Genomic DNA, 144,179 nt, shown 5'->3' on the forward strand with positions numbered 1-144,179 from the left:
CAACTTGTATACACGAGACTATGAACGATGAACCATGTATGAATTCTAATATGAACTTCAGGATGGAGACTACCCAAGACTACGAGTAACCGCATCATCAGGTGAATAAACTGAAAACCCAGTACGACTCCTGCAACCAGATCACCATACCGTCTAAACACCTACAGAGATACAAGAACAGTCCGGACAACTTATCGAACTACTCGGAAAAGAATAGAAAGACCAAGTTCCACGCCCTAGAGAGCTCCGGTCTTATTCCTTAGAAAGGTGGACGAATAGTATCATAAGCACATCGATTATCGAAGACCTTGTCACGATTTCCATTGGAAATCATTATCTCTGCCTCGCATGGATGAGTTGGTTGAGCAAACGCAAGAAACAAATTACTTTTCAAAAACAGACCTGAGATCCGAATATCATCAGTTTCGAGTATTAGAGAAGGATGTCCCGAAGACGATCTTTCAAACTCGATACGGACACTACAAGTCCATAGTGATACCCCTCGGATAGGACCAATACGCCTGTAGTACTCCTGATCTTAATGGATAGAGTACGCCATTCTTACTTTGATTAGTTCGTCATTAACCTTGTAAATGACTTACTTGTCTACCCTCGTAGTAAGAAGGAAATCATGAAGAGCACCTACAACAAACCATGGAACCAATACGATTAGAGAAGCGTTGCGCGAAGTTCTTTAAATACGAGTTTTGGAATTGAAGAGTCAAAATTTCCTAACACACACTTTTAGTGATGTGGAAATTCGCCAAATTTTAAGTCTTGCAGACCTACTATAGTAGTCCATTTAGAACTCCTCGCAAATTATGGAACTTCTTACGACTTTGACCTATGAGGGAGTGGCCCTTGGTTGGGAAGAGAAGCAAGAGAGAGAAACCCTTGGAACTCCAGGTGACAGACCAAATTCTTTTGTAAGTCTCACTCTGGGAAGGCTTAACCCGCTTCGTAAAGCATTGAAAGCTAAATTCAAGATAGTTAGGACCTCCGATATTCTTGCCAGAATCGGCCCTATAACTCACAAACTCAATCTACCCCGAGCGCTTAGTAACGTACATTCTACTCTTCACATCTCAGACTTGCAAAAAGTATCGATCCGACGAGACTCTTGAAATCCCACTCGAAGAGATCGAGTTCCACAAGAGCCTCACCTGCATGGATGAACCATAGTGAGCATGGACCGAGAGGTCATGCAAACAATTAATAGTCGTTTCCCTTTTGTGAAGGTTCACTGGAATGCCAACTAAGGAGCCAAATTCACTTAGGAGCACGAGAATCAATCGATCAGGAAGTATCCCCACTTTTTGGCTCGATTATTCATTCTTACATCCTTTACCTAAATTCTAATTTCGGGACGAAATTCCTTCTAACGGGGGGATGATGTGACAACCCGAAATTTCTATTATCTACAACCCTTTACTTCAATAGAAGTCAAAAAAGTTTCTGCTAAGTTTCAAACTTTTTGGAATAAGTTTGAGTGAATTAGGATTTACACTTCGGGAGATATCAAGAGAGAGAATGCCCTAGGGTTTATTGTGTATCACTGTTATTCCAAAACTCCAAGAAATTAGAGTTTACTGCCTGAATAAAATATTTACAGCCATAAACCCTAAATATGGGAGTATATATATGACACTTAGTCATTATTTACACTTTTTTCCAAATCTCAAGATCCAAATCCATTTCTCTCTCAAGTATCATCCAAAATTTTTTCAAGATCTTCAATCTAGTAAGTGTTACTAGCCTTGTTAAGTTGTTATCTGACTTAATCAAGTGTTTTAACCCACTTCTATCCGTGAAATCATTCCAAAAGGGTCAATCTTCAAGTTTCACCAAGAACACCAAGAACACACACTAGTGTTCTTGGACTTTTGGCTTAGTTCAAGCTTCTACCTTGTATGTAATTCTATCCTAGAGAATCATAGAGCTTGTTACACTTCCATACATCAAGAAATCACCCAAAAAAGTGCAGATCAAAGGTGTTTATGGCCCAAGAAGTTCTTGGACCATAAACCCTAAATTGTATGCCAAAATGGCCCTAGTCCCTTCACAAGCTTAGGAAAGTAGTCTAGATTTATTTCTTGATATCATGTGTACATATATAGTCATAAAGGTTCTTCCAGTCAATTGAATACCCTTGGGTAGTAAGGGTATACTTCCATGTTCATACGTACAAGTCATATTACTAGTAAACTACAATAGGCGTAGTTTTGGGTTTTTACTAATAATACTAGGACAATGAATCATACAAAGAGTCAGTTCATGCACGAGTCAATACTTGCTAGATAGAGAGAACACACAATACAGCTAGTACACACAGTACATTTCAATACATTCTAGAGAGAAAGAGCACACAATACAAATTGTACACACAATACATTTCAATACATGCTAGAGAGAGAGAGAGAGAGCACATAATACACCTAGTACACACAATACATTACAATATTATATAGAGAGAACATACAGGCTAGACAGAGGGAGAACATGCAACACAGCTAGCATACATTACATATACATTACATTCAGTTATGTGAGCCATTAAACAGGACATGGCACTACCTGCCATGACCGTTTTTGTATCCAAAATCTGCTTAATTGGGGAGTGTATGAGTTTGCATAGAGATCTATACTGGATTGACTATCCTACACATTGCTGCTCGCTATAGTGGTACTTGCAAGTCTATGGGTGCCAAATGTCATTTCTTACGGTGTCTTACATCGTAGTTTTACTATTGAGTCGGTAGCAGGATACAGGCCGATCACATGGTACTTTAAATTTCATTTGGTTTAAGGTTGTTAGTATAGTAGTAGTCACTTATTATAATACTACAGTACTATATTATTTCCCTATTATATTCACTTCGTGAACATTCACACGATGCATGGTAATGTAAATACTATATTTTTGGTTAATGATAGTTAGATTTGGGAAAATACACACTCTTACAAGAGATATAGTCAGATACTAGATGCCTTGGTAGAAGGCAACTTTCAGTAGGAAGCATAGGGTTTTCTAGGTTATTCAAAACTTTTACATACTCATACTTAAAAATACTGTCTTACAAATACATTCTTACAAGTACTTTTTACAAATACAGACACTAAAATACTTATAATCTCACCAGCTTTAAAGCTGATCCTCTCTTTCAAAATAACTTGTATCCTCAGGTCAATAGTAGATAGGTACCGATGCAAGGTTTAGAGAAGATGGAGCTCGTTCAAGACCCATCTTTCATTTTGATTTATGATTTACTTTCTATTAAACATGTCATAACACTTGTATTAAAATTATTTTATTAATGCAATGGATGATGTTGTTGCTTGTTTACTATTATTCAATATTGTGATACTGTACATGACGTCCTCCGCGCCAGAATGTTTCCGCCGTTTCTGGTTTTGGGGTGTGATAATTTTTGATCCTTGTGTTGGTGTTTTTGCACGAAGAAGGTGACCAACTCAATACGGAGCTGAAGAGGGTGCTATTATGTAGATTTCAGAGCCTAGGGACTTCATATTTGAGGTATAGATTCGATCCTTATTCAGTTTTGGTGTTAACCTTTGCAGTTAGGGTTTTCTAGATTCTTTAGAGGCTTGATTGGTTGAGAATTTGGTCCCTTCTCATATTGAGGCTTTGGATCTAGATCCAAAGAGGTCTAAATACCTTAACCCTTTGATCTTTATGATTGATATTAGGAGACATGAGCTTAGGATGTCATATTTGAGGTTATTTCTCCAAATAGAGCCTTTGGGCCTTTGCATGAGCATCAAGATCTGAACTTTACGTAATTATCATGCTTGGGAAGGTCAGATCTATGGATTAGAGGAACAGATCTGACCTCAGCAGGTCATTTGAGTTTGAGCATGGCATGAACTCGCCGAGTCCAAGAAGAGACTCGACGAGTACGATAGTTTTCCCCATGAATCACACAGTTGGTGACTCGCTAAGTTGGGGAAGTGACTCGGTGAGTCATTGGGGATTTAGAGGACTTGAGTTCATGACTGAACTCGACGAGTCACAATTGTGCACTCGGCAACTCTAATCAAAGGGTTGACCATTGACTTTTGTTGACTTTTAGGGTTTGGTCAACAATTGGACTTGTGGAATGTTTGAAGGGTAAAATGGTCTTTTAGCCTTCTTAGAGGACATGTGAGGATCTAGTCTGGAGAGCTGTTATTGATTGAGATGATCATTTATGTGTTTAGGAAGAGGCTAGATCAGTGTTTACGCGAGCGAGATATTACCGAGACATCCAAGGTGAGTCTTCTCATTATATTTTACCTTGAGTAGGTAACCAGAGTTATGTGATAGAGTATCATGTATGTTATCTATGTGATGTGTTGCACTAGTTTATTTCTATATGATTTATGTTGTGAGTATATTAGAGTTAGGACCGGAAGGTCCACAGAGCTAGGACCAGGGTGTGACAACCCGAAATTTATTCCATCGTTGTTGTAACAACTCGAAGTTTTCCATCGTCGAAAACTTGTTTCTACCCATGAAATTTCGCCGTTAGTCGATTTGTTTCGTTCTCATTTTGGGTTAAACTAAGTAAACTTATATGTTTATATTATAATTGAATAAGAGTCCAAACCCCGTAGGAACTCATGAAATTAACCGAAAAGTGTTTATTTAAAAAAGTTAGAAACATTCCCGTCGGGTGACGATAACTTAATCGGATGCGACCAAAAGCCCCGTTTAATGCCGGTATCAGGTAGAATTCCACTGTGTCCAAAACTTAGACACTATTTAAAGTAATCTAAGCACTCATTTGAAGCTTTTTCTTCCTCTCTCTACTCTCTCTCTAACCTCTCTCCTAAATCCAAGTTTAAAGGTCCAAATAATCATGAGTTTACGGCCATGGAACCATCCTAGGCCGTAAACTCATATATCATGGGTTTTGGAGCACAAAAACCCTTCCTAAGCTCAATTGGACCTTAGATATCGATAGATGGCTTTATGAATTGGACTTGTAACATTTTAAACGTAGATTTTGAGTCATTTGAAGGAGTTTACGGCCAAGGCACAAGCTTGGGCAGTAAACTCATGCAAAAGGGGTTTTTAAGCCCTAAAACCCTTCCTAAACACAAATGGACTTTAGATATGGCTTAATGGCTTCATGAAAAGGACTTATAACATTTAAAACATGGTTTTTTGATGGATTTGAAGGATTTTACGGCCAAGGCGCAAGCTTGGGCCGTAAACTCATATAAAAGGGGTTTTCATGACCTTAAACCCTTCCAAATCACAAACAAGGCTTAGATATGAATTTTAGAATATTGCTTTTAGCATTTGGACACCTTAAACATAATCTTTGAGGGGTTTGTCTGAGTTTACGGCCAAGGCATATGCTTGGGCTGTAAACTCCTTAAAAATGGGTATAAATTCAATTTCAAGGTGTTAGAAAGCCATCCAACACCACCATAAGCCTTGGAATAAATCATAGGACCAACCAAAAATAGTTTAAGGACCTTAAACACATCAAAACCCCAAAAATGAGAGTTTACAGCCATAGAACATGCCCCATGGCCGTAAACTCCTAAAAGTGAGTCAAATGGTGCCCAAAACTCATTTCTAGGCTTGTGGGAATTCTTAGAATCACATGTGATTAATTTTAAGACCTTAAAAACACTTATATAAGGAGAAAAGAGAGTTTACGGCCATAGACCCCATGCTTAGGCCGTAAACTCCCTTAAGTATTGCAAATGGTGATTTTAATCCATTCCAAGCCTTAGGAAAAATCATTCCAAGCATTTCCAAGTGTCCATATCCAATTGTGACCCAAATTGCACCATAAATCACCCCACCATGAGTTTACGGCCGTAAACTCATGGGGAGAGGGTGTTTAGGCTGAAAATGTAACGCCCGCAGATGCTCTTGCAAGCAAGGCATGAAGCGATTCTCTTGAGCTCTAACCGGCTAAACCCGCTTTGTGGCCCGCCCCAAGTCTTGCCCATAGCTGACGGGCTAGTCAATTTAGAGGCAATAGGGGTTAAAAATGACTTTTCGACAAAAGATTATTTAGAATGAATAGTCTTAACCAAGTTTTATAATATGTCACAAGGTTTTCGTACATATAAAGAACGCCGAAATCCGAGTTATAACGAAGAAGTTATGGCTCGCCGAAGTTTTACGGCAAAACCGGCACGGCACCGGAAGACGTAAATAGTGAATTTACGATAGAATACTTTTTAGCCTTAGCAGTCTAAACAAAAGTCCTAGAATATGTTAAACTAAGAGCGTCGATAAAAAGAACGCCCAAATCTGACTTCGTATGAGGAAGTTATGATTTTTCTAAGATTAGGCTTAGTAGTGTACAGCCCCAAACTCGAATTTTAGTTCGAGCGGTTTTTGGCTTACGTGAAATAAATGAGAGTTGAAGATCTCATTAATAGGAACTCAACGGTAAAAAGACGGACGAAAACGGAGTCCGTATGAAGGAGTTACGAATTCTTCGCGGTCATTTAACAGTCTAAACGCCTCGTACTGTTAAATTTAAGATCGGTCGAGAATTAGCTGACGGAGTCAAAATGAAAGTTGTAGATATTATTTTTACCTACTTGTGGATATAAAGAACGTCAAAAACGGAGGTCGTATGTGAAAGTTACGGATTTTAGAAGTCAGAAGTGTGTTGTGCGAAAATGAGTGATGTGGCACAATCTTGGCCATTGCTTTCTCCCCAAGTCTTGCCACTAGATGGTGACATGTGGCACCAAGTTCAGCCATTTTCACCCTATAAATACCACCTCTCCCACCCTCATTTTCTTCACACCTTTCCCATTATTTCTTCTCTTTACTCTTTCTCTAGAACCTCTCTCTAGCCCCGAAATCCCCCGAAAAGCCTAGGGAACCTCCCTAGCATGAGGCGGAAGCCCTGGAGTGCTCGACGGCTCCGAGAAGAAGAGCTTTTCGGCTCGGAAACGCTGCTCCAAGCAAAGCCTGGTTTTCTATAAAACCCGCTGTAAGTGAGCTACGCCTACGCTATTTTTAATATAGTTTTTATTTAATTATATTAACGTTATTAAGAAACATATAATAAATACTTGGGCTATTATTATGGGTTATATAAGTATTTTTTTAACGCTTATATAATAGTAATAATAGCTAGACTATTAATTAGTCTCGGCGAATAATAGACTAAAATCTATTGGTGATAATACTAGGTTTCGTCGAAGGAAATTATTTTAAAGTAAACGAAGCGCTGTCCGAGTACCGAGTCACCACCTTCTCAGGTGAGTGCATAGTCCCTTTCATGAACATGATTTTAATACAAGTATTGATTGAAGTATTAATTATATGTTTATGTGCGAGTTAATTGATGTTGCTTGAAATTCGTGTTAAAGAACATACCTGATTATATTTGATAATTTAGGATAAAGAGTAGACCTAAATTAAATATGAGGAATACTGGGTAGTATATTCTTACGAGTACAAGTGAGTTAAACTCAGAGAATAGAAGTTAGTATATGTCACTTATCCGGGAGTATGGATTAGACATAGTCATTGTCCGTAGTCCGAGAATATGGATTAGGCATAATCATTCGTCGTTAATCCGAGAGTATGGATTAGCTATTGTCCCTAGTTCGAGAGTATGGATTAGGCATAATCATTCATCTTTAATTCGAGAGTATGGATTAGTCATTCGTCCCTAGTCTGAGAGTATGGATTTGGTAAATTCGTTCATTTCTGATCCGAGAGTATGGAGTAGGTAAAACGACTAATCTTAGGTCCGAGAGTATGGATAGCATCGTTGCGAGGATCGACAGGGTGGGATAAGAGTTGTTTATATATATATGTATGGTGAAATTGTATATTTTGTGAATTTTAAACTATATATATGGTATAACATTATGGGATTGAAATCCCTATGTGCTCACCAGGTTTCCCAACCTGACCCACTCAGTTTATTTATATCACAGGTGTTGATATGAAGTGACATTACACTAAGAGATTTAAAGAGATGTAGACCACTAGTGTGAATAATTGTAAGTTCTGTTTATGCTTATGTTCCTGTATTAACGATGACATCCCAAACGTTTTAAAATGAAATAAATACGTTTCTTCGAAAATGTTTTAATAACGTATTTACCATTTTTTTTTCTGGGAACAAATTCCACAACCTTTTTATAAAATGAAGTACTCTGATTTTTATAAAGCATAAACAAAATCGGTCTTTTCTGGTCGTGATTTTGGGGATGTCACAGTTGGTATCAGAGCATTAGTTTAAGAGAACTAGGAATATGGATTTATTTCTAGACTTAAACTTAGAATGCTAAGCGATGATTGTGAGGTGTGAGCACTAGCTTATTTTAGGAATAATGCCTAAATTGCTTTTATGTGCTAAATGCTTTGCGCATGATATGATTTGTTCGGATCTATGGTCTGTTGCCGACCGGATCTAGAAACCTTATGTGTTTAGGATTCTAAGCGTTTAACTACGATATTAGAACTAGCATATAAACGTTTCGGAGTGATAAGGATGATTTAAGACGTCAATCCTAAATTAAGATCTAGATTCACCTTATTCGGTGTAGAGATCAAGATGGCAAGAACTCGTAGCGGAAACGTAAATGCGAATGGGAACCGAAACCAACCCCCAGTGGTTCAGCAAATACCTGTTGTTGAAGAAGTTGCGCCTGAGCCAGTCACCATGGCTGGAGTTCAAGCCATGATTCGGGATATGTTAGCTGAACAAAGGGAAGAAATGAGACAAATGTTGAACAAGGACGAACCTACCGTACATGTTGAACCGACGGAGCCAGTTCCCGAGCAATCTGAGGAAGGGAACTACAGCCGCCAAGTGAGTCAAGTAGGGACTCAAGGTGAGCAAAGGGATGGCTCAGAAGGGAGAAACAACAAGGATGGGCGAATGTACAATAATTTCTTGGGTGCGAAACCACCAAGTCTCTCAGGAAGCCCGAAGCTGGTTGAGATTATGGATTGGATCTCTGAGATGGAGATGGTGTTTGAGAGCTGCAGCTGTAACAAGAAACAGAAGACTGTCTTCGCAGTAAGACAGCTGAAAATTGGAGTCTTGAGCTGGTGGAAGCTATTGGCAGATACGATGCCACGAGGAGAAGCCTTAAGGATGTCGTGGGAAGAGTTTTTGGAACAGTTGAAAATGCAATACTGCTCGGAGATAGATCTGATAGACCTAAACAACGAGTTTCAGAACCTGAAGAAAGGAAAGATGAGTGTTGATGAGTACGCCACCGCATTCACCGAGAGGATGAAACTATTCCCCTACTTGGTGCCTATTGAACTCTCCAAGATTGATAGGTTTGCTAACGGGCTGCCCACTGACTTTGGCCCAATGGTCAAAATGACAACTACCTTGAAAGCAGCTGTTAGGGCAGCTAAGAACGTAGAGGCCCAGATAAGAGAAAAGGGTCTAGAAAAAGATAAGGTAGGAGAGAAGCGGAAGTTCGAAGGATCTTCGAGGCCGAACAAGGAAAGCAAATTCTCAAAGCTTGGAGGAGCAAATGGAGGTGAAGCAAGATGGTGTGATAGATGCAAGATGAAGCATGGTGGAAAGTGCAACAATGAAGTGACTTGTTACAAGTGTGGGAGGACTGGTCACTATTCCAAAGACTGCACGCATAATGACAAAGTATGCTATGGATGTGGAGGCAAGGGGCACATGTCCACAGACTGCCCAAGGAAAAATAAAGCAGCAAGACCAGAAACGCCACCGAGGCCAAGGGCATTCCACATGATCCTCGACGAAGCAGAAAACCGTGCAAGGAATCAATGATGAGGACTTCATATCCGAAGATCAAATTATGCAGTAGTCATAGTTTCGTATGATGTAGCCTAGTAGAGGCATAGTCTAGGGTAAACTTGAACACCTATGTAATCGTTTCAAGAAATGATATAAAACCTTCGTTTTGTTATCTGATGTGTTGAATGATTGTATGAATTGCTGCATGGTGACTTGGGAAACTGCGAGACAATACTTAGGACGAGTATGAGTAGGTGTGAATGGTAGTAGAGGCCTATAAAACCGGAAGCACATGACTCACACTTGGATCGGGGAAAGTCACAAGGTTACCAAGAAGCTAGTAATTGATTTCATTTTTTTCAAGTATGTCATTACCATCGTTTCGATAATGACTAAAAAGATTGTTGATTTCCAATCCTAGTGGTCATACCAAATTGAGTCCGACTACGATGAGTATGTTTCGTGGTTCAGGGAACCAAGTTCAATGTAGCGTCCGACTTAAACCAAACAATTAAAATCAAAGCGATCAATAGAAGTATCGCGTTCGTTGTTAAAGAAGTTGGTAGCCAGAAACGCTACATGTTAAAGTGTGATTATATCACATTAGAACATGAAGGAAGGCATAGTCTATTTTAGAATTTAACTCTAAGAGACCTAAGTCTAAATGTGCATCACATGATGATTAGTCATAATTTGAAGTCTAAGCCTGAGGTAGAGAGCAGGTGCACGATCGAGTACTGCTTACAGTCAATGAGTCTAAGAGATAGACTTGAAGGAATATAGAAGTTATAATTATTACCTAGGATGAAGAGATGACGTATGGAGTCATTATACGAGCCCTTTTTCTTTGATGATTCCAGGACGTAATCATCCTAAGGGGGAGATAATTGTAACGCCCGCATATCCGGGCTAGTCAATTTAGAGGCAATAGGGGTCAAAAATGACTTTTCGACAAAAGATTATTTAGAATGAATAGTCTTAACCAAGTTTTAGAATATGTCACAAGGTTTCCGTACATATAAAGAACGCCGAAATCCGAGTTATAACAAAGAAGTTATGGCTCGCCGAAGTTTTACGGCAAAACCGGCACGGCACCGGAAGACGTAAATAGTGAATTTACGATAGAATACTTTTTAGCCTTAGCAATCTAAACAAAAGTCATAGAATATGTTAAACTAAGAGCGTCGATAAAAAGAACGCCCAAATCTGACTTCGTATGAGAAAGTTATGATATTTCTAAGATTCGGCTTAGCAGTGTACAGCCCGAAACTCGAATTTTAGTTCGAGCGGTTTTTGGCTTACGTGAAATAAATGAGAGTTGAAGATCTCATTAATAGGAACTCAACGGTAAAAAGACAGACGAAAACGGAGTCCGTATGAAGGAGTTACGAATTCTTCGCAGTCATTTAACAGTCTAAACGCCTCGTACTGTTAAATTTAAGATCGGTCGAGAATTAGCCGACGGAGTCAAAATGAAAGTTGTAGATATTATTTTTACCTACTTGTGGATATAAAGAACGTCAAAAACGGAGGTCGTATGTGAAAGTTACGGATTTTAGAAGTCGGAAGTGTGTTGTGCGAAAATGGGTGATGTGGCACAATCTTGGCCATTGCTTTCTCCCCAAGTCTTGCCACTAGATGGTGACATGTGGCACCAAGTTCAGCCATTTTCACCCTATAAATACCACCTCTCCCACCCTCATTTTCTTCACACCTTTCCCATTATTTCTTCTCTTTACTCTTTCTCTAGAACCTCTCTCTAGCCCCGAAATCCCCCGAAAAGCCTAGGGAACCTCCCTAGCACGAGGCGGAAGCCCCGGAGTGCTCGACGGCTCCGAGAAGAAGAGCTTTTCGGCTTGGAAACGCTGCTCCAAGCAAAGCCTGGTTTTCTATAAAACCCGCTGTAAGTGAGCTACGCCTACGCTATTTTTAATATAGTTTTTATTTAATTATATTAACGTTATTAAGAAACATATAATAAATACTTGGGCTATTATTATGGGTTATATAAGTATTTTTTTTAACGCTTATATAATAGTAATAGTAGCTAGACTATTAATTAGTCTCGGCGAATAATAGACTAAAATCTATTGGTGATAATACTAGGTTTCGTCGAAGGAAATTATTTTAAAGTAAACGAAGCGCTGTCCGAGTACCGAGTCACCACCTTCTCAGGTGAGTGCATAGTCCCTTTCATGAACATGATTTTAATACAAGTATTGATTGAAGTATTAATTATATGTTTATGTGCGAGTTAATTGATGTTGCTTGAAATTCGTGTTAAAGAACATACTTGATTATATTTGATAATTTAGGATAAAGAGTAGACCTAAATTAAATATGAGGAATATTGGGTAGTATATTCTTACGAGTACAAGTGAGTTAAACTCAAAGAATAGAAGTTAGTATATGTCACTTATCCGGGAGTATGGATTAGACATAGTCATTGTCCCTAGTCTGAGAATATGGATTAGGCATTATCATTCGTCGTTAATCCGAGAGTATGGATTAGCTATTGTCCCTAGTCCGAGAGTATGGATTAGGCATAATCATTCATCTTTAATTCTAGAGTATGGATTAGTCATTCGTCCCTAGTCTGAGAGTATGGATTTGGTAAATTCGTTCATTTCTTATCCGAGAGTATGGAGTAGGTAAAACGACTAATCTTAGGTCCAAGAGTATGGATAGCCTCGTTGCGAGGATCGACGGGGTGGGATAAGAGTTGTTTATATATATGTATGGTGAAATTGTATATTTTGTGAATTTTAAACTATATATATGGTATAACATTGTGGGATTGAAATCCCTATGTGCTCACCAGGTTTCCCAACCTGACCCACTCAGTTTATTTATATCACAGGTGTTGATATGAAGTGACACTACACTAAGAGATTTAAAGAGATGTAGACCACTAGTGTGAATAATTGTAAGTTCTGTTTATGCTTATGTTCCTGTATTAACGATGACATCCCAAACGTTTTAAAATGAAATAAATACGTTTCTTCGAAAATGTTTTAATAACGTATTTACCATGTTTTTCTGGGAACAAATTCCGCAACCTTTTTATAAAATAAGGTACTCTGATTTTTATAAAGCATAAACAAAATCGGTCTTTTCTGGCCGTGATTTTGGGGATGTCACAGAAAACCCCATTAAGGAGTTTACTCTTGGGGAGTAAACTCAAGTCCCAAGTCCCTCGCTTCAATTCCCGTCCTTAAACGCCACCCGGGTCCCTCCAAACACTTGTATCGGGGTGTTTTCGAGACTAGAAGCAATTGTCCCTACCAAATAATCAATCTAGGTCCTAATTAGATACAAATTGTAACATCATAAAATTTCCAACCAAAAATTTTCATTTTTACAACCATTAAGACATGAGCAATTAATTTAGATTTCCAGAATAACGTTGTAGTCTCCAACGATTACATAACAAAAGATAAATAGTTTTCCCCGAGTGTGTGTACGATCACGCTGGCGCCTTCCCACGGTCCTCACTCGCACCTGAAACACATAAGCAACAACTGTAAGCATAAAGCTTAGTGAGTTCCCAAAATACAACATACGCACATACGCCTTTCCAGGCCTTGACCTTCCGGTCCATGTATTTCAGGGGACTTCCGTCCCGACTGGGTAAACCTTCCGGTCCTACCCACATCAACCCTCACAGTCCATATGACCACGCCTTCCGGCCCATATCAAACATATCATACATGTCACATATAGCAAATAACTTAACACACATAAAGCATATATTCCGTATCATAATCGACCTTCCGGTCACATAGTCAAAACCCTTCCGGGTACAGTATAGTGAGAAGACTCACCTCGTATGCCTTGCTAAGATGCTACCCGTAAATCCTGGAATCACTCGGGCTCGAACCCTCGAGCTGAAATCCTCCTACGATATATATATAAATCTATAAATATTACTTGTACCACTAAGGTGGACCATTCAACTCAAGTCAACACCGGTTGACCTGGTCAGCAGTCTTTAGTTAATTTGGACTAGACTCGGCGAGTGCACAATAGTGACTCGGCGAGTCTACGCGTTTTTACCAACTCTCAAGAATTTTCCCTTTGACTCGTCGAGTACTCCCCTGACTCGACGAGTTCCACCTGGGCCTGAATCGCAGGGTCACCGCGACTCAACTCGCCGAGTCTAAGGCCAACTCGGCGAGTCCCATCCTGACTCGGTCCACCTGTCAAAACCTTTCCAATTCTCTGCGACTCACTGAGTCGCTCACAACTCGGTCCAGTCTACACACAAGATGGTCTCAAGGACAATCTTCAAGTGACTCGTCGAGTCTGTTCTTCAGACTCGGCGAGTCCATGCCATGCACCAGCTAAAACTGGCTCTTGCGGTCAGATCCATTCCATAAATACATAGATCTGGCCTTCCCAAGCTTATTTGTCACGTAAAGTCTCAGTCTTGGTTGCCATGCAATGCATACAAGGCTTATTTTGAAGAAACAACCTTCAATATGGCAAGTATAGCTTCTAACTCAAATGGATGGGCAAAAAGCTTGTCATAAGGGGTCTCCTGGACCTGCTAAAGTCCAGATCTAGGTTCCATGTCTCCATGGGACCTCTCATACTTCTTATTCAAGCCAAGAAAGGCAAGAAGAAACCCTAGATTTGGCCCATCAACACAAAACACGAAGATTGGCTCAGAAAGTTACCTCAAGAAGACCCCCTTGATGAAATGGCAACAGATCTAAGCTCCCCAACACTTCAAGCTTGCTCCTCTCCCTCCTTTCCTTGCACTAACACACAAAATGAAGAACAAGAGGCCTTCAAACACACACACAAGGGCTTACAGACGTATGGAGGCTCTTAGGGTTCAAGGTGGCCGCATATGAGGGCCATAAGGTCCTTTAAATAGAGCTTAGGGCCGGGGAATTAGGGTTTCATTAAACAGCACGGACTCGTCGAGTCCATCCCTTGGACTCGCCGAGTCCGGACGCGAACCCCCGCTAAAAACCGCGACCCGACTCGACGAGTTCAACCACCAACTCGCCGAGTCCCCTCACAGAATGCCAAAATATAAGGAAATGGAGATACCTGGGGATCCGGGCTGTTACAAATCTCCCCCACTAGAATAAGACTTCGCCCTCGAAGTCCCGCTTAGTCAAAAAGCTCCGGATGCTGCTCCCGCATCTCCCGCTCCGGCTCCCAAGTCATCTCTGATCCCTTCCGATGCTGCCACTGAACCAATACCAGGGGCACCTCCTTGTTTCTCAAAACCTTGGTCTTCCGATCTTTGATGGCTACAGGTCTTTCTGCATAATTCAGACTTGCATCCACCTGAATATCTCCTAATGGAACCACCGCTGATTCGTCGGCTATACATTTCCGCAGCTGCGACACATGGAAAGTGTCGTGAATCTGTCCCAACTCTGCTGGCAAGTCTAAACGGTAGGCTACCCGTCCCACCCTTGCAATCACACGAAAAGGACCAATATACCGGGGCCCCAACTTGCCCCTCTTCCTGAATCGAATCACGCCTTTCCAAGGAGAGACCTTCAGGAGCACGAGATCACCAACCTGGAACTCAAGCTCGGACCGTCGCCTGTCTGCATAACTTTTCTGCCGGCTCTGAGCGGTCAGCAACCTCTGCCTGACCATCTGAATTTGCTCGGTCGTCTGAAGCACGATCTCCGTGCTACCCATAACCTGCTGTCCCACCTCACCCCAACAGATGGGGGTGCGACACCTCCGCCCATACAACAGCTCAAAGGGCGGCATACCAATGCTCGAATGATGGCTGTTGTTATACGAGAATTCTGCTAGAGGTAGATAGGTATCCCAGCACCCTCTGAAATCCAACACACATGCCCGAAGCATGTCCTCGAGCGTCTGAATGGTCCGCTCACTCTGGCCGTCCGTCTGAGGATGATATGCCGTACTGAAATGCAGCCTAGTACCCAACTCTTCATGGAATTTCTTCCAGAACCTGGAAGTGAAACGCACGTCGCGGTCCGAAATAATCGAGATTGGCACCCCGTGCCGAGATACTACTTCCTTCACATATAACTCGGCCAACTTCTCCGCAGAAGAGCTCTCACTAATAGCTAGGAAATGAGCGCTCTTTGTTAGTCGATCCACAATTACCCAAATCGCATCGACTCCTCTCGCCGTTCGCGGTAACTTGGTAATGAAATCCATAGAGATTTGTTCCCACTTCCATTCGGGAATCTCTAGCGGTTGCAGCTTACCGTGCTGTCGCTGGTGTTCGGCCTTGACCTGCCGACAAGTCAAGCACCTCTCGACGAACCAAGCGACATCCCTTTTCATACATGGCCACCAGTACTCCTTCTTCAGATCCAAATACATTTTCGTAGCACCAGGATGAATCGAGAATTTCGATCGATGTGCCTCCTCCATCAAAGTAGTGCGCGCACCGCCCACAAACGGCGCCCAAATCCGCCCCTGAAAAGTCATAAGCCCCCGACCATCCGTAACAAATCCTGGTACCTGACCCACCACCCGTTCCTTCTTCTGGTGTTCCGGCTTTGCAGCCTCCATCTGAGCCCCTCGAATAATGTCCAGAATCGGGGTCAAAACCGTCAACCTCATACAAATGTCTCGGATCGGGGCGCTATCCGCCCTACGGCTCAAAGCGTCGGCTACCACATTAGCCTTGCCCGGGTGGTACAGGATCTCACAATCGTAATCCTTCACCACATCCAACCACCTCCTCTGACGCATATTCAGATTTGGCTGATCCATCAAGTATTTCAAGCTCTTATGGTCCGTGTAAATCGTACACCGAACCCCGTACAAGTAGTGTCGCCAGATTTTGAGGGCAAACACTACCGCCCCCAATTCCAGGTCGTGCGTGGGATATCTCGACTCGTGAGGCTTCAGCTGCCTCGAAGCGTACGCTATCACATGACCCCTCTGCATAAGTACCGCCCCCAAACCCGATATAGAGGCATCACAATATACCACAAAGTCCTCCATCCCTTCCGGGAGTGCAAGCACTGGAGCCTCGCACAATTTCTGACGAAGCGTCTCAAACGAAGAGTGCTGCTCCGGTCCCCATGAAAACGCAACACCCTTCCGGGTCATCCTAGTAAGTGGCACAGCGATCTTGGAGAAATCCTTGATAAATCTGCGGTAATAACCAGCCAAACCCAGAAAACTCCTGATTTCGGTGGGCGATCTCGGCACCTCCCACCTCAGCACCGCCTCAATCTTGGCCGGGTCGACCAATATCCCTTTCTGGTTCACAAGATGCCCAAGGAATTGGACCTCTCGCAACCAGAAATCACACTTGGAGAACTTGGCATACAGCCTCTCCGATCTCAAAACCCGAAGAATCTCCCGCAAATGCTCCTCATGTTGGTCCCTAGTCTTCGAATATACCAAGATATCATCGATGAATACGATCACCGACCGATCCAGCATCGGTTGGCACACCCTGTTCATGAGATCCATGAATGCAGCCGGGGCATTGGTGAGCCCAAAAGGCATCACTACAAACTCATAATGCCCATAACGAGTCCTGAAAGCAGTCTTTTGGATATCCTCCTCGCGAACCCTCATCTGATGATATCCCGACCTCAAGTCAATCTTGGAAAACCAAGATGCCCCCTGCAACTGATCGAATAGATCGTCGATCCTAGGTAACGGGTACCGGTTCTTAATCGTCAACTTGTTTAACTCCCGATAATCGATACACATCCGATGTGAACCATCCTTCTTTTTGACGAACAAAATCGGCGCTCCCCGAGGCGAGCTACTGGGTCGAATGAATCCCTTCCCCAACAGCTCCTGAAGCTGCGAGGATAATTCCAGCATTTCCGGTGGAGCGAGACGGTAAGGCGCCTTGGCGATGGGCGCCGCCCCCGGAACCAAATCGATACGAAACTCCACCTGCCTCTCCGGAGGCACGCCTGGTAACTCCTCGGGGAACACATCCGCAAACTCGCGTACAACCGGAACGTCATCAATCGAATTGGGCCTCTCCGCGGTCACACGAGTATCCATCACATAGGCTATGAATCCATCACAGCCCTGCTGCAAACTCTGCCTTGCCCTGGCCGCCGAACAAAATGCTGACCCACACCGGGTCCCTTCGCCATAAACCGTGAGCACTCCCCCACTAGGGTCTCTAATAATCACCAGCTGTCTTTCGCAGTCAATGATAGCTCCAAACTTACTCAACCAATCCATGCCCACGATAATGCAAACATCCCCCATAGCTATAGGGACTAAGTCTATAGGAAACTCGACCCCAAAAAACTCGAGTACGCATCCTCGAATCACCTCGGTGGCGTATACTGCTCTCTCGTTTGCTATAGCAACTCGCAGGGGATGACTCATCGTCTCCCGATCGATATCGATGTACTGGCTAAAGGCCAGCGAAACAAAGGACCGACTCGCACCTGAGTCGAACAATACCAAAGCAGGCACATGATTCACAAGAAAAGTACCTACGCATATAGGAATATAAGCATAATGTCTCAGCATAAATGTAAATACGTGAAAGAATACATACCGGCCACTACATCAGGCGCCGCGCGGACCTCTTCCGCAGTCAACTGGAAAGCTTTCCCACGAGCCTTCGGGGCCTCGGTCTTCACTGGCCGAACCTCAGGAACCCTGACAGCAGGCGAAGATCCCTGGCGAAGCTGGGGGCACTCGGCCTTCCGATGGCCAGTCTGGTTGCAATGGAAGCAGACCATAAATCCCTTGGGGCAATCCCTCGCAATGTGCCCCTCCTTGCCACACTTGTAGCAAGCACCCAATCGACACACCCCCTCATGACCCTTGCCGCACTTCCCACAAGTACGGCCCTTCTGTCCTCCGGATCTCAAATCAGCGGACTTGGTCCGCTTAGCTGCCGGCTGCGACTGCGTCGGCCGCCGATCCATCCGCTGAGACTCGGCCTCCTCCCTGGCCTGGGTCTCCAACTCGATCTCCCGCTTCCTGGCATTCGCCTGAAGCTCAGCAAAAGTCTGATATGATGAGTTCGATACAAACTCCCGGATGTCTCTCCTCAGCACTCCCAAATACCGGCTCATCCGAGCCTGCTCCGTGGACACCTGCTCGGGGCAGAACATCGCCCTCTCATGAAACTTCCGCGTGATCACTGCAACTGAATCATTACCCTGCTTGAGGGTCAAGAACTCCTGAACCAACCGTTCCCTCTCTACCGGGGGAACATACTCGTGTCTGAACATAGTAGTAAATCTCTCCCAAGTCAAGGCTGAAACCTCCGCGAGAGTGAAGTTCGCCGTCACGAACTTCCACCAATCCTTCGCTCCCAGGCGGAGCTGGTTCAGGGCGAACCGCACCCTCAGATGCTCCGGACATGAACAAGTATAGAAGCATCCCTCAATATCGGCAATCCACCTCATTGCAGCAATCGGATCCTGAGTCCCGTCAAACTCTGGTGGCTTCGTGTTGCTGAACTCCCGGAACAGCAACGAGTCACCCCCCTGTGGCCTGGCAGCAGCCACAGCTGCGGTAGCTGCAGCAGCGGCAGCCTCAGACAACGCGGCATACCGCTCATCAAACGTCTCCATCAGCGTGGTCTTGATAGACCCAAACATTTCCGGAATCTCGGCCCGGATCGCTGCAGCTACCTCCTCATGGATCATCTGACGGAGCTCCTCGTCAGTCACCCCACTCGTGCCAGGTCTGTGTCGTGGTCCAACCATGATGTCTCTGAAATACAACAAAAGAATATCAGAGACCCTATCGGGCAAAAATCGCACTCGATAACGCAGCCCTGCTCAGTTTTCAATACTCAGGGGTTCCCACTTGGCTGCCTACTGACCCGGTGTCCCTGGCAGTACGGGCCCAATACTGCCAGTTACACCGCGTCGGCATTCACCCAAGTCATCCTCCCCAACCTCGAATCCTGAGCACTCTATTCTTTTCATACTTTTGTTACTCACTCGCTCTCGAGCATCCCAAAGAAGCAAGTTTTTCCCTAGACTAAGGCATCACAAAATCAGGCCACTTTAGCCCTAATATGTATACCTAGTCTACTAGCATGCGTATCATATCATATCTTATATCGTAACACATGTAATAAGAGTATTTTGGGGATTTTTACCGTTCGGGCGCTAGCTGACCGTACACACTTTTTTCTTCTTCGGTTGTCTCACATTTCAAGATTTAAATTTTGATTATTTAAATTAAATTTTTTGTAAAAACAATTTTCTCCAATCCCCGGTTTGAGTCCAGTTACACCCGAAGGTATACCCGAATCCCTCAAACCAAGGCTCTGATACCAACTTGTAACATCATAAAATTACCAACCAAAAATTTTCATTTTTACAACCATTAAGACATGAGCAATTAATTTAGATTTCCAGAATAACGTTGTAGTCTCCAACGATTACATAACAAAAGATAAATAGTTTTCCCCGAGTGTGTGTACGATCACGCTGGCGCCTTCCCACGGTCCTCACTCGCACCTGAAACACATAAGCAACAACTGTAAGCATAAAGCTTAGTGAGTTCCCAAAATACAACATACGCACATACGCCTTTCCAGGCCTTGACCTTCCGGTCCATGTATTTCAGGGGACTTCCGTCCCGACTGGGTAAACCTTCCGGTCCTACCCACATCAACCCTCACAGTCCATATGACCACGCCTTCCGGCCCATATCAAACATATCATACATGTCACATATAGCAAATAACTTAACACACATAAAGCATATATTCCGTATCATAATCGACCTTCCGGTCACATAGTCAAAACCCTTCCGGGTACAGTATAGTGAGAAGACTCACCTCGTATGCCTTGCTAAGCTGCTACTCGTAAATCCTGGAATCACTCGGGCTCGAACCCTCGAGCTGAAATCCTCCTACGATATATATATAAATCTATAAATATTACTTGTACCACTAAGGTGGACCATTCAACTCAAGTCAACACCAGTTGACCCGGTCAGCAGTCTTTAGTTAATTTGGACTAGACTCGGCGAGTGCACAATAGTGACTCGGCGAGTCTACGCGTTTTTACCAACTCTCAAGAATTTTCCCTTTGACTCGTCGAGTACTCCCCTGACTCGACGAGTTCCACCTGGGCCTGAATCGCAGGGTCACCGCGACTCAACTCGCCGAGTCTAAGGCCAACTCGGCGAGTCCCATCCTGACTCGGTCCACCTGTCAAAACCTTTCCAATTCTCTGCGACTCACTGAGTCGCTCACAACTCGGTCCAGTCTACACACAAGATGGTCTCAAGGACAATCTTCAAGTGACTCGTCGAGTCTGTTCTTCAGACTCGGCGAGTCCATGCCATGCACCAGCTAAAATTGGCTCTTGCGGTCAGATCCGTTCCATAAATACATAGATCTGGCCTTCCCAAGCTTATTTGTCAGGTAAAGTCTCAGTCTTGGTTGCCATGCAATGCATACAAGGCTTATTTTGAAGAAACAACCTTCAATATGGCAAGTATAGCTTCTAACTCAAATGGATGGGCAAAAAGCTTGTCATAAGGGGTCTCCTGGACCTGCTAAAGTCCAGATCTAGGTTCCATGTCTCCATGGGACCTCTCATACTTCTTATTCAAGCCAAGAAAGGCAAGAAGAAACCCTAGATTTGGCCCATCAACACAAAACACAAAGATTGGCTCAGAAAGTTACCTCAAGAAGACCCCCTTGATGAAATGGCAACAGATCTAAGCTCCCCAACACTTCAAGCTTGCTCCTCTCCCTCCTTTCCTTGCACTAACACACAAAATGAAGAACAAGAGGCCTTTAAACACACACACAAGGGCTTACAGACGTATGGAGGCTCTTAGGGTTCAAGGTGGCCGCATATGAGGGCCATAAGGTCCTTTAAATAGAGCTTAGGGCCGGGGAATTAGGGTTTCATTAAACAGCACGGACTCGTCGAGTCCATCCCTTGGACTCGCCGAGTCCGGACGCAAACCCCCGCTAAAAACCGCGACCCGACTCGACGAGTTCAACCACCAACTCGCCGAGTCCCCTCACAGAATGCCAAAATATAAGGAAATGGAGATACCTGGGGATCCGGGCTGTTACACAAATGTGTATCTTTATATTATACTTAGGAACCTGATGTGTTTGCAATCCCCGGACCAACACTTAGCATCTGAAATCGCCACATTTCTCGTCCGGTGAGTTCATACCCCTACCCTTTTTCAACTGTTTTCACTGTTTTCAGGGGGGAATACAAGCAAAAGTACAAGGAAATCTTGTACTCAAACTTATTGTTTTCAGTTTAATCGTTTTCATTCTGTATGTTCTAATATCAATAACTGTGTTTATCAAATAGTTCGAATTACGAATTTAGCTTTCAAACTAATCATAGATTTCTTGGTAAAATGTTCTAATCTAAACTATGTTTCATAATCCACGAATAATTTATACTAATTTCCAATTATAACTAATTATGAACACGAATACGAAGACGAAACTATAAATAGGAATAGAACGAATACGAAACTATAATTAGGAACAGAACGAATAACGAAACTACAACTAGAAACAGAACGAATAACACATCTATAACTAGGAACAGAATGGATAATGAAACTATAATTAGGAACAGAACGTATACGAATACGACTGCGAATACGAATACGACTGCGAATAGTAATAGGAGTAGGAATAGGGAAACGAATACGACTACAAATACGAATACGACTGCAAATACGAATATGAATACGAATAGTAATAGGAGTAGGAATAGGGAAACGAATACAATAACGAATACGAATACGAACACAAATAAGTACAAGAATATGTTTAAGAATAAGAACACGAATATGAAGATATGTATCTAAGTATATTCCGAGATAATACCATTAGGATATCAGAATACCTAGTTAATACAATAAGTACGAAAGGAAATAAATCAGTATATCTAAATTCAATAACTAAAATTACTTTTAGGAAAGTACGGGACTTTCCTAGGGAAACGCTACACAACTAAAAAGTAGTAATAAATCAGATAATTGTACATCTTTCACAATTAGTAATATACAATCAGGAAAGTATGGGACTTTCCTGGGATCATAGTTAAACAACCAGAACCATGTAACCTAACAATCAACCAACCTTCTCTTTTAAGAAAATATGGGATTTTCTTGGATAACAACTTTTCGGTAAACTAAAGGAAACTCGTACATTTTCACAAAGCAAACATCTTATGAACTCACCAGCTTTATGCTGATTTTCAAACTGCTTGTATTCTCAGGTCAACATTAGACAGGTACCTAGCGAATCTTTTGGAGAAGACGGAGTGTACAGAAGACTCATCTCTACTTTTGTTCATATGATATATGTATAACACTTGTAACACTTTACTTTTGAAGAAATGTAAATTCGAATATGTAATGTAATGGTTGTTTACTTTGCTTACTATGTACATTGGATTTGATACTCAACGTGGAGTCCGCCCTGGAAATGTTTCCGCCTTTGGTTTTCGGGGTGTGACAGATTGGTATCAAAGCCCTTGTTTATAGTGAATGGAGTATACCAAACCTTACATGGTATAAAACTATAAACACTAAAGGGCCTAAATGCTCTGAACTAAAAGTATACCTCAAATATAAGTATTTTCGAAAGTATACAAGTATACCCGACAGTCAAAATCCGTAACTACAAGTAGAACAAAACATAAGTAAATGGGTGTTGTACGTTGCGATTAAACCTGGGCAGTTATGTAGTCGTGTCTAGGATCAATATTGCCTGGCCAACTATATTCATTCGAGACATGGCCAACATGTGCTTGGGAGTGACTGTGATGTACGGCATGCCTAAAACTTACCCAATACCCAAATAATGAGCCGTCACTGCAGCGAATCATGAAATACTATGGGAGTATTTCTCGAGCCAAATCTGTTATACAAATCCTCATCCCAGCGTTGCTCCTTAATCATTCCTTTAGCAATAATTTATCTGTTTGATAACTCCTTCCTGCTTTATCGCTTAATAGAATTCTATGTATGCCATAAAGAGATATCCTTTGTATCATATCTCTTGATTCAGTTCAGAGGGCTTATCATCCTCTCTTCCTGATCTAATTAGATCAAGATGCCTCCAAGAAAGAGACCCAGCTCGTAGAACAACAACAACCCTCCTCAAACACCACCTTCTCTTCAAATCGACCTGGCAACCCTTCAGTCAGTTTTAACTGCATCATTTTCAATAGCCATGTCGCAAACGAACCCCGATAGTTCTAGAGGTGGTCCCCAACCTCAAAATCAGGAAAATAGCCAGGGACACCGAAAGGAGTGTTCCTATAAAGACTTTATGCATGTGAAACCTACATTCTTCGATGGCACAAGAGGTGTCATTGCTCTAACTCGATCGTTAGAAAGAATCGAATCTATCTTCGAGATCTGTGCTTGTTTAGAATCCGACAAAGTGAAGTTTGCCGCTTGCATTCTCACCAACAAAGCCCTGACTTGGTGGAATAGCCGAGTCAAATCTTTGACTATACCTATAGCCAATGCTATGGGCTGGGAAGTTATGAAGGAACTTCTGCACACTGAGTATTTCCCTCGGGGTGAAATCTAGAAGTTGGAGCATGAACTTTGGAATCTGAAGATGAAAGGTTCCGATATCGCTGCCTACACATCCAGATTTGATGACTTAGCGCTTCTTTGTCCAGGGATGGTTACCCCAGAAAGTAAGAAGATAGAGAGGTTTATCTAGGGATTAACCCAGCCAACCAAAGGGAACGTCTTAGCTGCGAGGCCGGATACATACGACAACGCCAAATGCCTAGCGCAAATCTTGATTGACCATAGTGAGGACGTAGAGGAAGCAGCCACTACTCCTAAGCCGATGGAAAGAAGTGGTGAGAAACGGAAGTACTGGGAGGAGGGGGATAAATATCAGCCTTCCCAGGAGTTCTCGAAGAGACAACAAATGGTGACAGTCCACGCTGCCACTACCCCTGCTGTTGTACCCATCATCGGTTCCTCAGCTCAAGCACCTATTACCGGATATGCCGATGTTCTTCCGTGGTGTAATCAGTGCAGTTACCACCACTATATCCCCGGTCCCTGTCGTATAAAGCTTTGCAAAAATTGTGGCCAAGAGGGTCACCTTGCGCGGAATTGTAGAACACCAACAAATCAAGCTCCTGGAGCAGGCATCAGTCAGGTCTGTTATGGTTGCGGAAGGGTCGGGCATTATAAGAGAAACTGCCCCAATGCAACAACAGCTGGCAACTCTGGAAGTGTCTTAGCTATAGGACAAGGTGAGACAGACACCGATCCCACAGTTTCCCCAGGTATATTCCTTTTCGACAACCATTTTACTTGCAATTCTTTTTCAATTCTAATCCAGAAAGATAAACTGTTATCTATTCATTCGAATCTCTCCATAAACGTAGAACTTTTCGAAATCCTCATTAGGATTGATCCCGTAGCCTACAAACTTCGACTAAGCTCGAAAATTAGTAACATTCCTCTGGTACTTCACGTCTCGGTCTTTAGGAAGTATCTACCCAACGAAACCTAGACGCTTCCTGATAGTAAGGGTTCACTGGAACGTCAAGTGGAGACTCGATTCCACATGGAAGCGTGAAGACCCGAAGTAGTAGACTCATCCTCGATTCTCTTTTCAAATTACAAATTGAGTTCCAATCTTTGAATTTCAGGACGAAATTCCCTCTAACGGGGGGATAATGTAACAACCCGAAGTTTTCCATCGTCGAAAACTTGTTTCTACCCGTGAAATTTCGCCGTTAGTCGATTCGTTTTGTTCTCATTTTGGGTTAAACTAATTAAACTTATATGTTTATATTATAATTGAATAAGAGTCCAAACCCCGTAGGAACTCATGAAATTAACCCAAAAGTGTTTATTTCAAAAAGTTAGAAACATTCCCGTCGGGTGACGATAACTTAATCGGGTGCGACCAAAAGCCCCGTTTAATGCCGGTATCGGGTAGAATTCCACCGTGTCCAAAACTTAGACACTATTTAAAGTAATCTAAGCACTCATTTGAAGCTTTTTCATCCTCTCTCTACTCTCTCTCTAACCTGTCTCCTAAATCCAAGTTTAAAGGTCCAAATCATCAATTTTAAGCTCCAAATCTTTGAGGTACTTCCCCTAGCTTGTTATGTAACATCCCTAGCCTTCAAATTCGAGTTCAAAGCATGAAAAATGACAATAATCATAAGTTTACGGCCATGGAACCATCCTAGGCCGTAAACTCATATATCATGGGTTTTGGAGCACAAAAACCCTTCCTAAGCTCAATTGGACCTTAGATATGGCTAGATGGCTTTATGAATTGGACTTGTAACATTTTAAACTTGGATTTTGAGTCATTTGAAGGATTTTACGGCCAAGGCACAAGCTTGGGCCGTAAACTCATGTAAAAGGGGTTTTTAAGCCCTAAAAGCCTTCCTAAACACAAATGGACTTTAGATATGGCTTAATGGCTTCATGAAAAGGACTTATAACATTTAAAACATGGTTTTTTGATGGATTTGAAGGAGTTTATGGCCAAGGCGCAAGCTTGGGCTGTAAACTCATATAAAAGGGGTTTTCATGACCTTAAACCCTTCCAAATCACAAACAAGGCTTAGATATGAATTTTAGAATATTGATTTTAGCATTTGGACAACTTAAACATAATTTTTTAGGGGTTTGAGTGAGTTTACGGCCAAGGCATATGCTTGGGCCGTAAACTCCTTAAAAATGGGTATAAATTCAATTTCAAGGTGTTAGAAAGCCATCCAACACCACCAAAAGCCTTGGAATAAATCATAGGACCAACCAAAAATAGTTTAAGGACCTTAAACACATCTAAACCCCACAAATGAGAGTTTACGGCCATAGAACATGCCCCATGGCCGTAAACTCCTAAAAGTGAGTCAAATGGTTCCCAAAACTCATTTCTAGGCTTGTGGGAATTTTTAGAATCACATGTGATTAATTTTAAGACCTTAAAAACACTTATTTAAGGAGAAAAGAGAGTTTACGGCCATAGACCCCATGCTTAGGCCGTAAACTCCCTTAAGTATTGCAAATGGTGATTTTAATCCATTCCAAGCCTTAAGAAAAATCATTCCAAGCATTTCCAAGTGTCCATATCCAATTGTGACCCAAATTGCACCATAAATCACCCCACCATGAGTTTACGGCCGTAAACTCTTGGGGAGAGGGTGTTTAGGCCGAAAACTCCATTAAGGTGTTTACTCTTGGGGAGTAAACTCAAGTCCCAAGTCCCTCGCTTCAATTCCCGTCCTTAAACGCCACCCGGGTCCCTCCGAACACTTGTATCGGGGTGTTTTCGCGACTAGAAGCAATTGTCCCTACCAAATAATCAATCTAGGTCCTAATTAGATACAAATGTGTATCTTTACATTATACTTAGGAACCTGGTGTGTTTGCAAGCCCCGGACCAACACTTAGCATCCGAAATCGCCACATTTCTCGTCCGGTGAGTTCATACCCCTACCCTTTTTCAACTGTTTTCACTGTTTTAGGGGGGAATACAAGCAAAAGTACAAGGAAATCTTGTACTCAAACTTATTTTTTTCAGTTTAATCGTTTTCATTCTGTATGTTCTAATATCAATAACTGTGTTTATCAAATAGTTCGAATTACGAATTTAGCTTTCAAACTAATCATAGATTTCTTGATAAAATGTTCTAATCTAAACTATGTTTCATAATCCACGAATAATTTATACTAATTTCCAATTATAACTAATTACGAATACGAAGACGAAGACGAAACTATAACTAGGAATAGAACGAATACGCAACTATAATTAGGAACAGAACGAATAACGAAACTACAACTAGAAACAAAACGAATAACACATCTATAACTAGGAACAGAATGGATAACGAAACTATAATTAGGAACAGAACGAATACGAATACGACTGCGAATACGAATACGACTGCGAATAGTAATAGGAGTAGGAATAGGGAAACGAATACGACTACGAATACGAATACGACTGCGAATACGAATACGAATACGAATAGTAATAGGAGTAGGAATAGGGAAACGAATACAATAACGAATACGAATACGAACACGAATAAGTACAAGAATATGTTTAAGAATAAGAACGTGAATATGAAGATATGTATCTAAGTATATTCCGAGATAATACCATTAGGATATCAGAATACCTAGTTAATACAATAAGTACGAAAGGAAATAAATCAGTATATCTAAATTCAATAACTAAAATTACTTTTAGGAAAGTACGGGACTTTCCTAGGGAAACGCTACACAACTAAAAAGTAGTAATAAATCAGATAACTGTACATCTTTCACAATTAGTAATATACAATCAGGAAAGTATGAGACTTTCCTGGGATCATAGTTAAACAACCAGAACCATGTAACCTAACAATCAACCAACCTTCTCTTTTAAGAAAATATGGGATTTTCTTGGATAACAACTTTTCGGTAAACTAAAGAAAACTCGTACATTTTCACAAAGCAAACATCTTATGAACTCACCAGCTTTATGCGGATTTTCAAAGTGCTTGTATTCTCAGGTCAACATTAGACAGGTACCTAGCGAATCTTTTGGAGAAGACGGAGCGTACAGAAGACTCATCTCTACTTTTTTTCAGATGATATATGTATAACACTTGTAACACTTTACTTTTGAACAAATGTAAATTCGAATATGTAATGTAATGGTTGTTTACTTTGCTTACTATGTACATTGGATTTGATACTCAACGTGGAGTCCGCCTTGGAAACGTTTCCGCCTTTGGTTTTCGGGGTGTGACAGTTGTAACCCACTTTCCGCTAATAAAATAATTTTTATTATTATTATTTCAATAAATTTTTTGGAGTTAAAAAAATAAAATAATGTTTATTTTATATTCATATTTATTGAAATAAATAAAACACGTGTAATATCTTTAATTTTGTTTGGGAAAAATCTAGTTTACAATGCAAGCCGGGTTACGATCCTTTAATCGGGTAAAACGTTAAACCTCGTTTAACATAAGTATCCGGTAGTAGTATACTGGATACAACACTCAAACCCTATATAAGGGTGAGTGGACATTCTTTTGGACCTTGTACCACCCTAGACACAATCTCTCTACTTTCTCTCCTTAAGGTCGATTTTCTCCAAAAACCGCAAGTTTCCGCTTCCAAATCGTAATTTCTCTCATCCTAGCTTGTTCTAAAAATCATTACATGTTGCTATGGCTTGAAAATCATCCAAAAAGGCCAAGGATAATTAGTTTACGGCCTAAGAACACTCTTAGGTCGTAAACCCCTAAAAATGAGCCAAATATGCCCCAAATCTCCTCCTTAGACTTTGAAATTAGCTTAGAACATAGCCTTGAAGTATTTTAGACATTAAACACCAAGTTTTGGGGCTTGAATGAGGGTTTACGACCCAAGAACATTCTTAGGCCGTGAACTCCCTCAAACCATGCAAATCAAGCCTTATACCCCATTTTGGCCTTATACCTTCACTTAGGAATTGTTAAGAGTGAGCAAAGGACCTCAAAAACGAAGTTTAAGGGTTGTCCATGAGTTTACTACCATAAACCATGGAGTTTACAGCCGTAATTTCCCAAGGAGTGGTCCTAGGACCGTAAACTCCAAGGGAGTACCCTCCTTTAGCCCTAAACACCCCTTAAGCCTTGGATTAAGCCCTAGAATTACCCCTAGTAGTGTATGAACCCATTAAGCACTCAAACCCGCTTCTTCCATGAGTTTACGCCTGTAAACTCATGGAGGAAATGGTCCCTCAGTCGTAAACTCACTCAAGGTGAGTTTTAGAAGAGTAAACTCCATAGTGAGGTCGTATACTCTTTCATTGCAACCCAATAGCCTCCTAACACTTAACCAAAGTGTTTTCCTTCACATTAGGATGTCTATATGTGCTAAACTAGTGTTTCATCCACTATATATATGAAAACATGTGTCTTCATATGTCACTAGGTTTATAAAGTGTGTTCAAGTCCTCACTTGACACCAAACACACAACCGAGACTTCCACCCGATCTACTCGCTTCAAGTGAGTTCATACCCCTTAATTAACCTTTTTAAATGTTTTCACATTTTTAGGGGGGGGGGGGATAGAAGTAAATGCAACCAAGCTCTAGTTTCAAATCATATGTGATTTATATCTTGCAATTAAAAAGGATTTTTCTATACTTATAACTATTTGTCAATAAAATTGTATGAACTATTCATCAAACGCATTTTCTAAACTAAATTGTTGTTAGAATATTTTCAAATTGTATTTAAACTACTTTTCTTATAGACTATATCGACCTCAATATATTTATATAAATAAGACTTGAAGGACTTAGGACCGATAGCTCACCTTAACTCCTGTTGTTGTTTGATTGTGGTCTTAGGGTATATTGTTATCCGTCCGACTGTCGTTGATTTCTTAGTTATATATCATATATATTTATCTTAAATATGAAAATCTTCATCTTATATAATACCTTTGTAATCCAAAGGCATACGATTCCACACTCTATTTAACTATAATAGCTATAGTTAATACTACTGCTCGTTACCTCTATCGCTATGATACCCGCTATAATTACTATTATCACGAGTTAAGACACATTTAAGAAAACACTCTCTATACTATACTAAAAGTTACCATACTATGATACAAGAGAATACACTAATCCAGAAAATAACACTATCTCTCCATACGACACTCTACTACGTAAATACCATGTAACCAGGGCTTCCCGAAAGGAAAGCAACGCTACATGTATAGATCTATACAGAACGGACGCTATTTCATCCCAACTTTTAATTTCAGTCCAAGTCGAGACCCAGGGATGGCACTACATCACTACACTACGGATGATCGGGAAGGTTATCGAAACCTCTATAATCACTCGGTTTGGTTGCATGAGAAATCACATCCATATCCAAATTAACACACTAAGAATTAAAGTCTAAGCTAATTCCCGAAGTAAATGAACATATATTGAAGTTGCAACACTACTACAGTCGATCAACAATACTTTTATTCAGCTACGCTAGTTGTATGAAACTTACTACCTTATTTTAGCACCGATAGTTTCAATGGAAATACTTTTACACACTTAAAGGATTTAACTTACACATATCTAAATCTGGAAAATATAGGATTTTCTATGGATTTCTACTGCTCTCAACATTTACTTCAACTTTTATTTTACCTGATTGTAAACACTCTTATACAAGAAATGACACTAAAATCTTATGAACTCACCAGCTTTATACTGATACTCGTTTTCAAAATAACTTGTATCCTCAGGTCAAAGATAGACAGGTACTGGTGCAGCTTTTGAGAAGATGGAGCATATACAAGACTCATCTTTTATTTTTGTTATACTTTTGGTGTCTATCAACTATACAAAATACGCTTGTAATTAAAATCACTATATTAATGCAATGTTTGTTGTCGCTTGTTTTTACTATTATGCAATTGTTCTGATACTGTACATGACGTCCTCCACCCTAGAACGTATTTTGCTGTTCTTGGTTTTGGGGTGTGACATAGGGGGTCCACAGAGTTAGGGCCCAAGGGCCCACAAGAGTTATAGCCTTGAGTGGCTAATATGTGTTATATGTGGTAGTTTGGGGAACTCACTAAGCTTCATGCTTACAGTGTTTTGTGTTATGTGTTTCAGGTACTACTGAGGATCACGAGAAGGCGCCGGCATGATCAGTACACACACACGGAGTTTTATTCATATTTTATGATCTTGGGATTTTTTACTTATGTTGAATATATGAAACAATGTGTTTTATAATATTGTGAATTATATTGTTTTTAAAATGTGAAAATTTGTTTGAAATTTTATGGCGCTACAGTTGCCAAGTCACCAAAGCGTGAAATGATCCCCTGTAACATCCCCCTATGGCACGTATCACAATATTGTCTGCTTTGGGCTCCCGGCGCGAAAACTTCCCAGGGGATCAACCATCCCTGGATTGCTCTCGCCCGAGCATGCTTAACTCCATAATTCTTATGGGATCTGATGCCTCACGACTTTAAAATGTGTTGTGACAAGGAAGGTATTTACACCCCTTACAAGGTGATGCTTAGTTCTCCTTCCAATCCGATGTGGGATTAGGTGCAACCCACCTCCCCGCCCCCCATTATAGGGTTCGACATTTCCATCGAACACATCAACCCGTGCCCCAGCTCTGATAGCATTTCTCGATTTGTGCGTGTCATCCTTGCGCAAGGGTTATGCTAATCTTCTTTGTATCGTGCCAGAGGAGGTGTTACATCCCCTTACTCACACCCTATAGTAAGATATTGTGCGTCTAAGTGAATTTTAGATATCTAAACTCGTGAAAAAGAGGTTGTTAACTCCTTAAACCTTAGAGGGGATTAAGTACCCTTAGTCGGAGGAGAGATGATCAGTCTCTATTCGTATTGGCTAGGATGCTTGAATTTCTGGAAATTGCAAACATTAGCTTGGGGTGGGCTTTAGCAGTGCTACTTCCCCTCCAATGCTTAGTCAATAATATGTTCTCTTTAGTTAAGATAAAAATAAAAGAATTTAGACAAAAGCAAAAGGAAAGAATGTGTACCTTGAATCCGTTAGAAGATGAAATATTTAACTCACATGAAGTACGTCTTTAGTGTATGACATTCCAGGATCTTCGCAAGATGTCTCCTTCTAGGGTAGACAAATGATATGCCCCCTTTCCCTCTTTTGAATCAATAAGAGATGGTCCTTCCCCTTTGGGTGCCAACTTGCCTGCATTAGGATCCTTGGTATTTTTGACTTCTTTCCTAACGACCAAGTCACCTACCTAGAATCTTATGAATATGACGTTTTTGTTGTATGATTTGGTTATCCTTTGTTGATGAGTAGAAATGCGGATCCTGGGAAGATCCCTAAGTTTATCAATAGTGTTTAGATATTGAGCAATGATCTCATTGTAGTTCTCCTAATTTTTGAATCAGTATCTTGTAATTAGGATCACCACATCAGGGTGGATCACGGTCTCTATTCCAAACACCAATGAATATGGATTTTGACCTGTGGTTGTTTTTGATGTAGTCCTATCCATCACAGGATGAAAGGAAGTTCATCAATCCATCTTCCTTTCTTTTCCTCTAATCTTTTCTTTAAATTGTTGACTATGATCTTGTTGCTAGATTCCACTTGACCATTGGTTTGAGGATGAACATGATTAGAGGTTATCATTTTAATTCCCCAACTGGTGTAAAAGTATCTAGTCCTTTTGCTTATGAATTAGGACCCGTTATCACATATGATTTGTTCGGGATCCCAAATTTGGTAAGGATATTACGTTTAATGAAAGATACTACCTCCTTGTCTCATACATGAACAAAGGCTTCTGCCTCTATCCATTTAGAGAAATAGTCTATCATTACTAGCATGATGAGTTTTCCACTAGGAGTATTTGGTAATTCTCCAACTACATCCATTCCCCATTTGATGAATGGTGAGGAGATGATAGGGTGTAGAGGTTTTGCCGATTGATGAAAGATATTGTTATGTATTTGAAAAGCATCACCTTTTTATGTATGTAAGAAGGCATCCTTTTTAATTTGGCAAATAGTAACCCGTCCTAAGTATATTTGAGCATAAGGATTTGCCCCTAGTATGCTTGCCACACTCTCCTCCATGTCTGGTGGGATCGTAAGGGAACATCCTAGTTTGGCCAATGTGTATTCTTCAACATTATCTTCCCTTGACTGAATGCTTCAAATTCATCGACTATTTTTTTAAGAATTTAAAGGTACGATGCTAGCCTCTCGCCTTTAACTACGTAGGATTCATTAAAGTGGTTAGTTAATAACAAAGAATTGATGTATACCTGATGATCTTTGATTTGATGATCCTTGGCTAGTACAGTCCCATGATTAGTGCTTCGTATTCCGCTTCATTGTTGGTTGCATTGAACTCCCAACTAATGGCATTGGGTAAAATGTCCCCTGGTAGCGATTTTAGTATGATTAGTTCCTCTTTAGTTGGATGCTCTGTCGATGAAGATTGTCCAGCTTCCAATATTTTCTTCTAATATAAGTTGTCGAGTTTCCATTTCAACTTTAGTTGGTAGATCATCACTAAAGTTAGCCCAAAGTCTAGTAGTGATTACAACTTTATTGCGGATCACTGCTCACACTTTATGTCAAATGTGTTGAGCTTCACCGACCATTTAGCCATCCTTCCTGACAACTCTGGTTTTCTCATAACATTCTTACTTAGATAATTAGTCCTTACATGTATGGTATGCATCTCTAAAGAATGTCTTAATTTAATATAAGTTGTAACTAGTGAAAGTATTAGTTTTTGAGATGAGAATACCTTGTCTTAACATCAATGAGACTTTTACTTACGTAGTAAGAGTGATGTTGGTCCCTGTCAAGATCCTTGGCCAAGAATGCACTCACACCATTTTATGAAACAGAAAGGTATAAGAGGAGTGGCTCTACATCTAATGGTTTTTACTAATAGGGGTGTTGAACTTAAGTATTTTGAGTTCTTGGAACGTGTTTTCATGCTCCTTGGTTCATGTGTGTAAAACGAACTAGTTTTAATCCTACTACTTCAAACACAAAATTAACACACAAAAGGCAGTGTACCTATCGATTAGCAATATAGTTCAAGCAAGTAGGGTATCGAACACAGGAAACGGTAACAATCAAATTAAAAACTAGTATTATCTAATTAAAAACAATTAATAAAAGAGGGGGGTTTTCTCTAGTTTTGCAAGACTAGATACTTAAACACTCAATTAACTTTCAATCAAAGACAACTAACAACTAAGAAGAACAAGAAAGGACAACTATATTCAATGAGAAAATATGATTTGATTCACTTATTCCTATGGTTGAGTTTGTGGCAAGTGCAATGGATCAATATGTCAATGATTACCGATTCCTAATGTGATTGGGTTCATGTTCATTATTAACAATCCTTTATTAGACAATTTAATTCAAACAATGGCTAGTTGATTAAACTAACAAGTTTCCTAGTGTTCAGTTTGTATCAAGTAAGACTTGTAATAATAGCTAATCAAATTTGTTCAATTCAATCAACTAATATATGGTTGTTCATCATACATGCTCACACATTGAATTACGTATTTCCTAATTAACCCTAGTTTCATATTCATAATTCCTAGGAATACAATTTTGTAATCACAAAACTATATGAATAAAGTAATCAAGAAGATGTTCATGCAACATAATAACTCACTTATAAACAGAAAATACTTATCATCAATACATGAGGATCTTTAACAAGCTTAACAAGATGAATAACCAAATTAATATAAATCCAACCACTCAATCAAACCATGTTCATAAGATCATCTCATCCAAATAGAAGTAAAAAGCTTTTAGCTCATATCTAAAGCAAGTAATAACCTAAAATCAAAATCTAATGATTCAAACATGGTTCAAAACAAAGATTAAGAAAAGAAGAAGGATTATTTGCCTTAGATTCTGTACTAAATTATCTCTTAGGTTGCAATCTCGAAAACTAAAGCTTCAAGAACCTTTCTGGTCTTCAATAATCGCAACTAGCCTCCAGTAAAATTTGGGGTTCAAAGAAGAAGAGTTTCTATATATAAATACTGAAAACAGGGCCAACTCGACGAGTTTCACCACCAACTCGGTGGGTGTTTTTCGATAATGTGCATATATGGTGTGTACGGCAAGGCATCTTCCAATCGGGAACATTCTGCCCAACTCGTCGAGTTGAGGCCCAACTCATCGAGTTTAGGCCCAACTCATCTAGTTCTCTTGGAATCAACATTTTCTCAAAACACGAAAGTCATCCAAAATTGTGTATAGTTTTCATAACATTTTTAATCTCGTTAATTGGAGTTATGATTCATGAGATATGGCCAAAACACTTACCAGGGGTCAAGCTATCCAGCAACATCCTTCTTTCTTTAAAATCCAAGATCCAAGATTCCAATCGCCAATTCCACTTCCTTTTCCATCCGCGCATGTCATTGTTGCTGAAAAATGAAATTCTAAACTAATTAAGCACCTTTTGTTCATTAAATGAGATAAAATCAACATAAAGTATTAAAATAATATATAAATTTTATGACTAAATATGCCCATATCAAAATACCCCACACTTGACTTTTGCTTGCCCCCAAGAAAAACTGAATTTTAGCACTTTAAAACCACATAAGATAATCCCAATCGAACCCAACCATTATGCCAAGACTACAACGCATGCATTTGTGTCTAAAATTTTTCCTCAGGACCCCCCTGATTCTAAATACTTACAATCCTCATAACTACTCGCCCATTTCTTTTGAACAATGCTCATTTTATGCGTCCCTCCGAATCCATCCCCAGAAAACTTTCTTAACCTCAAGTCATTTTTGTTTAAATCCCCAAGCATACATATGGTAAAATAACCTAGAAAAGAAAATTACAATAAAAATACTTGATACTTTATGTCTTCAATCAGTTGTATTTTTTCTTCAATGTATTTCTTCTTTGTCTTCAAAGCTTTGTAGATTCTTCCTTTCAAACATTTCATCACTCTTTCTTTTCCTATTTTTTTGTCACTTTTTATTCACTCAAACTAAAAACCTAGAGAAAAAAAACATATGCTTAGGCAAGGGTATTTAACTTCATCCTTTATTGGCTAAAGATATTAGTCTAGTGTGCAAATACTACTTAAGCTCTCCTGGTTACATTTCTGGTACACGAAGCTAAACATGTTGTGATCCTCAAACTAAGCGAGGTTGTGTTTTTGTCTCATGATTTCACTAGAATAAAGGGGGCCACAAATGCACTATCACTTATATTGGCTCAAGTAAGCATTTGGGTCCTCATAGAATCATCAAACACAATAATAGCATGGAACCCTAATTACTTTACCAAAATTTTCTAAATTAACCCTAGCAATTTTTTTATGCAAAATTTTTTTCAAACCAAGGATTCAAAGGATTCTAATTTTTTTCACTAAATGTAATCAACCCCTATCCCACACTTAAATTATGCAATGTCCCCATTGCATGTCAAAACAATTAAAGAACACAAAAATAAAGAGAGAATTGGAACAGACTCCCCTGGGATAGAAGTTGTGAGGTTGATATACTTCATATTAAACTCCATCTTCAGCTGACTTTAGACATGGGAATAGCTCGTCCACGCCTTGGGTGTCAAATCTCGTGTGGTACAACTCCAATTATTCAGGAAAAAGCTCTTGGAAATGCTCGGAAAATTATCTCCTTATACTCTTCAGTGACGAGACTCCTTTTTAACCATTTTAAGCATCAGACTCATACCATCACTCAAATCTCCAAATCTTCTCGTCTAGACTCGACCCTTCACTTTATTTCTCTCACGCTTTTAATTAATTGATCAACTCTCACCCTAACTTGTGCAAGATCAAAAGCAAACACCAATTGATAATAATAATAAAAAACATCAAAATAAAAATCCTAAATTATCCCTAAATACTAGAAGTTTAGAAAGAAAAAGAAAAGCAAACTCTAATGACAGGTTGCCTCCCGCAAGCGCTTCTTTTTGTGCGAGTCTTTAGCAAGACTCTCAACTTAATAAACTTCCAATAGACTCAATGTCAATCCATCTGTTGCAGTGAATATCTTCTTTGGTGGACCAATTTGTAAAATTTAGCTCTTTGCTTCAAAAATTGGCCAAACGAGCTTGAACTCATAAAACCCAAGAATCTTGACAAGGGTTGGAACCGGTTGCTTTAGAACTTTCTCCAAAGCAGGAGTCGTCACCCTATGCTTTGAAGCACAAATCGTAAAAATAGGGGGCCACGTCGTGGTAATGGTCAAACCACGGCTTGGTTCCTGCAACTTAGGTTTTTCTTGTTCTTCATCTGAGCTCCCTGCTAGCAACCTTTACAGCTCCTCCAAATCTTTTTCTGGATTTAAATTCTTCGTCTTGTAACTTTAGCTCTTGTGACTCAAACTGCTCCTGTTTATTAGGCAAGATGTTATCTAACCATCTTCCAAATTTCTTCAAATCATCATCTGAGTCATACTCCTCATCTTCTTACTCAATTTCCTGTACTACTTCCTCATAAAAAGCATCGAAAGCATGGAGATTTTGAAAATACATAATAAATATTAAAACAGAAAAACTCATAACTTTATATGAGATAAATCTCACACAAAGGATCGATAACACAAGAAAATAAAATTAACTATTATAAATGTTCCCCGGCAACGGCGCCAAAAACTTGATGTGTGTAAAACGAACTAGTTTTAATCCTAATACTTCAAACACAAAATTAACACACGAAAGGCAGTGTACCTATCGATTAGAAATATAGTTCAAGCAAGTAGGGTATTGAACGCAGGAAACGGTAACAATCAAATTAAATACTAGTATTATCTAATTACAAACAATTATTAAAAGAGGGGGGTTTTCTCTAGTTTTGCAAGACTAGAAACTTAAAGACTCAATTAACTTTCAAACAAAGACAACTAACAACTAAGAAGAACAAGAAAGGACAGCTAGATTCAATGATAAAAGAGACTTCTGTTCAGATTTGATTCACTTATTCCTATGGTTGATTTTGTGGCAAGTGCAATGGATCAATATGTCAATGATTACCGATTCCTAATGTGATTGGGTTCATGTTCATTATTACCAATCCTTTAGTAGACAAGTTAATTCAAAAAATGGTCAATTGATTAAACTAACAAGTTTCCTAGTGTCAGTTCGTATCAAGTAAGACTTGTAATAATAGTCAATCAAATTTGTTCAATTCAATCAACTCGTATATGGTTGTTCATCATACATCCTCACACATTGACTTACATATTTCCTAATTAACCCTAGTTTCACATTCATTATTCCTAGGCATACAATTTTGTACTCACAAAACTATATGAATCAAGTAATCAAGAAAATGTTCATGCAACTTAATAACTCACTTATTAATAGAAAATATTTATCATCAATACTTGAGGATCTTTAACAATCATAACAAGATGAATAACCAAATTAATATTAATCCCACCACTCAATCAAACCATGTTCATAAGATCATCTCATCCAAACAGAAGTAAAAAGCTTTTAGCTTATATCTAAAGCATGTAATAACCTAAAATCAAAATCTAATGATTCAAACATGGTTCAAAACAAAGATTAAGAAACAAAGAATGATTATTTGCCTTTGATTCTCTTCTAAATTGTCTCTTAGGTTGCAATCTCGAAAACTGAAGCTTCAAGAACCCTTCTGGTCTTCAATAATCGCAACTAGCCTCCATCAAAAGTTAGGGTTTGAATGAGAAGTGTGTCAATATATAAATTATGAAAATAGGGGCAACTCGATGAGTTTTCACCACCAACTCGTCGGTTTTTTTTTATAATTCGTGTATACAGCGTGTACGGAAAGGCATCTTCGAATTGGGAACATTCTGACCAACTCGTCGAGTTTAGGCCCAACTCGTTGAGTTATCTTGGAATCAACATTTTCTCATAACACGAAAGTCGTCCGAAATTGTGTCTAGTTTTCATAACGTTTTGAATCTCGTCAATCGGAGTTATGGTTCATGAGATATGGCCAAAACACTTACGAGGGGTCAAGCTGTCCAACAACATCCTTATTTCTTCAAAATCCAAGATCCAAGCTTCCAATCGCCAATTTCGCTTCCTTTTCCATCCAATCATGTCATTCTTGCTAAAAAATGAAATTCCAAACTAAATAAGCACTTTTTGTTCATTAAATGGGATATGATCAACATTAAGTATTAAGATAATATATAAATTTTATGACTAAATATGCCCATATCATTGGTCCACTCGAATTTATTGTTTTCATTAGGATCTCATAGAAATGTTTACACCTCCCTAAGGATCTTTAAAGGAACTTATTTTGATCCGCTACTCTTCCGATCATCCTTTGGATGTCCATGGTCATAGTTAGGGATCTCAGATCAATTATGGATTTGATATGTTTGCGGCTTGCTTCTATCCCCCTCTTGGTGACCATATATCCAAGAAACTTTCCTGCATTCATCCCAAAGTGGCATTTGGAGGGATTTAGCTTCATATTGTGTTGTTCTAATATGTCAAAGGCTTCTTGAAGATCCAAGAGGTGATCTTCAACTCTTTTAGACTTGACCATCATGTCATCAATGTAGAATTCCATGGTATACCCTAGTTTTTCTTTGAACATTTGATACACTAATCTTTGGAATGTCGCTACTTAATTTTTAGACCAAAAGGCATGGAAATATAGAAATATATACCTGTAGGGGTTTTAAAGGTAGTGTCCTCTTGATCGGACGGTTCCATTTGTATTTGCTGGAATCCTACTGAAGTGACCATGAATGTCAGCAACTCATGTCCTACCGTGGCATCTATCATCGAGTCTATGTGTGGTAAAGGTAAAGGATACTTAAGGAATTCCTTATTGGGATCCGTGTAATCCATGCACACTCTCTATTTTCTATTCTTCTTTTGAACCACCACTACATTTGCTAGTGGTTCCTGTACAAGGTTCAATTGGTCACATTTATATAGTTGTTCCTATTTGTATGAGTTCCCATGTACTTTGTGTCTATAGCATCCTCATCTTGTTCTTTTTCCACCTTTACACTTAAGTTCGATAGTTTAGGCTTGGTCGGGTATCGAATGTGGTTCAAGGTTTTCACATAGTTTGGTGTTTACATGAGGTTCGATAGTTCGGTCATTCCAAGGTTATATGAACGGTGATTAATCTTATACCCTATTAATTACCTTGACATATGAAGGAGAGGATCCTGAATTTTCCAGGATCTTCATAGGGTCTTGCTATTTTGCCTTGGATCTTTCTTTTTTCGTTCCTAGGATCTCTTTGAGATATTCCTTTATCAGAAGATGACTAATATCCTTTTTGAGGGCTATGAAGTCCTCAGTGATATTATGACTGAAATCCTCGTGATATGCACACCATTTGGATTTGTCTTTCCAGCTGTTTGACTTCTTTCCTTTTCTTGGCCATCTCGCTTTGTCACCAAGATCATGCATGGTGAATGTTAGACATGAAATATCAACAGAGAAGCAACAATCAGTAATTTTAGGAAACTCATCTTCCTCTGATTCATCATCAAGGGAATTAACCTTGTGAGTATCATGTTTAGAATATGGTTTTTACTTATAGGATCTTTGGGTTGAGGATTTAGTCTTCCTGTTAGGATTATCATAGGAACTCGGCACTGCAGCCCTCTTTTGTATTTCTTTTTCATCTTCCAATCCGATGAACCTTAGTGCTTGGCTTCTGACATCATCCATACTTTTGCATGGAGTCATCACAAGGTCTTCATAGAATGGAGAATCCTTCTTCAAATCCATCTTAAACGCCTCGACGGTAGTTGCCATGTCAATGTTTGGTATGTTTAGAGCTTCCCTACCAAACCTACTTACAAAGTCCCTTAAGGATTCTTTAGGATCCTAGACTAGGTGATAGAGATTGCTAGTGATCATTTCAAATATTCTACTACAAGAAAATTGGTTAATGAAAATATTAACTAGATGATAAAAAGAAGTAATAGAGTAAGGAGGAACATTAAGATGCCAATTCAAGGATGATCTTGTAAGATTCGATCTAAAGCCTTTGCATAAACATGCTTCTTTTAAGTGTGGCAGAATGGGAATGATCTCTATTTTCTCCCTATATTACCCGATATGCTATTCAAGAGTCGTAATTACATCGTAAGGTTCCATGTTAGGAGTTTGGAAGCGCTTCAGGACTTTGGGTATCAACTATTGCAGGGGAAAATATTAAGATCTTGTGACTGGTGGGGGATGCTTCCAGTATAGGTTGGACCACCTGTGGTATGCTTGAGATCATCTGTCTTAGTTTTTGGAGTTCTTTAGCTATAATTAGACTTATTCTTGCATCAAGATCAATAGAGTTAGTATTAATAGTGTTACCGTTAAAGAAGTTACTGGTATTTCTGTTATTAAGGGTATTGCATGTCTCATCAAGATCCTAGGTCACATGAGTTTGGATGTTTGGGATTGGCCTCCTTGTTAGGGTAGCAACGGATGTTGGATTTGTCGATTCTAGGCATTTCCCTAAGGATCTTGTATTGTTGAAATTCAGGATCCTCGGTTGCAGGATTGAGGGTGTCACCTCCTTAGGTTTGCGAATCTCTGCCGTTATTCTTTCCACTTCCTTAAGTAGCATTTTTTTTGTATTCCTGTTGCTGAACCACCTGTTGTGTGAACGTCTTCATCGTTGAGAAGAGTTCGTTATTAGAGACCAAGGCAGGAGGATATTCGTTGAGTATTAGTCTTCCCTTGATTACTTCTTCATGAACATTATTTGACAAAGTATTCCGGATCTTTAGCATAGTTGAGATGATTCTTCGTTGAGAATTAGTCTTCCATTGACTACTTCTGCACACGTGTTAGCTATAGATAAAATATGACCATTATAAATATCAATAACAATAATAACGGTAATTAATCGGGATCTTGATGTAGCTGAGGATCCTGGATATTTGAGGATCCTGAATATTGTAAGGATCTTGGCCCTAATGATAAGTATTTGCTATTTTTCCATAATTTAATGAATGTTTAATTTATTAAATAGTGGAAAAATAACTAGACTTATCCAAAAATTAAGAAAATGAATCTGAAAGTTTATGACGATTGTTAGAACATGTAAATAAAGTTTGCAAATTTTTGGAGCTGTTTTTTAGTGTATTTTTTAATCCTTGATCATTAAAATGCACCATAAAAAGCTATGATTTCTATTATTAAACATGCAACAAAAATAAGAAGTTATCACTTAATAACTTTTATAAATTAAAAGGGTTATGAAAACAAAATATTTCATTTAATGGTTTAAATTTAATATAATTTGAGCATTAGAGTTAAATTTAATATAATTTGAGCATTACGTAATGAGTGACTCGAGTATGGTGAACGGATGGATTCTTAAGCTACATATGGTTATCAATGTCTTCGCGCATCATTGTGAGTTTTAGGACCCCTTTTATCTTTTCAAATCTATCATGGGAGAGTACATAAAACCTTAAGTTTATGTTTATGTTAAGCTCATTTACATTCTCCTTTATGTTATGTTAATTTACATTGTTTGTTAATATTCACAAACATTTTACGTCCAATCGTAACGGTTGTCATAGTTAATCAATATATATATATATATATATATATATATATATATATATATATATATATATATATATATATATATATATATATATGTGTGTGTTTTGCTTTGTTACATAAAATATTATATTATACATATAAACATGTTTTATATACAAAATGAACCTATGTATCAATGAAAATACACAAAATTTTGTATAAAAGTATATCATTTTATATAGAAATGATTATATATATATATATATATATATATATATATATATATATATATATATATATATATATATATATATATATATATATATATATATATATATATATATATATATATATATATATATATATATATATATATATATATATATATATATGACATTTTATAAATAGGACGTAAAGTATAGAAACAATTTTTATCATCTAGTTTCTATGTAAGACCAAACATACTAATATACGAAAATCTTAAACAAATAGACCGTTTGTTTACAAAAAAAAACATATATATTAGGATATTTTCTGTAAATTATAATGGCATTTTTTTTTTTTTTAAAATACTAGCACTAAACATACAAACACTTAGAAATTTTGTGGTCAAAATTAACATTTCACACAAAACAGAACCAAAGATGACAAAATTCTAAAGTCACATGACACAATCAAAAGCACATAAACAATGAAAATGACTAATAAGGGAAATATTCTAAAATCATACTACACAAATACATAAGAATTTTTAGAAATATATAACAAATTTATAACCGTATAATCATTTAAAACATAAATTATTATTAATAGGTTAAAAAAGTATTGTTACCCAAACAAAAACACATGAAATCTATTTATTTTACAACTCAAAATAATATATGTAATAATAACTTATCATTAAAATATTGTTTTTTTTTTTTTAATTTATTTATTATTATTATTATTATTATTATGAAAGATACCGTCAACGTTTAGGTATATCTTGGGGTTATTTAGAGCATCCCGTGCACATCACCATACGACAACCATCCTTGTCAAACAATATATTTTTAGAACATCAAATCAGATTTGATTCATAAACATGGCTACTTGAGCAAGTCGAATACAAAAAAGAATCTTATCGTTTTGTAATGTAAACTTATTAGATTATTCCCATTCAAAATCCAACTCAAAATATGTCAATTAAATAATCAATTTCTTTCTTTTCTATCTATATAACCCAGCAAAATACAAACTTTCATTCTCATTAACAATCCAACTAAATCAATTTTTTATTAAACAATTACAATTTATTATTCATTTCTTATACAATAAAAATCATTAAATTTATTTAAGGAATCCAAAACAACTAATTAATTATTTAAAATGTAAAATATATAAGTATATATACATATAAAAAGATATTTTGGATTTAAAAAAAAAAAACTACAAATTTTTATAATATTGAATATTTTAATAATCTTGAGAATCATCAAAATTTAAATTTAAATTATTTGAAAACGAATGATTGATGACACCAAATACAAAATCGAAAGAAATTAGAAATTGAAAATCAAACATGAATATGAAAATATGTGGATATTAATGTAGTCTATTTATAAAAAAAGGAAAAAAATCCACAATTTTTAGTAATAATTTTAAATTTTGGTGAATATTTTAAAAAAGATGAGATATGGTGAATGAAGAATGGTGAATATTTCAACTTTTAATAACTATGAAGGGCTCTGTTATATAAATTTGATATTATTGTAAAAAATACGTATCAACTTAAATAAAATAATAAAATAGTAAGCAACTAGTGCCTTTGGTTTGTTGGAATGAAATTGAATTTAGGGAATATAATTTTAATTTCATCACATTTGGGTGTTTGCTTTTTGTTTAACTTTGTCTCAAGGAATTAAAATCCTCAATGAATTAAAATCCTAAATGAAAAAACTTTTCATCAAATAAATGAAAATACTTTTTTTTGAAGAAGATGATGAAATTAATTCATTCCTAGGAAGGAAAGTGATAAACCCTTATTTTAGTTCACAACATAATTTTTACCACCACCACCTATCACTGACAGTGCCTGCACTACCATTTACCATTAACCCCGCCGCAGCTACCACCTCTCGTCACCACCACCATTAACTACCATTGACACTACCACTACCACCACCTATCGCAACCGTCAACACCACCACCTACCATCGCTACTGTCATTGTCATTGCCACCGCCAACCACTTACCGTCACCGCCACTACCACCATCACATACCGTCACCGCTACCACCTATTGTCGGTACCAATAACTATCGCCACCACCACCCACCCACTCTACCGCTACCGGCACCATTATCACCCACCACCTACCTCTGCTACTATTACCGCCATCACCACCAACATCCTGCCACCATCACTACCACCTACCACCACATACCATCGATACCGCCACCGCTACCGACATGAATGCTTAATAAATAAAATGAAATTTTAATTATTTTATAGTTTATATAATATATCTTTATATATAAGTTAGAAATAAACGCAAGATTAAGCAAAACATATTTAAAAAGGGTACTTATTTTATTTTACATGAATTTTAATTCCGTTTCCTGACAATCAAACAGAATCTAAAATTAATTCTAATTTAATTTCCTACCAACCAAAAACCAAATAGTATATAAAATCATATTCAAATTCTTGAAAAATTCATTTTTAAGTTACAATTCATTTATAAATATTCATTGAACTAAACAGCAACTTAGACAAATATTTTAATAGTAAAATAACAATCGAACATTGCATACGTTCACCGATGTGGTAGTCTTAGGATATATTTTCAAATAAACTACTATACTAAATTAATAGTGATTGGTACGTCTCTAAAATAATATTAGACAAACTAAATTTGAATCATAAACATCATATATAAAATTCTTCATTCTTCTCGAAACATATTTACATAGTATTTTAAATAGCTTTTGCACCATGACATTTTTTTTAAAGTATAAATTCGTATTTGTACGTATATGTTTTTCTTAAATTCAGGTTATATTTTCAAAAAATAAAAACAAATAAATAATTAAAAATAAAAATAAATTCTATTTCTATGAGAATTTCATTATTTTCATATATCCACTAAATAAACAACAAAATATCATATTTGTTCTATCTAATATCTAAATATCATACATATAATGTTATACATAAACTTGTAAAATATTATATTTTCCTAATTATTTTTTAAACATTTTTAATATTGTATATCATTTTTATTAGTATAAGAAAACATAGATTAACCATAATACATTTTCCATCCATTTTCATTTCTCGTTCTTTCCTCCTCAACCGCCAATCATCAACATCTTTTTAGCTAATTTCAGCCATGCCAAACATCAACACTGACATCGAAGTACTAACCCCAAAGGTTAAACAAATTTACAATCAGAATAAAAACATCAACAACTGCCATTTTTAGAGTAAAGAAGAAATTAGAGAGGCTCTAAAATTAGCATCCCTATAAATGTCACGAAATCCTTTGTCAACATCTCTATAAAAAGTCGATTAACTAACTCAATGGTACCAGTTTTGTAGTAAGCATCAACTAAATTGTTGCAAACCTTAATAGTGTAACTAAACCCCAGTTTGAAATTATGGGAATGCATTTGAGTTATTTTTTTCTCATATTGGTCTCGTTGCAACAAGATAAGAGTGTTGCAAAGGTCACATAGTTGAGAGGTGTTCCACACCTGCACATTTAAACGTACACCTTAAAGGCGCCTACAGGTTCATTGTGCTTTCAATAAAAAACCCGTTAATATCGTCTAGGACACCTCTATTGACATCGCCATGAATCATAGTTTTTAATGATTAAATACTTCGATGATGAATTTGATCGGATAGTTGGTGTGCTTGGGCTAGTGCTCCATTGGCCACAAGTTGGAAGTTAGGGTGTTACGTGTTTTGGTGGAAACCTGTTTTGATTATTGTAGCGTCCAAAATGAAAACATACTTTTCATCTATTTGTTATGATTTCTATTTAGGAAAGCTCTAAAATCAGTAATGAAGATAAATTTTGTTAGATTATAATGATGGATAATGAAATCGGATTAGAATGATAGAGAATGAAATCAAGTTTAATTATTCATATAATTTTTTAAACCTTATTTGGATCAACTGGAATAGACACTAAAATACCAGCAAGAGGCAAACCACTGGTTCCCACACATTTATCCATAACAGTGCCAAAAGGAGCATACTGAATTGGTATAAAATTTCTATAGTCATTTGGATGATCATGTGGATATTTGACTATCAACACAATTTGACTTGTGTTAATTTATATTTGGGATTGAAAGTCAATTTGTATTCCTTATTGAATCATAATATGAAACACAAACTTTGTGGATGAAGTCTATTAAGAGGGTGTTTGGTTAAGCTTATGAAAAATCATAAGTACTTTTTAACTTATAGCTTATTGCTTATAAGTTGATAAATTAGTGGTCTCTTACTTACTTATTGATTGTGATTTATTACCGATATGGTACCCGTATAAGCTATTTTTATCCAAACACAATTTTTAGTTTATACCAATGTGGAACCGGTAATAAGTTAAAAAACTCAAATTTTAAGCTTTGTCAAACATCCCTAAATAACTAACTAATCATAAAAAAAAGAATGAAAAACTTGGTGAAGAAAATTAGCATGTCGTTATGCATTCTCACCTTTTTTGTTCTTAAATATTAATATAAGTGATTTCAAAATACTAGGTGTTTGAATGATTGAAGAGGGAAGAAGGAAATGCATGAAGATAATAATGATGAAAGGGTATAATGTTCGGTCTTAGCTTTTTTTAATAATGAAATTATTTTGAAAAACAAAAACTAATTTAAAACGTTTAAAAATATAATTTTGACAAATATAAAATTTTGAAATTTTATTTAGGATATATATGACATTTACAAATACTCCATTTTAAATGTTTTAAAATACTTTTAATAAAAAATTATTTATAAACATCTAATGTTATAATTTAAATATTTATTTTTCAAACTTCAAGTGATTTTAAATTATGTTGAAATTTTATTTAGCATGTAAATATCATTTACATATACATAACATAACATGTAACAAACATAAAAATAAACATCATGTAAAACCCGTTTTTCCAGAATGGATCAGTTGAAGAGTTAATGGGGTCAAAGATAAGGTTTTTGGGGAAAACCTTATGCCACGATGTGGTGTGTTGATGACCACAACGTGAAATAATATTTAAATGAAAAGCGTGTCCGGATGGACACCACGACGTGGCTAGGGGGAGGGCACGATGTCGTGGTTGTTGCGGCCCAAACCCAAGATTTTAGGGTTTCTCTCATATTTAAAGGCATTAACTCCAAATTTAGGGCATCCTCTTTAGCCTCCATTCTATTTTTTTGAAACCATATCCTCCTTTCCATGGTTGTGAGCTTGGTGGCTTGGTTTTGAGCTTATTGAAACCATATCCTCCTTTCCATGGTTGTGAGCTTGGTGGCTTGGTTTTGAGCTTATCTCCTTGATCTTATGAAGCTTATAGAGGAAGAAACTCTATCTTAATGCAAGGAAGCAAAGATCAAGCTTAGATCCATCATCTTCTTCAAGTTTTTGATTCATTTGAGTTATAAAGCTTGCACCATGACCTCGTTCTTTTATGATCTATGTTATGCTCCTTTTTGGTTAGTTTTGGTCCCATTCACAGGTTCTCTTGGAGTTTGAGGAACCCCAGAGCTTATTATGACACTCTTGTAGTCATAGATTTCTAATAAGTGTGAAAAAAAAAATCCTAGTTTGGGTGTTTTTGATCCCAGGCACATGATTTATCCTTGAAAGAGCTTATTTGGACTTAGGGTTTAAGATTTTGCTTCGTGGTGAGAAAAATCAGATCTAAATTTGTGGGCCCTAAATTTGTAAGGATTAAGTTCTTTATGAGACAAATGACATCCTGGTAGAAACCACGACATCGCTAAGGAGGGCCCACGACATGGTGATATCATGCAGCTCCATTGTTTTGTCGTTACATGCCCACAACATGTCCAAGAGGTCACCACACCCTGGTGACTAAGGACTTGGTTGACTATTGACTTTTGTTGACTGTTGACCATTTTGACAATGGGTCAAATTTGGAGGTTTTGGGTGGAGGATTAAGGATGTATCTTTATTGGTGTTAGTTGGTTCATATGATTTATTAGTACAAGGAGTGAGAGTGTTTCTGAGCTTCTTCGGTTTTGCGATTCAGGTGAGTTTTTTCGCTATGCCATATATGACATTGTATATCGTTTGCATGATACGATAGAGGTATTGTTAGGGTACAAGTATGCTAGTTGACCATGATTACTTCTTGTTATGCATGTGTAGTGTAGGACATTTGGTGTCATGGTATGCTAGAATGGTAGGGTCTTACCTGTTGACTATATGATATTTTTAGGTTTCATGATTTGTTAAGGTAATGGTTGTGTAGTGACAAAGAACATGGTTTGGCATGCGGAATTTAAGTTTGCACAATTGAACATGGTGATTTGGGTGCTAAAAGATATATTCGATCATAGTAAATGTGATAAGTTTAAAAACAAACTTGAAGATCGATTAGATCTATGAAACAGGTAGAGAAATAACCAGATAAACAATAAGAACAAGCAAATGGATCAAAAGGTGTCGAATGATTAATAAACAATCCTCAGAAGAGCTCGATAAAGAACATCAACTGTAGAGGATTTTAGGGTTTACAGTAATCAATGAGAATGACGACCACTCTTCTACATACGCATACATGCATGCATATATTTATATTAAAACCCTAACAATCCTTAGAAGAGCTCGATAAAGGCTTCATTCCCTTTTAACAGTAGATGGTTTCTTCACCGTTTCAAATATCCTCGGTATAATGGCCAGAATGTGATGCCTGAAAGTGATATACCACCGAAGCATATCTGTAAAATTCTTCTTGTCTACTGTAGAGTTCTACTTGCATCGGTGAATGATGTTTATGATATGCTCCAGGCAATCTGTTGAAAACAGATGCTTGTCTACCAAAGCAAACAGAAACTTGTGCTTATTGCCCCTTGTGAACATGACCGTCAGATTTGAAGAGTCAATTTGCCCTAACTTCATTTTATGCACATCTCCTGTCTTGGAAGTAGGCTTGACGGTCGGTTTCTTGTACATAATCTTTGCTATTTCCTGATCCATAGTGGTAAGCTCATGGATATAGGAAGCCAACATTCTTTTGAGATGTTTCAGAATCGGTTCATACTCCCTTTGATTTGAGAGAAGAATGTTGTATAGCAGAATCCAATCATGAGGATTCATACTGGGAAGATCTGCCAGAGAAATAAAATTTTCTGTGTTGGCCGTTCCTCTGTTGACTTTGAAATTAACGTTCACAAATTTCCCAGCCTGTGTTGGTTTCAGTACCTTGACCTTTACAATCTTCTGTGCACTCCATGTCAAGTACTGTGGTTAACCATACTTCAAATAAAAATCTATCAATTCTTTGTCAACCTTTAAGTTTGGATGAGGGACATCAGCAGTGACATCGAAGCAATGAAATGTAAAAGCCTTTCGTGTGATCGGCATGTCAAACTGCGAGTCTTTGGTATTCTCACACTCAAAAGATGCAATCGGTTCTAACCAATAAATGGAGGGAAACTCAATCGCTTGATTAATGAGTGTGTCTCTGTCCCATTCTGGGAACAGAGTCTTCTTAGCCTTTAAAGCATCCTCATCCTCCTTGATTCTTCTTTCTTTGGCCTCTGCCTCTCGAGCGATTTTCAGAGTCTCATCCAGCTCTTTATCTCTTTTCTTTCGTTGAAGAGCTTCAGCAATAGTTTCATCAGTGTCTAACTCGCTCTCAACAAGTAATTGCTTTCCAGAACCCGAAGCTAAATTAACCTTCGGGTCTGTCTTTGTTATACTCTCCTCTCCCCCTTGTCTCGGAAGAGCAAGCTTCTCCGAGACACCCTTCATCTCGCTCAGAATAGTGATCGCAGGAAGGAGTTTGGCCTGGAGATGTTGTTGGATGGTAAGGGTAAGAAAGGGATCATGAGTTTCAAGGACATTTGTCAACATGTTCTTGACATCACCAGCACAACCTTGAAGAACCGCCCGCTGAGTTTTCAATAAAGAGATTTCTTGTTGTGCCTGGGCCAGTTGTATCTTCTAAAGTTCAATAGTTGCCTGATGCTTGACAAGATCCTCTTTTAAAGTACTCTCTGCTGCTAGAGAAGCAAAACGTGAATCCAAAGATTGAAGAAAAGAGGTGGATTCAGTTTTGAGGTCAGCACGCAGAGCCTCAAACTTGGAAGTTTCACCCTGAAGGGTAGCCGAAAAGGAGTCCACAGACGTTTGATACTTGGCCGCATTAGCATCAGCATGTGCTTTGAGAGAATCGAGAAAAATCTGAGTTGTGTGTACAACCTCAGAGACTTCCTTTGTGGCTTTGGAGCACGAAGCGGCTGATTTGTCAATAGCATCAGTGGAGCGATCCAGAGCATCAGTATACGTCTTGATTGCAGATTCGATAAAGGCTTTCAGCACCACACCCCCATAGGCTTTATTATCAGCCAACAAACTATCGAGTTTTTCATGAATTTCTTGAAGCTGCTGACTGGTAATGGGGGTATCTGCATCAATATCAGTGGGAATCCGGCATGGGCTATAATAAAGAGAATCATACTCTTCATCGTCACCACCCAAAGTAGCACCAGAGGTTGAGGATGGAGAAGGTGATGGTGGGATGTGAATTACAGGTGTTTCAACCACAGTAGTAGCCCCTGTATCAGATACATTGACTGTTACTGGTGGTTGGGAAGAGGTGGTAGTAACGGATTCGGTGATGATTGGAGTGGGGATCAAAGATGTAGGGATAGTGACAGAGGAAGGAATGGGTGAGGTGGGTAAAGAGGTTGGTTCTGTTGTAGTGGGAGTGATGATGATAGGAACAGAAAGTGAAACCTGTTGTTTTGGTGATGGGGGTGGGGTAGGAATTTTAGGAGAAGGTGGAGGAGTGGGTAGTTTTGTGACTTTGGGAGATACTGGTGGAGAGGGAATATTAGTATCTGTAGTAGAGGATGGTTTTTGAGGAGACTGAGCAGGAGTTGGCTCTTTTGGGGAAGCATGAGGAGCGGCAGCCTCTGCGTCTGATGTTTCATTTGGAGCAGATCCAGGAGAAGAGGATCCTTTGGCCCGTTAAGCCATCTTCTTAATCTTCTTGGATTTTGATTGAGAGGGTTCTTCTGCATCATGTTTTCGCTTAGAGGATCTTGGCTTTCTCTCCTTTTTCGGTTCTGTTTCCTTCTTCGCTTCTTTTTCCTTTTTACCAGCCCGCTTTCCACGGTTTGCAGGTTGATCTAGGGCTTCCAAGGCAGCCTTCTGTTCGTTAGTCAGAACCCTTGGAGGCAGAGGAGTTCTGGTGCTATAATCGGCCATGACCTTGCTATGAGGCGTGACACACCTGTACATGGATTCAGGAATTAATCCATAATGTAGAAACTTACTCGGGTCAGAGACAATAATCTTCTTAGTATGGAAAGAAGCTATTGAAGCCAGAAGAGCATCCTTCATCATGGGGATTTCCAGAGAATCCATGGCTTTCTTCGTGATGAGCGTCCAGAAACGTCCGCAGGAGATCTCAGAATACCGGGTTGTGGTGTTAAGACTCTGAACGACTTGAGACCAGATTATGGAGCCATAATCTAAGTTGATGCCATTGTAAAGACCATAGAGAATGGTGAGAAATCCTTTGCTCGTGGTATCAGAACCACCACAGCGTTCCGCTAAACCCTTGATTAACAGGGTAAGCAAGCCATTCCACTGCGAAGGGAGACAGGACTTCTTGACCTTTGCGATTGTCGTAAGTACATCAGTATAACCCATCTCGTACATCATCGAGAAAAGCTGGGCAGTCGAGACAAAATCTGGTGAGATGACGGATGAATTGACAGCAAGCCCTAAAAGAGAACAAAACTTGGTTTTGGAGATGGAGGTTTTCTTGTCATGGATGGTGAAGTAGATACAATCTTTGTGTTTATCGTAACTTGCTGATGTATAAACTTGAGAAAGCAGGGACATCGGAACCGCTTCCACCTGCGTGAGAGCCAACAGCAATGGGGAATATTTCAGACATTCCACCACATGGAGCATGTACGCATCATACAAAAAAGGAGTCATCTCGATAATCATATTCTGATTAGGCTTGATGGAAAGCAAAGATGAAGATGCAGTTTGATCGTGCGCAGAAGAAGAATTCGCCATTGTTGAATCGAAGAAGAAGATGAACAGTGGAAACTTTTTCAGAGAGAGAAGATACGTGTGTGGTAAATGACAAAGAACACGATCACCCCTATTTATACCGTTCACTGGAGAGAGAAAATCGTGATGATTATGGAACGAAAACGTCACCTGAAAAAGCGCGATTGGATGTTATGGTGTATCCCAGGAAAACGTCCGCACACGTGGGTGTGAAACAAATCAACTTCACGCGCCCAAATCATATTTTTGTACCGTTTGAAATTCCTTGTGCCCTTGTTTGGTTACAACTGAAACTTAAAACCACATACCAAACATCAATAAGAATGTTGGAAAAATTAATTTCCGTGCATAAGAGTGTGAAAGATAAAGAAATAAATCAAAGGTGTTTGAGATGTGAGTGATGTCTATGAAGAAGACATAAGGCGGAGGATTCCGGGCAAGAATCACTACCTTCAAAGCCAAGAGAGACTTGAAGTGCTTGTGTGGTTTCCCGAGAAATATGATCAATTGTCTGTCAATAAACAATGAAAGGCATCTTTTGATCATAGGCTGTTGGGTGGCTGTCCTCTAACCGAACATCAAGTCTCAACATAAAACTGAGTGTTGGCAGAGGTACCTGTGAGACCGAGATGATCTGTTGAACAGGTATGGGGGAATTATCTTGTGACAAGCATGGGATAAACAGAAATCTCAAAAATAAATATAAACGGGACCTCTTTGGGAAGAAATGTCTGAGGTATAGATGATTTCATAAAAGATCACGTAAAAAAATGAGATTTCCAAGTTACAACTAGAGTATATCACTCACCGTCAATTCATTTTAGGTATTGGATTTTGGGTTTCACTTAGAACGTGGTAATCGAATCCAAGATCATAAACACAGATGTTGTGTAACCATAAACTTCAGTGGTAAAGACCGAAAGCATCAAGGGTTACTTTAGGGAATCGAAGGTAAATGTAGAATTTTAGGAGGTGGTTAAGAAACCGAGTGTACCTTCTGCTATAGAAGTGTGACAAAGCAGAGCAACTCGTGTCTCAAATGAGAAGAGTAAGGTAGCTCTAGACCGAGTGTTGGAAAATAGCCTGATTGGGAAGAAACGACAGGTATTGATCGAATCATTAAGGCTTACTCAAGATCATAGAGGCTTGTGACAACATACAACAACATGCTTCTAGGGACTTCTAACTAGTTAGAGAGAAAAACTGAAACATACCTACTTGAACACTATCGAAGGTGATACTTGTATTTACCTGTGCAAAGTTTACACCAACCAGAACTAACGAGTAGTGGAAATAAGTAAGAAACTGAATAAAAACAAGAATGAAAATATTTTTGTATTTTAAGATTTTTCTAAAAGAGAAAGATAAAATGTTTTTGTGATTTTGAATTTTTTTTTTTTGAAAAAGAAATAAAAACAGAAAGATAAAATGTTTTTTGTGATTTTGAAATTTTTTTTGAAAAAGAAATAAAAACAGAAAGATAAAATGTGTTTGTGATTTTGAAATTTTTCTGAAACAGAAATAAAAACAGAAAGATAAAATGTTTTTGTGATTTTGAAATTTTTCTGAAAAAGAAATAAAAACAGAAAGATAAAATGTACAACATAATTTAGTCAAAAATGATGAAGCAGAGATAGACCGAGCGATCTGTGTATTTCGGTGACATTAAAATTTCAGAACAGAGAGGAACCGAGCGGTCTGTCTATTTCGGTGTCATTAAAATTCCGGAACAGAGAGGGACCGAGCGGTCTGTCTATTTCGGTTCCATTAAATCTCCAGAGCAGAGAGAGACCGAGCGGTCTGCCTGCTTCGGTTCCTGATTCTTAGTTAGAGATTTGAGGATTCGGGACCGACTCTCCTTCCATCATACCTAAGCCTTGTAGAATTTTGTTGAAGGTCGCTTCAGGAAGAGATTTGGTAAAGACATCGGCCAACTGATCAGTGGTTCGAACAAAGTGTACTTCAACGTTTCCATCTTCCACATGTTCTTTGATGAAGTGATACCGCAGTGCTATGTGCTTGGTCTTGGAGTGTTGCACTGGGTTATGACAAATCCTAATTGCACTTTCAGAGTCACAATATAGTGGGATCTTTTTCATATTGAGTCCATAGTCTCGGAGTTGACTCTGGATCCAAATCACTTGAGAGGTACAGGAAGCAGCGACAATGTATTCTGCTTCAGCGGTAGACAAAGACACGCACGTTTGTTTCTTTGACTGCCAGTTAACCAACTTCCCATCGAGGAATTGGCAGCCGCCAGTGGTGCTTTTCCTGTCGAGGCCACATCCACCAAGGTCTGCATCTGAGTAGGCTTGAACGAAGAAGCCTGAGTTAGAAGGGTACCACAGACCTAAAGAGGTAGTTCTCTTGAGATAACGTAATATGTTCTTCACTGCAAGCATGTGAGGCTCCCGTGGATTTGCCTGAAACCGAGCACAGTAACAAACAGAAAACATTATGTCAGGTCTGCTAGCAGTAAGATGCATTAGAGAGCCTATCATTTGACGATAAAGCATAAGATCAACAGCCGGTTTATCCAGGGATGGAGTGAGCTTAGTGCCGAACACCATTGGAACTTTGACCTTTGAATCTCCCATCATGCCAAATTTTGCTAAGAGATTCTTCATGTAAGCTTCCTGGTTGATAAAGATGCTTTCAGGTCCCTGTCTAATATTTAAACCAAGGAAAAAGTTAATGGGACCCATCGAGCTCATTTCAAATTTAGTCTCCATCAGCTTTCTGAATTCAGCTGTTAGGCTAGGATTCGTTGAGCCAAAGATGATATCATCGACATAGATTTGAACGATCATAAGGTGGTTACCTTCCTTTTTGCGAAAGAAGGTTGGGTCAACCGAACCTTGTTTGAATTTGGACATCTTTAAAAATTTAGTCAGCGTTTCATACCAGGCTCTCGGTGCTTGTTTCAGACCATACACGGCTTTATCCAAAATGTAACAATGATTGGGATACTTTTCATTCACGAATCCAGGAGGTTGCTCCACATACACAGTTTCTTCGAGTTCGCCATTGAGAAATGCACACTTGACGTCCATTTGAAAGACCTCAAAGTTTTTGTGAGCAGCATAGGGAAGAAATATTCTCACTGATTCCAGCCTAGCTACAGGAGCGAAAGTCTCTTCATAGTCAATGCCTTCTTCCTGACAGTATCCTTTTACGACCAGACGTGCTTTGTTTCTTATAACGTTCCCTTCCTTGTCAAGTTTGTTCCTAAAGACCCATTTGAGACCAACAACGGAGGCATCTGGAGGAGTTGGAATAAGACGCCAAACTTTGTTCCTTTCAAATTCATTCAGTTCATCTTGCATAGCTTGAACCCAATCGGAGTGATCAAGAGCAGTGTTAATTGTCTTTGTTTCAACTTTTGATACGAATGAGTTAAACATGCAGAATTTGACTTTTGAGAACAAGGAAGTTTGTTTTGCCTTGAGTTGTGATCGAGTCAGAACTGTATCTGATACATTACCAACAACTTGAGAGACAGGATGATCTCTGGTCCATTTGGTGAGAGGAGGGTATTTTGGATCAAAAGATGGATCTAATTCAGCATTTATCATTTCTTCTGGTTCGGACAGACTGTCGAAGTCGTATGACATATCAGCATGCTCCCTCTCGATAAATGATCTTACAGGAATGTCTTGAGAATCTTGAGCTATAGTGGTTTCTTGTGGTGCTGAGCTTTCAGGCGTTGATGCACCTTCGGTTGGTGAGTCACTCTCAGTTGGTGAGGCACTTTCGGTTGGTGAGGCACTTTCGGTTGGAGTTTGAGACCTTAGCTCCCCCTCAACTTGTAAGCTCGGCTGGGATGATGATGGTGGATCCTCCCCCTCGACTAATGGTGGATACTCCCCCTCGACTGACGCATTGTGTTGGGGAGGGTCTTTTGAACCTGATTCCTCTTCATTCATTCTTCTTGCAGCATCATCAACAAGTTGCTTCAAGTGGTCTACCCTGTTGTTTGCTGCACTGGCTTCAGAAAGAGTGGCCTTCTCTGGTTCATCAAAAAGCCCCATGAAGTTCTCGAATAGATTAGCGATCGAGGCTGTGACTTGGCCAGTTTTAGGAAAGATTTCTCCAGCTGTGTCTTCGTTGGCCTTTAGCTTTTTGACATAGCTATCATCAAAAGTCACGTAGTAAGTTTCTTCTATTTTCCTGGAACGCTTGTTTAACACCCTGTATGCTTTGGAAGTAAGAGAATAGCCCAGAAATATCCCTTCGTCAGCTTTGACATCAAACTTGTTGCGGTGTTCTCTAGAATTGAAAATGAAACACCTGGAACCAAACACATGGAAAAACTTCACATTTGGCTTCCGGTTGTTGATGATCTCATAAGGAGTGAGAGTGAAGTGCTTGTTAAGATATGACCTGTTCTGTGTAAAACAAGCAGCAGAAATAGCATCAGCCCAAAAATATAAAGGTAAGGAAGCAAAACTTAGCATGGTTCGGGCAACTTCACATAAGGATCGGTTTCGTCTTTTGACAATTCCGTTCTGTTGAGGTGTGTAGGGAGCTGAGAAGTTTTGACTGATTCCCTTTTCTTCCAGGAATTCTTCAAATTCTTTATTTTTGAACTCCAACCCATTGTCGCTTCTGATGTTGCGAACGACCTTCTTCAGCTGTACTTCAATCTGCTTGATGAACACTTTTAGCCTGTGAGTCGCTTCAGATTTAAGCTTCAAAAAGAACACCCATGTAAAATGTGAAAAGTCATCAACAATAACAAGAATATACTTGATACCACCAATGCTTTCGATAGAAGATGGACCACATAAATCAATATGAAGTAATTCTAGTGGTTCAACAAATTTAGTGTTTATTATAGATGGATGACTTTGACGACTCTGCTTCCCCATTTCACATGCAGCACACAGATGATCTCTATCATACTTGAGCAATGGAATACCTCTAATGTGACCTACAGTAACAAGTTTGTTGATATCTTTGAAGTTGAGATGAGAGAGTCTTCGGTGCCATAACCAGCTTTCGTCAGATTGTGCTTTGGATAACAAGCAGATGGCTGGGTTTCCTTTGATGGGTTTGAGATTTAAAGGAAACATTTCGCCTTTACGCTCCAACTTGAGAATAACTCTTTTCGTCTTCTTCTCAAGTATGTCAGAACCGTCATCGTTGAATGAGACTTGAAGACAGGTACCTCCAACAAGTTGAGATACACTGATGAGGTTATGTTGTAATCCTTCCACATATGCAACCTTCCTTATTGTGAAATCACCATTTGTAATCATTCCATAGCCTTTTATGGTGCCGAAGGAGTTGTTCCCGAATTTGACATTTCCACCATTTGAAAGAGATCTGAATTCCCTTAGCTCTTCCTTCCTTCCTGTCATGTGACGCGAGCAGCCACTATCAACGTACCATTCTTCGTCAAACTGCTCGTCACTGATAACCTGCAAAAATTAAGCAGATTTAGGAACCCAGAGCTTCTTGGGTCCACGTGAGCTTTGTACAGGAACAGGAATAGTAAGAGAGATGTCAACTAAATATGTTCTTTTAATTAGTGTTGTTTCATCTTTCCTTTTGATGGTGAAAACTTTGATTTTATTTGGATTTGATGCTTTTGGTATTGATTCTGGTTCAACATCTGAAACCTTCTGTTTTCCTTTTTGTTCAGCTGATGACTGAGATTTTTGAGAAGGAACAGAGTGGAATTTAGGACAAGGTGGAGAAGAGACAGAAGATTTTGAAGAGTTAGAAGAGTTAGAATGAGATAGCTCAGATTGGTATGACTTTTTGGTTGAAGATTCTAGGTGACTCTTTTGCTTTTGATTAACAGTAGGACCAACCCTAGAGTTTTGATCTCTTTTGATTTCCGAACCAAACCTGTGCTTTCGGTTGAAATCATTTTCTGAACTGAATCTATGCTTTCGGTTGTTGTTATGCTCTGAACCGAACCTCTGCTTTCGGTTGTCATTGTGCTCTGAACCAAACCTCTGCTTTCGGTTGTTGTTTTTCTCAGAACCGAGCCTCTACTTTCGGTTGTTGTTTTGCTCAGAACTGAGCCTCTGCTTTTGGTTGTTGTTTTGCTCAGAACCGAGCCTCTTCTTTCGGTTGTTATTGCTCTCTGTCGATCCAACAATATTTTTCTCTGTTTTTAAACTCCTGTCTTGATGTGAGAAATAGGCATTTTGCGATTGCCAAAATTGTTTTCTTTCTGAGAGATTCTTCCTGTATCTCTGATTCCTTTCTCGTTTTTGATTTCTCATCTACTTTGGTTGATGATGGATGTTAGCTTTATGTTTTTGGTTTTCGTTGGCTGATCCACTCTGTACTGATGAAGTTTCACTTGGGGATGTGACTTCTTTTGCAGGGATTTCTTTCTCTTGAGGGACATCTTTTGTACCACTGGTACTTGCCACGTTGAAGCTATCAGGTTTATTCAAAGGTTCTGGTACGTATCTGCCTTTGCTTTTCCATGAAGTCCTTTCAGACAGACCTACCGTTTCATCAGCATTGTCAATGGGAGCTGACCAGAAGAACTCGTCACAGCCATCAACATTGTCTTCGTTCACAATAGCTGTGAGTTCAGCAGTCTGATGTTCGGTTACACCTGTGACCTTGTACACCTGATTTGGAGTGGTTCTAACTTTTTGGTATACGACTGCCTTCTCTACAAGGATCGGGGACTTTTGTTGGGACATCCGAGCGAACTCCATAGAATTTTCTAAAATGAGATTTTTGTGGTTCTTGGGTTTGTTCTTGATAAATTCTGAACAATCAACCGTGTCCTCTATAGAAATTTCACTCATATTATCGTCCTCATTAAGCTCAGATGCATTTTCAACATCAATTTTATTTTTTGAGCTTAATTTGACATTCAATGAGTCAAATTTTTGTATGGTTTCGGTTCTTAGCTTCAGTTTATCATTTTCATCCAAAAGATTTTTGAGCATGTTCTTATGGTCCTTGGATTTAATGAAAGATTCTATTTTGTCCAGCCCATACAGATATGTTGGATTAACATCCTCAGACAAAATAACACTCTCACAATTATATGCTTCAACATCAATTTCATCTTCCTTAAACTCAAGGAAGGGTAAAATCATGCGATGAATCTTTTTCCCAATTTCACAATTCAAATGAAGCTGAGTAATATTTGTATAAAGACGTTTGGCAATCAAACAAAAAACATTTTGCTGTTTCAAAAGCTTTAAATTGTCTCTTTGCAAATAAATGTTTTCATATTTTATTTTGATTAACTCCGACTCCTTCAGTTCGATCCACATCCACCGTTCCTCACTCTTCGAAGATACCCTGCTTAATTGGTCAGTTAGGTTAGAATTGGTGACCCAAGTTTGAGTTAAACTACTATCTAGATGAGAGATTCTTGAATTAACACTTTTTAATTCCTTTTCATATGAGCATTGTGGGACTTTAAATGAGACAAAAACTGATTGTACCTTCTTGATCAGTTCATCAAGTTCGTTGAACTGCACGCTGAGTGGTTTGGCAATAAAGCACAGATTCTGTTGTTCCTTTGTGTCATCATTCCCACCATCAGTGTTGTATCCCCTCATCTGAGATACATCGGACACCATTAAGCATCTTCCTCCACTGCTCTCTTCTTTCGCTACATAAGCCTTTCCATGTGAAGGCTTCCTCACTTCATCATCTTCGGAGTCGGTTGACCAGACCTCCACGCCACCGAACTCATTATCAGCTACCGAACCCTGCACAATTAAAGCATTCATAGGAGGGTTAGCAGCAGATTTCTTCATCCTTAATTCATCAAGCTTTTTCAGCAGCACAGCTTCTTCATCATTTTCCTCATCCTTTTCTGCCATCTTTTTGAGGACGCAATCTTTTGCATAGTGGTTCTTTCCTCCACAATAATAGCAACTCACTCCCGAATCTCCTTCAGCCTTCGGTTCCTTCTTTGACTCTTCAGCCTTCGGTTCATCTTTGACTTTTTTAGAGCTATAACTCCCTTGCCAGTTTCGGTTCCTGTTAGTGGGGAATCTCTTCTTGATGAATCTCTTGGGGTTTGACACCATCATAGCATACTCCTCAGACATGAGATCATAATCATCCAAGTTGAGAACTTCGTCCTCTATCACCGCTTTGCTTTTCGACAGGAGGGACAATGAACCTAGACTTGAAACCACGTTTTTCTCCTGTAATACGATATTTTCTTGAGATTTTAGGATGCCCACCAGTTTTGCCAAAGAATAGGATTTGAATTGCTCGTGCGCTTTAACTGTGGACACAACTGCTCTCCACTCAGATCTGAGTCCGTTCAAAAACGTAACCTTCTGTTCAATAAGCTTCCTTTCGATGTCATGCTTGATCATCTTGCTAAGAAGATGATTGAAGCGATCGAACGTTTGAGTCACCGTTTCTTCTGCTCCTTGCTTGAACTCACCAAACTCAGACAAGAGTAAGGTTTGAATTGAGTGTTCAAGATCTTCATCAGTAGAGTAAAGTTCACGTAACCTGTCCCATATTTCTTTTGCAGTCGTGCATGAACTTACCAGCCTAAAAGTATCGGATTGAAGAGCAAATCTGATCAATCTTAACGCTTTGATATTGCACTGAAATTTAACTTTTTCGTCTTGCACTACATCTTTAACATCTTTCAGAATATCGTTATACTCCTTTTGAGTTTTAATGATCCTTGAAGTTGCTGAATGAGAAAAAGGTCCAGAGATGATTGCTTCCCAGATGAGGTATCCGTTATCCTCAGATCCTATGACATAATCTTCAAAGTGATTCGCCCAGACTTCATAATCACGGGTGTACAGGATGGGAATCTTCGTTGTTGATCCAATGCTGTTTGAAATATTGATGGGATTGGATTGCGACTCGTCCATAATTGATCGAATAACCTGTTCAAAGATCAGACTTGTAATATATCAAATTAGGGCAAAAACAATAAATATCGAGATACGTCAATTATGAGATGACGGCTCAATAAATATCAATGAATGTGGAATAACCCTAATCGAAGCTTTTTCACAGAAAACAAGTGTATCGATTACACAGCCTCCTGCTCTGATACCAATTGATAAGTTTAAAAACAAACTTGAAGATCGATTAGATCTATGAAACAGGTAGAGAAATAACCAGATAAACAATAAGAACAAGCAAATGGATCAAAAGGTGTCGAATGATTAATAAACAATCCTCAGAAGAGCTCGATAAAGAACATCAACTGTAGAGGATTTTAGGGTTTACAATAATCAATGAGAATGATGACCACTCTTCTACATACGCATACATGCATGCATATATTTATATTAAAAACCTAACAGTTTATCTAAGAAAAAGAAGGCTAATCTAGATAAACATGGATTGATAAGCCCAATCCGGTTGTAAAACAAAAGGGCCCAAGACGCAACACATTAATCTTCAACAAAATGAGTACAAAAATGGATCTAAACTAGAGGTTCATAAATATCTCAATCACTAATCACTATGACTACATCTCTCAAGCACACCTCTACAAGTGGACAAACCCACTATTTATAGAGGTGTTTACATGTCTCTCTCTCACTCTAACTAACAAATGGGTCTAAAGGCTAAAGCACCACATGCAAGTGGGGTTTACAAAAGTCAAACATTTATAAAGTCATTCATGAAGAACTTTGCACCCCAACATTCTCCCCCTCAAACTTAGGAATGAATGACGTACTTCAAATCTTCCAAAATTAAGCATTACGCGGTTCGAGCCTCAAAGGTGACACATGTCGAAATGAACTTCAATCTTCAATTCTTCCATGATTCTTCAATTTGGACTCTAGGATGTGAGACCATACAAACCGAGCAGCAATGAATGATCAAGAGTATTCCAAACTCCAAATAATCACCCAAAAGTTGCGCATAAAAACACACCCAAAAAATCTTCAATAAATCCAAACCCATTTCGAATACATCACTTCCGAACTTCCAATTGCATCATCTCGTGGCTTCAAAACTCCAAGATCACTTCAGTCTTCAAATCCACGTAATATGAAAAATTCAAGTTCGAATTTCCATATAAAACCTCTCCCCCTTTTTATAATCGAAATTTGATTATAAAACTCCAAAGGAAAAAGAACGTGCTCTCTTCGGATTTTTTCGTGTCAAAACTCCCCCTTAACATGTGGCATAAACTTTGTGCTTCAATCTAGAAAACCCAAAAAATAATCAAGTTTTATTGCCGTTCATGGATCGCCTTTGACAAAATTTCTCAAAAATGGGTAGAAATTGTCAATTTCAAAATTCTGCAGTGACCCGTTGCACCCAAAACAACAAAATATGCAAAACACTCCCCCTTTTTCAATTATGGGTAAAAAGCATAAATTTGCACAAACTGCAGGGGCTTGAAATGTACAATCTTCATTTTTCAGCAAAAAATAGTCCTTTTTCGAATTTGGGTGAAAACTACCAAAAATTTGAAGTCTCAGGGACCATTTTCGAAACTTTTACTTTTGTCTTCAAAAGATACGAAACCTTCACACTTCGTATGAAGCTTTACTTATAAATATTCGAAGGTTCAGGGGCTATTTTCGAAAATTTGCATTTTTCTTCAAAACATACGTAAGGTTGCCTATTCGTACGAATGTTTAGGGACTATTTTCGAAACTTAGCCTTCTTCTTTAATTCCAATTCGTATGAATCCAGCACCATATGAACGAAACTTATGTTCTTCGTACGAAACTTCATCTGCATAGCCCATTTGAATGAATTTCTTGTTCTTCAGCCATTGTTCACTTCGTACGACATCATCACCACACTTCGTACGAAATCCTCATCCCAGTTTATCAATTTCGTTCCTTGACATCAACTGGTTAACACTAATTTTTCTAAATCTGCCTCTTTCCCAATCTTTGAAACATCAAGTAACCAAAAGTGAACCCAAAATCGATTCTCATGTAACCCAATGAAACTGATTTCAATCATTCGACCATTTACTATCGATTGCGAATCTCATTTCGTTCATCACTATCGATTCAAGCTTGACAACCATCAATCGCGAATCAAACTCGACCATCGACAATATATCATCGAGCCTTTGCTATTGAATTTCAAAATCAACAGACCTTCTCTTTTTCTTTCACCAAATTCGTCACTTTGAGGTTTGAGACCTTCGCACACATCAATTACAAATCGAATCCTCAAAATCTCGTTCCAAATTCATCTCCGTCGAACATCGACTTTAGTATCAGTTCCATACAAAATCAATTTTAACACACTGAACAAAAGTTGATTTTTACTTTTCTTAATGTTTGACTGTTCAATTCCATACAATCGATCACAAATCAAGTTACAATTCTATAAATGACTCCAACAAACACATTCTGTTCAATTTTGATTTGAGCTAAACTAGATCAAATTTTGAGTTTTGATTCACATATCGTGATGTTCGATGATCAACATTCAACTCAAATAACACTTCCGAATTAGAATTTGTTTTCAGTGAATCAATCAACATCAAGTGATTATTAGAGACAAAGGAATGAAATCATGAGTCAAGAGCAGCCGTTTAATGAACAATCGATGAAAGAGAAACCGATGAAGACTGAAATCAACTTAGAACAAATTGTCCAACTAGGTAAAGCGTATGCATATCAATTGGCTTATATATAATCAAATGATATCGGATCCATACATATGTGAACAGGCTTGAGATGATCTGACTCATTAGATTGCAGATTGGGCTTAAATTTGAATAAAACATGAATAGTAACGGAAATAAACTTTTAGGTTTATATCGGACCAATGAATAGTAATCAGATTGATATTTGGGCTAACTATCGAAACTTGAATCAAATGAATATCAATTGATTAACAAATGATTTAAATCGGATTTTGATCTCAAAAACAATTATAACAATGGATCAATTATGAACCGTAAGGAAACCCAAGATTTTACTTTGTTTGGAATCGATCAATGAAAGAAATATATTGGATCATAACAATTGGGCTCAAAACAAATTTGATCCAATTAATCAAAACGATCACAAATCAAAAACGCAAAGCACGAATTCAATGAAATTAAGAGAGATCATAGAGAGAGACTCACCAAAATTGCTTCAATTGTGATAGATTTTGCCAAACCGAGAATCATTCTTCAAATGTCACATTGATCTTGAAGACCCACTCTGATACCAATTGTAGTGACAAAGAACATGGTTTGGCATGCGGAATTTAAGTTTGCACAATTAAACATGGTGATTTGGGTGCTAAAAGATATATTCGATCATAGTAAATGAGTACAAAAACGGATCTAGACTAGAACTTCACAAATATCTCAGTCACTAATCACTATGACTACATCTCTCAAGCACACCTCTACAAGTGGACAAACCCACTATTTATAGAGGTGTTTACATGTCTCTCTCTCACTCTAACTAACAAATGGGTCTAAAGGCTAAACCACCACATGCAAGTGGGTTTTACAAAAGTCAAGCATTTACAAAGTCATTCATGAAGAACTTTGCACCCCAACAGGTTGTAGGTGGTTAAGTTGGATATCCTGAGAACTCTTTGTCTAAATCCTTATTGCATGATTCTTTTTTGATTTATTGCTTTCGTGTGGACCATCTGTTTAACTGTCTATCTGATCTCTGACTACATATGAATTTATGTAATGTATGGAAGAGCATGATATGACACCCGACGTTGACTGGTTGTGTACGATGGGTTGGGTCTAATAAATGAGCTAGGGTTGGGACTGTTAACCACATTGGGTTGGTCTTGTTATATGAGCTAGGGTTGGGCATGTTATGCATGTTGCTCTAGACCCATTATATAAGCCATGGATGGTCCTATTATGCATACTAGGCTGGGCACAACTAAGGTTGGGCTTGTTATACTCTTTGGGTTGGAACCGTTATATATGTTAGGTTAGGCCCATTATGTATGATGTATGCTTGTGATTAGGAGTATAGGTAGGTTGACATTAGAGCCAAGGACTTTTGTGGATGCATTTTATATATGATGGAATACGTGGTATACTAGGGAACTCACTAAGTTTATGCTTACCTTTATGGATAAAATGTTTTGCAGGTTGTTTGTGAGAAAAGCTTGACATGACTATACACATGCACTGAAGATAATGATTTCCATTTTCATGTAATTCAACTTTGATTACGTTAAGGTTTCAAACAAATAAATGTCACTTATTAATTTTAAGCTGAAGGTTTTAATCAGTTAATCTATTTCCAAAAAGAAAAACCACTTTGTAATTTTTGGTTCGTTACAAGTTCGTATCAGAGCCTTAGTTTGAGGGATTTGGGCTCCCCTTACAGTATGTCTGAACTCAAATTGAGGATTGAGAGATTTTCTAAACTAAGTTTTTGAAAGAGAATGTTTTTTTAAAGAAACATAAGAAAATAGTTGAATAAAAAACATGCACTCAGTCTTTTTCCATGTTCTTGTTTGGTCATTGGCTTGAGATTGTGAACATGGTTTCACGATTTAACTTCAAGATATAAAGAAGGATGTGTGGCATACATTCATCTGGAGTTCAGGAAGTAAATGATTCCCAATATACCCATATATTTATGTATTTTTCTATAGATTCTTATACATGTAGTATTGTAAGTGAAGTATCTGTTCAAGAACTACATACTAGGATATCTTGATATGTATAAATGCCTCATATGCCTTATATGTGAACTGATGTATGTGTTGTGTTTGATTGTTCATAGTAAAGGCTTTATTCGATTGCTATTATGTGGATAAGAAATAATCCTAGAGAGAGTGTAGGAAGTATAGTATTATGCATATGGTTGACATATGCATACATGTCGAGGGTGGCACGAAGAGACTTCGGAGTCTTAGAACCATCCTTGGAACGAGTATATATATGTATGAAATGTAGTACTTTAGTATTGGATTTGTACTACTAAAAGCACATGATCCATACTTGGGTTAAGAAAGTGTTATATTAAGACCAAGGAACTTGTAGGTGGGTATGCATATATTGCGTTAGTATTGTGCATCGATTTTGAAGAATTCCCATTATCTTTTAGATTTAGGATGTTGACCTTTCCTAGTGGAGATTCAGGTCTAAGTTAGAGGGATGTCCACCACATCATCGCTACGAATTTTTCAAGGTTCATGAGAGAGGATTTTCCTGGTACAGTCAGTTAAATCTGGGATGAGCTGATTTCGGTATTCGACAAGCGCCTTACGATCCTATGGGTCAAGTTGGAGGCCAGTCGACCATGGTCCCATGAGGTTACCTTCACGGAGTTTGATGCTCGTGGTGCTCCTTGTTTCATGGGGAGGAGGGAGCCTATTAGTTTTATGTGTCGGTTCTTCGTTGTGGAGAGTGCCTCTTTTGCTAATCGTTGTCCGACATAGGCCATGGTCTGGTTAGTGGCATATCTAATGTGCGATGGAGCTAGGGATTCATGGTGTGAGGTTTTTGTGGGTCTCGAACCAGGTGCAATCAAGTCAATGACCATGGAGGATTTAGTTACTGAGTTCAAGAGGGAGTTTGTTTCATTGATTGAAATTCAAAGGTTAGATTGGGAGAAGTACTTAGTGCTTGAGCAGACTACAGAGTCGGTGGCAAAGATCACCACCATGTTCAGAGAGAGAGAGAGAGAGAGAGAGATAGAGATAGAGAGAGAGAGAGATAGAGAAATTCTTTACCCATATTATGTAGCGACATAAGAGATGAGGATGATTCTCTACCACAATATGTTGAGGACATAGATACAGGAGTATGTAAGCATCTCTAGTTATAAGAATCTTTCCTATTTAGTGGAGGTAGAAAGAGACAGAGAGATGGAGTTGGAGACTGAGCAACAAAAGAGGAAGCAGGATTAGGTCCACACATCAACAACAACAATGAAGAGGTTCACTACAACCATGAAAATATTTGGTGGGAGTTGAGGGTATGCTTCTTTTGTATTCAGGCAGGCCATGTTAGGGTTGATTGTCCTCAGAAAGCAGGCCGGATGGTTTTGGATCCAGTACATTTGGGTTGGCAGTTTCCTGATGAACTGCATGGGACAAATGGAGTCCTAAGTTCGCGGTCTAAGTTATCAGTTTCTGCGGTTCGGTCAGGTGTAACATTCATTGATGTCATTGAAGCTTTTTGTTTATGTTTTCATTGTTTCAGTTGAAATCTTGGATGATCTGTTGAATGGTATGGTTTTAATCAACTTTGGTTCTATATTGAATGATTATTTATGATTGGTTTGCTTATTTTTGTAGGGTTGTACACTAATGTTGGAATTCTTTGGTCTTTGTTTGAAGGATTTGGATTCTCTTATTCCTTTTGATGTTAGGTGTGGTTGTTAGGAACCAAGTGGAGAAGTTATTGGATTGATCCTGAATTTTTGAATGCTTATGAAGTCATCAGAGTCTAGCCAACTCTAATTGGGGAAAAAGCGCTCTATCATATATAAGATAACAATGTTGCAAGTCATCTTGAAGTTTTCTATCCAAGGATGAGAGTTAGCGAGTTCAGATTGTTCTCAATTAAGAAGTCATGAAAGGAGTTGTGTTCATCAGCTAATTGTGACCCAGGAAGAAGGCATCGAGGATTCATGGTTATATTATCTGCAAGAATAGAAGTATCGGTGGAAGTACAAGAGAGGGTTAGTGAATAAGCTTTGGTCAAGGGTTGTGTTGAGGGCCTCTTTGCATGTTTTTGTTTGGTGAAGGCCTTGGGGTTCAAGACACGACTCAAACACCTGATGGGGTCCAGTATACTAGGTTTTCGTTTCATGTCGGTTTAAGTTGGATTACCATAGTATTTCATGTGTAAAAGACCATGGTTGGATCATGGCAGGAAAGACGACATTTGGGCAGTAGCAACGTAAGTGATTGTAAGACTATGGATGGATCATAACATTCACATGGGTTGAAATAGACCGTTGGCAGGCCGAAAGTGATTGTAAGACTATGGTTAGATGATAGTATTTACATTGGTTGAAATAGAGCGGTGGTTTAAATAGGTCAGAAGTGATTGCAAGACTATGGTTGGATCACACGTTCACATGGGTTGAAATAAATCGTTGGTTGAAAATGTTCTGAAGTGATTTTAAGACTATGATAGGATCATATCATTCACATGGATTGAAATACACTCGTAAGTTGAAATAGGTCGTATTTTTGGTTTAGCTATTCCTATGAGTAGTTGATTGGGATTTTAGAGCCAAGTAGATGTGAGGTTTAGTTTAGTTTTTGTTGTTTGGTTTTGGTTTAGAGTTCTCTATTATGTATGTATATGATGTTGTCGGAGATGGCAGTTAGTCATGGATTCCGTTCTCCAGTTATCCGTAAGACAAAACGAGACCAACGAAGGTCTCTAACGGATCAGATCTGTGAAATTTTGGTCATTGTGGTTAATGTTTGGGGTAGCTTATTTTTCTTTGGAGTCAAGCATTATCTAAGATTATTCAAATTATGTTGGAAGATTGAGTGGTTGTCAATGTTGGATAGTTGCGGTGTGTTGGTGGTCATTTCTTCATCGGGTCGTGTGCTTCTCACTAAAGGTGTAAACGAGCCGAGCCGAGCCCGAGCCTAACCAATCTCGAGCTCGGCTCGTTTACTTTTGAAGAAGCTCGAGCTCGATTCGAGCCTTAAAATGAAGCTCGAGCTCGGCTCGTGAATAATTTAGTGAGCTCGCGAGCCTAAACGAGCTTAAACGAGCCTATATACACACACACACACACACACACACACACACACACACACACACACATATATATATATATATATATATATATATATATATATATATATATATATATATATATATATATATATATATATATATATAGGCTCGTTTAGGCTCATTTAGGCTCGCGAGCCCACTAGCTGAAGCTCGGCGCGAGCTCGTTTAATAAACGAGCCTCATATTTGGGCTCGAGCTCGGCTCGGGCTCGTTTAATTCGATCTCGAGTTGAGCTTTTAACGAGTCGATCCCGAGTAGCTCGGCTCACTTACACCCCTACTTCTCACTAAGGATTGATTCAAATTTTGGTGTCATAAGGAGGTTGTATTTTAAGACTTTTGTTCTTGTGTTATGGTAGATGAGATTTTGACCTTTGAAAGTTTCCACTCAGTAATGACTCATGCTCCTAATCTTGAAATCGTCGTGATGTTACTTGTATATTCGAGTACCCAGGGTTGTGTCAACTTGTGGTGAAGGGAGTGGACTTGGAGAACCTACAATGGGTTTGGAGGCTGTTTTTAGAGTAATTCATAAGGATAGATTTTGAGGAGGAAATATAATTTAATTTGGGAGACTTGTAACATCCATTTTGCATAATGAATAAGTTGAAGTCTTAATGGGGTAAAAGATAAGGTTTTTAGGGAAACCTTATGACACGACGTGGTGTATTGATGACCATGATGCGACACACAATTTAAAAGGAAAAGTGTGTCTTGATGTACACCATGATGTTACAAGGGGGAGGCCACGACATGGTAGTCGCTGCAACCTAATCTCATGATTTTAGGGTTTCTCTCAGATTTAAAGGCATTAACTCCATAATTAGGGCATCCTCTTCAGCATCTATTCTCTTTTTCAAAACCCTAGCCACCTTTCCATGGTTGTGAGCTTGGTACCTTGGTTTTAAGCTTATATCCTTGATCTTCTAAAGCTTGTGGATGAAGAAACTCCATCTTGGTGCAAGGATGTAAAGAGCAAGCTGCGATCCATCATCTTTTTCAAGTTTCTTAGTCATTTGAGGGATAAAGTTTGCACCTTGAAGTGGTTCTTTTTTATCCATGTTTATGCTCCTTTTTGGTTGGTTTTGATCCCATTCATGGATTCTCTTGGAGGTGGTCCCTGTGGTTGGCAAATTTATTTTTATGACACTCTTGTTGTCATGGATTTTTAATAAGTGAGAAAATTGTCCTAGTTTTGATTTTTTTTAATCTCATGCACAAGATTTAGCCTTGAAAAAGGTTATTTGGACTTAGGGTTTAAGATCTTGTTGTATGGTGAAGTCTTAATGGATAACGTTAGAACCTTTGTCCATTAAGTTAATGGGAAGAATCATATCTGAAGTTATGAACCTTAATATATAAGGATTAAGTTGTTGGGTTTTTATTCAAAAATAGTCCAATTATAGTCTAAAATTTGGCGTAATTAGCAACAGAAGTATTTTGTTTTGAATAAACAAAAAACATTTTTATCCCACCAAGGATCATTTTACAAGAACTTATAAAGATTAAGACAACCATAGAAATTGAAGTGTTACAACCTTTGAAGACTTTGATTCTCATGGGAGATTGTAAGTTGATGATGTATGGCATGAAATTCCAAAAGATAATTAATCTATAATGTATCCATAATGAAAGATTAAACCACCTAAATATGATAGTATACACTTGTATAAAGTTGTTCTTAAGATTTACGACTTATACAAAATAAGTGCTTAAATACAAGCAACTTTAGAGCTCTAAACTTAACAACAAAACTTACAAGAATGGATATGGGAGAGGAGGTAAAAGTCATGGCTTATGGCAGCCCCATGGAGAGAAAAATAGTGACTAAAAGCTCCACCTATTTTCTTGTTATAGTCTACCTTTTATCTATCATCTTATGTATGAAAGAAATAAGACCAAAAGGCATAAAAAAAAGCAAGACACCTTCTTACAAGCATGAGAATAATAAGCAATTAAAAAGCAATCCCATGCCATACACATGTCCGTTTTGGCCATAAGGAGAAAGGAGACAAAGTCCAAGTGCATATTACACATCTCATAATTAGCTAGTTAATTTGTAACTAATTGGTTACTCTACATGAAAAAATGTTGTAGATAACATTAATATTCATATTGTATGATATTAAGCTAGTTTTTGTTCCCTTTTATTATTTCCTTGAAACAATAATTGTGAATATGTTGGTAAATATCATTTTCATAAAATAATTTTTTTCCAGTTAAATACAAGTGTTGGTATATTTATTAATAATCAAATTATAATAATAAGTAATCAATTAGTAGTAACTTTCTAAAAGATGTAACCCTGTATGATCATATGTCATTAGCAATATCATTTTGTAATGACTCTTAGGCATACAATATCTTTCAATCTCCCACTTGCACAAGAATCATCATAGATTGATATAGATAATGATGAACATTTAACAACATTTCACTACCCCCAATAACATACAAAGAACAATGCCATTCATCAATATCCAATTTCCAAAAGCTTAAAGCATCAGTTGATGTATAAGGCACGTTTCTCAATTATACCAGTGTTATAGACATCTTGTTGAACATTAGACTTGTATCACAATCAATATCACTAGGTGTTCAGCTTTGGGTACCACAGTAGATGCCTAACTCTTAGCACATAGAAGAAACAAATCTCATCTTGACTACATAAGCCTATTATATAAATCACACCATAACTAAAAATGGATTTTATAGCTGCCCATTTAAGGATCAACATTTGACCATATAAAAGCACAAAACTCCCTAAAATTAAGTCCTACTATATATCTCAGGTGTTAAGGATACAAAAATATGACATTTTAATTAAGCGTCACTCACGAAAGCGATCCATGAGGTTATCTTGATGAGGGTCCGTTCAGTACCAGTTCTCTGACGAATACCTATGAAACTTAGTTACAACTATTTAACTGCTTTCATCTAGTGAGATTCAACCAATCCAATTCATATTAGTCATAATTTATAATTGATCCCACAATTGTAACTGACTATTCGCCTTTTAGAATAATGAGATAATTCATGGATTAAACATGTTAATATAAAACACAACAAGTATTATTGTGATGATCATATCCCAATATATCAAAACAATATAATAGTTGTTGACTTAATGCTCCAATATCCAAATATTAAATTCGAATCAAAATTCCATTTCTAGAATAATGAAGTCCTATAGCTGAAGTGTGATCATTCATACTTTGGTTAAAGGGAAGGACTTTATTAATTGGTTCGGTAAAATTTAATTTGTGTGAATTCTATGAATACTATCATCTCCATATTTGACTTTACTCTAAGTATAGTTAAATATTTTAGAGGATATGAATGGTGCTCTGATGTGACATAGAGTTTCTTAGCTTGATTAAGTGCACTCTATAAGTTACAAAAGATTTATAGCTTACTCGTGAATGGAAAGACTCAACCTAGTTTTTCAATGGTCTTGTTCATCCAATCATATTTGATTTGAACTTCTAAAGTAGCATTGTATTCTTATTTAGGAGATTGTGTAATTAGATTTTGCTTGGACCTCATTCTGACAAAACTTACACTGTCATACCCCTGGCCAAGGCAGCAAAACATGTCGGGCTATACGACTAAGTTCATGGATCACAGGTAAACTGAATATATAGCAAAAGTACAACAATTAAAAAAATAGCATTTGTATTCCATCTTTATGTTTTAATACATGGTTCTTACAGATAATAGTAATATATGAATTGCCTTAACAAGTAGGCAAACATAACAAAAGCTAGTAAACTAGATTGCCTGACATCCATGATGATTCGTCGTCTGAATACTTGAGTTAACGATTCCCTGACAATACATGAAATTTTGATCGTCCAAATGAAGTTGGTGAGGGTCATAGGTTTTTTGCTAATAGCAGTATTATACTTTTAAAAAGTCTAAAAGGTATTTTCTTTGTAAGTATAACCGTACATAAAATGGTGTTTGTAAATAAGCTTTAAAAACCAAAATGTATCTTTGCATAAGTAAATCCATACTTCAAATAGTTTTCAAAGCAACCAAGACCATGGTTTGTAGTAACAGAGAGAGTTTTTAGTTAATGTTTATAGTGATTCGTATAACCGAGCTATTTGACTGAATGTACCCCCTACATTGCTTCATTGGACGTTGAAGTAACGATAGTATCGACTTATGTCCTGCTTCAATTGATTGGTCGAGGTTGTAGCTAGCAACCCCTAGTGGGGATGTCAGCTTCGTACAGATATATACATACATATCTTATTCCGAAGATTAATAGTTATAGTAATGTGGGTATACTAAGTCTCACTAAAAATCCCTTAACTAAGGTATGTGAAAAGCTCTCATCACTAACTTATAAGTAGATAAGTTACTACATATAATGAATTTGTATAGAGTTTATGAAAGCCAAGCATAATTGGTATGCAAGTATAGTGTGACAACCTGAAATTTTCATTTGTACGAATATCATCTATTCAATAGAAGCTAGTCCAATTTCTGTAAATTTCAGACTTGTCCGAACAAGTTTGTGTACATTAGGGTTTACGTTTCTGGACATATCTGGAGAATGAATGCTCCTATGAACGTGAAACTTGAACACTGAAAGTTTCACAATATTATAGTCCGACTCCCGGAATAAAAATATTTTTTGTCAAAATTCCAGGACTATAAATAGTTTTCAGAACTAAATTAGTTCATTATTTACAATTCCAACTAGAGAAAAGCCAATTCTCTCTGACGGATCTTCGGGTTTTCATCCCGGATTGTGAGTCTGCTTTCCTAAACATGTTTTAATGCTTCCTATATGCCTTATAACATCATTTTATGTCCAAAATCAACAAGATTAGAGGAGTTTACGGCCAAAGAACACCTAGGCCGTAAACCCCTTTCAAATGGGCAAACAAGCCCAATCTTGCCTCCTTGAGCTTTGAGACTTTAACCACTAGTTCTTGTGCTTGTTTTGGACATAAAAACACTTCCAAATGAAAGAGTTTTAGGAGTTTACGGCCAAGGAAAGGATCTTGGGCCGTAAACCCCCTTTTCTTGTGTAAAAATCATTCCAAGCACACCTAAGGCCTTAAGACAAATTGCCTTGCATACTTGGGACTAGAATGGAGAGTAGAACACATCAAAACAACTCCTTGAAAAGAGTTTACGGCCAATGAACATATCTTGGGCTGTAAACTCCAAGTGATGCCCTAAATGTGTGCATCTTGTCCCCATAAGCCTTAGATAAATTCATGGAAGCCATCCTTGATGTTTAAAAGCCTCAAATCAATTTAATTCCAAGAGTTTACGGCCGTAAACTCTAGGGTGAATGCCTTTAGGCCGTAAACTCCCATATGGAGTGTTCTAGAGCCTTAAACTACTTCATGTGTTATTCCAACAAAGCTAGGAGTGAGCTAGGACCAAGATAGCACCATAAAACACCCAAAACCAACCTTTGAGGAGTTCACGGCCATAAACCCATGTGTTTACGGCCGTAAACTGCAAGATGTGGGGTTTTTTGGGTGGTAAACTCCTATACAAGGCCATTTGATGTTTCAAACCCTTTTGCCTTGTCCCGTAACAACTTAGATGCAACCATTTGAACCTTAAACACTCATAAGAGTGCTTACATGTTCCTAATTGTATTAACTTACTTTGTTAAGTTATTATGTGGCTAATTAGTTATATATATGCTTATTATATGATAACTAGGCTCGTACGTGTGAACAAGTCTCTGATTGACACTTAGCACGGTACCCGATACCTCAATTCAAGCGACTCACCACATGTGAGTTCATACCCCTTGAATCAACCTTTGAAATGATTTTAAATGTTTTAAACACTTTATGGGGGGGGGGGGGTACAAGTCAAATACTTATAGTTATTGCTTCAATCACATGTGATTACCTTTAATCACATGTGATTAATAACTAGGAAAACAACGATTTTTACAAATGTTCAAACTATTTATCAAACTGTTTCACTTCAAACGTTTTACAAACTCTTTTTACTTATCAAATGCTTTTATTAAACTTTGTTCTACTTCTTATAAATTGCATGCCCATATACGTATAAATGTATAAATAATGTTTAAAAGGCTTAGGAAAGCCACCTATCCTATTTCCTTTTCCTCGATTTGGATGTGGTCTGGTGGAGTTTCGGGTGACCATCCGAAGGTCGTTTCAACATTAATTATATATAATATATACATGTATAGACATAAAAGTACTTCCAGATTCATATTTATCAGTACATCATAGCTTGTTACCATCGGGGTAACACAGAACAATACATATACAATGATACTAGAAACAATACATATACATATACTAGAAACAATACATATACAATGATACTAGAAACAATACATATACATATACTAGAAACAATACATATACAATGATACTAGAAACAATACATATACATATACTAGAAACAATACATATACAATGATGCTAGAAACAATACATATACATATACTAGAAACAATACATATACAATGATGCTAGAAACAATACATATACATATACTAGAACGAGAAACAGTACATATACATGAATACTTTATTATTGTGATTTAAATCGGAGCATGACTTAACTGTCATGGCTCGAGTTGTAGCCAGAATTCTCTTGAAGGGAGAGCGTTGAGTTTGCGTATAGATCTATACTGGATTGACAATCCTAGACCTTGCTGCTAGCTACAGCCGGACCTGCAGGTCTGCGGGTGCCAAACGTCATTCCGTTATTACGACCATTCATTTGTCATTGTTACTAGTCGATAGTATGGTACAATTTATCACGTAATGCCTTAATATAAATCCGGTTTAAGGTAGTTAGTACCGCAGTAGTCTTATAATACAAAGGCTACAGTACTACATTAATTTACCCATTACATATTTTAGTGATAACCTCACTTAAACGTTTATGTACAAACTATATTTTGATAAATGATAGTTACATTTGGAAAATTACACATTTTTACATCAAACGAGCATACAAAACAGTTAAGACTTGGTAGAAGGCTACTTTAATAGAAAATATAGGTTTTTCTGAGAGATTCAAACTTTTACGAACAATTGAAATTCTTTACATACATTTTACAAACTTATACTTTATACATGTTCAAACATTTTTGGATGACAAATACCGACACTAAAATACTTATGAACTCACCAGCTTAATGCTGATAAACTCTTTCAAAATAACTTGTATTCTCAGGTCGTCAGTAGACAGGTACCGAGACCAGCTTTTGAGAAGATGGAGCGCACTCAAGACTCATCTTTTGATATACGTTATTTTTGGTGTCTATAATGTACAGAACACGCTTGTATTAAAATTATATATATTTAATGCAATGGATGATGTTGTTTGCTTATTTACATTTACTGTGTTGTGATACTTACATGACGTCCTCCGCCCCAGAACGTTTCCGCCGTTCTTGGTTTTGGGGTGTGACAGATTGGTATCAGAGCATTGTTTATAGTGAATCAAGTATATCAACCCATAAAAGATATGCTAAACTATAAACCCATTTGGGATTAAAACACTCTGACCAAGAGTCTATACTTAAAATACTAAAATATTTAATTAAGTATACTAGTCTACATTCATACTAAAACCAGTGTCACAACGACAAGAACAAAAGTATTACGATTGTTAAATATCACAGGTAAGCTCGGGGATATATGGTCAGCCCTGGGAATGGCATAGCCTGATCAACTATGCTGGTCCGAGGAGTGATTAGCATATGCCCTAGAATGGTTGTGATGTGTTAACAAGTCTAAAAAACTTACCAACAATACCACAAGAAGATTCAATAGAACTTAAACTTAAAATACTATAGGTGTATTTTGTACTACCAACTACTTGTATACTATATCTTTATACCCCTCTTCTCGCGTAGATTTAGATGGCTGGATTCCATCACGGCGACCCGTACTTTCCAAATGAAGGTAACGCAGGATGGCTCGAAGCAGAGTCTGATGATGAACACCCAATTCCATTGGAGGATCATCAAGCTGAAGGCTTCTTAGATGGATCAGACTCTGAGCCGGAAGTCAACAACTTACCTCTAGTAGGTCAAGTCCCGAACAACAACCCTCGACCAGCTTTTCTAGGTCCCACTGCCTTGTGGGTAGATAACTTGAATCGCTGGAGTGACGAACAGGGTCAACCCTTACCATACTTTGGGGACCGAACCTTTTACAACGTCAGCGATGGTGGCTCTGCTGACCGAGCTCTACCTGTCCTTATCCGTAGGATATCTCGTAATGTCGAGCAAGGTCGAGCAGCCATCGACCGAGTCGTGGAGATTGATGCCAACTCTGGTGTCAACACAGTCCGCATTCTCCGTCTCGAAGAAGATATGGAACGGACCCGGAGAACCAATGAAACTCTGCAGCAACGTCTGGTTTCCTCTCAAGCTGAGGTCATGGAACTTCGAGCTCGTCAAAGAGCTCATGAACGACACCTTCAAGAGGTGGTACGTCAAATGAGAGACCTCAGGGTTCTCCCGAGGAATACTCATCGCCGTTAGATGATGTCTAGTACATCATTATCTTTTGGGTTAAGGATTAGTCTTTTAACATCTGTGCTCTAAGTAGCACTTATCTGTAAAATATTCCTAACTTTCAGTACTCTAACTAGGAATCTAGGAACTGTCAAACTTTCTGTATGGTATGATGTAAGACCTACTGTTAGGTCAATTTTCATTGAACTCGTTACATCAGTAATACCAGTATTATTTAACAACTACCTACTCTGTGGGATAAATCTTTGCATTTGGGTTTTCTTACACATCATTTAGGTTATGAACACAAACACTCATTCAATTGTTGGGCTATGGTTAGTTAGTCCATATGTCATTCTCACATTTCTTACAAATTGATTCTTACCACTTTTCTCATCTTTATAAACCTATAGTTGAAAGATGCCTCCTCGTAAATCTCCTAGGGCTAGGAATAATCCTGTGCCTCCACCGCCTCCTCCACCTGCAGTCATCGATACTGCCGCTCTGAACGCTGCCGTAGCTGCAGCAGTGGCAACTGCCATGGCTCAGTATCACTCATCGGATGCTAGCAGAGGTGGAACCCCGGTTAACTCCATTCCGGTGGAAACTCTTGTGCGCTCGAGAGAGTGCTCTTACAAGGATTTCACCAACTGTAAGCCGAAACCCTTCCATGGGACCGGCGGAGTCATTGCCTTTTCGCAATGGTTCGAGAAGACTGAATCAGTCTTCGAAATCTGTTCTTGCCCTGCTGCGTGCAAAGTCAAATATGCCGCATGCACCTTCGAAGGGAAGGCACTGACGTGGTGGAACAACCACGTTAAATCTCTAACTCTCGTCGTGGCCAACGACATAGGCTGGGATACGATGAAAGACCTCATGATTGAGGAATACTGCCCGAGGGGCGAGATCCAAAAACTGGAACAGGAGCTTTGGAGCCTGACCATGAAGGGCACCAACATTATCGCTTACACTGCCCGGTTTAGCGAATTGGTGGCCCTCTGCCCGAATATGGTTCCCACTGTAGGGAAGAAGATTGAAAGGTACATATGGGGGCTAGTTCCTCTGTATCAGGGGAATGTCTTAGCATCCAACCCCGCTACCTTCGACAGTGCCAAGCGACTGGCACAGCGACTCATTGACCATGGTGTCAAAACCCCTACAACCACAACAACCCTAGCCATCTCAGAACCATCCAAACCCGCTGACACCAAGCGGAAGTTCTGGGATGACAAGAAGAGGCAGCGAGCTGCCAAGAAGCAGAAAACTGTGGCTATACATGCCGTAATAACCCCTGCTGCTACTGCACCGACGAAGCAGTATGCTGGGAGTTTGCCGAAGTGCAACAAATGCAACTTCCACCACAACGGCCCCTGCCGTGAAATGTAGTGCTCTAACTGCAACAGGAAAGGACACACCGTCCGTTTCTGTAAATTTCCGGCGCAACCAATCACACAAGTCCCTGGCTCTTGCGCGAGCCCAACTTGTTATGGATGTGGCGAAACAGGCCACTATAAGAGGGACTGCCCTAAAGCGAGGAATACTGGAGGAGTAGGGAGGGTACTAGCTATAGGCCACGGGGAAGCAGTCACTGACCCGACAGTGGTGACTGGTACGTTCCTCATCGATAACTCCTATGCATGCATTCTGTTCGATAGTGGAGTGGAGCGAAGCTTCGTAAACCACAAATTTGCTCGCATGCTTAAACCACAACCACACGCACTTAAAGAACAATTCACAGTAGAAATGGCTAACGGCAAAACAGAAAACACCAGTAGCATATACTTAGGGTGTATCCTAACCCTAGATAACCATTCATTCCCAATCGACCTCATGCCGGTCTCAATAAAAAGTTTCGACGTCATCATCGGCATGGATTGGTTGAGTCTACATCGCGCCGACATCATGTGCTTCGAGAAAGCAATCCGACTAAACCTTCCGTCTAACGAAACTCTTATAGTCTACGGCGACAAACCTGGTGCGAGTCTTCGCATTATATCAAGTATTCAAGCACAGAAATATCTGCGCAAAGAATACCACGCATTCCTTGCTCACGTCGTCGACACGAACCTCGAAATGAAAGAACTCAAGAACATTCCAGTAGTGAGTGACTTTCCCGACATTTTCCCAGAAGAACTACTTGGATTACCTCCGCAACGACAGGTCGAATTCCGTATCAACTTAGTCCCAGGAGCTACCCCAGTAGCCAAGTCTCCCTACCGATTAGCACCAGCAGAGATGCAGGAATTATCTGGTCAACTTAACGAACTACTCAGCAAGGGCTTCATAAGACCAAGCTTCTCACCTTGGGGAGCACCGGTCTTGTTTGTTAAGAAGAAAGACGGATCATTTCGTATGTGTATCGACTACAGGGAACTCAACAAACTGACGGTCAAAAATCGTTACCCTCTACCTCGCATAGACGATTTATTTGACCAACTGCAAGGGGCGAACTATTTTTCTAAAATTGATCTAAGATCCGGATATCACCAGTTACGAGTGCTAGAGGATGATGTTCCAAAGACAGCCTTCCAAACTCGTTACGGACACTACGAGTTCGTGGTGATGCCATTCGGATTGACCAATGCGCCAGCATTTTTCATGGAACTGATGAACAGAGTATGCCGACCTTACTTGGATCAGTTCATCATCGTTTTCATTGACGACATCCTGATCTACTCCCGGAGTAAGGAAGAGCATGGCGATCACCTCCGACTAGTTTTAGGAACTTTATGAACGGAGAAACTTTATGCGAAGTTCTCGAAATGTGAATTTTGGATCCGAAGAGTCGAATTCTTAGGACACGTGGTAAGCGAAGAGGGAATCCACGTGGACCCCTCCAAAATTAAAGCCATTGAGAACTGGTCAGCACCGAAAACGCCGACAGAAATTCGTCAATTTCTAGGTCTTGCTGGCTACTACCGCAGATTCATTCAGAACTTCTCCCGAATAGCGAAACCTCTTACAACCCTGACCCAGAAAGGCGTGGCCTTTGACTGGGAAGAGAAACAAGAGAGAGCGTTCCAAACGCTCAAACGAGCCTTGTGCACCGCGCCAATACTATCTCTCCCCGAAGGGATAGAAGACTTCATAGTCTATTGCGATGCATCGAACCAAGGGCTCGGGTGTGTTCTGATGCAACGAGGCAAGGTCATCGCCTACGCCTCCCGACAGTTGAAGACACACGAAGTTAACTATACGACACACGATCTTGAACTGGGAGCAGTAGTGTTTGCTCTGAAGATCTGGAGACATTACTTGTATGGAATGAAGAGCACTATCTTTACCGACCACAAGAGTCTACAACACATATTCGATCAGAAGGAGCTCAACATGAGGCAACGACGGTGGGTCGAGCTACTCAATGATTACGAATGCGATATTCGTTATCATCCGGGTAAAGCCAACGTAGTAGCAGACGCCCTGAGTCGGAAAGAATATTCTGGTCGCAAGGTCAAGTCACTATCAATAACCATCCATTCACACTTGTCTAACCAAATTCAGACGGCCCAACTTGAAGCCATGAAACCTGAAAATGTGACGGGTGAATCCCTTAGAGGAATGGACAAGAACTTAGAAGCCAAGGGTGACGGAGCCTTATACTTCATGAATCGGATTTGGACACCGAAACACGGTGGTTTCCGAGACCTAGTCATGACCGAGGCGCACAACACTCGGTATTCCGTCCACCCAGGTTCAGATAAGATGTATCTGGATCTTAAAAAGCTATACTGGTGGCCTAATATGAAAGCAGAGATTGCTACCTTCGTAAGTAAATGCCTTACTTGCGCAAAGGTAAAGGTCGAATACCAGAAGCCCTCTGGTTTACTGCAACAACCAGAAATTCCAGAATGGAAGTGGGAGCGGATCACTATGGATTTCATAACCAAGTTGCCCAAGACAACGGGTGGACTTGATACCATATGGGTCCTCGTTGATAGATTGACCAAGTCTGCACACTTCCTACCTATCAAAGAAACCAACAAAATGGAGAAACTTACGAGAACATACATTAGGGAAGTCGTACGATTACATGGTGTACCTATATCCATTATCTCCGATCGAGATAGTAGGTTCACCTCAAGATTTTGGCAATCACTGCAACATTCCCTAGGAACAAGGCTGGACATGAGCACAGCCTACCATCCACAGACCGACGGACAGAGTGAGAGGAAAATCCAAACTTTAGAAGATATGTTGCATGCTTGTGTAATTGACTTTGGAAAAGCATGGGATACTCATTTACCCTTCGTCGAATTTTCCTACAACAACAGTTATCACACGAGCATAAAAGCAGCACCATTTGAAGCTCTCTACGGCCGAAAGTGCAGATCCCCTCTGTGCTGGGCTGAGGTGGGTGATACCCAATTAGCGAGAGGGCAAGCTTCCGACAGTACTCTCACTGGTCCGGAAATCATTCGGGAAACGACAGAGAAGATCATTCAGATTCGTGAACGATTCAAAGCCTCTAGAGACCGACAAAAGAGCTACGCTGATAAACGCAGAAAACCTTTGGAATTTCAGGTGGGAGACCGAGTCCTTCTCAAAGTCTCACCCTGGAAGGGCTTGATACGCTTCGGTAAGCGTGGGAAGCTTAATCCTAGGTACATAGGGCCTTTCGAGATTCTTGCAAGATTCGGCCCCGTAGCTTACAAACTTGATGTACCCGACACACTTCGTAACGTACATTCTACATTCCACGTATCTAACTTGAAAAAGTGTCTGTCCGACGAGACTCTCGTAATCCCACTCGACGAAATCGAGATCAACGAGAGCCTCAACTTCGTGGAAGAACCTGTAGAGATCATGGACCGTGAGGTCAAGCAGACGAAGCAAAGCCGTATCCCTATCGTGAAGGTTCGCTGGAACGCCAAGCGAGGACCAGAATTCACTTGGGAACGCGAGGACCAGATGAAACTGAAACATCCTCATCTCTTCGCTTAGTTATTTGTAACTTCTTATTTGCTTAAATTCTAATTTCGGGACGAAATTCCTTCTAACGGGGGGATGATGTGACAACCCGAAATTTTCATTTGTACGAATATCATCTATTCAATAGAAGCTAGTCCAATTTCTGTAAATTTCAGACTTGTCCGAACAAGTTTGTGTACATTAGGGTTTACGTTTCTGGACATATCTGGAGAATGAATGCTCCTATGAACGTGAAACTTGAACACTGAAAGTTTCACAATATTATAGTCCGACTCCCGGAATAAAAATATTTTTTGTCAAAATATTCCAGGACTATAAATAGTTTTCAGAACTAAATTAGTTCATTATTTACAATTCCAACTAGAGAAAAGCCAATTCTCTCTGACGGATCTTCGGGTTTTCATCCCGGATTGTGAGTCTGCTTTCCTAAACATGTTTTAATGCTTCCTATATGCCTTATAACATCATTTTATGTCCAAAATCAACAAGATTAGAGGAGTTTACGGCCAAAGAACACCTAGGCCGTAAACCCCTTTCAAATGGGCAAACAAGCCCAATCTTGCCTCCTTGAGCTTTGAGACTTTAACCACTAGTTCTTGTGCTTGTTTTGGACATAAAAACACTTCCAAATGAAAGAGTTTTAGGAGTTTACGGCCAAGGAAAGGATCTTGGGCCGTAAACCCCCTTTTCTTGTGTAAAAATCATTCCAAGCACACCTAAGGCCTTACGACAAATTACCTTGCATACTTGGGACTAGAATGGAGAGTAGAACACATCAAAACAACTCCTTGAAAAGAGTTTACGGCCAATGAACATATCTTGGGCCGTAAACTCCAAGTGATGCCCTAAATGTGTGCATCTTGTCCCCATAAGCCTTAGATAAATTCATGGAAGCCATCCTTGATGTTTAAAAGCCTCAAATCAATTTAATTCCAAGAGTTTACGGCCGTAAACTCTAGGGTGAATGCCTTTAGGCCATAAACTCCCATATGGAGTGTTCTAGAGCCTTAAACTACTTCATGTGTTATTCCAACAAAGCTAGGAGTGAGCTAGGACCAAGATAGCACCATAAAACACCCAAAACCAACCTTTGAGGAGTTCACGGCCATAAACCCATGTGTTTACGGCCGTAAACTCCAAGATGTGGGGTTTGTTGGGTGGTAAAGTCCTATACAAGGCCATTTGATGTTTCAAACCCTTTTGCCTTGTCCCGTAACAACTTAGATGCAACCATTTGAACCTTAAACACTCATAAGAGTGCTTACATGTTCCTAATTGTATTAACTTACTTTGTTATGTTATTATGTGGCTAATTAGTTATATATATGCTTATTATATGATAACTAGGCTCGTACGTGTGAACAAGTCTCTGATTGACACTTAGCACGGTACCCGATACCTCAATTCAAGCGACTCACCACATGTGAGTTCATACCCCTTGAATCAACCTTTGAAATGATTTTAAATGTTTTAAACACTTTAAGGGGGGGGGGGGATACAAGTCAAATACTTATAGTTATTGCTTCAATCACATGTGATTACCTTTAATCACATGTGATTAATAACTAGGAAAACAACGATTTTTACAAATGTTCAAACTATTTATCAAACTGTTTCACTTCAAACGTTTTACAAACTCTTTTTACTTATCAAATGCTTTTATTAAACTTTGTTCTACTTCTTATAAATTGCATGCCCATATACGTATAAATGTATAAATAATGTTTAAAAGGCTTAGGAAAGCCACCTATCCTATTTCCTTTTCCTCGATTTGGATGTGGTCTGGTGGAGTTTCGGGTGACCATCCGAAGGTCGTTTCAACATTAATTATATATAATATATACATGTATAGACATAAAAGTACTTCCAGATTCATATTTATCAGTACATCATAGCTTGTTACCATCGGGGTAACACAGAACAATACATATACAATGATACTAGAAACAATACATATACATATACTAGAAACAATACATATACAATGATACTAGAAACAATACATATACATATACTAGAAACAATACATATACAATGATACTAGAAACAATACATATACATATACTAGAAACAATACATATACAATGATGCTAGAAACAATACATATACATATACTAGAAACAATACATATACAATGATGCTAGAAACAATACATATACATATACTAGAACGAGAAACAGTACATATACATGAATACTTTATTATTGTGATTTAAATCGGAGCATGACTTAACTGTCATGGCTCGAGTTGTAGCCAGAATTCTCTTGAAGGGAGAGCGTTGAGTTTGCGTATAGATCTATACTGGATTGACAATCCTAGACCTTGCTGCTAGCTACAGCCGGACCTGCAGGTCTGCGGGTGCCAAACGTCATTCCGTTATTACGACCATTCATTTGTCATTGTTACTAGTCGATAGTATGGTACAATTTATCACGTAATGCCTTAATATAAATCCGGTTTAAGGTAGTTAGTACCGCAGTAGTCTTATAATACAAAGGCTACAGTACTACATTAATTTACCCATTACATATTTTAGTGATAACCTCACTTAAACGTTTATGTACAAACTATATTTTGATAAATGATAGTTACATTTGGAAAATTACACATTTTTACATCAAACGAGCATACAAAACAGTTAAGACTTGGTAGAAGGCTACTTTAATAGAAAATATAGGTTTTTCTGAGAGATTCAAACTTTTACGAACAATTGAAATTCTTTACATACATTTTACAAACTTATACTTTATACATGTTCAAACATTTTTGGATGACAAATACCGACACTAAAATACTTATGAACTCACCAGCTTAATGCTGATAAACTCTTTCAAAATAACTTGTATTCTCAGGTCGTCAGTAGACAGGTACCGAGACCAGCTTTTGAGAAGATGGAGCGCACTCAAGACTCATCTTTTGATATACGTTATTTTTGGTGTCTATAATGTACAGAACACGCTTGTATTAAAATTATATATATTTAATGCAATGGATGATGTTGTTTGCTTATTTACATTTACTGTGTTGTGATACTTACATGACGTCCTCCGCCCCAGAACGTTTCCGCCGTTCTTGGTTTTGGGGTGTGACATATAGTATAAGGCATTGGCTTTTATAACTACTCGTGCTTCATGTATAAACTAGTACCTACACTTGTATAGTTACCATCTTTATGAAAACCACAAAGTGTTATGATATGCATTTTATAACACACAATGTCACATAAAATCATAGGGTTTTGTAAAAAGAGGAATATATTATTTTTAATGGTTGTATTATTCTAAAAACATACCATATGAAAATATTGAAATTGGAAACTAGTTTATGTACTTACAACGTTTAAATGTCAAACCATTGCTTTATAAACTAGTATAGTTTTTACCTAAAATAATAATAATTTATGTGTATTTTGTATGAATTAATATAGTTTAGCACATGTGTTCTCCCCCAACATATGTAAAAATATAAAAGAAGGGTCGTAACACTCACCTTAGAGTGTGGTTGTCGAGTCGTTTCGAGTATTCGATGCGAGGAACCGAGATGTGTTTCTTAGAACACAAACCTCCGTGATTAATTTAGTTTCTTAGGAAGTTTAATATAAATTAATATGTGGGTTTTTTTTTTGGTAATTTAACCAAAGTAAATGGCCCATTTACTAATTTAGATAATTAAATGGGACAAAATTAGTTAGTAATTACCAAAAAATGGGGCAAAATGGTTTATTTAATTTCTAAGTTTGAGTTTAGGTTTTATTTTGCAGATAGATCTAAAGGGAGGGTGTAAAATATTTAAATAAAATGAAAGTTTAATTGATTTGGACTTATTTTTATAGAATTTTAGAGTGATGGTACATTCTGAATATTTTAAAATAGGGTTTGAAAGGTTTAGACCTGGTTTGTAAGAAATTTCGGAATATGGGTGTTTTAAGATATATTAAACTGAAGTTTGGAACGCTGGGACATGTTTGCAGAAATTTTCGAAGGGAGGGGGGTTGTGAAAAATTTAATTGGAAGTTTGAAATAGGAGGTTATCACTTCCTGTTCGATGAGGCCATGAACCTCAACAAAGAAAATATTGATTCAAGTCTTGATTTAGCTTCAAGCACAAAAATATTAACGAAAAGAGGGTGGGAGGGACTTGTGATGGTGGTGATGGAGATCAAAAATGGTGGTGATCGACAATGGGGAGAGGTGGCAGTGAGTATACTCGGTGGTGGCAGGAGGGGTTCTCTTAGAATCATTGTTTGCCTTTATTTGGTAGTAGATCGACTAGGGGGAGTGAAAGGAGGATGGAGGACTCTTCGAACCAGTAGCTCTGACTAGAGGTCGTGTTGTTTGATGGTAGCAGTAGGGTGGACTAGTGGCGGCAGGAGGGTGGCAGGAAGGCAACTGCTTCGTTTACTTAGCTTCTTTCAGGAAAACTTTGATGAGGGGCGAAGAAAGGAGGGAGTGGACTATAATGTAGGTGGTGTTGGGTGGTTTTCCAATCAAAACAAGAAGATACAATGGTGGTTTATGTTGGATTAGTGTCTAAGTCCATAACTATTTTGGTATGTACTTGACCCGATGGTGCATGGTCCTTTTGGGTTGCCTTCACCAAAGCAACTTGATAGGATGAATTATGGAGAGAAAGGATTAAATATGATTTATTAATATATTATGGGAATAATATATTAAAGGAGAAATCATATTGTTTAATTAATATTAGTCAATAATTAATTGGTAATTAGTTTTGTGACTAAAAGAGATTAATTAAACTTAAGGGACTGGAATTGTAATTATAAGATAATTGCAATTTGGGCCATGGATTGCCTTGTATCAAGGGTTGGACGAATTCTATGGAGAAGCCCATAAGGAAATCGTCCAAGGGCTTGATTAAAAGGAGTCTATGGGTTGCTTAGGGCTTAAGCATCCAAATTAGGGTTTCCTTGTTAGATAACCCTAATAGCCCAACTATATAAAGACCCCTTAAGGCTCAAAAACGTGGCTAAGCTTTGTGTTAGGGTTTCACACGTTTTTTGGTAGCCTCCAACCTCTCTCCTCTTCATCCTCTTGCTTATGGTGTTTGTAAGCCATTAGAGGAGTGACACTTGTGATTCTAATCATTCCAAAGTCAATTCAAGGAGGAATTGGGATTATTATTGCTACATAACAATCAAGGTATGATCTTAAACCTAATTACATATTAATATGATTACTTGAATGCTAGAATTAGGGTTTATAGTCTTGGATTCAAAGCATGTACAATAGAGAAACCTAGATCCAAGCATTAGGGTTTGTATGAGTACATAGGATGTCTTATGACCAAAACCCATCAGTGGTATCAGAGCCTTGATTGGTTTCTATTGTATTGATGCATATGTGATCGAAATAAGCACTGAAAATTGATTTTTTGAGCTTCTGTGTGTTTGACTCGCCGAGTCAGCTGTACTCGACGAGTCCAGGTCCAGACTCGACGAGTCAAAGGGTCTGACAGCTCAGATTCACAATTTTCTTCCTGTTTTGGCTTTGGATAATTACCATAAACATGTTTTTGTGATAAAATCCGAATTTTTTCAATATTAGGTGATTATCCTTACCTAAATAGAAGATAATTGTTAAAATTTAGATAATCACTTGTTTTATTAGATAAAGTTTGATTATTTGTAGTTTTGATTTGAATTATCTTGTGAAAAAGTTTTAATTTTCCCCTTTAGGTTTTATAGTTTAAATTTGAACGCAAAAGTTTTGTTGCTTTGAAATTTAAATAGTTAAAACCCTAATGTTTTGAAAAAGGTTTCAAAACTTGCCCTCAAGTTTTGGAATTTAAATTTTGATTAAAAAAGTTTAATTTTGATGTATATTTAAATTCTAACCCTAATGTTTTGAAATGTTTCAAAACTGGCCCTCAAGTTTTGGAATTTAAAAGTTGATTAAGAGTTTAATTAGGAATGTTAAATTCTAAAACCCTAGTAATGTTTTGAAAAGTTCTATTTGCACCCTTATGGTTTTATTAATTAATTAAGGTTTATAATTAAAGGAGGTTTAATAAATCCATAAAAGTTTAGGTTTACAATTTAATTGAATTAAAAGTATAATTGTTGAATTAGACCACCTAGTATTTTAAAAGTGTAAAATACATGCTATACTATATATAACATTAAAGGTCTAACCTTATATATATGTATGAGTAAAAGTCAGTCTTACCGTTAGTAGGCCTCATTCACGAAGCTGGTCTATAAGGGGTGTTTAAGGAAATTGCCTATAATATGGCGATTGAATGGGTATCCACTCTTACACACCACACTCTTGACTAGTGGAGGGTCGTTAGCCGAATAGGTAGGATAGGACAAAACCTTCCATTATAAGTATAATGAAATACAAAGTAACTAAATGTTTTACAAATTCCCCATCTTAGTTACTTAGGCAAAGTGAATTGATGCAATTCCATGAAATTACATTTTGTGCCCTTGCGAAGACGTTAGTGGAGCATGTGTGGTTTACCGGCACACTAAATGGTTCTAAGCAAAGGTAGCAAAGGGTGACTCAATGTTTTTCATAGTTCGGTGGAGCGTGTGTGGTTTACCAGCAAATCGAATAGGTGATTGTAACATGTGAGGGCACCATGTAAGTTTGAATGGTTATTCACACCCGCTTTGTGATCCTCGGCATCCCAGTCACAAACAAGAGGGGCATATCAAGATTTAAACATGCCATTGAAATGTTCAATGAATCTCAAAGGATCTAGGAGTTTTCATAGATTTAAAATTTAAATTTCTTTTTCGTTTTTCATGGTGGAAATTAGTGAATCGTCATTCACTTACCTTCAAATATTCTGCAACTAGATTACGGCATCCCTCTTCTAGGTTGTAGCGTATTGTGTTGGGTCCTAGCCTTGGTATCTCATTTGGGTGATTTACTAAGGACTCAATCGATCAACTAACTTGAATTTGTTTTCTCCCATTTTGTAGATGTCAAAGTTCGAAAACTATGGTCTTCCCAAATCCCGTGGAACAAGCATTCCACATGAAGATGATATTCCACGATTCGATCGAGGAACAAGAAATCATGCTTGACTACCTCCTCCTCCTCGAATTATTCTCCCTAACCCATAAGATTGTAAAATTGAAAGGTTCAATATCACTCAAGCCCTTTTGGCAAGTAAACATAAAGAAGGAAAGTCGGTGTGTGCACACGTCTTAGGGATGAAGTCACACATTGATAGGTTAAGAATGATGGGATCCATTATCGGTGAAGAGATGGCTGTTGATTGGGTTCTTCAGTCACTTCCTAAACTCGTATAGTGAGTTTGTAAGAGAGTACTATATGATGAACCACGATGTGACCCTTATGGATCTCACCTATATGCTTATTGCTGCTGAATCAGCAACGGTTTGGCGCAATAGAAAAGCAAAGTTGATTGGTGAATCTGCCTTCAATACCTCTATGGATATAGACAATGGCAATGAAAGACATGCAATGATCGAAAAGTTTGATCATAAGAGAAATGCGATGTCTGAAGTAGTTCCATGTGTTGGTCCAAAAGAGTCAATTTGCTTTTATTTCCAAGAGAAGGGGCATTGGAGACGACGTTGCCCTATTTACCTAAGAGATCTAAGAGATGGGAGAGTCAAAAGTATGACTACGCTTCAGGTAAAATCCACTATCTAACTCCGTTAAGTTCCTATTCATTGATTCTTAATACATGATGTGATAAGATTGCATTTGAATGTTTTGCAGGATCGGTGAAAAGAAAGGAAGCTTGATAAGAGAGCAAGATGAATCTAATCACAAGAGATGGATCTCGATCGCATGGACTTGAAGATTGGATTTTGAGCCTAGATAGTTATGATAGAGTTGTTAGAAATTTTCCTTTTACATAGTTTTCAATAGATTTTGCATTGTAAGGACAAATGTTTTTCCGCTGTTTTTATAAATAAAATAAATTTTGTTTGACTTATTTATTTATTTGTTTACTTCCTTGCAATGAAATCGTTATGAAAATTGATGTTGCATATTTCTACAACGAATGGATATGATTCCTAGTTATGTTATTTATGGAAATGTCGAGAATTTACCAAATAGGGAGAGTTTCTCATCGCCCAAATTTCAATTGGACTGAAATTTGGAATCACACAACTTGGTTGCATGATGAATGAGAAATTTCATATTTGGAAATTAGACAAATTCGTTGACAAAGTATCAAGTGAAGGACTAGGAGATCGAGTACACAAAGTTGTGTGTTGATCAAGTTCACCATAAGAGTAACAAAGATATTCGTCATGATTTACTAAAGACTTAGTAAATATGATTACACTTACAAGATTAAGTGTAATTCTGAATTGATTAAAGGGTTTAGATCAATAGTAGAACGAATAAGAAGAATCAAGTAGGCAGAAAGATAAAAGTTTCTCCATTCTAAGAAGAAGGGAGAGTTGCTTTTGTGCTTTATAATGGGTCTTAATGATTAAGAACCATATCTCAATTGATCCTCTAAGTAAGTCTTAGTACAATTGTATGTTTAAGAAGAGGAATCAAGGATTGAAGAAATGGTTAAATCAAGAAGTCTATCATACTTCGTTCCAATAACAATTCTTAAAGTTAAGATTGTGACAATGAGTAAAAGGTATTAAAGGTTTATGACATTCATCAAATGTGGAAAGTTGTGATGTCTTGGATAAGACAAAGACCAACTAGGACCAATTTATGAAGTGTTTTGATACAAGCTACACTAAGTCTTGAAAATTTGTTTGTCAAGAAATGTTTATTGACAAAAAAAATCTTATATGTCAAGGAGTCAGTGGGAGTCTTAATGGTCTCGAAAAGTTTCAAGAACAAATAAAATAAACCTTATCGATCATCACTAGCACACGAGTTGAGGTTTACAACCTATTGTGTTGACGTTATTTTGTTTCTATGCCATTCAAATTGAGTTAATTATGCATGTGAGTTCTATGAGTTCTGTGACAACCCAAAATTTCCATTTGTACGAACATTATCTATTCAATAGAAGCTAGTCCAGTTTCAGTGATTTTCAGACTTGTCCGAACAAGTTTGTGTACATTAGGGTTTACATTTCTGGACATATCAGGAGAGTGGATGCTCCTGTAATTGTGAAACTTGGACATTGTAAGTTTCATAATGTTATAGTCCGACTTCCAGAATAAAAAAATTTTCTGTCAAAATATTCCAGGACTATAAATAGATTTCTGAATTTAATTAATTCATTATTCACAATTCCAACTAGAGAAAAGCCAATTCTCTCTGACGGATCTTCGGGTTTTCATCCCGGATTGTGAGTCTACTTTCCTAAATGTGTTTTAATGTTTGTTAAATGCTTTGTTGAAGATTATTGTGTTGCATCTTGGGCCCTTTTGTTTTACAGCCGGATTGGGCTTGTCAATCCGTGTTTATCTAGATTAGCCTTCTTTTTCTTAGATAAACGGTTAGGGTTTTATTATAAATATATGCATGCATGTATGCGTATGGTAGCGGTCGTCACTCTCATTGATTATTGTAAACCCTAAAATCCTCTACAGTTGATGTTCTTTATCGAGCTCTTCTGATGATTGTTTATAAAATCATTCGACACCTTTTAATCCATTAGATTGTTCTTAATTGTTTATCTGGTTATTTCTCTACCTGCTTCATAGATCTAATCGATCTTCAAGTTTGTTTTAAACTTATCAATTGGTATCAGAGCAGGAGGCTGTGTAATCGATACACTTCTTTTCTGTGAAAGAGCTTCGATTAGGGTTATTCCGCATTCATTGATATTTATTGAGCCGTCATCTCATAATTGACGTATCTCAATATTTATTGTTTTTGCCCTAATTTGATATATTACAAGTCTGATCTTTGAACAGGTTATTCGATCAATTATGGACGAGTCGCAATCCAATCCCATCAATATTTCAAACAGCATTGGATCAACAATGAAGATTCCCATCCTGTACACCCATGATTATGAAGTCTGGGCGAATCACTTTGAAGATTATGTCATAGGATCTGAGGATAATGGATACATCATCTGGGAAGCAATTATCTCTGGACCGTTTTCTCATTAAGCAACTTCAAGGATTATTAAAACTCAAAAGGAGTATAACGATCTTCTGAAAGATGTTAAAGATGTAGCGCAAGACGAAAAAGTTAAATTTCAGTGCAACATCAAAGCGCTAAGATTGATTAGATTTGCTCTTCAATCCGATACTTTTAGGCTGGTAAGTTCATGCACGACTGCAAAAGAGATATGGGACAGGCTACGTGAATTGTATTCTACAGACGAAGATCTTGATCACTCCATTCAAACCTTACTCTTGTCTGAGTTTGGTGAGTTCAAGCAAGGAGCAGAAGAAACGGTAACTCAAACTTTCGACTGCTTCAATCATCTTCTTAGCAAGATGATTAAACATGACATCGAAAGGAAGCTTATTGAACAGAAGGTTACGTTTTTGAACGGACTCAGGCCTGAGTGGAGAGCAATCGTGTCCACAGTTAAAGCACATGAGCAATTCAAATCCTATTCTTTGGCGAAACTGGTGGGCATCCTAAAATCTCAAGAAAAGATCGTACTACAGGAGAAAACCATGGTTTCAAGTCTAGGTTCGCTGGCTCTCCTGTCGAAAAGAAAAGCTGTGATAGAGGACAAAGATCTCAACTTGGATGATTATGATCTCACGTCTGAGGACTATGCTAGGATGGTGTCAAACCCTAAGAGATTCATCAAGAAGAGATTCCCCACCAACAGGAACCGAAACTGGCAAGGAAGCTATAGCGCTGAAAAGGTCAAAGATGAACCGAAAGCTGAAGAATCAAAGAAGGAACCAAAGGCTGAAGGAGATTCTGGAGTAAGCTGCTATTATTGTGGAGGAAAGAACCACTATGCAAAAGATTGCGTCCTCAAAAAGATGGCAGAAAAGGATGAGGAAAATGATGAAGAAGCCACGTTGTTGAAAAAGCTTGATGAGTTAGGGAAGAAGAAATCTGCTGCTAACCCTTCTATGAATGCTTTAATTGTGCAGGGTTCGGTAGCTGATGATGAGTTTGGTGGCGTGGAGGTATGGTCAACTGACTCCGAAGATGATGAAGTGAGAAAGCCTTCCCATGGAAAGGCTTATGTAGCGAGAGAAGAGAGCAGTGGAGGAAGATGCCTGATGGTCTCCGACGTTTCTCAGATGAGGGGATACAACACTGATGGGGGAAATGATGACAAGGAACAACAGAATCTATGTTTTACTGCCAAACCACTCAGCGTGCAGTTCAGCGAACTTGATGAACTGATCAAGAAGGTACAATCAGTTTTTGTCTCATTTAAAGTCCCAAAATGCTCATATGAAAAGGAATTAAAAAATGTTAATTCAAGAATCTCTCATCTAGATAGTAGTTTAACTCAAACTCGGGTCACCAATTCTAACCTGACTGACCAATTAAGCAGGGCGTCATCGAAGAGTGAGGAACGGCGGATGTGGATCGAACTGAAGGAGTCGGAGTTAATCAAAATAAAAGATGAAAACATTTATTTGCAAAGAGACAATTTAAAGCTTTTGAAACAGCGAAATGTTTTCTGTTTGATTGCCAAACGTCTTTATATAAATATCACTCAGCTTCATTTGAATTGTGAAATAGGGCAAAAGATTCATCGCATGATTTTACCCTTTCTTGAGTTTAAGGAAGATGAAATTGATGCTGATACATATAATTGTGAGAGTATTATTTCGTCTGAGGATGTTAATCCAACATATTTGTATGGACTGGACAAAATAGAATCTTTCGTAAAATCCAAGGACCACAAGAACATGCTCAAAAATCTTTTGGATGAAAATGATAAACTGAAGATAAGAACCGAAACCATACAAAAATTTGACTCATTGAATGTCAACTTAAGCTCGAAAAACAAAATTGATGTTGAAAATGCATCTAAGCTTAATGAGGACGATAATATGAGTGAAATTTCTGTAGAGGACACAGTTGATTGTTAAGAATTTGTCAAGAATGAACCCGAGAACCACAAAAATCTCATTTCAGAAAATTCTGTGGAATTCGCTCGGTTGTCCCAACAAAAGTCCCTGATTCTTGTAGAGAAGGCAGTCGTATACCAAAAAGTTAGAACCACTCCGAATCAGGTGTACAAAGTCACAGGTGTAACCGAACATCAAACTGCTGAACTAACAGCTATTGTGAACGAAGACAATACTGATGCCTGTGACGAGTTCTTCTGGTCTGCTCCCATTGACAATGCTGATGAAACGGTAGGTCTGTCTGAAAGGACTTCATGGAAAAGCAAAGGCAGATACATACCAGAACCTTTGAATAAACCTGATGGATTCAACGTGGCAAGTACCAGTGGAACAAAAGATGTCCCTCAAGAGAAAGAATTTCCTGCAAAAGAAGTCACATCCCCAAGTGAAACTACATCAGTTCAGAGTGGATCAGCCAACGAAAACCAAAAACATAAAGCTAACATCCATCTTCAACCAAAGCAGATGAGAAATCAAAAACAAGAAAGGAATCATAGATACAGGAAGAATCTCTCAGAAAGAAAACAATTTTGGCAATCGCAAAATGCCTATTTCTCACATCAAGACAGGAATTTAAAACCAAAGAAAAATACTGTTGGATCGACAGAGAGTAATAACAATCGAAAGTAGAAGTTCGGTTCAGAGCACAATGACAACCGAAAGCAGAAGTTCGGTTCAGAGCACAATGACAACCGAAAGCTGAGGCTCGGTTCTGAGCAAAACAACAACCGAAAGCAGAGGCTCGGTTCTGAGCAAAACAACAACCGAAAGCAGAGGTTCGGCTCAGAGCATAACAACAACCAAACGCATAGATTCGGTTCAGAAATTGATTCCAACCGAAAGCACAAGTTTTATTCGGAAATCAAAAGAGATCAAAACTCTAGGGTTAGTCCTACTGATAATCAAAAGCAAAAGAGTCACCTAGAATCTTCAACCAAGAAGTCATACCGTTGTGAGCTATCTCATTCTAACTCTTCAAAATCCTCTGTCTCTTCTCGCCCTAAAGTCCACTCTGTTCCTTCTCAAAAATCTCAGTCATCAACTGAACAAAAAGGAAAACAGAAGGTTTCAGATATTGAATCAGAATCAATACCAAAACCATCAAATCCAAATAAAATCAAAGTTTTCACCATCAAAAGGAAAGATGACCAACACTAATAAAAAGAACATACTTAGTTGACATCTCTCTTATTATTCCAACACTAAATCTGCTTAATTTTTGCAGGTTATCAGTGATAAATCAACACTAATAAAAAGAACATGACCAACACTAAATCTGCTTAATTTTTGCAGGTTATCAGTGACGAGGAGTTTGATGAAGAATGGTACATTGATAGTGGTTGCTCGCGTCACATGACAGGAAGGAAGGAAGAACTAAGGGAATTCAGATCTCTTTCAAATGGTGGAAATGTCAAATTTGGAAACAACTCCTTCGGCACCATCAAAGGCTACGGGATGATCACAAACGGTGATTTCTCAATCAGAAGGTTGCATATGTAGAGGGACTACACCATAATCTCATCAGTGTATCTCAGCTTGTTGGAGGTACTGGTCTCAAGGTCTCCTTCGATGATGAAGGTTTGGAAATTATTGAGAAGAAGACAAACAAAATCATTCTCAAATCAGAGCGCAAAGGTGAAATGTTTCCCCTAAATCTCAAACCAATCAAAGGAAACCCAGCCATCTACCTGTTATCCAAAGCACAATCTGACGAAAGTTGGCTTTGGCACCGAAGACTCTCTCATCTCAACTTCAAAGATATCAACAAACTTGTCACTGTAGGTCACGTTAGAGGTCTTCCATTGCTCAAGTATGATAGAGATCATCTATGTGCTGCATGTGAAATGGGGAAGCAGAGTCGTCAAAGTCATCCATCTATAATAAACACTAAAGTTGTTGAACCACTTGAATTACTTCATATTGATTTATGTGGTCCATCTTCTATAGAAAGCATTGGTGGTAGCAAGTATATTCTTGTTATTGTTGATGACTTTTAACGTTTTACATGGGTATTCTTTCTGAAGCTTAAATTTGAAGCGACTCACAAGCTAAAAGTGTTCATCAACCAGATTGAAGTACAGCTGAAGAAGGTCGTTCGCAATATCAGAAGCGACAATGGGTTGGAGTTCAAAAATAAAGAATTTGAAGAATTCCTGGAAGAAAAGGGAATCAGTCACAACTTCTCAGCTCCTTACACACCTCAACAGAACGGGATTGTCGAAAGACGAAACCGATCCTTATGTGAAGCTGCCCGAACAATGCTAAGTTTTGCTTCCTTACCTTTATATTTTTGGGTTGATGCTATTTCTGCTACTTGTTTTACACAGAACAGGTCGTATCTTAACAAGCGCTTCACTCTCACTCCTTATGAGATCATCAACAACAGGAAGCCAAATGTGAAGTTTTTCCATGTGTTTGGTTCCAGGTGTTTCATTTTCAATTCCAAAGAACACCGCAACAAGTTTGATGTCAAAGCTGACGAAGGGATATTTTTGGGTTATTCTCTTACTTCCAAAGCATACAGGGTGTTAAACAAGTGTTCAAGGAAAATAGAAGAAACTTACTACGTGACTTTTGATGATAGCTATGTTAAAAAGCTAAAGGCTAACGAAGAGACAGCTGGAGAAATCTTTCTTCAAACTGGCCAAGTCACAGCCTCGATCGCTAATCTATTCGAGAAATTCATGGAGCTTTTTGATGAACCAGAGAAGGCCACTCTTTCTGAAGCCAGCGCAACAGATAACAGGGTAGATCACTTGAAGCAACTTATTGACGATGCTGCAAGAAGAATGAATGAAGAAGAATCAGGTTCACCAGACCCTCCCCAACACAATGCGTTAATCGAGGGGGAGTGTTCACCTTCAGTCGAGGGGGACTGTCCACCATCAGTCAAGGGGGAGGATCCACCTTCATCCCAGCCAAGTTCACACGTTGAGGGGGAGCTAAGGTCTCAACGTTCAACGAAAGTGCCTCACCAACCGAAAGTGCCTCACCATCCGAAAGTGCCTCACCAACCGAAGGTGCATCAACTCCCGGAAGCTCAACATCACAAGAAACCACTGTAGCTCAAGATTCACAAGACATTCCTGGAAGATCATTTGTCGAGGAGGAGCATGCTGATATGTCATATGACTTCGACAGTCAATCCGAACCAGAGGAAATGATAAATGCTGAATTAGATCCATCTTTTGATCCAAACTTCCCTCCTCTCACTAAATGGACCAGAGATCATCCTGTCTCTCAAGTTGTTGGTAATATCTCTGAAACAGTTATGACTCGACCACAACTCAAGGCAAATCAAGCATCCTTGCTCTCAAAAGTCGAATTTGGCATGTTTAACTCATTCGTATCAAAAGTTGAACCAAAGATAGTTAACACTGCTCTTGATCACTACGATTGGGTTCAAGCTATGCAAGACGAACTGAATGAATTTGAAAGGAACAAAGTCTGGCGTCTTATTCCAACTCCTACAGATGCCTCGGTTGTTGGTCTCAAATGGGTCTTTAGGAACAAACTTGACAAGGAAAGGAACGTTATAAGAAACAAAGCACGTATGGTCGTAAAAGGATACTGTCAGGAGGAAGGCATTGAATATGAAGAGACTTTCGCTCTTGTAGCTAGGCTGGAATCAGTGAGAATATTTCTTGCCTATGCTGCTCAGAAAAACTTTGAAGTCTTTCAAATGGACGTCAAGTGTGCATTTCTCAATGGCGATCTCGAAGAAACTGTGTATGTGGAGCAACCTCCTAGATTCGTGAATGAAAAGTATCCCGATCATTGTTACATTTTGGATAAAGCCGTGTATGGTCTGAAACAAGCACCGAGAGCCTGGTATGAAACGCTGACTAAATTTTTAAAGATGTCCAAATTCAAACAAGGTTCGGTTGACCCAACCTTCTTTCGCAAAAAGGAAGGTAACCACCTTATGATCGTTCAAATTTATGTCGATGATTTCATCTTTGGCTCCACGAATCCTAGTCTAACAGCTGAATTCAGAAAGCTGATGGAGACTAAATTTGAAATGAGCTCGATGGGTCCCATTAACTTTTTCCTTGGTTTAAATATTAGACAGGGACCTGAAGGCATCTTTATCAACCAGGATGCTTACACAAAGACTCTCTTAGGAAAATTTGGCATGATGGGAGATTCAAAGGTCAAAGTCCTAATGGCGTTCGGCACTAAACTCACTCCATCCCTAGATAAACCGGCTGTTGTTCTTACACTTTATCGTCAAATGATAGGCTCTCTAATGTATCTTACTGCTAGCAGGCCTGACATAATGTTTTCTGTTTGTTACTGTGCTCGGTTTCAGGCAAATCCACGGGAGCCTCACATGCTTGTAGTGAAGAACATATTACGTTATCTCAAGAGAACTACCTCTTTAGGTTTGTGGTACCCTTCTAACTCAGGCTTCTTCGTTCAAGCCTACTCAGATGCAGACCTTGGTGGTTGTGGTCTCGACAGGAAAAGCACCACTGGCGGCTGCCAATTCCTCGATGGGAAGTTGGTTAGCTGGCAGTCAAAGAAACAAACGTGCGTGTCTTTGTCTACTGCTGAAGCAGAATACATTGTCGCTGCTTCCTGTACCTCTCAAGTGATTTGGATCCAGAGTCAACTCCAAGACTATGGACTCAATATGAAAAAGATCCCACTATATTGTGACTCTGAAAGTGCAATTAGGATTTGTCATAACCCAGTGCAACACTCCAAGACCAAGCGCATAGCACTGAGGTATCACTTCATCAAAGATCACGTGGAAGATGGAAACGTTGAAGTACACTTTGTTCGAACCACTGATCAGTTGGCCGATGTCTTTACCAAAGCTCTTCCTAAAGCGACTTTCAACAAAATTCTACAAGGCTTAGGTATGATGGTAGGAGAGTCGGTCCCGAATCCTCAAATCTCTAACTAAGATTTAATGGAACCGAAATAGACAGATCGCTCGGTCTCTCTCTGCTCTGGAGATTTAATGGAACCGAAATAGACAGACCGCTCGGTCTCTCTCTGCTCTGGAGATTTAATAGAACCGAAATAGACAGACCGCTCGGTCTCTCTCTGCTCTGGAGATTTAATGTCACCGAAATACACAGATCGCTCGGTCTATCTCTGCTTCATCATTTTTTTTCTGTTGTACATTTTATCATTTCTTTTTCAGAAAAATTTCAAAATCACAAAAACATTTTATCTTTCTGTTTTTATTTCTTTTTCAGAAAAATTTCAAAATAACAAAAACATTTTATCTTTCTGTTTCTATTCAGTTTCTTACTTATTTCCACTACTCGCAAATCCTGGTTGGTGTAAGCTTTGCACAGGTAAATACAAGTATCACCTTCGGTAGTGTTCACCCAGGTATGTTTTATTTTTCTCTCAGACTAGTTAGACGTCCCTAGAAGCATGCTGATGTATGTTGTCATAAGCCTCTATGACCTTGAGTAAGCCTTAATGATTTGATCAATACCTATCGTTTCTTCCCAATCAGGCTATTTTTCAACACTTGGTCTAGAGCTACCTTACTCTTCTCATTTGAAACATGAGTTGCTCTACTTTGTCCCACTTCTGTAGCAGAAGGTACATTCGGTCTTTTAACCACCTCCTCAAATTCTACATTTACCTTCGATTCCCTAAAGTAACCCTTGATGCTTTCGGTCTTTACCACTGAAGCTTATGGTTACACAACATCTGTGTTTATGATCTTGGATTCGCTTACCATGTTCCTAGTGAAACCCAACATCCAATACCTAAAATGAATTGACGGTGTGTGTTATACTCAAAATGTTACTTGGAAATCTCATTTTCTTTTTGCGAGATCTTTTATGAAATTGTCTCTTCCTAAGACATTTCTTCCCAAAGAGGTCCTGTTTAATTATTTTTTTGAGATTTCTGTTTATCCCATGCTTGTCACAAGATAATTCCCACCTACCTGTTCAACAGATCACATCGGTCTCACAGGTACCTCTGCCAACACTCAGTTTTATGTTGAGACTTGATGTTCGGTTAGAGGACAGCCACCCCACAGCCTATGATCAAAAGATGCCTTTCATTGTTTATTAACAGACAATTGATCGTATTTCTAGGGAAACCACACAAGCACTTCAAGTCTCTCTTGGCTTTGAAGGAAGTGATTCTTGCCCGGAATCTTCCGCCTTCTGTCCTCTTTATAGACAACACTCACATCTCAAACACCTTTGATTTATTTCTTTATCTTTCACACTCTTATGCACGAAAATTAATATTTCCAACATTCTTATTGCTGTTTGGTATGTGGTTTTAAGTTTCAGTTGTAACCAAACAAGGGCACAAGGAATTTCAAACGGTACAAAAATATGATTTGGGCGCGTGCAATTGATTAGTTTCCCACCCACATGTGCTGACGTATTCCTGGGATAAACCATAACATCCAATCGCGCTTTTTCAGGCGACATTTTGGTTCCCTCATCATCACGATTTTCTCTCTCCAGTGAACGGTATAAATAAGGTGTGATCGTGTTCTTTGGCATTTACCACACATGTAATCTCTCTCACTGAAAAGTTTCCACTGTTCATCTTCTTCTTCAATTCAACAATGGCGACTTCTTCTTCTGCACACGATCAAACTGCATCTTCATCTTTGCTTTCCATCAAGCCTAATCAGAACATGATTATCGAGATGACCCCTTTCTTATATGATGCGTACATGCTCCATGTGGTGGAATGTCTGAAATATTCCCCATTGCTGTTGGCACTCACGCAGGTGGAAACCGTTCTGATGTCCCTGCTTTCTCAAGTCTACACAACAGCGAGTTATGACAAGCACAAAGATCGTATCTACTTCACCATCCGTGACAAGAAAACCTCCGTTTCCAAAACCAAGTTTTGCTCTCTTCTAGGGCTTGCCGTTGATTCTTCCGTCATCTCATCGGATTTTGTCACCACTACCCAGCTTTTCTCGATGATGTACGAGATGGGTTATACTGATGTTCTTACGACAATCGCAAAGGTCAAGAAATCTTGTCTTCTTTCTCAGTGGAATGGCTTGCTTACCCTTTTAATCAAGGGTTTAGCGGAACGCTGTGGTGGTTCTGATACCACGAGCAAAGGATTTCTCACCATTCTCTATGGTCTTTACAATGGCATCAACCTAGATTATGGCTCCATAATCTGGTCTCAAGTCATTCAGAGTCTAAACACCTCAACCCGATACTCCGAGATCTCTTGCAGACGTTTTCTGGACGCTCATCACGAAGAAAGCCATGGATTCCCTAGAAATCCCTATGATGAAGGATGCTCTTTTGGCTTCAATAGCTTCTCACCACACTAAGAAAATTATTGTTTCTGATCCAAGTAAGTTTCTACATTATGGATTAATCCCTGAATCCATGTACAGGTGTGTCACGCCTCACAGCAAGATCATGGCTGACTATAGCACCAGAACTCCCTTGCCTCCAAGGGTTCTATTTGACGAACAGAAAGCCGCCCTGGAAGCCCTTGATCAACCTGCCAACCGTGGCAAGAGGGCTAGTAAAAAGGAAAAACAAGAGAAGAAAGAATCTGAACCAAAAAAGGAGAGAAAGCCAAGATCCTCCAAGCGAAAACTTGATGCAGATGAACCTTCTCAGTCCAAATCAAAGAAGGTTAAGAAGATGGCTAAAAGGGCCAAAGGATCCCCTTCTCCTGGCTCTGCTCAAAATGACCAATCAGATGCAGAGGCTGCTGCTCCTCATGCTTCTCCAACAGAACCCACTACTGCTCAGTCTTCTCAACAACCATCCTCTCTTGCAGACACTCATCTTCCCTCTCCACCAACATCTCCCATAATTACAAAACCACCCACTCCTCCACTTTCTCCTAAAATTCCTACCCCACCCCCATCACCGAAACAGCAGGTCCCACTTTCTGTTCCTATCCTCATCCCTCCCACTACAAAAGAACCCACCTCTCTACTGACTTCAACCATTCCGTTCTCTGTTACTATTCCTACATCTTCGATCCCCACTCCAATCATCACTGAATCCGTCACTACCACCTCTTCCCAACCACCAGTAACAGTCAATGTATCTGATACAGGGGCTACTACTGTGGTTGAAACCCCCATCATCAACATCCCACCATCACCTTCTCCATCCTCCACCTCCGGTGCTACCTTGGGCGGTGATGATGAAGAGTACGATTCTCTTTATTATAGCCCATACCGGATTCCCACAGATACTGATGCAGATACCCCTATTACCAGTCAGCAGCTTCAAGAAATTCATGACAAACTCGATAGTTTGTTGGCTGATAATAAAGCCTATGGGGGTGTGGTGCTGAAAGCCTTTATCGAGTCTGCGATCAAGACGTATACTGACGCTCTGGATCGTTCCACCGATGCCATTGACAACTCAGCCGCTTCATGCTCCAAAGCTACAAAGGAAGTCTCTGAGGTTGTTCACACAACTCAGATCTTTCTTGATTCTCTCAAAGCACATGCTGATGCTAATGCGGCCAAGTTTCAGACGTCTGTAGACTCCTTTTCGGCTACCCTTCAGGGTGAAACCTCCAAGTTTGAGGCTCTACGTGCTGACCTCAAAACTGAATCCACCTCTTTTCTCCAATCTTTGGATTCACGTTTTGCTTCTCTAGCAGCAGAGAGCACCTTAAAAGAAGATCTTGTCAAGCATCAGGCAACTATTGACCTTCAGAAGATACAACTGGCCCAGGCACAACAAGAAATCTCTTTGCTGAAAACTCAGCGGGCTGTTCTTCAAGGTTGCGCTGGTGATGTCAAGAATATGTTGACAACTGTCCTTGACACTCATGATCCCTTTCTTACCCTTACCATCAGACAGCATCTCCAGGCTAAACTCCTTCTTGCAATTTACATTTTGAGCGAAATGAAGGGTGTCTCAGAGAAGCTTTTTCTTCCGAGACAAAGGGGAGAGGAGGGTATACCAAAGACAGAACCAAAGGTTAATTTAGCTTCGGATTCTGGAAAACAATTACTTGTTGAGAGCGAGTTAGATACTGATGAAACTATCGCTAAAGCTCTTCAACGAAAGAAAAGAGATAAAGAGCTGGATGAAACACTGAAAATAGCTCGAGAGGCCGAGGCCAAAGAAAGAAGAATCGAGGAGGATGAGGATGCTCTACAAGCCAAGAAGACTTTGTTCCCAGAATGGGACAGAGACACACTCATCAATCAAGCGATTGAGTTTCCCTCCATATATTGGTTGGAACCGATTGCATCCTTTGAGTGTGAGAATACCAAAGACTCGCAGTTTGACATGCCAATCACACAAAAGGCTTTTACATTTCATTGCTTCAATGTCACTGCTGATGTCCCTCATCCAAACTTGAAGGTTGACAGAGAATTAATAGATTTTTATTTGAAGTATGGTTAACCACAGTACTTGACATGGAGTGCACAGAAGATAATTAAAGTCAAGGTACTGAAACCAACACAGGCTGGAAAATTTGTGAATGTTAACTTCAAAGTCAACAGAGGAACGGCCAACACAGAACATTTTATTTCTCTGGTAGATCTTCCCAGTCTGAATCCTCATGATTGGATTCTTCTATACAACATTCTTCTCTCCAATCAAAGAGAGTATGAACCGATTCTGAAACATCTCAAAAGAATGTTGGCTTCCTATATCCATGAGCTTGCCACTATGGATCAGGAAATAGAAAGAATAATGAACAAGAAACCGACCGTCAAGCCTACTTCCAAGTCAGGAGACGTACACAAAATGAAGTTAGGGCAAATTGACTCTTCAAATCTGACGGTCATGTTCACAGGAGGCGACAAGCACAAGTTTCTGTTTGCTTTGGTAGACAAGCATCTGTTTTCAACAGATTGTCTGGAGCATATCATAAACATCATTCACCGATGCAAGCAGAACTCTACAGCAGACAAGAAGAACTTCACTGATATGCTTCGGTGGTATATCACTTTCAGGCATCACATTCTGGCTATTATACTGAGGATTTTTGAGATGGTGAAGAAGCCTTCTGCTGTTAAAAGGGAATGAAGACTCTGTGCCAAAGACGCAAAGGGGGAGATTATTGAAGATTATTGTGTTGCGTCTTGGGCCCTTTTGTTTTACAGCCGGATTGGGCTTGTCAATCCGTCTTTATCTAGATTAGCCTTCTTTTTCTTAGATAAACGGTTAGGGTTTTATTATAAATATATGCATGCATGTATGCGTATGGTAGCGGTCATAACTCTCATTGATTATTGTAAACCCTAAAATCCTCTACAGTTGATGTTCTTTATCGAGCTCTTCTGAGGATTGTTTATAAAATCATTCGACACCTTTTAATCCATTAGATTGTTCTTAATTGTTTATCTGGTTATTTCTCTACCTGTTTCATAGATCTAATCGATCTTTAAGTTTGTTTTAAACTTATCATGCTTTATAACATTGTTACATTTCCAAAATCATCCAAGATCAGAAGGCTTTTGGAGTTTACGGCCAAGGGTTTCTTGGACCGTAAACCCCTTTTTAAGGGTAAAAAATGCCCTAACTCACCTCCTTAAGCCTAAGGACTTTACCCTCTAATGCTTGTGCTTATTTTGGACACAAAAATACTTCAAGATCTTAGGATTTTAGGAGTTTACGGCCAAGGAAAGATCTTGGGCCGTAAACCCCTTTTTCTTGTGTTAAAGATGCCACAAACACCCCTAAGGCTTAAGACAATTTACCTTGAACACATGGGACTTGAATGGAGAAAAAAAAGACAACATAATCACTCCTTAAAAGGAGTTTACGACCAAGGAACATATCTTGGGCCGTAAAATCCAAGTAATGACACAAATGTGTGCATCTTGTCCCCATTAGCCTTAGGTAAAAGCATGGAAGCTATCCTACACATGCAAGGGCCTCAAATGAATTTAAAACAACACCCCATAGGAGTTTATCGCCGTAAACTCTAGGGGATATGGTCCTTTGGCCATAAACTCCCCAAGGGAGTATTCCAAGGCCTTAAACTACTTCAAGGATTGTTCCACCAAGGCTAGACTTATTCTTGGACCAAGATAAGACTTCAAAACACCCAAAACCTCCATGTGAGGAGTTCACGGCCGTAAACCCATGGATTCATGGCCATAAACTCCAATGGGCAGGGTTTGTTGGGTGGTGAACTCATATACAAGGCCATTTGTGCTTTAAACCCCTTTTGCCTTGTCCCGTATCAACATAGATACAACCATTAGGACCTATAACACTTATATAAAGTGTATACATGTTCCCAATTGTGTTAACTTACTTTGTTAATTTATTATTTGGCTAATTAGTTATATATATATATATATATATATATATATATATATATATATATATATATATATATATATATATATATATATATATATGATTATTATATGATAACTAGGCTCGAACGTGTGAACAAGTCTCCGTTTGCTACTTAGCACGGTACCCGATACATCGATTCAATCTACTCACCACAAGTGAGTTTATACCCCTTTAATCAACCTTTGAAATACTTTTAAATGTTTTAAATACTTTATGGGGGGGGGGGGGGGGAATAACTAGAAAACCAATGATTTTATCATTGTTCAACTGTTTATCAAACTGTTTCACTTCAAATGTTTTACAAACTCTTTTTACTTATCAAATGCTTTTATTAAACTTTGTTTTACTTCTTATAAATTGCATGCCCATATATGTATATATATATATATATATATATATATATATATATATATATATATATATATATATATATATATAAGTAATGTTTAAAGGGCTTAGGAAGGCCATCCGCCCTATTTCCTTTTCGCACACTGAGATGTGGTCTGGTGGGATTTCGGGTGACCATCCGAGGGTCGTTTCCATATTAGTTATATATCATATATACATGTATAGACATAAAAGTACTTCCATATTCATATTTATCAGTACATTAATAGCTAGTTACCATCGGGGTAACACAATACATATACAACTATGCTAGAAACAATACATATACAATGATGCTAGAAACAATACATATACAATGATGCTAGAAACAATACATATACAACTATACTAGAAACAATACATATACATTGATGCTAGAAACAATACATATACAATGATGCTAGAAACAATACATATACAACTATACTAGAAATAATACATATACATTGATGCTAGAAACAATACATATACAATGATGCTAGAAACAATACATACACAATGATGCTAGAAACAATACATATACAACTATACTAGAACGAGAAACACTACATATACAAGAATACTTTATTTATTGTGATTTAAATCGAAGCATGACTTAACTGTCCTGGCTCGAGTTGTAGCCAGAATTCTCTTGAAGGGAGAGCGTGAGTTTGCGTATAGATCTATACTAGATTGACAATCCTACACCTTGCTGCTAGCTACAGCCGGACCTGCAGGTCTGCGGGTGCCAAACGTCATTCCGTTATTACGACCATTCATTATGTCGTTGTTACTTGTCGATAGTATGGTGCAATTTATCACGTAAATGCCTTAATATAAATCCGGTTTAAGGTAGTTACTACAACAGTAGTTCTTATAATACAAGGCTACAGTACTACAATGATTTACCCATTACATATTTTTAGTGGTAACCTCACTTAAACGTTTATGTACAAACTATATTTTGTTAAATGATAGTTACATTTGGGAAATTACACACTTTTACATCAAACGAGCATACAAAACAGCTAAGCCTTGGTAGAAGGCTACTTTAATAGAAAATATAGGTTTTTCTGAGAGATTCAAACCTTTACAAACAATTGCAAATCTTTACATACATTTTACAAACTTATACTTGATACATGTTCAAACATTTTTGAATGACAAATACTGACACTAAAATACTTATGAACTCACCAGCTTAATGCTGATAAACTCTTTCAAAATAACTTGTATTCTCAGGTCATCAGTAGACATGTACCGAGGCCAGCTTTTGAGAAGATGGAGCGCATTCAAGACTCATCTTATTATTTTGATATACGTTATTTTTGGTGTCTATGCTGTACAGAACACGCTTGTATTAAAATTATATATTTAATGCAATGGATGATGTTGTTTGCTTATTTACATTTACTGTGTTGTGATACTTACATGACGTCCTCCGCCCCAGAATGTTTCCGCCGTTCTTGGTTTTGGGGTGTAACAAGTTCTCATAAAAGGTAAAGCACCTTGATCAATGAAAGGTACATTGATAGGAAAAAGGTGAGATGCTTAACTACTTGGAAGACGTGGTGGGCAGCTGTGCTACCATAAAGCAAGAAATCAAGATTAAGAAAGTTCAATCCATATGAGTTTGAATTTGTCGTAAACTCTATTTTTAACAAATTCACATGGATAGGAACAAATACACCATTTAAATCTAAGTTTCATAAGATTTCCTCCTTCATGAAAATGATTGTGAGGAAATGATTTCACTAAGAAAGATTTAAAAAAAATAGTGATTGTAAAATTCCATTCTCGAATTCGATCATGGTTACAGTATCCCTTTCCATAATTTGAATTGTGAGGTTTGGCAATTAGTCTTAATTGTTAAGACACACATATGAACTATCTAAGGCAAAGGTGTATAAGTTCAAGAAGTCTTGATAAAAGATTATCAAAGCACTAAGTATTAGAAACATGGACTTAAGAAATTCAATAGGTATTGTCTTTCTGAAAGTTAAGATGTTTATCAATACATGTCGAAGCTAGTGGGAGCATAAGTGTTATGTTTTATAGTAATCATCATGATAGTGGGAGCATAAAAGTTATGATTTTATGATTATTATGGAAAGTTTTGCAAGTTGGCAATATTAATTATAGAAAACAAGATTTATACCTTGCAAAGTCGTAGGGGTTGTATAGTTGTTTTGCTATAATTAAGGGAGAGAATATTATGCTTCATTTCAAATCTAAAGGCTTAGGTTGAGAAATGTTAATAAATTTAGTCAAAGGTACATAGTGTGTTCTTAAAATTTCGATTATGATTACGGAATTCCTTTTCACAATTCGAATTTTGAGAACATAGCAAATAAAACATTATGCATAGTGTCCCATACGCTTCGGGTATAGGATCAATTGCAAATGCTTTAATGTTTGAACATTCTAAAATTTTCCAAATGTTTAGCACATTTAGAAGGAAAAGGGACTAGAATTGGTTTTGACTAAAATAATTAAACATATATCGAAGGACAATCCAAAGTTCGACGAGGATTGGTTGCTTGTGAGTAGTTGGAAGCATGGTATTAATGCACCATATTGACATTATGATGAATAGAAAAGATTCTATTAAGAAATGAGTTGTCATATGGAAAATATGGAAGCGTGTCCATATTGGGAAGTAAATATTGAAAATCTATGACTAGATTAGAAACTTTTATGCAAGAGGATGTTCAATGAAATGTACTTTGAGTGAGAGACATTATATCTAAGGAATTGTCTTGTAACAATCTCCGTTAGAGGACTTTGTAATATCATTGGCAATAGCCTTTGTGACTTTGGTGCAGTGACATTACGAAAGAATCATTGCATAAAATGTTAGAGTCTAGCATATTCTAGAAGTGGCAAGAATTTGATATTCTTAAACATATGAAAAACGGATTTGGAGTTGTGAAATGAGAATGAATGCAAATGTGTCCAATGTGATCTATTTCAAAAAGTAAGAACCATAGGTAAACATTGTGTGCATGATAGGAGCATGGGATAAGTGTAATAATTCAAGTAAGAAGTTGATTACCCGAAACGACAAATAATGAGTAATCGATATGGTGATAAATAAAAGGTGTTTTATTTATGCTCAAAGGGTTGAGGTCATATGGGATTAGTATTATTCTTGTGTTTCACTTTGCATGTTTTGACTTCCAGAATAATTGAGTTTATTAAGAATAATCAAATTATTCGAACGGGCCACAGTAGTTCATATGTTGGAAGTAGGTATGAATGAAGACTGTCGTGAATTGGTGTGTGGATTGTCTAAAAGAGTATTAGACATAAGCGAATGTTTGCTGTGACGTTCATGAGTGCTTATGAAAATGAATTTGAGCATTGGATTAAACCCACGCTCGCTTGGATCACTCCATGAATTGTATCACGAGTGATTGGTGAGACGATAACATCTTATATTCTTGAAACTAAGATGTGTAAGTTGTATCTTACTAATCGGTTGCACATTGATAATATGAAAACGCACTAGTAACTTGGTGTTATAAAACATATTGTTGTGTGTGATTCAGTGAGTGAGTGCAAGCAAGCATTGTATCAAAGTTTATCTATTCCTTTTATCCAAAGAAGGATAAAAGCGATATCTTTGGGCCCCTCGATGGTTTAGTGATGACAAACGTAAATGCTCGGCCGGGCTAGGGCTAATTTGATTTGTTCAATTAGTCTGTGGTCATAAATCAGAAATCGAGAAGTAGTACAAAGAGAATGGTTAGAAATCATGTCTCATACGATATCTAGAATGGAGGAATATATGATCCCTTATCTAAGGACACGCGTATCTGATAGGATCAGAGTTGACAGCGGCTTTGGAAAGTTACAATTGCAGATCAGGATCTGAAGTCATATGCAGAATAGTTATTAGACTTATCCAAGGGAGAGACTGTTGGATTAGTGTCTAAGTCCATAACTATTTTGGTATGCACTTGACCCGATGGTGCATGGTCCTTTTGGGTTGCCTTCACCAAAGGAAATTGATAGGATGAATTATGGAGAGAAAGGATTAAATATGACTTATTAATATATTATGGGAATAATATATTAAAGGAGAAATCATATTGTTTAAGTAATATTAGTTAATAATTAATTGGTAATTAGTTTTGTGACTAAAAGAGATTAATTAAACTTAAGGGACTGGAATTGTAATTATAAGATAATTGCAATTTGGGCCATGGATTGCCTTGTATCAAGGGTTGGACGAATTCTATGGGGAAGCCCATAACGAAATCGTCCAAGGGCTTGATTAAAAGGAGTCTATGGGTTGCTTAGGGCTTAAGCATCCAAATTAGGGTTTCCTTGTTAGATAACCCTAATAGCCCAACTATATAAAGACCCCTTAAGGCTCAAAAACGTGGCTAAGCTTTGTGTTAGGGTTTCACACGTTTTTTGGCAGCCTCCAACCTCTCTTCTCTACATCCTCTTGCTTATGGTGTTTGTAAGCCATTAGAGGAGTGACACTTGTGACTCTAAGCATTCCAAAGTCAATTCAAGGAGGAATGGGGATTATTATTGCTCCATAACAATCAAGGTATGATCTTAAACCTAATTACATATTAATCTGATTACTTGAATGCTAGAATTAGGGTTTATAGTCTTGGATTCAAAGCATGTACAATAGAGAAACCTAGATCCAAGCATTAGGGTTTGTATGAGCACATAGGATGTCTTATGACCAAAACCCATCAGTTTACGGTGGTGGATTAAGGTGGTGTTATTGGTGGTGTGTGGTAGAGTTTTTAGAACCAAGAGAGATAGTGACTTACATATTGAGAGGGAGAGGTGATTCCTGAGATTTGTGAGGATTGAAGGTGGCTCATGCCTTCTAATTATAGCTAGAGATGGATGCACACTCCTTTGGAAGCGATACATCCAACACCCATGCTTTGTAATTTTTAGTGAAGTGAAGCAACCAAGGTGAAGGGAGGAGGGGTCATCACACGTGAGCAAGGATAGAGAAACGGCCAAAATCTATTTTTTATTTTTATTTTTTCTTATTGCATCACAAGTGGGCCCCACAATGAGGTCACACTCTCCTTAACTGCACCATCTTATTTTGGTGTATCAAGATCCCGATGTCGATGAATTTTTCTGAAAGTGTTGTTAGATAGAGTCAGATTCAATGATTCCAAAAACCTGAACATATTAATTTTTTGAGTTATAAAACTCTGGGAAATCGAGTTTAAAGTCGTATCTAAATGGCCTGAACGCTTGATTTTTCGACTTCTGCGAATATTTTCACTACAATGATTTTGAGTATAAACTTAAATATTAGACCATATACTGAGTCCAAGAATGCTCTCAGAATTTCTAACAGAAGTGTGCAAGTGCGTCAACGGATCGATTCAGTTTTAGCAGTTTAAAGAAAGTCGATGTTTTACTTTTAGTTTTCTTATAACTGGAGGATCTTTTGCAAACGAACTCCATTTTGGATGTTTTTTATAATTTCGGAAAAAGGAGAACATGTAATATGATATTAAATTGTTTGCTTCACTCACAACTGCTTATTATGAACTTTCAGTTTTTTAGACACATTAATTATGGTTGCAGTTTGAGTTGTTTGATTTGTTTTCCAGTTTACACATTTGGACGTAAGATGTCATATAGTATCCTATAATATTTTAAATGAACCCTTTTTTTTAAATTAGATGTACTAAAACTCAATGGGTTCAATTATAAAGAGATTTATTGTGAATTAACCATTCACAATCTTTGACCTAAATTCTAGGATGTCACATTACATCCCCGTTAAGGGAATCTGAAATTATTAAGTTCTAGGATACTTTATTCAATTATTTTTTTCCACTAGTGGAGGGAGCACCGTTGAACAATTGCGGATACTTTTGTTTCATTTGATCCTCATGTTACTAAGTAAACTCCTTCCCTCTACGAGAGTTCCATTGGACTTTTACTATAGGCCTGCAACTTTGCTTGAGGCTTTTAATTTCTCTATCATTGATCTCTATCGGTTCCTCCACGGAGTGAAGTTTAGTGTTAGCATAGATCTCATCGAGTGGAATGACGAGGTTTTCATCAAAAGGTATCGTGGACTTTGATGATTTCTTGAGGTAATTTGAGCTTGTAAGCACTATACCAACCCTTTCCAGGATTTTGGAAGGTCCGATGTAACGGGGATTTAGTTTACCTCGTTTTCCAAATCTGATGAAACCCTTCCATGGAGAAACCTTTATTAGGACACGGTCTTCTACTTTTAATTCCAATAATTTGCATCCGATGTTAGCATAGCTCTTCAGTCAACTACATGCGGATTTTTCTCATTCCTTTATTTGAACGATCCTCTCCGTTGTTTCATGAATGATCTTCAGACCAGTGAATAGAGTGACTCCAACATGCTTTTTAACTAATTGAGTATCTCCAACTGATGCCCAACATATCAGAGAATGACATATGTGCCCGTACAAGGCATCAAATGGAGCAGCCTTTATGCTAGTGTTACCTCTATTGTTGTATGAGAATTCAACTAATGGAAAGTTAGTGTCCCATGCATTACTGAACTCTATCACACAAGTGTGGATCATATCTTCCAGATTTTGTATTGTACTTTTTCTCTGGCCATCCGTTTGAGGATGGTATGTTGTACTCATATCGAGTTTAGTACCTAGGGACCTTTGAAGTGATTGCCAAAACCTAGAAGTAAATATGCTATCTCGGTCCGAGATGATAGATATTGACACACCATGCAGTATGACTGTCTCCTGAAGATAGGTCCTGGTGAGTTTCTCCACCTTTTCGGTGTCTTTAATGGCTAGTAAATGGGCAGACTTGGTCAAATGGTCAACCACCACCTAGATGGTGTCATAACCACTTGAAGTTTTTGGCAACTTTGTTATGAAGTGCATGGTTAGTTTTTCCTACTTCCATTATGAGGTTGTTGGTTGTTGCAGTTGTTGGATAAGGTGTCTAAGTCCATAACTATTTCTGGTATGTACTTGACCCGACCCGCCATGGTCCATTTGGGTTGCATGGCACCATGCAATTGGATAGACTAAATGAGAGAAATAACACTTGGAGATTATTAATATATTATAAATTCTAATATATTAATAATATTATTTGATTAGTTTGATCAAGAATTAATTTAGAATTAATTAAGTGATCAAAAGATAACTAATTAAATATATGGGTTGATTATGTAAATCATCCATACCTTGTATAGTGGGCTAAGAGGCTCCATGGATTATCAAGTTGGGTTCCACCCATAGGATGCTCCATGGGAGTTACAAACCCATGGGTCATGGAAATGAAGAGTCATGACACATTAGGGTTTACATGGTGTAACCCTAGATGTGTCAACACTATATAAGGATCTCATTCTCCACCAAAATCGGCTACACTAAAGAAACAAGAGGGCTTGGCCGATTTCAAGAAGTGTGTGTTCTCTCATAAGTTTTTCCAAGAGCATTTGGTGTTGTGTGAAGCATTTAAGGCATCACACTTGGGGTGCTAGGCTCATAAGGTTTCAAGGAACACAAGCAACAACAAGGTAAGTTATTCTATCTATCATTCAAGTTAAAATTATTCCCCATGTATGCTAGATAGGAATATAGCCTTGGAATTCAACTTTGCATGATAATTAGACAAACATAGATCCAAGGTTATTAGGGTTGCATGTACACTTAGGAAGTGTTAGAATGCTCAAAACCCATCAGTGGTATCAGAGCCTAGGCTTGTTTGCTTTTTATTTGTGCTTAAAAGTTGAAAAAAAGTCGAAAATCTTGCTGTCTCCGTATGGACTCGTCGAGTCCATAGGGGGGACTCGTCAAGTTCACGTGTATTTTCAACCAACTCGGCGAGTAAGTTCATGGACTCGGCGAGTAGGGTCGACAGGTTGCAGAATTTCGACTTTAGTTGCTGGAAATGGACTAGAAACATTACCCTAAACTGTTTTGGTACTTGAAAACTTGTTTTGATGGTGTAATGTTCTTTCTAATTCATTTACAACAACTAGTTATCAAAATTACAAAGTTTTAAGTGTAATTTTGATTTATGAATGTGTTCATATTCATGTTCTTGTTCTTATGATGCTTTAGATGATCATAGGAATTATTTGTAACCTATGTGGTAGATTAATTCTTGATCATAATGTGTTTTAATGGAGTCCATAACTTGTCCTCAAGTTATGGAAAACCAAGAGTCACACTTGAATTAAAACCATTAAAAGAACACAAGAGTTAGAAAATGAAGATTCTTCATTTTATTACTCTATTAAACTCATAAGTTACAAGAAATGAAAAGTTTTGAAAGTTACAAAACTTGCCCTCAAGTTTTGGAACAAGTAAAGTTAAGTTAAAACTTTAGTTCCAACCCCTAGAATTTTAAAAGTTAAAATTCAACCCTTATACTTATATTATGATGATTTAATAATTATATATATATATATATATATATATATATATATATATATATGTATGTATGTATGTATAAGAACAAAGTCGTCTTACCGCTAGTACGCCTCATTCACGAAGCCGGTCTATAAGGCGGGTATAAGGTTGTTGCCTATAAAATGGTGACTTAATGGGTGTCTACTCTCACCCACCGCTTGCTTGACTGGTGGAGGGTCGTTAGCCGAACGGGTAAGACAAGGACTTATAAATTCTCATTCAAAGTATGATGAATATTATAAAGTAACTAAATGTTTTATTAAATTCCCAATCTTAGTTACTTTAGGAAAAATGTGAATAAGGTGCTAATCCATGAAATTACACTTTACACTTTGTCTAAGTCGTTGGTGGAGCGTGTGTGGTTAACTGGCACACTAACTTGGACTTAACAAGGTAGGTAAAGGGTGACTTAAGGTTTATTATAGTATCGGTGGAGCGTATGTGGTTTACCGGCACATCGATTGAGTGATAAACATTAAGGGTACCAAGTGATTTGCATGGTTACTTCACACCTCGTTTTGTGATCCTCGGTATCCCAGTCACAAAACTTGGAGGGCACACTCGAGATTGAAACATGCCTTTGAAAAGTTCATTGAATCTCAAAGAATCTAGGAATTTCTAAGAACCAATCATAAAACCTAATATCTAATATTTCGGTTTTCGTGGTGGAAATTGTTGAATCGTCATTCACATACCTTTCAAATATGTTATAGCTTGGATTACGACATACCTCTTCTAAGTTATAATATATTGTGATTGGATCCTAGCCTTAATATTAGATTTACGTGTTTTATTAAGGACTATCTTAATATCTAAACTAATCTTGTCCTCTTCCTTCAGATGTCTTCAAACAATGCTGCTTCTGGCTCGAATCCTAATGGCTCCTTTACTCTTATGAGCTTGTGTGGGAAAGTCACTTTTGATGGATCCAACTTCAATGAGTGGATTAGAAACATCAGGATAATTACCCGCTACGAGGACAAAGAATATATCCTCGACAAAGAGCTTAAGGAGATTGATGAGACCACTGCAACTCCTCAGGAGATCGCTGACTTTCAGGCACATGAAAGGGATGCTACGAAAGTAGCATGCATCATGATGGCCACAATGACAACAAAACTCCAAAAGTCCTATGAGGATTTCTACCCTTATGAAATGCACCATGATTTGATGGAAAGATACCATCAAAGTGCACGACAAGAGAGGTACGAAATCATCTGCTCCATGATAACAACCATGATGAAGGACGGGGATTCCGTCATGAGCCACATGCAGAAAATGCAAAGGTATGTGGATCGATTGCTGAAGCTTAATGTGAACTTCCCTGAGGAGCTTGCAATAGATATAATTTTGCGCTCCTTACCATCGTGCTATGATCAATTCCGCATGACATATCACATGAATAAGGAAGAGGTCACACTCAGCAAACTTCAGGGACTTCTCAAGACCGCAGAATCAGGTCTTAAGGGGAAGTCGGTTGTTAACACTCCTACTACAAACTCCACTCCGGTTTTGGCAATCGGGAAAAGTCGAGGGAAGAAGAGAAAGAGTTCTTCGAAGGGTACCAAGGTTAGGACCCTTGATGGCTCTTCTTCAAGTGGAACCAAGAAAGGTTTTGTCTCTCCTTCTTCTGTCACAACTAGAAATTCTATGTCTTGTAATCACTATACTCAAGTAAATGTTGAAATCAAAAACTCAAAAACAAGTATGATGCTTACTCAATGGGAAACTAAACCCCAATTCACTACATCAAACAATTGGAAAACCCTAGAAGTTCTTGTTAAGTCCATTTTGGACTAGAACTTCCTTATTGGATCCAAATGGACCAATAAGCTTCCAATTGGACTATCATGGGCTTAGAACCCTAATTGGGATCTAAATGGACCCACATCTATTTATTTCAACATTTTGAGCCATGTTGGACCTAGAATGAAACAAATACAAAATTTTGAACCACGATTAACCTAAACTAGCCCAACAAAGTGTAAAAATCATACTATATTTCTTTTGGGACTAAAAACCATCTAACTTAACATCTACATGGGTTAGGACATTAAAGCCTAATTTTTTTTCCTTTCCATTTCCAATTCTCGGCCCAAAAGCCCAAACCAAGAAGGAAGAGTTGACTTAGAGCCTTGCCACCTCACTTATATCCCACATATCTCCATGCATGGACCAACATGTAACTAGGATTGTCAACTCAACTCTCTCTCTTCTCTTCTTCTTGAACTCGGCCGAGAGCAACACCACACACACACAAAACACTCACAAACTCTCTCTAAAATTCACTCAAGGCTTCTTCTTCTTCTCCATCCAAAATCTCGAAATTTAGGAAGCATTCAAGGAAGTTCTTCCACAAAATCATCATCTAAGGTAAGGTTTTGTTTGGATCTATGACTTGTATTCCTTATTTATCAAAAATCTCTTCCTAATCCATGCAAAAATCATGATCTTGCACTCTAGAAACCCCATAAACTCGAAAATTTCATCAAGGAGTGCAAAGGCCAAAAAATCACTTCATTTCTTCCATTCTTTCTTTAAAAACCGAATCAACATCCAAGGTGAGTTTCATATCCCCTTATTTTCGGTTTTTATGAGTTTTTGTGGGGGAGAATACAAGAAAAAGTGTAGATCCATCATTATGTGTATGTTGTGGTTGATTTCTATGCTTATGTGTATGCTTTGTATGATTTTGATGATAGATTTAGTATGAAATGCTAAAAACCGAGATTTATATCTTATTATGGCATAAAATATACTACTTCATTGCAAAGTATACTAAGAAAATGGCTAAATAGCTTGACAACACTTAACTTGGGCTAAAAACTCATTTTTTTGACATAAAATGTTGAAAATACAAAGTTAAAGGGCCTAAAGTGAAATATTTCGAAATCTGATGGGTAAGATGAGTCAAAACAGTTTACACAATGTATTTTCTGAAAATATACTATTTAGAGGGTTAAAAACATAAATTCCAAGCTTATTGGGCTAAATATGACATTTTCGGCCCAATAAGGCCCAATATGCGAAATTTTCTAAATTGGAGGACTAGAACTGCACTTTTCTGTAAAACAGTGGACTATAAGTGTTCCATGTACTTTTCAAAGGTTTAAAATGCTTTCAAATTTAAAAAGGGACCAAAGTTGTAAAATTTTTCCAAATTGGGTCAAAAATGTAAAAGTTGCGAAAAAGAGGGGCTATAACCGTGAAAATTGAAATTTCAAGGGCTTAAACTGCTTTCTATGATAAATATGCCGGAAAATACTTATTTCAATAATTTTTGGTATAAAAATGTCAAAAAAAAATTGATTTAAGGACCAAACCGGAAAGTTTTTAAATAAAGGGGTGAAAAGGGTAAATTCTACAATTAAGGAGGGGCTGAAAACAGAAAATCTTCAAAGCTAGTTAATATATGCAATTTGACCAATTGACAGTACCACGCTTGTCAACGAAATACAATATACTACAATACCAAAAGTCGTTGTTAAACGAATTGGTTCGGTCTCGAACCAATAAAAATCCAAAACCACTAACACGACGCCGTTACGACATTTCGATTCATAACTAATAACGATGGAGAATTCACTATACATACGAGTGTGCGCAGACGTCTATGCACCATCTTTGGGCCCCAAAAGTGTAAAATCTTGTTCGTTGAGCCTAGCTAGCCCAATGACCTGATCTTAAGGCCCGAAGATCTCTCTCTCTCTTAAGAAGTGTTGGGTTTTACCGATCCGACATAACGTAACAGGACTTTCAATGGCAAACGTGCTGCTGGTCCCCAAGGGTCCTTCAGTGCTGCTAGTAAAGTCGGTAACTCACGATTGCGGGATGGGCTTCGGGCCCTTCGCAATTGCATTTGTCCTGGACGACGCGGGGAAATACCGAGGGTTTCGCACCTTCTCTCCTTCCCTTCGGTCGTGGGATTACACAAGTCCGGGAGGATCGAGTTGTGTGAAGAATTACGAGTGGCACCTAAGGGAATCGCTTGTAAGGTTGTCGATTGGACGTTTTCATTAACGTACGTCACAACACTTCACCACCCATTGTATTCTCAATGCCTCCGGAGCTCAATGATTTCCCTCTAACGAAACGAAACAACGGTATACAAACTAAGTAATACAAAGTGATAGGAAAACGTCGGGTTTTCCTAGGGTTTTCAACAATTACAACTTATGAATTACCGGTCGAATTTTTCACAACTCTTACGCTTACATTTATAGAATTCAAACATGCATACTCATGGATCAACACATATTTTTACACTATTCTATTATTAGAAAATATCGGATTTTCTGATGGGTTTCAAACATTACATTGGATTTCAAACACTACTTATGAACTCACCAACATTTCGTATGTTGACGTTTTTCAAAATACTTGTATTCTCAGGTAACAGATAAGGTGACGGATGATTTATACTCTATGATGTTTGTTGTGGTTTAAGTGATGTTGAATAGTTATTTTAAGAATGTAACGTTTGAACAATGTAACGAATGTAAACACTATCGGTTGTATTATTCCAAATGTTGGTGATGTTTTATGTTATGTTTCATGTATATGCATTGTAATGGTATTCAATGAGTCACGAAAGCCCTCGGACGTTTCCGCCGTCTGGTTCGGGGGTGTGACAGGTTGGTATCAGAGCTTTGTTTATAGTGAACTAGCATATCTAACCGCACACGGATATGCAACTATAAACCAAAAAGAGGGACTAACATAACTCTGAACAAAACAAGTAAATAAAATACGCTTGCTTGTATTAGGAATAAGAACATAACGCCGAATCAAACACAATAATGCTGGTGTCTCGGTTAAATTGGGACTGCTCTTAGTAATACCAAGGAGTGAATGTAGCCTGATCAACTACATTCTCTCCAAAGTAAAACTAATATACGTCTCGATGAGATCGGGATAGCTAGGGAACCTAAAACTATACCCCTACCACCAAGAAGAGGATGTCGGTTTAGCTTGTGCCATAGCGTTAGAATCATAGGAAAGTGATAGCTTATTCGCATACTTTCTCTCAGTCGTCATGGAGGGAGAGCATCAGGGCATTCAGTTCTTCCAAGCCCCTGAGGCACACGGGGTACTCGAAGGCGAACCAGAAGGGAATCAAGAGGGGGCCTACGGCATTGAACCAGACGAGTACATGGACACCGACTACGAGTTCGAGGAGACCGACGATGACATGAAGGAGGATCAGGCCCCGGACACGGGTCACATCGCACCTCCTGTTAGCGAAGTGCAACGGGGTCCCCACGTCCCACTAGTGGATCCCTCGCGGGAGAATCGCTCCCCAGAAGCCGTGATTTCCGACTTACGACAACAACTGTTCGTCATGGAAGCGCGAGTCGTGCGAGCAAAGCTTGAGAGGGATGAGGTCATTGTAGACATGACAGAGATGGCGCAGCTGCTAGCTCAGCACTTCGGCATATGATTTCACCATTATAGTAGGACACAGCTCATCGCGGTTAGGGATAGACTTATCATAGTAGTTCGTTAGGAAATATGCTATGTGCTCCGACTCTATGTTTAAGTGACTACACTACTCATAGAGTCGTTATGCTGTCGAACTAGTATCACCCATGTATGCTCCTATGAGCAAAATTTTCATGTATCAAATGCGGATAATATTAGTAAATTTCTATGTGTTTTATTACGATATTATAAATTGCTATGTGTTGAGATATTATTGATTGGTAAATGGTAGTAGTGTTTGAGTTCGTACTATGCACCTAGTCAGTAGGATCACGACCTCACCGAAACCACATACCCTCAACATCATTCCGTTTTGTCACAGAAAGATGCCTCTCCGACCTACTCGCGGAAACCCAGGACCAACCCCACCTGAAGTTGACTCAGCCGCCTTCCAGGCAGCTGTATCTGCAGCAGTCACTGCAGCGATTGCGCAAATTCAACAAGGGAACAATGGAGGAGTCAATGGGCAAGGAGCCGGAAGTTCAAACAATGGAATGAATCAAGGATCCACCAAGGCATGTACCTACAAGGACTTCACAAACGCCAAACCACGAACTTTTAATGGCACTGGAGGAGTGATCACTCTGAAGCGATGGATCGAAAAAGTGGAGTCGGTATTCGAGATATGCGACTGCCCTGAGCACATGAAGGTGAAGTTCGCAGCATGCACTTTTGCGGATCAAGCACTCACCTGGTGGAACGGACATGTAGAACCCATGACACTCCCTGTAGCCAACTCTATGCCGTGGACGGAGATGAAAGAAATGTTAATGGCAGAGTACTGCCCACGAGGCGAAATACAGAAGATGGAACAAGAGCTATGGAACCTCACTGTGCAGAACGCGAATATCGATGCCTACATATCGAGATTTAGCGAACTATCTCTGCTGTGCCCGGGTATGATCACCTCGGAAGGAAAGAAGATTGAGCGATTCATCTGGGGACTCACATCACCAATTCAAGGGAATGTGATAGCTGCAAACCCCGAAACATTTGACAGTGCAAAGAGACTGGCAAAAAGGTTGTACGACCATAATAACAAAAAGGGAGAAAAGCCAGTGGAGGCTGAGAAAAAGAAGGAAGGAGATGACAAGAGGGGAAAGAACAATAAGAGGAAGGGGCGCCAGGGCCCCGACACCTCCAAGAAACAGCAGACAGTGGCGGTTAATGCCGTTACCACATCGGCTCCAGCCGCACCACATGCTCCAACCTCAGCCACTTCAAATACTTCCAAACCTTACTCCGGTAATCTTCCCAAATGCAACAAGTGCGGTTTCCATCACTATGGAGAATGCAAGGATTTTCAGTGCACCAGTTGCAACCGAAGGGGTCACACTGCAAAGTACTGCAAGGCTTACCCTCCCCATAACCAAAATCAGGGAATCAACAACAACAACCCTCGCAACAACAACAACGCCCATGCCAGCGGCAACAACGCAGGGCCTAGCTACACATGCTACGGATGCGGGAAGACTGGACACGTCCGCCGAGACTGTCCCAACAACAACAATTTAAGAAATGGAGGAACAGGAAGGATGCTGACCATGGGTCAGGGGGAAGCTATTCAGGATCCCTCTGTTGTTACCGGTACGTTTCTCTTAAATCACGCTTACGCATGCATCTTATTTGACTCCGGAGCGGAGCGAAGTTTCGTAAGCAATAAGTTTAAACACTTATTAAAACAACTTCCCCAAAAGCTAAATGAAGCCTATACGGTGGAAATGGCCAATGGGAAAACCGAATCCACTGGGGAAATCTACACCGGATGTACCCTAACTCTTAATCAACACGTCTTCCGAATAGACCTAATGCCAGTATCAATTAGGAGTTTCGACGTGATCATCGGTATGGACTGGTTAAGCCCCCACCATGCCGAAATTATGTGTCATGAGAAGGCCGTTCGTCTTCGCCTTAAAAATCACGAAACCCTAGTAATTTACGGAGACAAATCTAGCATGAACCTTCGTCTCGTTTCGTGTGTCAAGGCACAAAAATATCTACGAAGGAACAATCTAGCGTTCCTGGCTCATGTGGTGGACAAAACCAAGGAGGAGATTAACGTTCAAGACATTCCCGTAGTATGTGAATTTCCGGATGTATTTCCTGAAGATCTTCCGGGAGTGCCCCCAGAGAGACAGGTTGAATTTCGAATTGACCTTATCCCAGGAGCAACTCCTCTTGCTAAATCACCCTATCGGTTGGCTCCTGCCGAGATGCAGGAATTATCCAGCCAACTCAGCGAACTTTTGGACAAGGGATTTATTCGACCTAGTTACTCGCCATGGGGAGCCCCGGTGCTCTTTGTCAAAAAGAAAGACGGATCTTTTAGAATGTGTATCGATTACAGAGAGTTAAACAAACTCACAATCAAGAACCGCTACCCACTCCCACGAATCGATGACCTGTTTGACCAGCTCCAAGGGGCTAGTTATTTTTCTAAAATAGATTTACGGTCCGGATACCACCAACTCAAAGTCCGGGAAGAGGATATTCCAAAAACCGCTTTCCGAACTCGTTACGGACATTATGAATTTGTCGTAATGCCCTTCGGTCTAACGAATGCCCCTGCCGCATTTATGGACCTAATGAATCGAATCTGCCGACCGTTTCTTGACAACTTTGTCATTGTTTTTATCGATGACATCCTCGTCTATTCTCGAAGCAAGGAAGAGCATGACCAACATCTCCGACAAGTCTTAGAAACTCTACGGTCAGAGAAACTTTACGCCAAACTCTCGAAGTGTGAGTTCTGGCTGCGAAGCGTGAACTTCTTAGGTCATGTGGTCAGCCAAGATGGAATCCATGTGGATCCCTCTGAGGTTAAAGCTGTAGAAGGTTGGGCAATCCCGACAACGCCCACGGAAATTCGTCAATTCTTGGGGTTAGCAGGCTACTATAGGAGATTCATTCAAAACTTCTCTAAGATCGCCAAGCCACTTACCTCACTTACGCAAAAGGGCGTACCATTCAAATGGACAGACAAACAAGAAATCGCATTTCGAACCTTGAAGCAAGCTCTCTGTAGCGCACCTGTACTATCTCTGCCTGAAGGAACGGAAGACTTTGTAGTCTACTACGACGCATCAAATCAGGGTTTAGGTTGCGTTCTCATGCAACGTGGGAGAGTGATAGCCTATGCATCCCGCCAGCTAAAGACGCATGAAGTAAACTACACAACCCATGACCTAGAGTTGGGAGCTGTAGTCTTTGCCCTAAAAATTTGGAGGCATTACCTTTACGGTACAGAGTGCACCGTCTTCACAGACCACAAGAGCCTCCAACACATCTTAAACCAGAAGGAGTTAAACATGAGGCAACGAAGATGGGTTGAGTTGCTAAACGATTATGAGTGCGAGATCAAGTACCACCCAGGCAAGGCCAACGTGTTAGCTGATGCATTAAGTCGGAAGGAGTACTCTAACCGCCGTACGAAAACTCTCTCGATAACCATTCAATCTCACCTGGCCACTCAAATCGCATCGGTCCAGTCGGAGGCCATGAAAACGGAAAATAGAGCTAGTGAGGCGTTGTGCGGGATGGAAAAGAACTTAGAAACAAGGGAGAATGGGGTATACTACTTCATGAACCGTATTTGAGTCCCTAAGCTTGGAGGGCTTAGAGATGTTGTCATGAAGGAAGCCCACAAGATGCGATACTCCATTCACCCCGGTTCTGATAAGATGTATGTGGATATTAAACAACACTATTGGTGGCCTAACATGAAGGCGGAAATCGCAACCTACGTCAGTAAGTGCCTTACATGCGCCAAAGTAAAGGTGGAATACTAGAAACCTTCAGGATTGTTGCAGCAACCGGAAATTCCCGAGTGGAAATGGGAGGGGATTTCTATGGATTTCGTTACCAAGCTACCCAAGACGTCGGACGGACTGGATACCATATGGGTAATAATCGATCGACTAACGAAATCTGCCCATTTCCTACCAATCAAGGAATCCTACAAGATGGAGAGACTGACGCGATTGTACCTACGAGAAATCGTGAGACTCCATGGAGTGCCAAAATCTATTATCTCGGATAGGGACAGTAGGTTTACGTCCCGATTTTGGCAATCACTCCATAAGGCGATGGGAACAAACCTCGATATGAGCACCGCTTATCACCCACAAACGGATGGTCAAAGCGAGCGAACTATCCAAACACTCGAAGATATGCTCCGTGCATGCGTGATAGACTTTGGAAAGTCTTGGGATACCCACCTACCCTTAATAGAGTTCTCATATAACAATAGTTACCATTCGAGCATCAAGGTGGCTCCTTTCGAAGCACTTTACGGGCGTAAATGTAGATCACCGTTATGTTGGGCTGAAGTAGGTGACACCCAGCTAGCAAAAATGCATGCGTCGGACAAAGCACTAACGGGACCGGAGATCATCCGTGAAACCACGGAAAAGATCATTCAAATCAGAGCTCGATTGCAAGCATCGCGTGACCGACAAAAGAGCTACGCTGACAAACGACGAAAGCCCTTAGAATTTCAGGTCGATGATTGAGTACTGTTAAAAGTCTCGCCCTGGAAAGGGGTTATACGTTTCGGAAAACGGGGAAAGCTGAACCCACGATACATTGGACCCTTCGAAATCATCGCTCGAATTGGTCCAATAGCATACAGACTGCAACTACCCGCAGAGCTAAACGGTGTACACCCCGTGTTTCACGTATCTAATCTGAAGAAGTGTCTCTCAGATGAAACACTCGTCACTCCTCTTGACGAAATCGAAATCAATGAGAAACTCCTGTTCGTTGAAGAACCAATCGAGATCATGGACAGGGAGGTAAAGCGTACTAAGCAGAGTCTTATCCCGATCGTGAAAGTACGGTGGAACGCAAAGCGTGGGCCAGAATTCACTTGGGAACGCGAAGACCAAATGAAGCAAAAGTACCCTCACTTATTCTAGTTTTCTCAAATCTAGCTCTCAAACAGAATTTCGGGACGAAATTCCCTCTAACGGGGGGATGATGTCACAACTAGAAATTCTATGTCTTGTAATCACTATACTCAAGTAAATGTTGAAATCAAAAACTCAAAAACAAGTATGATGCTTACTCAATGGGAAACTAAACCCAAATTCACTACATCAAACAATTGGAAAACCCTAGAAGTTCTTGTTAAGTCCATTTTGGACTAGAACTTCCTTATTGGATCCAAATGGACCAATAAGCTTCCAATTGGACTATCATGGGCTTAGAACCCTAATTGGGATCTAATTGGATCCACATCTATTTATTTCAACATTTTGAGCCATGTTGGACCTAGAATGAAACAAATACAAAATTTTGAACCACGATTAACCTAAACTAGCCCAACAAAGTGTAAAAATCATACTATATTTCTTTTGGGACTAAAAACCATCTAACTTAACATCTACATGGGTTAGGACATTAAAGCCCAATTTTTTTTTCCTTTCCATTTCCAATTCTCGGCCCAAAAGCCCAAACCAAGAAGGAAGAGTTGACTTAGAGCCTTGCCACCTCACTTATATCCCACATATCTCCATGCATGGACCAACATGTAACTAGGATTGTCAACTCAACTCTCTCTCTTCTCTTCTTCTTGAACTCGGCCGAGAGCAACACCACACACACACAAAACACTCACAAACTCTCTCTAAAATTCACTCAAGGCTTCTTCTTCTTCTCCATCCAAAATCTCGAAATTTAGGAAGCATTCAAGGAAGTTCTTCCACAAAATCATCATCTAAGGTAAGGTTTTGTTTAGATCTATGACTTGTATTCCTTATTTATCAAAAATCTCTTCCTAATCCATGCAAAAATCATGATCTTGCACTCTAGAAACCCCATAAACTCGAAAATTTCATCAAGGAGTGCAAAGGCCAAAAAATCACTTCATTTCTTCCATTCTTTCTTCAAAAACCGAATCAACATCCAAGGTGAGTTTCATATCCCCTTATTTTCGGTTTTTATGAGTTTTTGTGGGGGAGAATACAAGAAAAAGTGTAGATCCATCATTATGTGTATGTTGTGGTTGATTTCTATGCTTATGTGTATGCTTTGTATGATTTTGATGATAGATTTAGTATGAAATACTAAAAACCGAGATTTATATCTTATTATGGCATAAAATATACTACTTCATTGCAAAGTATACTAAGAAAATGGCTAAATAGCTTGACAACACTTAACTTGGGCTAAAAACTCATTTTTTTGACATAAAATGTTGAAAATACAAAGTTAAAGGGCCTAAAGTGAAATATTTCGAAATCTGATGGGTAAGATGAATCAAAACAGTTTACACAATGTATTTTCTGAAAATATACTATTTAGAGGGTTAAAAACATAAATTCCAAGCTTATTGGGCTAAATATGACATTTTCGGCCCAATAAGGCCCAATATGCGAAATTTTCTAAATTGGAGGACTAGAACTGCATTTTTCTGTAAAACAGTGGACTATAAGTGTTCCATGTGCTTTTCAAAGGTTTAAAATGCTTTCAAATTTAAAAAGGGACCAAAGTTGTAAAAATTTTCCAAATTGGGTCAAAAATGTAAAAGTTGCGAAAAAGAGGGGCTATAACCGAGAAAATTGAAATTTCAAGGGCTTAAACTGTTTTCTATGATAAATATGCTGGAAAATACTTATTTCAATAATTTTTGGTATAAAAATGTCAAAAAAAAATTGATTTAAGGACCAAACCGGAAAGTTTTTAAATAAAGGGGTGAAAAGGGTAAATTCTACAATTAAGGAGGGGCTGAAAACAGAAAATCTTCAAAGCTAGTTAATATATGCAATTTTACCAATTGACGGTACCACGCTTGTCAACGAAATACAATATACTACAATACCAAAAGTCGTTGTTAAACGAATTGGTTTGGTCTCGAACCAATAAAAATCCAAAACCACCAACACGACGCCGTTACGACATTTCGATTCATAACTAATAACGATGGAGAATTCACTACACATACGAGTGTGCGCAGACGTCTATGCACCATCTTTGGGCCCCAAAAGTGTAAAATCTTGTTCGTTGAGCCTAGCTAGCCCAATGACCTGATCTTAAGGCCCGAAGATCTCTCTCTCTCTCTCTCTTACGAAGTGTTGGGTTTTACCGATCCGACATAACGTAACAGGACTTTCAATGGCAAACGTGCTGCTGGTCCCCAAGGGTCCTTCAGTGCTGCTAGTAAAGTCGGTAACTCACGATTGCGGGATGGGCTTCGGGCCCTTCGCAATTGCATTTGTCCTGGACGACGCGGGGAAATACCGAGGGTTTCGCACCTTCTCTCCTTCCCTCCGGTCGTGGGATTACACAAGTCCGGGAGGATCGAGTTGTGTGAAGAATTACGAGTGGCACCTAAGGGAATTGCTTGTAAGGTTGTCGATTGGACATTTTCATTAACGTACGTCACAACACTTCACCACCCATTGTATTCTCAATGCCTCCGGAGCTCAATGATTTCCCTCTAACGAAACGAAACAACGGTATACAAACTAAGTAATACAAAGTGATAGGAAAACGTCGGGTTTTCCTAGGGTTTTCAACAATTACAACTTATGAATTACCGGTCGAATTTTTCACAACTCTTACGCTTACATTTATAGAATTCAAACATGCATACTCATGGATCAACACATATTTTTACACTATTCTATTATTAGAAAATATCGGATTTTCTGATGGGTTTCAAACATTACATTGGATTTCAAACACTACTTATGAACTCACCAACATTTCGTATGTTGAAGTTTTTCAAAATACTTGTATTCTCAGGTAACAGATAAGGTGATGGATGATTTATACTCTATGATGTTTGCTGTGGTTTAAGTGATGTTGAATAGTTATTTTGAGAATGTAACGTTTGAACAATGTAACGAATGTAAACACTATCGGTTGTATTATTCCAAATGTTGGTGATGTTTTATGTTATCTTTCATGTATATGCATTGTAATGGTATTCAATGAGTCACGAAAGCCCTCGGACGTTTCCGCCGTCTGGTTCGGGGGTGTGACATCTTCTGACCCAAAAGAGGCTGCATGCTTCTATTGCCATGAAAAATCACATTGGAAGCGGAACTACCCAAAATACCAGCAAGATGTGAAGGATGGGAAAGTTAAACCCAACCGTGCAGGTATTTACACTATCATTTCTAATAACTCACCCCATTCGAAGTCTTGGGTCCTTGATACCGGTTGCGGTATTCACATTTGTTGTGACTTGCAGGGACTAGGAAGAAGTGAGAATGTGGAGCAAGGAAGAATAAACTTAATCATGGGGAATAGGAAAGTTACACCTGTCACCAAGATTGGAGTTTAGACTTTATCGCTAAGTAGTGGGTTAAATTTAGATTTGAATAAATGTTGTTATTCGCCAGAAATGGCAAGAAATATTATTTCCTTTCATGCATTGTACAAACAAGGTTTCACCTTTTCATTTGATAATGAAGTTGGTTCGATTAATGCTTTCTTTAATAATGTTCTTTATTTTAAAGCATTACCTTGTGATGGTGTGTATGAAGTTGTATCTGTTGTAGATAACTCACGAAATAATGTTTTGTGTATTGATTCTCCTAATAATAATAACTTGGATAAAGCATCATTATGGCATTATCGTCTTGGACATATAAGCAAGAAACGCATAGGCCAACTCCAAAAGGATGGAGTCTTGGAGTCGTTTGACCTAAAGTCAGATGATAGTTGCGAATCATGCTTACTTGGAAAAATGACAAAGTCACCCTTCACAGGCTCGTATGAAAGGGGTGAAGGTTTGTTGGACCTTATACACACGGATGTGTGTGGACCATTCAAACATGCCACAAGGGATGCTAATCGTTATTATTTGACTTTTACTGATGATTACAGTAGATATGGATATGTCTACTTAATCAAGCATAAGTCAGAGACTTTCGAGAAGTTTAAGGAATTTAAACAGGAAGTCGAGAATCAATTGGGCAGGAACATTAAGATGCTTCGATCCGATCGAGGTGGTGAGTATCTTAGTTCAGAGTTCCTCGACTATCTAAGGGAATGTGGGATTGTCTCACAATTGATACCTCCCAGGACACCGTAGTTGAATGGTGTGGCTGAGAGGCGTAATCGAACATTGTTGGACATGGTTCGTTCCATGATGATTCGAGCTTCGCTACCAATCTCATTCTGGGGGTATGCCTTAGAGACTGCCGCCCATATCCTTAATCTAGTCCCTACAAAGAAAGTTGCCAAAACTCCTCACGAGATGTGGACTGGTAAAGTACCTAAATTAGACCACATCAAGATTTGGGGTTGCGAGGCTTTCGTGAGACGCGAGACTCATGATAAGCTCAAACCTCGAAGCGAGAGGTGTATTTTCATCGGCTACCCACAACAATCCTTTGGTTACCTCTTCTACAGACCTAGTGACAATGTGGTCTTTGTAGCAAGAAGGGGAGTCTTTCGAGAAAGAGAGTTTATAAGCCAAGGAGACAGTGGGAGGCAAATTGATCTTCAAGAAATTCAAGAGTCAAGTGGTGAAGGAACTTCAAACTCTATCCCTCAACTTGAGGAGGAAACTCCTATTGAGCCAATTGACGAATCTGTACCTCTGAGACGTTCCACGAGAGTTAGGAGTGCACCTGAGCATTACTATGGATTCCATATTACTGCAGAAGGTGAGACACTTATTAGTGATGGGACACTAGTAAGTCAAAATGAACCTAACAGCTACGAGGAAGCCATGGCAGGCCCCAAGTCTGCTAAACGGAAAGAGGCTATGGATAGCGAGATACAATCCATGTATGACAATCAAGTTTGGAACTTGGTTGAGAATGTACCAGGTCGTAAGACTGTAGGGTGCAAATGGGTCTTCAAGAAGAAGATCGACATGGATGGTAAAGTACACACTTATAAGGCTAGACTGGTTGCAAAGGGCTTCTCTCAAATTCCTGGAGTGGATTATGATGAGACCTTTTCTCCGGTAGCCAAGATTAAGTCTATTCGGGTTCTGTTAGCCATAGCTGCATTTCATGACTATGAAATATGGCAAATGGATGTCAAAACCGCTTTCCTTAATGGAAAGTTGGCTGAAGATGTTTACATGATTCAGCCAGAGGGTTTTGTCAGCAACGAGTACCCTAATAGAGTGTGTAAGCTTGAGAAATCCATCTATGGATTAAAGCAAGCACCTCGCAGATGGAATCTTTGCTTTGATGAAAAGGTCAAGGAATTTGGCTTTTCTAGGAGTGAAGATGAATCTTGTGTGTATGTCAAGGCTAGTGGGAGTATAGTTAGCTTTTTGGTATTGTATGTGGATGACATATTACTCATAGGAAACGACATTCCAACCCTGCAGGAAGTAAAGTCCTAGCTTGGGAAGTGTTTCGCTATGAAGGACCTTGGTGAAGCTGCCTATATCTTAGGGATAAGGATCTTGAGAGATCGGATTAAAAGACTAATTGGACTTAGTCAGAGTACCTACTTGGATAAGGTGCTGAAAAGATTCAGTATGCAGGACTCCAAGAAAGGAGAGTTACCCATCCAGAGTAACGCCAAATTGAGTAAGACACAAAGCCCTAGCACTGAGGCTGAGATAGCAGAGATGAGTCGAATACCTTATGCTTCGGCTGTAGGTTTGATAATGTATGCTATGATGTGTACTCAACCTTATCTAGCCTTTGCCCTAAGCATGGTTAGCAGGTGTCAGGGGAACCCTGGCAAGGCACACTAGACTGCGGTAAAGAATATTCTCAAGTACCTACGAAGGACTAAGGACTGGGTCCTTACCCTCGGTGGGAGTGATGACTTGAGAGTTGTAGGGTATAGTGATGCTAGCTTCCAGACTGATAGGGATAATTTCCACTCTTAGTCAGGCTGGATCTTTACCCTAAATGGAGGAGCAATTTCTTAGAAGAGTTCCAAGCAAGAGACAGTGGCACATTCTACTTGTGAATCAGAGTATATTGCAGCGAGCGAGGCAGCAAAGGAGGCTATATGGCTAAAGAACTTCATCGGAGACCTTGGAGTTTTACCAGCTATTAAAGAGCCAATGGAAATTTTCTGTGATAGTGAAAGCGCTGTTGCCTTAGCCAAGGAACCAAGGGATCACGGGAGATCCAGACACATCGACAGAAAATACCATTTTATTATACATCGAATAGAAGAAGGACTCCTTGTGGCAAAGAGGGTATCATTGGATGAGAACCCAGCAGATCCCCTCACGAAGGGACTGACTCGGGTTAAGCATCTCCAGCATGCTCGGAGCATAGGGCTAAAGGATGATATTAGATTTAGTAGTTAGATAACCTCGAAATTTGTAAAGTGTAATTGACGTTAGATGATGAATAAAAGGTGTTTTATTTATGAGTAAAGTGTTGCTATCTCTTGTCAATCGTTTACTATATTTCTTTTGCATGTTTTGACTTCCAGAATAATTTTGTTTGGTATAACATATTATTCAAACCTCCACAGTCGGTCATATGTCGGAAGTAGGTATGAATAAAGACTGTCATGATTGGTTGCAGAGGTCTAAGGTGTTAGACAAGGCTACAACAATCATGGGTGCTCATAAGTTCCGAGCATTGGACTCAACCCACGCTCACTGGAATCACTTCATGGAATTCTATCTCGAGTGATCGTGAAACAGTAATATCATATAAGTCTTCAAACCTAGAGATATGAGTTGTTACTTACAAGTTGGTTATGCATTGATTGTACGAAAACGCATTGGTAACTCGAAGTTATAAATCGTGCTCTTGTGTGTAATTCAATGAGTGGTAGAACAAACATATGAGTCGAAGTTTATCTGTTCCTTCTTGGATTAGAAGCTGATATTTGGGCCCCTCGATGATTTTGTTTTGACCCATGTACCGGGCCCGATCATAACTAAGTTGATGTGTTCAATTAAGTTCTTTGTCAAACAAATCGGAAATCGGGAAACAAACTGTTGGACAATAAGTAAGACATTGTTCCATGTATTTGTCCGACTGATATCTAGAACAGAGGATTATATGATCACTTATCTTAGATGGTGTACCATCATCTTCTCAGTTCCGAGAAACCTTGAAAAGAGCTACGATTGCCGATCAGTTCCTGAAGTCATACTTGTAGTAATAGTTATTAGACTTATCCAAGTGGGAGACTGTTGGATAAGGTGTCTAAGTCCATAACTATTTCTGGTATGTAGTTGACCCGACCCGGCATGGTCCATTTGGGTTGCATGGCACCATGCAATTGGATAGACTAAATGAGAGAAATAACACTTGGAGATTATTAATATATTATAAGTTCTAATATATTAATAATATTATTTGATTAGTTTGATCAAGAATTAATTTAGAATTCATTAAGTGATCAAAAGATAACTAATTGAATATATGGGTTGATTATGTAAATCATCCATATCTTGTATAGTGGGCTAAGAGGCTCCATGGATTATCAAGTTGGGTTCCACCCATAGGATGCTCCATGGGAGTTACAAACCCATGGGTCATGGAAATGAAGAGTCATGACACATTAGGGTTTACATGGTGTAACCCTAGATGTGTCAACACTATATAAGGATCTCATTCTCCACCAAAATCGGCTACACTAAGGAAACAAGAGGGCTTGGCCGATTTCAAGAAGTGTGTGTTCTCTCATAAGTTTTTCCAAGAGCATTTGGTGTTGTGTGAAGCATTTGAGGCATCACACTTGAGGTGCTAGGCTCATAAGGTTTCAAGGAACACAAGCAACAACAAGGTAAGTTATTCTATCTATCATTCAAGTTAAAATTGTTCCCCATGTATGCTACATAAGAATATAGCCTTGGAATTCAACTTTGCATGATAATTAGACAAACATAGATCCAAGGTTATTAGGGTTGCATGTACACTTAGGAAGTGTTAGAATGCTCAAAACCCATCAGCAGTAAACCATACGTCTTCTGGTACTCTACTTTGACCTTGGAGCAAGTCAAGCATTTAACAACATAGGTGGCAATCTCTGCCTTCATATTGTGCCACCAATAAAGCCTTTTGAGATTGAGATACATCTTATATGATCCAAGATGTATTGAGTACTCGATTGATGAGCTTTGTTAAAAACTAATCTCCTGAGTTAACCAAACATTATGATCCAAATTTGGTTCATGAAATATCATGTACCATCTTCCTTGCGGTCGAACTGTTTGTCCATACCTCATAGGTTTTCTTCTACCATATTCTCAGTTTTGAGTGCTTCTAGTTGAGCATCACAAATTTGGGTGGTAAGGTTCAAGTGAATGGTAAGGGTTAGATCCTTTACCCAAAGAGGCTTTGCTCGCTCTGTCTTACTTAAGGCATCTGCCACGACATTTGCTTTACTAAGATGATAACGAATTTCGCATTCGTAATTGTGTAGCAATTTGACCAATCTTCGTTGTCTCATATTGATCTCCTTCTAATCAAATATGTTTTAAAGGCTTTTTTTGGTTTGTGAATAAGACACACTTTGTTCCATACAGGTAATGCCTCCAAATATTCAAAGCAAACACTACAACTCCCAAGTCTTAGTCATGGGTAGTGTAGTTTGTCTTGTTTGGTTTAAGTTGATGGGATGCATATGCAATGACCTTATTCCTTTGCATTAAAACGCATCCTAACCCTTGGTGAAAGGCGTCATAGTATAGTACAAATACTTCTATTACCTCTGCGAGAGAAAAAATTGGTGCACTACATACCAATTGTTTCAATTTCTATAAGGCAGATTCTTGGCTATCTCCACAATCAAACTTTTTGTCTTTCTAAGTTAGGCTGGTGAGAGGTTTGGCTATCTTGGAGAACTTCTTGATGAATATCTAATGGTAGCCCACAACCCCTAAGAATTGGCGTACTTCGATTGGTTTCGTAGGTTCTTTCTAATCCTTAACCGCTTTAATCTTTGCGGGATAGCCATGAATTCCTCTACTGCTAACCACATGGCCAAGGACATGCACTTCATTAATCAAAAAATCACATCTAGAAAACTTTGAATAAAGTTTCTCTTTTCTTAATGGTTACAAAATTAAATGCTAGTGTTGGCCATGTTCTTCCTTGGATCGTGAATATATCAATATGTCGCCGATGAAGACGATCACAAAGATATCCAAGTAGGGATTACACACCCGATTCGTAAGGTCCATGAATACAGTTGGTGCATTGGTCAGTCCAAATGGCATAACCATAAACTCTTGGTGACAATATCAATCCCGGAATGTCGTCTTTGTAATGTCTGCTTCTTGAACTCTGAGTTGATGGTAGCCGGATCTCAGATCGATCTTCGAGTAGTATCAAGATCATTGTAGTTGGTTGAACATGCCATCTATCCTCGAGAGTGGATATCAGTCATTGATGGTTAGTTTATTCAACTCCCGATAGTCAATTCACATCCTGAATGATCCATCCTTCCTTTTGACAAACAATATTGGGGCTCCCCATGGAGAGAATATTGGACAGATAAAGCCTTTGTCGAGAAGTTCTTGAACTTGACTAGATACTTCTTGCATTTCCGATGCAGCCAGATGATAAGGTGATCCTACCATTGGTGTTACACCCGGGATTAGGTCGGTTCGGAATTCGACTTGTCTGACAGGAGGTAATCTAGGTAGATCCTCTTGAAATACATTCGGACAATCACACACTTTCGCTATATCTTTTATTTCCTTACCCTTGTCTTGCATTTCCACCATGTGGGCCAAGAAAGCAACACATCTCTTCTTAAAATACTTCAATGCCTTCATGCAAGTGATGACTCTTAGGCTCTTCCCTGCTTTATCTCCATAAATCACAAGGGATTCGTTGTTTGGTAAGGGTAATCGAAATGCCTTTTCATAACATATAATCTCTGCTTGGTTAGTTGATAACCAATCCAATCCGATAATCACATCAAAACTTCCAATGGTCATGGAAAATAATTCAACATCGAAGGCATGATTATTCAGGGTAAGAAGGAAATTGGTGAGTACTTCTAAGGTACTTTCTATTTGACCATTTGCTACTTCTACTGTAAGCTTCATTAAGTTTGTTTGATTTATGATTTATCATTTGTCTATAATTATGGGAAATAAAGCTTCTATCGGCACCAATGTCAAATAATACGAAAGCATCAATATTGTTGATAGGAAGTATACCAATAACCACAGTTGGTTCCTGACGTGCATATCCCGCACCTATCAAGAATGACCTTCCTTTGCCACCCTGATTCTTTAGTTTAGGGAAGTCTTTCTTGAAATGACATAGTTGGCTACATTCAAAGCTGTTTCGGCTTCCTCCTACATCAGTACTCGAGGCTGTGTTGTATGGGGCCTTTTTGCAAAACTTAGCCATGTGACCCCTTAAGTTGCAGTTGGTGTAGGTCATGCAATTTCCAACATGATGCAAGTTGTACTTGGTACAGTGAGGTAGAGTTTCCAAAGTAGGGCTTTGTTGGAGTGAGAGTGTTTCTAGGTGTAGTGTACACAATTACAAGTTCTGGATTAGGCTTGCAATGCTTCTAGTTCCCTTTTGGCTTTCCATGGAACTTCTTCTTTGTACTCCCAACTTGGTTCTTTTCTTTTGATAGGACCATGGTACCTCGACGGATACATAACTTAGTTAACTGATAGGACAGTTGTTTGGCACTATCGAAAGTGGAGGGTCTGAATGTAGTAAACAAACCTTGGACTGGTGATGCTAGTCCCCAAATGTATCGTAATAGTTCATTAATAGTTCACCATTAATTCGTTAATAGTTCACCATTAATTCGTTAATAGTTCAATTCATTGGGTTTCACCATCATCACAGAAGAATGACTCAAGATCATAAACATAGAGTTTTGTCATATCTACATTCTTGGTTTCGACCATCGATGTCGAGGATATGTAGTGTAGTGTGTGATCATGAACGAAATTTTGGTGAAAAAGATTGGGTATTGGAACTCATTGTACCTCTATGAAATATATGGATATTGCAGAAATATCTTCACTCAATTATGAGAAGAGAAAAATATCTCTTTGACTAATGTGAATGTATCCTAATTGGGAAAAACTTTCGTAGTGAGAGTTCCATTATAGCGTCGAACACATAAAGTTTGTGAGGCATGAGGACAACATGCAACAACATTCTTCTAGGGACGCTTAACTAGTACATCAATTTAAATGAATACATGTCACCTAGATGGATATCTTCATTGTCCATGCATCACAACATCAGGTTGTTATAATGAGACATGAACCGTTAGACAAAAATATCAAGTACAAAAACCAGAAAATCTTTTTGGATTTTTTTGTTTTAAGAAATCAAACACAAAAATAAGTAAATCTTTTTGTTTTTTTGTTTTTCAAAATTAAACACAAAAATAAGAAAATCTTTTTAGATTTTTGATTTTAGAAATCAAACACAAAATAAGAAAATCTTTTTGGTTTTTTAATTTTTGAAAAATAATAAACAAAAATAAATGAATTATAAAATCTTACCGAGATACGATCGACCTATCCAATAGCAACTAACAATCATGTGTTGCATGTCAAACAAATTTTACCAAAAGCAAATTGAGTTCAAAATGGTTTAGAGGGAATTCGAATATGAATGCACTTGAACTGCGAACGTAAAAAGTAACCTCTAAAGGGTTCAGAAAACACCAACAAATTGACAACAATTCGATCAAGACTAACGTGGAACAAAACTTGCTTCTGTCATTCCCAATCCATTCAAAATCCTTAAGAATTACTTTTCATCTAAAGGTTTTATGAAAATATCTGCGCGTTGATCTGTTGTTTTGATAAAATGGACATCAATGTTCCCGTCTTCTACATGGTCCGTTATGAAGTGATATCGAAGAGTAATGTGCTTAGTTTTTGAATGTTGGACCGGATTGTGGTAAATTGAATAGCACTTTTTGAATCACAATACAAAGGGATATTCTTCATATTGATTGCGTAGTCTCGCAGTTGGCTTTGAATCCAAATTACTTGTGATGTGCTTGCAGTAGCAGCCGCATACTCTGCTTCTGCGGTTGAAATCGAAACACAAGTTTGCCTTTTCGACTGCCAGCTTACAAGCTTTCCATTCAATAATTAACATCCTCTAGTTCTCCTATTTCGATCTAGTTGACATCTACCTAGATCTGCATCCAGAAAGCTTGCATAAAAAATATTGCCTTTGAAGGATACCATAATCCCAATGAAACTGTTCCTTTGAGGTATCGAAAGATATGTTTAACAACATTGAGATGAGGTTCTCTTGGGTTCGATTGCTACTTGGCACAATTACATATAGCAAACATTAAATCAATTCAACTTACAATCAAATACAAAAAGCGAACCAATCATGCTTCTATATGTCGTTAAGTCCACAACATTCTTATTCAATGAAGCATTCAAGCGTGTTCCAACGGCCATAGGTACTTTCGCTTTAGTCTTATTCAACATGCCAAACCTTTCAAGCAAATTGGGCGTATATTTTTCTTTATTAATAAAAATGTCTTCCCTCATTTGATGAATATGAAAACCCAAAAAGTTATTAATTTTCCCAATCATGCTCATTTTGATTTGACTTTTCACGAGTTCCTCAAATTTCTTAGATAATAAAGGATGGGAATATGACACAAATGCCCTAAGAACTTTCTAGGGTTTATCCTTTTAGTCCCTAAACAATTTTTGTGGCCTTATAAGGGAACAAAGTCGTTTTTGTCGGGTCGATTACATTCTTTTGGCTAAGGTGAAGGGGTCACCCGGTTACCTCTTTGACACATTGACATTTGTTGACCAATTTTCCTATATTGAGTTTGAATTTTCCCATACTCTTGGACCCACATCTCTCTCTCTCTCTCTCTCTCTTCAAAGCTGCATAATTACTACTTTTTGAGTTTATCAACAGTAAAGTCATCATTTCCATAGGAATGACTTGCAGCCCCATTTGATTGATGGAAGGAAAAAAATGAGGTTTATGGCGTCATAACTTTGACTGGACGACATTGGCCAAGACACAAATATAATAATGGTGGTGAAGAAGGCTTCCGATGAAAATAAAGGTTAGCTGGTTGGAGTTCAAGGAGGTAGCCAATGGTGGCTGCAAACGACGATTGTGGCGACAATCGTAGCTTCAGTGCGTCCATCGATTTCTAGTGCTTTGTTTCCTTGATTATTCTGACAAGTTCGACAAGCGGGAAGGGTAGGGACCTGATTTTGATCTCAACTTCCACAACAGTTGCGGTAATGGGCGTTTGGGGGTAGTGGGTACCTCTAGAAGATGGTGTTCGATGGTCACAACAACAACGACAGTGGTGGTGACTGATTATCGAAATGGAAATGGGAAAGAAGGGTCTTTTGGTCGAACTTGGTGGCCAATGGTGGTGATTCACAGTGGTCCATGGCCATCGGTGGTGGTTCTATGACATGAGTGATGATGTAGTGGTGGCGTTAATGATGAGAATGCAGTTTTTTTTTTATAACGACTAACCTTACATGGAGGCGAAGGTGGTGAATAGGTTTAGGAAGAATAAATAAATTATTTCAAAATTTTCATATGGTACCTAGAAAGAAGATGGATTTGGTGTTTTTCTTAATTTGCAAGCTTTGAGTGTGTGTGTGAGAGAGAGAGATAGAGAGAGAGAGAGAGAGAGAGAGATGGGTGGGCCCCAATTTTTGTCTATGTGTCACCTAAACCGGCTAAAACAAGTAAAGGGGACTAAAAGGATAGGTTACCCACAACTTGGTTTCCTCATAAAGCCACGATAAACATAAGTGACTAAAAGGGTAAACTCTAAAAAAAATTGTAGCATATATGTTTGATTTTTCCATAAAGGATCAGTCGATTAAAAAATATTGTCATCGACATAAATTTGAACGAGCATCAGATGATCCCGTACTTTCTTTCGAAATAACGTTGCATCAACTGATCCTTGTCTAAATTTAGCGATTTTCAAAAAATGTACCAGAGTTGCATACCAAGCACGAGGTGATTGTTTTAAGCCATTGAATGTCTTATCTAAAATTTAACATTGATCAAGATACTTATCGTTAATGAAACCAGGTGATTATTCGACATATATCGTATCCTCTAGAACTCCATTGAGGAATGCACATTTGACATCTATTTGATTAACGTTGAAATCTTTATGAGCTGCATAAGAAATAAAAATTCATACCACTTCGAGTCGTGAAACAGGGGAAAATGTTTCCTCATAATCAATAACATCTTGTTAAGAATAACCTTTTACAACTAGTCTTGCTTTATTTCGAATAACATTGTCTTCATTATCAGATTTAATTTTTAAAAATCCATTTTTGAGCAATTAACGAAACATCCTTTGGTTTAGCAACTAACCTCCAAAATTTATTGCATTCGAATTCAGCAAGTTCAGATTTCCTTGCAACAACCCTATTTAATTGTTCTAATGCAACCTTTACTGCTTTTGGTTCTAGGTTCAAAATAAACACATTAAACATACATTATTCTTGATGAACATTCAACACTTCATTTCTGATTCGAATATGGGCTCGATTCAAGACACTAGAAGTTGGATCACTAAGAATTTGTTCCTTTGGATGATCTCTTGTCCACAACTATCAATGGATATGCATGATCAAAGTCTAAACGTGCATCTTGAAAATATCATCCACCTCTGAACCCTCTCCTACAATCGAGATATTGTCATTTACATAATGAAAATGATTAGTTTGATCATGGTTATTATCAGGATTCGATCCACTTTTCTCCTCCTAGACCAATGGATTTGAGATGTGATGCTCCCCCTCAACATCAGAATGGTTCAGCACATGCTCCCCCTCTACTTGAGATGCAATTGTTATATGCTCCCCTTCAACAATCAAATCATGATTTTCATTTGGTAATGTCGAATTCAAGTGATCCCCTTCCACTTGATAATCAGTCGAAACTGATACTCTTTTGACATTAACTAGTGAAGTTGTTGAAGAATGTGTCATTTTCTTTACTTGTGACAGCTGAGTCATCAGAGTGTTTTGATTCTTCAGGAACCTGATTATCATCAGCATGGTTTTCAACATCAATAGCCCTATCAGGAATTCCTAAAATCAAATCAAGATCAATATCATAAGAATTCATGATTTTAGACTCTACATTTGTTTCAACCATTATAGGCTTTTGAACAAAAGATTGTTCAACCCTTTTGACGCAATAACCATCAAATGTAAGATTCAAAGTTTTCGATCTTTCTCGTTCGTTTATTCAAGACCCTATAGGCTACAGAGTTGTGTGAATATCCCAAGAAGATTCCTTTATCAGCTTTTGACTAAAATTTAGGAAGATTGTCCTTAAGATTCATGATGAAACATTTACACCCAAAAACATGAAAGGATTTAACATTAGGCTTCCTCATGTTTTTTATTTCATAGAAATCAGGTGTAATATTAAAATGAAGATGAATGAAAGAATGATTTTGTGTGAACCAATTAATCGAAATAGCTTCTGCCCAAAGATATTAAGGCAAGTTCGCATAAGTAAGCATTGTTCTTGCAGTTTCACATAAAGAATGACTACTCTTTTCAAAAACACCATTTTGTTGTGGTGTGTAAGGAGACAAAATGTTGTGTGATATCCGCTACTCAGTTATGAATGAATCTAGAATTTGATTCTTGAATTCTGATCCATTATCACTCTTTATCCGTCGAACTTTCTTCTTTAAACTCAACTCTATGTTCTTGATAATGTCAATCATCACTTGTGCAGTTTTAGACTTCTGTCGAGGAAAGAAAACCCAAATAAACGTGGAAAAATCATCAAAAATGACCAATATGTACTTCATCTTATTGAGAGTTTCAACAGTCGAAGGTCTACATAGGTCAATGTGAAGAAGTTCCAAAGGTTCGATGATTTTTGAATCTATAACGATTAGATGTCCTTGTCTATGTTTCTTTCCCTGTTCATATGCAACACTGTAACAGCCCGGAATTTCAGGTATTGCTTTAATCTATTTTGGGGCATATTTAGGAGGGGACTCGGCGAGTTGGTGCCTGACTCGCCGAGTAGGACCACGGTCTTGGACACAGATTTCGCGACTGGACTCGACGAGTCCATTAGGGACTCGGCGAGTCGACGCTGTTCAGCTGAAACCCTAGCCGTTTTGATTCTGGATCGTATATAATGTCTTTAGGGCCGTCATGTCTCGTCTTTTGGCCGATTGAAGATAACCTAAACGTCTGTGGGCATCTGGAGCAAGGGTGAAGGCTAGTGGAAGCTTGAAGAGGTTGTTAGGCAAGAAGAGGCAAGGTTGTAATCAAAGGAGGATCAAGGGGTTTGAGCTCTGAAGGTTGGGGACACAGGGAACACGTTTTCCAGGTAATCCTCGGATCATTTCTGTAGTTTTGGTGTTGTACACGAATCTAGGGTTTAGGAAACCCATTTAAAGATTTGATAGATTATAGTGTTGTTACAAGTGTTTAAATCCCAGTAATAGTATGTGTAAAGGTCCAGGAAGTCCCATATCTATATATTACGGAATCATGCGAATTACAGGAGGCAGTTGATTGACTGCATGGCGTGGACTCGCCGAGTCCAATGATCAGACTCGGTGAGTAGCTTGAAGATTCACTAGGACTCTCCGAGTTGTTCTTCAGACTCGGCGAGTAGCTTGAAGACTTACTGGGACTCGTCGAGTCGTTCTTTAGACTTGGCGAGTGGAGTCGGGGTGTCTAGACTCGCCGAGCCGCCTTTGCACTCGACGAGTCCGGTCAAGTTGACCGTTGACCTGTATGTAATTTAGTGGGGTCAGTTGTCTTGTTTGATAAGATCATTAATAAAGGTATGTGGTATTATAGGGAGCCTGCAGATTAGCGGATCGAGTGTGAGTAGCTCGAAGGGTTTATAGCTTGCATACTACGAGGTGAGTCTTCTCACTATACTTCACCTGGAAGGGTTTGACTGCGTGACCGGAAGGTCGTATGTGTTATGTTTATGCTATGTCTAGAGAGGTAGATGCTTTATATGTGATGCATGCTTATACGGGTCGGAAGGCGAGACTTTATGTGATAGAAAGAACGGTATGATGTATGACTTATGTGTTATGTGTGATATGTTATATGTGTTATGTTTTATACTATTATGGGCCGGAAGGCAAAATACTATGGGCCGGAAGGCAAAATAGTATGGGCCGGAAGGCAATTTAATACGGGCCGGAAGGCAATATATTATGGGCCGGAAGGCGATTATGTTACGGGCCGGAAGGCAATGTTATGTGGACCGAAAGGTCCGGGCCGGAAGGCGTATGTGGGTGAGTCGTATACTGGGGAACTCACTAAGCATTTATGCTTACCAGTTGTGTTTATGTTTTTTAGGTACTAGTGATGACCGTGGGAAGGCGCCGGCGTGACACGTACACACTGCCATTGTTGAAGATCTTGGGGATTCGTTATTTGTATTTTTGAGATAAACTTGGAATAAATACTTTTGTCGAATAATGATGTTTTATTTTAAATGAAAAATTTATTTGAAAATTTGAGCTGTTTCAAACACACAATGAATGATTATCAAATTTTAAGACACGTAAACCTCAAACAACATCATTTAAAACAAGTTTGTTAAGATTTTTGAAGTTAAGATGAGAAAGACGTCGGTGCCATAACGAACTGAGATCAGAGGATGCTTGCAAAAGAAAATATACGGAGGGCACACCCACGATTTGTTTCAAGTCATGGGTGAACATATATCCCTTTTGTTTTGACTTCAGTAGAATTTAATTCGTTTGCTTGTTAGAAATAGTACTTCATTCCTCATCAAAGATAACCTAATTTCCAGTTCCCACAAGCAATTGCAAAACACTAATCAGATTATGCTTTAAGCCTTCAACATATGCAACTCGATTCACCATGAATTTACAATTCGTTACTTTTCCTTATGATTTAAGTTTACACTTGTTGTTGCCAAACTTTACAACTCCAAAATTATCCAGCTTTCAAAAGTCATGTAATTATCCTTCCTTTCAGTCATGTGACGTGGGCATTCACTATCAATATACAAGCATTCGTCATATTGCTCCTCACAAAGAACCTGCGATCAATTAGAAGAATTCAGGTCCCCAAGAACTTTTGGGTCCTTGTATATTTGCTTGAAACACTTGTGCAACAAAGAACCTATAACCCAACTATGAACTTTCGACTTGAAACTGTCAATCAAGTCAATTTTATTGGCTTTAGGCATCGAAATGTAATCATTCAATGGAAAAGGGTCAACATTGACTTTCACTCTTTATCCTTTTCTGAAATCCATCAACTTTTTCTTTGGAATTACTCTCCACTTTCTCACTGCAGGAGTAGATTCTTGAGACGAAGTACTTCCACATGTCGAATCATTCAAGTACATCTCATAAGAAGATTGAATTTTCTCTTGATAATACTTTCCTGAATGATATTCTTTTCCTTTTCCCTCAAGCCAATGATTGATCTTTCATACATCACTTCTTCCTTTTGAAAATGGTTCTTTCATTTTCTCTTTTGAATCAGGATTTGGAAAATGTCGATATTTAGGTTTGAAAGGTTCACATTGCTTTCCATTAACTTCCAATTTGTCAAATTCTCATTTTGGAAATGACCTTTTTGATTGATTTTGAAAACGATTTTGGTATTCATTAGGATAACCAACACCAT

At 38.6% G+C, this 144,179-nt stretch overlaps 1 pseudogene; it reads right to left on the reverse strand.

Moving 5' to 3' along the window:
- Nucleotides 1-31,848: 31,848 nt before the first annotated feature.
- On the reverse strand, nucleotides 31,849-31,942 carry LOC145013403 (U6 spliceosomal RNA; annotated as a pseudogene).
- Between the last annotated feature and the right edge of the window lie 112,237 nt (nucleotides 31,943-144,179).

Source organism: Lactuca saligna, chromosome 8 (assembly GCF_052625555.1).
Source record: "Lactuca saligna cultivar CGN05327 chromosome 8, ASM5262555v1, whole genome shotgun sequence".
Classification (NCBI taxonomy): Eukaryota; Viridiplantae; Streptophyta; class Magnoliopsida; order Asterales; family Asteraceae; genus Lactuca; species Lactuca saligna.